Source organism: Thalassophryne amazonica, chromosome 14 (assembly GCF_902500255.1).
Source record: "Thalassophryne amazonica chromosome 14, fThaAma1.1, whole genome shotgun sequence".
In the NCBI taxonomy this organism is placed as follows: Eukaryota; Metazoa; Chordata; class Actinopteri; order Batrachoidiformes; family Batrachoididae; genus Thalassophryne; species Thalassophryne amazonica.
The window spans coordinates 40,525,288-40,657,723 of NC_047116.1; the positions used below are offsets into that span (position 1 = coordinate 40,525,288).

Sequence of the window (132,436 nt, forward strand, 5' to 3'; positions counted from 1 at the left end):
GGTGCCTGGAGCCCGCACTCCAGGCAGGGCGCCCTCTGGTGGTGGTGGGCCAGCAGTACCTCCTCTTCAGCGGCCCACACAACAGAAGTTGCTGGATATTGGCAGGAACTGGTACACGCTGTCGTATACGCCGGTCCAGAGCATCCCAAACATGCTCAATGGGTGACATGTCCAGTGAGTATGCCGGCCATGCAAGAACTGGGACATTTTCAGCTTCCAAGAATTGTGTACAGATCCTTGCAACATGGGGCCGTGCATTATCCTGCTGCAACATGAGGTGATGTTCTTGGATGTATGGCACAACAATGGGCCTCAGGATCTCGTCACGGTATCTCTGTGCATTCAAAATGCCATCAATAAAATGCACCTGTGTTCTTTGGCCATAACAGACGCCTGCCCATACCATAACCCCACCGCCACCATGGGCCACTCGATCCACAACATTGACATCAGAAAACCGCTCACCCACACGACGCCACACACGCTGTCTGCCATCTGCCCTGGACAGTGTGAACCGGGATTCATCCGTGAACAGAACACCTCTCCAACGTGCCAAACGCCAGCGAATGTGAGCATTTGCCCACTCAAGTCGGTGACGACGATGAACTGGAGTCAGGTCGAGACCCCGATGAGGAAGACGAGCATGCAGATGAACTTCCCTGAGACGGTTTCTGACAGTTTGTGCAGAAATTATTTGGTTATGCAAACCGATTGTTTCAGCAGCTGTCCGAGTGGCTGGTCTCAGACGATCTTGGAGGTGAACATGCTGGATGTGGAGGTCCTGGGCTGGTGTGGTTACACGTGGTCTGCGGTTGTGAGGCTGGTTGGATGTACTGCCAAATTCTCTGAAACGCCTTTGGAGACGGCTTATGGTAGAGAAATGAACATTCAATACACGAGCAACAGCTCTGGTTGACATTCCTGCTGTCAGCATGCCAATTGCATGCTCCCTCAAATCTTGCGACATCTGTGGCATTGTGCTGTGTGATAAAACTGCACCTTTCAGAGTGGCCTTTTATTGTGGGCAGTCTAAGGCACACCTGTGCACTAATCATGGTGTCTAATCAGCATCCTGATATGGCACACCTGTGAGGTGGGATGGATTATCTCAGCAAAGGAGAAGTGCTCACTATCACAGATTTAGACTGGTTTGTGAACAATATTTGAGGGAAATGGTGATATTGTGTATGTGGAAAAAGTTTTAGATCTTTGAGTTCATCTCATAGAATGGGAGCAAAACCAAAAGTGTTGCGTTTATATTTTTGTTGAGTGTATTTTGGATTTAGCAAGGACACTGTAGGAGTTGAACCACATCCCACCAATGTGAAAGTACAGCCCAGTCTCACATTTTTGTTTTGTTTTGTTTTTTTGTCCTCCCGTCACAAAATGAGTCAAATTTTCGTGACAGGGTTTTTTTTTTAACTCACTATTACAAACCCTACTCCTACCCCCAACCCTAACCTTAACCACCCCGAACCCCCCCCCCCCCCCCCCCCCCCCCCCCCCGCTTCACTTTTAATTTCATGCAGCCATCACGGAATGAATTAGATTGAATTTGTGCTGCTATGACAAAAATGAGGCGCTTTTGTCACAATATCACGAACCAATAGATTAATGTATATTGCGTGCTGCTGAATCACAACTTGCCATGAGACCAGGTTGGAAAGTACCACTACCGGTGTGTTTAGCTTTTTTGGCCAATAGTGAAAAGCAAACACAGTCATGCATCAGCATTATTTTTGAAAGTGTTTTGAAGGCTCAATCTGGTCAGATTTCTTTTTTAAGTTAAAGTAAAGGGTATGTATGGTGGAATACTGTAATAAGTATTTGTTTAGGTGATCTGCAGACAGTCTGGCAACAGCATCTGTTTTGAAATGTAGAATGGACTTCTTACCAACATGGATGTGCATGTGTTGGTATGTTTTTGCAAAACTGGCAATGAGTGGTGTCATTTGTGACGGCCACCCTCTGTGCTGACTAAAACTTGCTTCTCACAGTTGTATTTCTTCTATACCTCACTTCCACTTGGCATGCCTGACAAATTGCTTTGCTTTTGTCAAGCTCATCTTGGTCATTGCCCTTCATGAACCCGATATGGTGGCAGATAGTAGCTTTAAGCATTTTGGGCATGTTCCTGCTAGTGTGGAAATAGAATGGCATTACTGTATCAGAAGTGGCTGCAGAGCATCAGAAGGCTTCTGGTCTTAAGATTGAAGATTCAAGAGCAGGGGTGCCCAAGTTCGGTCCTCGAGATCTACCTTCCTGACAATCTGACACTGCAAGACTCATTAGCAGGCTTTTAATGAGCCTTTCATTGGATTCAGGTGTGTTGGAGCAGGGAGACAACTAAGAGTGTCAGGAAGGTAGATCTCGAGGACCGAACCTGGGCACCCCTGTTCAAGAAGGTAAATGAAAGTTTGTGATGAACTTTGCCAGTATTCAGAAGTGTTTCTCTACTGCAGCTTACAGTCACGTAGGTGGCAGAAGAGTAGGACAGAGACACCACGGAGGATGCCATCTTGGAAGTAATAAAATAAAGGTTTCAAAATAAAGGTTTTGAAAATTAATCCCCATAATTTTCATAATAAAGGATGCACATCATCGAGCCATGCGCAAGCTGTATCTGGAAGCTGAGGCAGATCTGACAAATAGAGAGATATGCGAGCCGCACACACACAGATGCATCTTGCTTTATAGATAGATGCTTTTTTTTCTCTCTTTTTTGGTTTTTTTTTTTTTTGCTTGGTTGGTGGTTGCATGAATTAATATGGGTGGCTGCTGTGTGGTTTTTCTTGTTTCTCTCGTAATGACAGTGATGTAGGACTATATACGATGTCTATTTGGGATGCTCCATAACACAAAACTGCTTTTAATTACAAGAGGATAGCTCTAAATGTCTTGTGTAAAATGCACAGCCCATCACTGCATCTATGTAATATGGAAAATAGGAGAAATGTTATTTAAGTATCGAGAGCTGGTTGGAGAAGATTTGTAGCTTAAAGCCAGAATGACATGAACTTGTGTTGTTGAAGAGTCAAAGGAGCAAAGAGCTTGCAGGAGCTCAACTCAAGGATTCAGTTTGAAGGCCTTAATCTAAAAGCGAGAACAGAATACCCGCAGCATGTGAGAGGTGCACGGTTTTGTTGAATGTGCTTTTCTCTGCTTAACACATGAGTGAAAATCCACTGCTTTATTAAGCATTCACTTTTCCATGGAGTGGGGAAAATTTATGGCTCACTCACACAAAGATCTTGTTTCGGTAAAGGCCCTCTCCACTCCCACTACATCCGTTCTTTTTTCCATTCTCACTATCTCACTTTCCGTAGCTCTCTCTGGTATTCAGCTTAATAAACCAGCGTGAATAGCTGTGACCAAACATAATGGCTAATACCGTCTAGCCGTCTATAAATGTATTCCTAATGGCTAAGCCATTACAACATTTGGTACAGGCTCTGCCATAGTGAAGGCTGCAGGAAAACAGAGGTGGTAGTGAGCAGGAAGAAGGGAGATGAAGGACTCTTTTTCCATTAGCTGATTGAATTGGAGCCAGTCCTGTGGGTTGGGTTTTATTCTCCTCACATCACATTCTAACAGCACCACCGAGAAATACAGTCAGTCAATCAGTTAATAAGTAATTGGACAGTGAGCTTTTGTAATTTGATGTTTTTATACACAGTCCATCTATCTTCAGAGGCTATAGGTAACTGGACAAACTAAATGCAAAAATTATTTTCTTAATATATGTCATTGCATTTTCTTGAGACAAGTTCATTCATTCATTCATCCATTCCCCATATCCGCTTAGGCCAATCAAGAATCGCAGGGGAGCTGGAGTCTATCCCAGCACTCACAGGGCGAGAGGACTGGACAGGACGTCAGTCTATCGCAGGGTCTTGACACAACTTAGTGGATGAATATGTCTTGGATTCTATTTTCATCAATCATCAAGAAATCCAAACAGTACTGTACTGTATGGTAAATGAGTAAGTCAGAAGGAGTTATAGTGTTTTGTGGCCATGATTGGACTGGAACTGTATAGAGCAGTGGTGGTGGCCAAGTGGCTATTGTGCTTGGTTTCAGTGCATAAGCTTCCCGGCTCAAACCCCACCCCTGCCACTTTTCTCCATATAATGTGGAGTTATGTGAGGAAAGGCATCTGGTGTAAAATGTGTGCCAAATCACCATGCACATCCACCTTGTATCTGCTGTGGAGACCCCGAGTAAAAACAGGAGAGCAGCTGAAGAGACTGACTTTTGGAGAAACTGTGCATACTTTGTCTGGTGCACTATTGTAGTGCTTTGATGCATTGGTCAGGCAACTTAAGCCCCATTTAGTTTTGTTACCAGGTCATGGCCAAGAAAACATCAATCAAACAAATACAAAAAGTATGGTACTAAATCATAAATCTGTCAGGAGTAGGCAGAGGTGTCAAATCCAGCTTCAGGAAGTAAAAGACCAGCCACATATTTGTTCCATCTTCCCAATAAACCAGCTGATTGTAATTAGTTCAGCTCTTCAGGCAGGTTGATGAGCTAATTATTGAGATCACCTGTTTTAGGTGCACAGGTAGAAGCAACACATGGGAGGGTTTTTACTTTCTGAAGCCAGATTTGACACCTCTGGGAGTAGGCAGTTCTCAAAACTGTTGTAAGACAGAAACTAGTGAGGGAGCCACCAAGACAGGTCTGAAGGAGTTATAGACTTTTGTGGCCATGGTTGGAGAAATGGTGCATCTGTTGCAACTGTTGTCTGGTGCACTACTGCAGTGCAGTGATGCATTGAACAGGCAATTTAAGGCCCTTTTCTTTATATAGCCAGGTCTTGGTCAAGAAAATGTAATTTATATCAATCATTAAGAAATACATACATACATACATAGTTGCATATAATGGATTCAGGTGGACCAGCAATTTTTTTTTTCTTTCTAATCGAAATCTGTTATATGTATAAAACCCCTCCCCTCTTGCTTGCCTCTACTGGTGGTTGGCTCTCACTGCGGTATTGTATCACTTCCTGTTCCGGAGCACAGCAGTGTTTTTCTGTATCTGTTAGCTGTTTAATCTGCGCAGTTAGATTGATCTAGTTATCTAGATTACGATTTGTTTCCCAGTGTAATCTTTACGTGCCTTAACTAAAGCACTCCTTCTGCTGAATCACCTCTAAATTATTTACACATTATTCACTTTGCGTGTTTTTAGGAATCCGCTAGCTTAGCGTAGCTACTAGCTCTTAGCCGATTTAGCATGGCGGCTTCTCCTGTCTCTCCCGCACTTTTCTGCTCTGGGTGTGAAATGTTTAGTTATTCCTCGGCCTCCTTTAGCAGTAACGGTACTTGTAATAAGTGTAGCTTATTCGTAGCTTTGGAGGCCAGGCTGGGCGAATTGGAGACTCGGCTCCGCACCGTGGAAAATTCTACAGCTAGCCAGGCCCCTGTAGTCGGTGCAGACCAAGGTAGCTTAGCCGCCGTTAGTTACCCCCTGGCAGATCCCGAGCAGCCGGGAAAGCAGGCTGACTGGGTGACTGTGAGGAGGAAGCGTAGCCCTAAACAGAAGCCCCGTGTACACCGCCAACCCGTTCACATCTCTAACCGTTTTTCCCCACTCGATGACACACACGCCGAGGATCAAACTCTGGTTATTGGCGACTCTGTTTTGCGAAATGTGAAGTTAGCGACACCAGCAACCATAGTCAATTGTCTTCCGGGGGCCAGAGCAGGCGACACTGAAGGAAATTTGAAACTGCTGGCTAAGGCTAAGCGTAAATTTGGTAAGATTGTAATTCACGTCGGCAGTAATGACACCCGATTACGCCAATCGGAGGTCACTAAAATTAACATTAAATCGGTGTGTAACTTTGCAAAAACAATGTCGGACTCTGTAGTTTTCTCTGGGCCCCTCCCCAATCAGACCGGGAGTGACATGTTTAGCCGCATGTTCTCCTTGAATTGCTGGCTGTCTGAGTGGTGTCCAAAAAATGAGGTGGGCTTCATAGATAATTGGCAAAGCTTCTGGGGAAAACCTGGTCTTGTTAGGAGAGACGGCATCCATCCCACTTTGGATGGAGCAGCTCTCATTTCTAGAAATCTGGCCAATTTTCTTAAATCCTCCAAACCGTGACTATCCAGGGTTGGGACCAGGAAGCAGAGTTGTAGTCTTACACACCTCTCTGCAGCTTCTCTCCCCCTGCCATCCCCTCATTACCCCATCCCCGTAGAGACGGTGCCTGCTCCCAGACTACCAATAACCAGCAAAAATCTATTTAAGCATAAAAATTCAAAAAGAAAAAATAATATAGCACCTTCAACTGCACCACAGACTAAAACAGTTAAGTGTGGTCTATTAAACATTAGGTCTCTCTCTTCTAAGTCCCTGTTGGTAAATGATATAATAAGTGATCAACATATTGATTTATTCTGCCTAACAGAAACCTGGTTACAGCAGAAAGTAAATGAGTCCACCCACCACTTTAATCATATCTTAGATCTTGTTCTAACTTATGGTATGGAAATAGAACTTAACAGTATTCCCTGAAAACTCCCTTCTGTCTGATCATTTCTTAATAACATTTACATTTACTCTGATGGACTACCCAGCAGTGGGGAATAAGTTTCATTACACTAGAAGTCTTTCAGAAAGCGCTGTAACTAGGTTTAAGGCTATGATTCCTTCTTTATGTTCTCTAATGCCATATACCAGCACAGTGCAGAGTTGCTACCTAAACTCTGTAAGTGAGATAGAGTATCTCGTCAATAGTTTTACATCCTCATTGAAGACAACTTTGGATGCTGTAGCTCCTCTAAAAAAGAGAGCTTTAAATCAGAAGTGCCTGACTCCGTGGTATAACTCACAAACTCGTAGCTTAAAGCAGATAACCCGTAAGTTGGAGAGGAAATGGCGTCTCACTAATTTAGAAGATCTTCACTTAGCCTGGAAAAAGAGTCTGTTGCTCTATAAAAAAGCCCTCCGTAAAGCTAGGACATCTTTCTACTCATCACTAATTGAAGAAAATAAGAACAACCCCAGGTTTCTTTTCAGCACTGTAGCCAGGCTGACAAAGAGTCAGAGCTCTATTGAGCTGAGTATTCCATTAACTTTAACTAGTAATGACTTCATGACTTTCTTTGCTAACAAAATTTTAACTATTAGAGAAAAAATTACTCATAACCATCCCAAAGATGTATCGTTATCTTTGGCTGCTTTCAGTGATGCCGGTATTTGGTTAGACTCTTTCTCTCTGATTGTTCTGTCTGAGTTATTTTCATTAGTTACTTCATCCAAACCATCAACATGTTTATTAGACCCCATTCCTACCAGGCTGCTCAAGGAAGCCCTACCATTATTTAATGCTTCGATCTTAAATATGATCAATCTATCTTTGTTAGTTGGCTATGTACCACAGGCTTTTAAGGTGGCAGTAATTAAACCATTACTTAAAAAGCCATCACTTGACCCAGCTATCTTAGCTAATTATAGGCCAATCTCCAACCTTCCTTTTCTCTCAAAAATTCTTGAAAGGGTAGTTGTAAATCAGCTAACTGATCATCTGCAGAGGAATGGTCTATTTGAAGAGTTTCAGTCAGGTTTTAGAATTCATCATAGTACAGAAACAGCATTAGTGAAGGTTACAAATGATCTTCTTATGGCCTCGGACAGTGGACTCATCTCTGTGCTTGTTCTGTTTAGACCTCAGTGCTGCTTTTGATACTGTTGACCATAAAATTTTATTACAGAGATTAGAGCATGCCATAGGTATTAAAGGCACTGCGCTGCGGTGGTTTGAATCATATTTGTCTAATAGATTACAATTTGTTCATGTAAATGGGGAATCTTCTTCACAGACTAAAGTTAATTATGGAGTTCCACAAGGTTCTGTGCTAGGACCAATTTTATTCACTTTATACATGCTTCCCTTAGGCAGTATTATTAGACGGTATTGCTTAAATTTTCATTGTTACGCAGATGATACCCAGCTTTATCTATCCATGAAGCCAGAGGACACACACCAATTAGCTAAACTGCAGGATTGTCTTACAGACATAAAGACATGGATGACCTCTAATTTCCTGCTTTTAAACTCAGATAAAACTGAAGTTATTGTACTTGGCCCCACAAATCTTAGAAACATGGTCATTTTTGATCAGGATATGTCATTCAAAGCGCATATTAAACAAATATGTAGGACTGCTTTTTTGCATTTACGCAATATCTCTAAAATCAGAAAGGTCTTGTCTCAGAGTGATGCTGAAAAACTAATTCATGCATTTATTTCCTCTAGGCTGGACTATTGTAATTCATTATTATCAGGTTGTCCTAAAAGTTCCCTAAAAAGCCTTCAGTTAATTCAAAATGCTGCAGCTAGAGTACTGACAGGGACTAGAAGGAGAGAGCATATCTCACCCATATTGGCCTCTCTTCTTTGGCTTCCTGTTAATTCTAGAATAGAATTTAAAATTCTTCTTCTTACTTATAAGGTTTTGAATAATCAGGTCCCATCTTATCTTAGGGACCTCGTAGTACCATATCACCCCAATACAGCGCTTCGCTCTCAGACTGCAGGCTTACTTGTAGTTCCTAGGGTTTGTAAGACTAGAATGGGAGGCAGAGCCTTCAGCTTTCAGGCTCCTCTCCTGTGGAACCAGCTCCCAATTCAGATCAGGGAGACAGACACCCTCTGTACTTTTAAGATTAGGCTTAAAACTTTCCTTTTTGCTAAAGCTTATAGTTAGGGCTGGATCAGGTGACCCTGAACCATCCCTTAGTTATGCTGCTATAGACGTAGACTGCTGGGGGGTTCCCATGATGCACTGTTTCTTTCTCTTTTTGCTCTGTATGCACCACTCTGCATTTAATCATTAGTGATCGATCTCTGCTCCCCTCCACAGCATGTCTTTTTCCTGGTTCTCTCCCTCAGCCCCAACCAGTCCCAGCAGAAGACTGCCTCTCCCTGAGCCTGGTTCTGCTGGAGGTTTCTTCCTGTTAAAAGGGAGTTTTTCCTTCCCACTGTAGCCAAGTGCTTGCTCACAGGGGGTCGTTTTGACCGTTGGGGTTTTACATAATTATTGTATGGCCTTGCCTTACAATATAAAGCGCCTTGGGGCAACTGTTTGTTGTGATTTGGCGCTATATAAAAAAAATTGATTGATTGATTGATTGATTAAAAATGAATCATGCTACTACAGTTCCCAAACACCGAAAGCTAGCTTACTGAAACCAGACTAGCCTAGCTTAGCCTATCCTGCGATGTCCCAGCTTCCCTGCAAGGACAACGGGCTGACTGCTGATGATAGTGGCGCCTCCGATGAGCCGCGTGCCTGGGTTGAGCCTCCAGCAGGCCGAGGGGCCGTTGGCATCCACCGGCGAGCCACGGTCCTGGCTGGGGCCTCCCACGAGCTGCAGGTGAGGCTAAGATGGCTGAGCTTAGCCTGTGTCATCCCAGCTTCCCTGCAGGAATGACAAGCTGACTGCCGATGCTAGTGGCGGCCTCCGAAGCGCCTTGGGGCAACTGTTTGTTGTGATTTGGCGCTATATAAAAAAATTGATTGATTGATTGATTGAAAATGGACAAAATCTGTTATATGTATAAAACAGCCAATTCCACTATTTTTCTAAGTCCACTGTGGAGTGGTACCTTAAAAATCACAAAGCCTGATTTATGCTGCTGCAGCTTTGTAACTTTGTGACCATGCAATAACATTGATGTGCGTGTGACCCTTTTAAAGTTCTCCACTGCATCTTTATGCAATTTACCACACGAACAGTGGCTTTTCTGGATTAATTTGTCCCTGAACAAGTTTCACTTCTTTATACAGTCATCAACCTCCAAACTAACAATATGGATACAGTTTTCCTCCATGAATTGCGGGTCATTTGACTGTCTTTGAAGTTTTTTGGACTCCATGTTGTAAATTGTCCATTTTTGCAGACTTTCTGCCAAACGTATTTGATCCATGATCAAAATGTAATCAGCATGCACACTACAAAAACTTTTAAAATGTGATGAGAGAGAAAGGAATGAAAACGTAACAGTGATAAATCACAGCCATTGCAGTCTCATTTGTGTAGCAGGTGCACGTCAGGTTCTGGGGAGGGTTTGCAGCCAGGCAGAGGGCTCTGATCTAAAGCAGTTTGGTTTGTCATACCCAGGGATATGTGTGAAACTTAATACCATATTACAGTGAAAGTGAAGGCAGCAAACAGCATTTTGGTTAATAATTTCTGGCTTTGAATTATAGCCTGCCTCGTTTAGTGTGCCGGGTCTGAGCTAGAGGTGGGCGATACCGGGAATTTTGGTCTTGATCCGATACCAAGTAAATACAGGCCCAGCATCGCTGATATCGATACCAATACCGATACTTTTTTCATATTTAAACTTCATAGATCCAAAGGATCCAAAAGACCTAGGATAGAATTTCGCCAAACATTGTACATGACAACAAAATACTTTATTATCACAATCAACATTTTTTTGTTTAAAAATATCACAACACAACTTAAAACAAAATCTCCTGAGGTAGAGGGCTGACAAACCACAATACAATAAAATTAACACACCACAACAAATACTGTAGACAGTTTCAAACTTATTCTGTTTTTCAAGTCAAACAATACAATTAAATAATAACAAAATAAGGAATTTCTTCCCTTCAGTGCACTTCTCTACATTGTTTCTTAACTAAAGAGTGTAAAAAATAGAACTTAAAGCAAATTAAAACAATTTTCTGAGGTTAGAGAGCTGACAAACCACAATAGAGAAAAACTAACACACCACAACAAATACTGTAAACAGTTTCAAATTTCAAGTTGAACAATACAAGAAAATAATACAAAGAATAAGGAATTTCCTCCCATCAGTGCACTTCTGGCTTTAAACAAAATAAAAACAATAAGTGAAAATGAAATCAAGTATAAAGAAACAAAGAATACGTTAAGGGCCCACTGCTACACTGTGGGCCCTGTCCCCCTGTTGAGAACAAAGGATTAGAGGTTTTTATTTAACAGTATCATTTTCACAGTGTCACATGTTGACTCGAGGAGAGCGCTGAGTGGGCGGGCCAGGCTGAGCCTACCTGCATGGCTGTTGGCTGGCGCCGCTGAGCCACGTGACGACGCAACAACAAAAGACCAGAGGGGGGAGGGTCCAGACTGCTCTGTCTGGTACATGTGAGGTGTTTTTAATGGAAATGCATTGCGATCAGACAGAACATTTTATCTGATGTGGGCGAAAATCCGTTACACAAAATCCATTATATAGAGTCTTTATTAGATGGAAAACCATACAAAAGCATTGAGACTTTTACTTTTGTCTGGTGAGTGCGAATATCTGGTTTATAGACTTCTGTGGATGTGATTGGAGAAACTGGTGGTGCCTTTTTGTACAGTTCCGCTGCAATTTCACATCTTCTTTGCAGGAAAATCCTTCTCTCCATTGCTCCTGCAAGAAGCAGTACAACTTCTGATGCAGCAGGCAAAAGAGGCAAAGCCTGCTGCACAGTCACAGCCTCAGAAGCTTCACAAATGTCATGAGTGTGCTGGTAGCTTTCCTTGTTAGTCTTCTTCCACAGTCACTGAGTTTTTGAGAACTGTCTACTCCAGAACGATTTACTGTAAGTAAATGCAGGTTAGGTGACTAAGTGAATCCAAATTGAGTGTTAGAGTGCATCCATCTTGATGTGACAGCCCTGTGATAGACTGGCAGCCAGTCCAGGTTGAACCCCCCCCCGCCCTTCACCTAATGAACGTTGGGATAGGCACCAGCCCCCTGTGACCCTTAACTAGAATAAGTGGGTTCAAAAAAAGATGTACCGATGATAAAAATGAAAGTCGAAGGTGGTGACCAGGAAATGAAACATACCACAAATTCTCCTGGACAACTTACAATTCATACAATTTGCCTACCCTACGAGCACATTTTCATTCTTTCATTTCAACTTCATTACGGTTGTGTGTGAGGCAAAATCCCCGCCCTCCCCCCCAAAAAAGTGTTGCTGTCCGAATATTTATGGACCTGACTGTAAACACTTTAATAGATTCCAGTAAATGGCAAAAAAAAAAGTCCCACTCGTAAGGCTGCTTCACCGACCAACCAGGAAGACACAGGTGGTCTCTTAATAGAAGTGTTTTTTCTTGTACATGTCTCTGTACTGGTTTGTATCACCTCGCCCGTGTTTTCCGTGAGCCAGAGTGAAGGCTTAATGGACCATGACGTGCCACAGTAGCCAGCCGCTGTCTGAGACAACACATCTCACATTAGGCTCCAACATGTACCCAAGTGTAATGTCAGATCTAATAAATGATATATACATATTTGAGCTCCATTTGCAGGAAGTGCTGTGCGAAGTGGAACGCAGATGAGAGCCTTTTCAAACCATAAGCCTTTCTCGTCTTTGCAACTGAGTCAGCGAGCGACCAGCAGGAGGGAGAGCATATGTAAGTACTCAGACATGGGAGAAAGTCAACATGTTTTTCTGCCAGTCATATTGGCTGGATGAACAATCTGCACTAAGAAAAAAAAAAAACATTCGTACTTCTTGCAGACCGACATGATGACATGGGCCAATCCTGGATCTGTGGCTGATCTGAAGAGCACCCTTGTAAAATACATTGTTCTCAATCTGGGTGTGTGTCGCGCGTTTCATTTTTCAGTGGGTTTTTACGGTGGCCCTGAAGGTCAACGCACTACAGCATGTCAGAAAACACAATAATATTGATAAAAACACAACATTTATGAAAAGATATTTCAGAAAACACAATATTAATGAAAACATTTAAAAAAACAACATTTCAGAAAATACATTTGCGAAATCACATTCATGAAAACTCTAATGAAAACAACATTTCAGAAAGCACAACTTTTATGAAAATACATGACATTTCAAAATATATGACAACATTTTGGAAAACACAACATTTATGAAAACATTTCCAAAAGCAATAACATTTATGAAAACATGGCATTTATGAGAACAGAACATTTAAAAAAACACAGCATTTATGAAACATGGCATTTCTACAAACAGAACATTTTAGAAAACACAATATTTATGAAAACATCATTTCAGAAAACAATAACATTTGCAAAGACATGACATTTACGAAAACAGAACATTTCAGAAAACACAACATTTTATGAAAACAACATTTCAGGAAGCACAACTTTTATGAAAACAGAACATTTCAAAATGTATGACATTTTGGAATACACATTTAAGAAAACACAACATTTCAGAAAACAATAACCTTTATGAAGACATGACATTTATGAAAACATTTCAGAATATATATCAGCAATGACATTAACATGCAACATCAATTGTTCCAAAGAAATAAGGCTTTGAAAATGTGAACGCAGAGCTGGAAAGATAATAATTTTGCACAAATGCATTATGGTTTCATAACCTAAACTCCTCAGATTTACTTGGACCAATTTCCACCAAAACTGCTGTTGGCATATAAGATGACCACAGAATTGCCATTAACAGGTTTGTATTGGCAAAGATCAAGGTCTTTGGTGTTAAAGGTCACAGTTTTTGTTTGTCTGTTATCCCTACTCCTCCCAGGTCCTTTGGATAATTTCCACCAAATTGAAATGTGGATGGCAGTCAGTTCCAGAGTTGCCCTTAAAGATTTTGTTTTGGCAAAGGTAGACGGCATGAGGTCAAAGATTAAAATTCACTCCAGTGTTTACCAAAGGTGGCACACATATGAAGGTGGTTTCTGATATTGTCCAGGTGAGGTCAAATTTGTCAACAGTCAATCCTTGGGGTCCAGGTCATGTCTGACTGCTTGTTTGGTGGCCTCCTCCTCCCAGCTTCTTTGTCTGATTTCTACCAAACTTGGTATGGCAATGAATATTGGCCCCACAATTGTTGGTGAAAAGGTCATTTTGGCCAAGGGTAATGCCAAGGAAATTGATTTTTTAATTCGGTTTGAAACAAATATGCCATGCACACACACACACACACACACACACTCACTCACTCTCACACACACCACACACACACACACACACACACGCACGCACGCACGCACACACACACACACACACACACACACACACACACACACACACACACACACACACACACACACACACACACACACACACATTTAGGAAGATTCCAGAATTGCCCTGGTAATGTTACACAGATGTTAAAAATTTGGGTGAAATTCAAAGCCATTGGGGTCAAATGTCAGATTGCTGTAGTCCTTACAATCTTCATGTCCACGGGTACTTTTGCCTACCAATAATAGCAAGGCCATTAATCAACAGATGTAGGTAACAGATGTGATTTAAGTATTGATTTGAAAACCTGAACAGTATTTGACTTACTGACTTCTTTCTCATTATTGGGACACAAAACAAGATGGTATTTTGAAAACACAGAAGGTAGGGAAGGTACATAAGGCTCCATAGGTCCTGGTAGTGCAACATGCAACATTTAACAGATTATTTCATTTCATGCATTGTTCCACATTTGTGTTTATATTCAGAATATTTGTAATTGCATTCTTGTAATGCAATGCCAGTGGTTACAATATTGTCTTTAATATGTGAATCAAAATTAATGTATTTACAATCTCTAGGATAAACATGTGAACAGACTCAGGCAAAATGACAGTGACATAATGTCAGTGTGGATTTGAAAAAGCACATACACTATGCGTTACCATGTTCAGGCAAGACCTGTCTCTTTTCTGAAAGGGCTGTTATAAGGAGTTGTGTTTCCCGTACAAAGAACCTCAGTCTGTCAAACAAAATCTCAGTCTGTCAAACAAAATCTCAAGGATGTTTAGTAAGAATGAAGTACATGATTTTTTTTTTTTCCATCAGCGTGGGTCAACAGGAAAAACAAGCACAAAATGACACCAAATGTGAAATTACTAATTTAATAATAATAATAATAATAATAATAATACAGGGCAACATGGTGGAATAGTGGTTGCCTCACAGCGAGAAGGTCATGGGTTCGATTCCCACCTGTGGCCTTTCTGTGTGGAGTTTGCGTGTTCTCCCCGTGTTTGCGTGGGTTCTTTCCGAGTGCTCCGGCTTCCTCCTACATCCAAAGACACACAGGTTAGGTGCATTGGAAACTTTAAATTATCCTTAGGTGTGCATGCGGGTGGGGATGTGCTTGTTTGTTTATATGTGGCCCTATGACAGACTGGCGTCCTGTCCAGGGTGTACCCCGCCTCGCGCTCTATGACTGCTGGGATAGGCTCCAGCCCCCCACGACCCTTAATTAGACTAAGCGGTTGAAGATGAGTGTGGGTGAATAATAATACATTTTATTTGTATAGCACTTTTAACAATGCTAAAAGACACTACGGGTTTAAAAACAAAGAAAAAAAAAATCACAGATTAAAAGCAGTTCTAAAAAGTGGGTTTTGACTTGAGCCTTTAAGGTGGACAGATTGGTACAGTCACAAAATTATAAAGTATTAAACCACATTTTTAAAACAGCAATTAAAAATTCTGGTGCTTATATGATAACATAAACAGGTACTTATAATCAGTTGATAATAAAAAGATGAGGTAAAAAAAAAGGATGAAAAAGAAACATTTACTTACAGTATAAATGATACAATCATAGAATTTTTGATGACAGAAAACATTTATTTCTATATGTGAAAGGCAGGCAGTTATTACCCGAGGCCGTATGGCCGTTGGGTATTGCAAAGGCTTTTCATCTGTCCATCCGTCTGCCTGTCCATCTGTCTGTCTGTCTGTACTCAGTATAAGCCCAATCCTATCACTGCCAGACTCTTGCAGTTCATAGGGAACATTATGGGACACAGAGATGGCTAACCTTGATGTATTTTAAGATGTTAAAAAGTCATATTCTGTTTCAATGTGATCCATTTTGTTTTTGAGTGAGTAGAGCTGCACCGTGACGTCAGTCGCTGGTCTCTTCAAAACTGATTTGTTTTGTGTGTTTATATATGTTTCTCACTTATCATGTAAAAGCTGTCTTAAAGTTTAGCATTCAGAAACAATCAAATGTATACAGTATGTGCTGTGTTTTATTCTGATGTGTGCCATTATTACGTTCAACTAGTAATAATTGTGGATTAATTGCTGTGTTTCTTGTCTGAGGTAATTGGGTGTGATATGAATTGCACTTTTAGGGATCAATAAAGTTGTTTGCTAGCTTGAAGCTAGCAGGAAAGAAACCCTTCTAAAACTGAAACCGCTGTTTTCGGAACCTAATAACCCCTCTGAAATTATGTACAAGACATTATGCCTAGGTTAGCATAGTGATGTCACTTCCTGGTGTAGCTACCTGCTAACAGCTTCATTTCTGATATGTTATGTAACAGCTAGCAAGAAATAGTTTTAAAACTGTAAATGCTGTTTTTGTAACCTGATAACACCTCTGCAGTCATTTACAAGACATTTTGCAGATGTTAGCTTGCACGCTAATTCAAAGTTAACTTCCTATGGAGTTGAATTTGTCTCATTAATAATTGCAAATGTACAGAGGGTGATCTACAAATATTCCTTGATTTTGCACATTATGAACAAATGATGATTTGATTTGAACGTGCAAATTGTACATAAGACAATAGGACCTTAATAATTAATTAAACAACTGCAAATTATAAAGAACACAATGTTCATACGGCTGAGGGTATTTTAGCATTGTGTTATATTTTATGAATTTACAATGATCAGGCTTGTTTTTGTCTTCTTTTTTCAAAGCCACTCAGATATCTTTTTAATTTGCCAAACAATTAGTTGACAAAAAACCAACCACCACACAAACTTCACCAAAGATAACAATCCAGGTTTCCCCATCTCAACTCATTTTTACCTGACACCAATATATGGCCATCGGGTTGCGCCCGCCGTCTGTCTGTCTGTCTGTTCTCAGCATAAGTTCATTCCTGTTACTGACAGGGTCTTTAAATTCATAGGGAAGATTCTTGGGACACAGCCCTTGGACAAGTTCAAATATGGCTAACCTTGACCTATTTTAATAGGTCAAAAGGTCACATTCTGTTTCCTATTGTTATGCTCATATGGCCGAGGGTTATATTTCCTCTTTCCAACTGACCTTCTGGGCTTCCAGCTGTTTTTGAAATCTCTCTTCCTGGTCTTTATGCTCTTTTGCTTGTTGGTCCTTCTGGGCTTCCATCTTCCTGCGGTAAGCTGCCTGTGTGGCTTGCAGGCATTTGTTGTACTCTATCACGTACAGCTTCCCTCTCTTTTTTGAAGTGATTTTTCACCTCTTACAGCTCCTTCCTGAGACAGGCTCGCTCCTGTCTCAGCCGGAACAGCTCGTCTAGATGAGCATCAAAGACATTCTTCCTTCTTGTCAGATCTAAGAGCACAAATTGGTTGTCCCCACCAAAAAAGACTTTTTTTTTTTTTTTAATATTTATTTCATTCATTTAAAAGAAAAACAGAAAAGCAAAAAACAAAAGCACCACAATACCAGAATGAAAAGGAGCAGAAAGAAGAACAAGTCTTATGATTTCTGCCCCTTTTAACAATACAATCTTTCAATATACAGCATCATAGTCAACATTATTTAACAGATTGCATTTCTTTAACTTGTCACATACCACTGACCCATTTCATAATTATGACCATTAATTAATAGATTACATCACTGACAGGTTACATTTAAACTTAAGACACTCCAAACATTATTAACAGTTTACTTCTTTTTTTTTTACTTTCTTGCAGCCCACTGACTTACTTCATAGTTTCATACTTACTTAATACATCTAATTTAATATGTTTTTTAAATAATTTAAGCGACCTTAATTCTTTAATTTCTTTATTAAGATTGTTCCATAATTTGACACCATTTACTGCAATACTCCTTTCCTTTACTTTGGTTCTAAATCTTGGTTTTTTAAAGACTTCTATTCCTTTCAATTTATAAGTACTTACTCTTTTTTCAAACATATTTTGAATGTTTGTTGGTAAAGTATTTTTATTAACTTGGTACATCGTTTGTAATATTTTCAAATCGACTAAATCATGAAATTTAAGTACCCTATACTTAATAAACAATGGATTAGATGGATCTCTAAAACCACTGTTACTAATCACTTTTAAAGCTCTTTTCTGCAAAATAAATAAAGGTTGTATATAGGTTGTATATGTTGATCCCCAGATTTCTACACAGTAAGTTAAATATGGGACAATCAATGAATTGTACAATGTTAATAAACCATAACTATTTAATGAATATTTTACTTTATGCAAAACAGCAATGGCTTCCGCTATTTTTCCTTTTATGTAATTTATGTGTGACTTCCATGTAAGATCTTCATCAATCATGACTCCTAAAAATTTCATTTCTTTTACCCTTTGTATATCCATTCCATCTATTTGTAATGACACATTATTTTTTTTCGCTCTATCATTAAACAATATGAAATTTGTCTTATTAATATTTAGTGACAATCTGTTTATATCAAACCAATGTTTAACTTTTTCCAACTCTGTATTTATCACTTGTGCTACTTCCTGTATATCTGATCCAGAGTAAAACAGCGTTGTATCATCAGCAAATAAAATGCTGCCAAGCACATTGGATACATTCACAAAATCATTGATATACAAAATAAACAGTTTGGGTCCAAGTACCGATCCTTGTGGTACTCCATAAATAATGTTACATAATTCTGATTTGGTATTATTTATCTGAACAAACTGTTTTCTATTTTCTAAGTAGCTTTTTACCCACTGATGTGCAACACCTCTTATTCCATATTGTTGTAACTTGTGGAGCAATCTTGAGTGGTCTATAACATCAAAAGCCTTTTTCAGGTCAATAAAAATACTTACAAAATAATCCTTATTATCTATTGTTGTTGATATTTTCTCTATTAGTTCCATAATTGCCATAGCTGTCGAATGTTTTGTTCTGAATCCATACTGAGCATTATTTAAAATATGATGTTTCTCAATAAATTTATGCAATCTTGTTACAAAAACTTTTTCCATAATTTTAGAAAACTGTGGAAGCAATGATACTGGCCTGTAATTAGAAAAATTATGTTTGTCTCCATTTTTATTTAATGGGACTACCTTAGCAATTTTCATTTCATCCGGAAAAACCCCAGTTGACAGAGACAGATTACAAATATAAGTAAATGGTTCAATAACAATTTCTATTATACTTTTTACAGTCATCATGTCTAAATCTTCATGGTCAGTTGATCTTTTGCTTACACAGTTTTTTTACAATATTTCTTATTTCATCTTTTTCCACATTGTCCAGGAAAATACTATTGACCGTATTTACCAATGTACATAATTTATCTTCTATTATTGGTTTATTTCCCACCAGACTTGACCCTACATTTGAAAAATAATCATTAAACCCATTTGCAACTTCTTTTTTATCATATATCTCTATTTTCCTTAAAGTAATTTGGAATAGTTTCTTTCGTTCCATCACTATCAATCACACTTTTTATAATTCCCCATGTTACCCTCATATTATCTTTACTCTTATTTAGTTTTTCACTGTAATAATCTTTTTTTTTTGTTTCCTAATTATTGTTAATAGTTTATTTTTATATTTTTTGTATTTATGTTCTGATTCCTTTGTTTGCAATTTTAAAAAGCACCTGTATAAATAGTTTTTCTTTGCACAAGCATTTTTTATTCCCTTTGTCAGCCATGGTTTATTTACTCTTTTCTTACTAATTTCAATTAATTTACCATTTTTATTGTATGATTTCATCAATATTTTCATAAATGAGTTATATGCTACATTAACATCACTGACATAAACTTCTTCCCAGTTTTGATTTTTAAGGTCATATTTTAATGCCTCTAAGGCTTTTATTGACTTATCTCTTTTAAAGTTTATATTAGTTTTTTTGTTATATTTAAATATTGAAAAAATTGGTAAATGGTCGCTAATATCTGTCATGAAGATCCCATTCTTGATAATTTCATCTGTTCTGTTTGTAAATATATTATCAATTACCGTTGCACTTTGCGATGTAATTCTGGTTGGTTTTGTTATCAAGGGGAATAACCCCAAACTATACATTGAATTCACAAAATCACTTAATCTTTGGCAGCTGGAGCTTTCTATGTTAATATTAAAGTCCCCACACATAAAAGCGTTTTGTTTTTAATTTGATGGAATAATTCAATTATTTTATCTGTAAATTTCACAACACAAGAATCTGGTGCTCTGTATACACAACTGATTAAAATATTCTTAGATGTTTCATGTACAAGTTCCACTGTTACAATTTCTATGACATCATTCATAATTGTCATTTCTTCAACAATTGTACACATCAGATCTGTTTTTGTATACAGAGCAATACCACCGCCTTTTTTATATCTTCTGTTTACAAAATACAGCTCATATCCCTCCATTTGAACTTCATCCATGAGATCATCTTTAAGCCAAGATTCAGTGATTGCAACAATACTAAATCTATTTTTTAACTGATTTAAATAATCTTTTATTTGTGACATTTTACAATACAAGCTTCGACTGTTTATATGTATGAGTGACAGGGTATCTTCTGCAATTTTTTCACTATTCAGCTGTTCTACTGTATAATACTCACAACCAATCGTTTTTAAGTCAAATATACTTTCATCAATATTAGTGTCTATGTCATATATTTTATCCTCTGTTTCCATGTTTGATCTGATTTTTTGTTGGTCCAATTACCAACAGATGTTATATTTGATTGTCTATTCAGGTCTGTATTTTGTAAGGTCCTCCATGTTTTTGATTTGTATACCGTTTGTTCCTTCTTTCACTCTAATCCACACCCTACAATTCCAGACCCATGTAGCAACAATATGTTTCTGTTTTCTTAGTAGTCTTGCTTCCCTAGCAATATCTGCATTTTTTTTTGTTAGATGCTCATTTATATAGACACTCGTTCCTTTCAAATTCTTTGCCTGTCTTAATAACTCATTTTTATATTTTCTGCTTGTAAATCGTATAACAATGTTAGATAGTTTATTTTTTCTATCTTTAGTTGGAATAGTATAACAGTCTGATATTGTGTCTTGATGGATGACAACACCTTTTTGATATAAAAAGTTTGTAACTTGTTGTTCCAATGATTGTCTTTCTTCAGGTGGTGCATCCTCCCCACTGGCTACACCAGAATCCACCACCCTTGCATATGTCCGATGCCTTGTTTCTAGTCCAGATATTATAACGTCATCTTTTCTAGTAAATTGTTCAAGTTCATCTACACGTTGCTCAAGTTTCTTAATGATCTTGTTCTTCTCTTTAACCAGATTTTGGAGTTCTTTAATTTCCACCATCAGTTTGTCTAGATTAGACATGTCTTTTGATATATGGTTTAATGAGGTCTTTATCTCCTCTATATCTTCCTCGAGTTTATCTGTTTTCCTGGGTGGTGCCATGCCGACTGTCGTGGCTCAGTATGGCCACTATTGATTACAAAAACAATTCTCACCAGTAGCCTCCACCACCACAGGTCCGGTAGCCGCACCCCAACCCTCCCCGTTGCTAACCTCGTTCACAGCCGCCCCAACCACGGTCGTAGCCGGCGCCAGCCCCGGATGTAGCCGCTGCTAGCCGCGGATGTAGCCGCTGTTAGCCTCGGATGTAGCCGACGCCTCGGGCCTGGATGTATCGCCGCCACCGATGCCTCGGGCCTGAATGAACCGCCTCCACCGATGCCTCCGCTGCTAGCCTCGGACGTAGCCGCTGTTAGCCTCGGATGTAGCCGACGCCTCGGGCCTGGATGTATCGCCGCCACCGATGCCTCGGCCTGGATGAACCGCCTATTTAGCCTGTTTGCACTCAGAAAGGATCAAGTCTGATTGTTTTGAGAGTAATCAATCTGATTAAAAAAAAAAAAAAAGAAGCAAAAAGAAAAAAAAGACCACAACCAACAACAAAACCTTATGCAAATAAGATGGGATGAGCTTACTGGCCTGGATGTCAATGGTGACATCTGCAGCTTTTGGTCCCTTTTTTCCCTCCACAATATCAAATTGCACTGTTCCTCCTTCTCCCACACTACTGAGGTATTTTCAGGGATTATTGCTACGGCTGTATAATGGACAAAATGTCTCCTTCTGTGTTGCTCCTTTTAAGAAAGCCATATCCATCATTGCAATGAAACCACTTGGGTGTGCCGACGACCTTTGTTTGTATAATCTGATAACCCCATGAAGCCATTGAGTTGGATGGACTCTTCATTTCTGAATCAGCCTGCTGAATGTTGTCCTTGGTGCTCCAGATTGCTTACAGCTGGTCAGAGTCTCTGTCTTCAGCCTGTTTGCGCTCACTGTGGATGGAAAACCAACTGCAACCTGTATACACTTACTTCACTTTGAGACCACTGACATGCATTGTGATGTCATAAGAGGACTACAAATTACACTGGAATTCACTTCCACCATCATGCTTTATGATGTGATTAGAATTCTACAGATGAACTCTGTATGTTTATGCATAAAAGACAAAAAATATCATATATTTTTGCCCGTTTGTTTGTTTCCCTATCCTTTAACATTGAACAAATTTTCAAAAATTCATAACTGTCAAAAAAGATTTATTTCATATTTATGTTTATGTAGGATGGTATCCTTTACCGACTGACAAAGTTTGATCTGGATCTGATCCAGATTACAGATTTTGTGGCAATTTAACTTTAACATTGAAAACCTCATTTAATGTATATTTTACATTATATCTTAATCAAACATGCCCCAATCACACTCATATTTGAAAGTGAGGTGCAGACAGGCACTTGCTATCACCCGACAAAGGTTGCTCTGGATCTGATTCAGATTGTGGATTTTGTGGACATTTGAATTTAATATTGAAAAGCCCATTTGGTGTACAGTTTGCATTATATGCCAATCAAAAATGCCTCAGTCACTTTCATTTTTCTGTTATGGATTTACCTACATCACCAAAATTGGATGGAGGTTCCAATTTTATGCCTGTTTGTCTATTTTTCAGTTATCAGTCGGAAATCAAGTGCCAAAACCAATGACAAATAGTGGATAGCAGAGATAACAATGTTCTGTGAAAATTTCCTGAAAAGTTGAAAAAAAAAAAAAACTACACCACAAAAAAACTTTGATTCAAGTGCATGAACTAAATACTCCTGACATTTGATCACATCTAATTTAACTTATGAAAAGTCACTTCCAACAGGACTGTGGAAAAGGCCCCCTCTAGTGGACATTTGGGTCTTTCACTCACTGTCATTGGGCACTCTCTCTCCTCTACTCTAACTCGACCATTTGCCATAGTCTGGAACTCAACACGGAGCGAGGCTGCAAATCACAGCAATCCTCGCCAACATCTGCCTAACCAGCCATTTGGAAACAGTGCGTACAGTGCAAAACCACACATCATAAGTTGCCAGACAGCTGCAATAAAGGATCTGGACAAAGACATTGGAGTGATTCTTACCGATCACCTGCTGAGGGTTCTAACAACCAGATCCAGCATAAATAAATAATCAGGGACTATTCAGCGTCCCTACAAATGGTCCTTCGAGCTGGATAAAGAGAACATTCAGCATATGAAGATGTCTTGTTCACATGATAAAGAGTCTGGAGGTACACGTGTCAGGAGGCAAGTCAACACTTCCTGTATACCTCCAGGACTACAGCCTTCCAGACTATCTGAGCAAACGTTCACCTTCTTCAGTGCCAGCACAGGAGGATATAGAAAGCAGGAGTAATTCACGCTGTGCTTCACCCATCAGTCAGGAATGGAGCACCCCCCAATGGGCAGTAACTGACCAGTGGGATCAACCCAGCCATGACTGGGAGATGGAGTGTCAGCAGCTCAAGTATGAAAGGGATCATCTCCTTGCTTCAATGCACCTCAGGTTACACAACCAGGAGCTAGAAGCTAAGGTTAGACATAGTGAATCTAGGCAGGAGTCCCACTGTCATCACCAGGATGCGCTGAGTCTGAGCCACCTCAGGAGGCACTACACACAGGCAGAGCTGCAGCTGCCCACCAGAGGCAGTCTGCTCACGACTCAGAGCATGCAGTTCATCCCAAGAATCATCTTCACTCTTCATCCGATGATGTTATTCAGGCCTGTTCATCACCTGGTGGGAGACGTCATAATGTGTCACCATCCCGGGAGTCCTATGGCTGGGATCGACCATTGTATACTCCTCCCAGTTCACCACCTTTACCTCGTAGTTCCAGAGTCATACACCACTATAGCCCAGAGCCCAGCAGTTACCACCCCAGACACCGTTCTTTGCCAGAGCATTATGCCGACTATGATGATCACTCCAATTCCCATGACAGGTACAGGTACACCAGTGAGTGACGTCACTGCACCTCACCTTCTCGTGATCACAGTCCCCACAGTGGTTATTCATATGAGCAACACCACAATTATCATGAGCACTATCCTCCCAGACGTCTAGCCCGGGACCCCCCTGGTGGTCAGGAGCAGACATATCGTGGACCTACTCCTACCATACCAGACTTTATCCATCCTAACCCCAGAGAGTTTTCCTGACTGCAAATTGCTCTAGATAACATCCTGCCAAGGGATGCCACAGAACATTTCAAATTCCAGATCCTTATGGATCATCTCAAATTGGAAGAAGCTCTGCTTATAGCAGACTCCTATGCAAACTCTCATTACCCTTTCTCAGATACCATGGCTGCCTTGAATCAGCAATATGGACAACCACACCAGCTGGCTCTTCAGCATATCGCTGAACTCATGGATGGTCCCAACATAAACAGCGGTGACATCAAGTCATTCCGGATGTTTGCCCTGCGTGTATGGTCACTTGTCAGCATGTTAGATCAGCTTGGACATAAGGGAAGGGTGGAACTGGACTGTGATTCACATGTGTCTCGGCTGCTGGGAAAACTACCACATGATCTCAGATCAAGCTTTCGCCACTACATACACCCATTGAGGATACCAATACCAACTCTCTTGGATCTAGCAGACTGGTTGGAATATGAACTTCAGGTCCAGGAAGATATGTCACACTATGGTTCTAGCACCAAGAGGAACATATCTAAAGGCAGCAACCTTAGGAGGGGAACCAAGCCACCTGCCAAGGCATCAGTCCTTCTCCTCGGTACTGAAGCCAAGCACACAAGGGAACCAGTCAAAGCTACAGTTCCTACTCCACCTCTGAAGAAATCCTGCCCATTCTGTGACAACAACAAACACTCCCTCAATAATTGCTCCAACTTTAAGATCCTTAACACTGCCCAAAAGCGAGCCTGGATTCAAGACAACAAGTGATGTTGGCGGTGTGGCAGGAATCATAAGTCTATCGACTGTGATTTAAAAATGTGCTGTAAGACATGCAACAGTCGGCACCTAATCGCCCTTCATGGGATTGGAGAAAAGGCCTCCGTCAAAACTGACATTGCTGGCAACCTTGAGTCTGCAATGTATGGCAAGCCACTGTCACCTCCTGAGGGAGAAGAAGTTCTCTACATTGGTAAGCCACCTCAAGGGCATCGTGTTCTCCTGAAGGTCAGCAAAGTGATTCTCAGAAATGGAGATCAAAGTTTGGAGACCTTTGCTATTCTGGATGATGGTTCAGAGCGTACTTTGCTCCTCCAGGCTGCAACTCAATGCCTAGGTCTTCATGGTCAGCCTGAGGATTTGCCCCTTCGGACAGTGAGACAGGAACTCAAGATGCTCCATGGGGCGGCTGTCTCCTTCACAGTCTCACCAGCAAGTTCGCCCGAACAGCAGTTCAACATTATTGATGCTTTCACTGCAACACATCTTGGTTTGGGGGAACATACCTACCCCATAAAAGCTCTGCGTCAGAAGTTCAGGTACCTAAGGGAACTGGCTATTCAACCTTTCAAAGGCGTTTGTCCTATCCTGCTCATTGGATATGACCACCCTCATCTCATAACACCAGTAGAGCCAGTGCATGTGGGGCCACCAGGAACACCAGTGACAGTTCGAACCAGTCTTGGATGGACCCTCCAAGGACCAACACCCCACCTCAAACACTATCTCCTGGAGCAACAATGTCTCTTCACAGCCCACAGAACTCCACCACCAGACCTTCAACAACACATTGAGAGATTATGGCAGATGGATGTTCTTCCTTGGCACAATGACAAGGCTAGCATGAGATTACGTCAGGATCACGAGGCTCTCAGTTGTCTAGAGGCAAAGACACATAGGGTGGAAGTCGATGGTGTTCAGCGCTATGCCACTCCACTCCTGAGGGTAAAGAACTTCCCTTCCCTTTGTGCCCCCAAGACAGCAGTTCTCTCACACCTCAGAAGCATTGAGAGATGGCTCGCCAAATCACCTGAGATGACCACAGCCTACATCTCAGAAATAAACAGACTGGAGCAAGCTGGTTACGTGGTCAGATTGGAACCTGAAGCAGAAGACACACCTACCAGGTGGTACATCCCACACCATCTGGTAGAACACAATGGAAAGCCTTGTGTCGTCTTCAACTGCTCTTTTCAGTACCAGCCCTGGGACCTTCCTTGATTTCTGTCCTCCTGCGCTTCAGGGAAAATACAGTGGCTATCAGTAGTGACATACGCGGTATGTTCCACCAAGTACGGCTTCTGACTGAGGATCAGCCACTTCTCCACTTTCTCTGGAGAGATCTTCGACGAGAGGAACGGCCTGCAGTGTATGAGTGGAGAGTGCTACCGTTCGGTACAACTAGCAGTCCCTACTGTGCCATATATGCACTCCAGAAACATATCCTTGATCACACTCAAACAGGAGATGCTGCCAGGGAAGCTGTGTTGAAATGTTTCTACGTTGACAACTGTCTCCGTAGTGTGGCTACAGTGGAGGATGCCACAGCATTAGTGAAGCAACTACAGACACTTCTGGCCCAAGGTGGTTTCGAGCTGAGGCAGTGGGCAAGTAACTACCCTGAAACTATTAGTCACCTACCGAGTGAAGCAAAGGCAGATAGCGTAGAGAAGTGGGTCTCTCATGGTCAGGTGGACCAGCAGGAATCAGCCCTTGGCCTCCAGTGGCATTGTCAGGCGGACACTCTGTCCTACAAGACTCGCATTCCCCAACCGAATAAGACCACCATGCACTCTATTTATAAAGTGTTAGCCAGTCAGTATGACCCCCTTGGATTTCTTGTCCCATACACTATGAAAGCCAAAGTCCTGGTGCAATCTCTGTGGGACAAGAAACGTGAGTGGGATGATCCTGCTCTACCAGAGTCTTTGCTTCAAGCTTGGAGAGAATGGGAAGATGAGCTGCCTGACCTACAAAGCATCACCCTGCCAAGATGTTACACCAGCCCCGGACTGGATTGCTCTACCAGCCATCGTGAAATCCATGTGTTCTGCGATGCCTCTGAGCAAGCATATGGCTCTGTGGCATACCTCAGGACTGTCAGTTGTAATGGTGAGGTGGAAGTTGCCTTCCTCACTGCAAGGTCACAAGTAGCTCCAAAGAAGCAACAGTCCATCCCGCATCTGCAAGTGTGTGCTGCTTTGACAGGGGCTCAGATGGCCAAACTCCTTAACACAGAGCTAACCCTTACCATCCAACAGACCATGTTGTGGATTGATTCTACCACTGTCATCGCCTGGTTGAATTCAATCAAGCCGCTTCAAAGTGTTTGTGGGCACAAGAGTCGCAGAGATCCAGGATCTTACAGTCGATGCCACCTGGCGCTATGTAGAGTCTGCTGTTAATCGAGCAGACGACATCACGTGGGGAAAGCCACTTTCCTCACTAACAGAACACAGCCGCTGGAGTGGCCAACTGAGTGGCCACAAACACTTCCACTTCCAGCAGCAGAACCAATTGAAGAACTGAGGAAGCCTACCTTTTTTGGCCTCACAGGTGTACCTCACATACACCCTGTCCCAGATGCCACTCAGTTCACTACCTTTGAGGATCTCAAAAGATGCTACTGTACAATCCTTACATGGGGCGGCCCGGGATGAGTTGACAGCAGAAGGCTATCATCAAGCCCAAACCTTACTCTTGCGACAGATCCAACTGGATTGTTTCCCCACTGAGTTCAATGCCCTGAAAGCTGGTAAACCAGTTCCTAAAACCAGCAGCATTCTCCCTCTGGACCCAGAATTTGATGAAAAGGATAATCTCATCCGGGTTGGAGGTCACCTTTGGCACAGTAATCAACTCAATCCAGATACCATCCATCCATTTTCTTCCGCTTTATCCGGAGTTGGGTCGCGGGGGCAGCAGCTGCCAAGACCTCCCGATCCACACACACCTCCCCCAGCTCCTCCGGGGGAACCCCAAGGCGTTCCCAAGCCAGCTGAGAGATGTAGTCCCTCCAGCATGTCCTGGGTTTTCCCCGGGGCCTCCTCCCAGTGGGACGTGCCTGGAACACCTCTCCAGCGAGGCATCCAGGGGGCATCCGGAAAAGATGCCCGAGCCACCTCAACTGACTCCTTTCGACATGGAGGAGCAGCGGCTCGACTCTGAGCTCCTCCCGAGTGACCAAGCTCCTCACCCTATCTCTAAGGGAGCGCCCAGCCACCCTGCGGAGGAAACTCATCTCGGCCACTTGTACTCGCGATCTCATTCTTTTGGTCATGAGCCAAATCTCATGACCATAGGTGAGGATGGGAACGTAGATCGATCGGTAAATCGAGAGCTTTGCCCCCCTACTCAGCTCTCTCTTCACCACGACGGTCCGATACAGCGGCCGCATCACTGCAGATGCTGCACCGATCCATCTATCGATCTCACGCTCCATCCGTCCCTCACTCGTGAACAAGACCCCGAGATACTTAAACTCCTCCACTTGAGGCAAGGACCCTCCACCGACCTGAAGAGGGCAAAGCACCTTTTTCCGGTCGAGAACCATGGCCTCGGATTTGGAGGTGCTGATTTTCATTCCGGATGCTTCACACTCGGCTGCAAACTGCCCCAGTGCATGCTGAAGGTCCTGATTTGACGAAGCCAACAGAACCACATCGTCCGCAAACAGCAGAGACGAGATTCTGTGGTTCCCAAACCAGACCCCCTCTACACCCTGGCTGTGCCTAGAAATTCTGTCCATAAAAATAATGAACAGAATCGGTGACAAAGGGCAGCCCTGGCAGAGGCCAATGTGCACTGGAAACAGGTTTGACTTACTACCGGCAATGTGAACCAAGGTCCTGCTGTGGTCGTACAGGGACCGGCTAGCCCTTAGCAAAGGACCCCGGACCCCGTACTCCCGGAGCACTCCCCACAGGGTGCCCCGAGGGACACAGTCGAACGCCTTCTCCAGATCCACAAAACACATGTGGACTGGTTGGGCGAAATCCCATGAACCCTCGAGCACCCGATGGAGCGTATAGAGCCGGACCAGTGTGCCGCGACCAGGACGAAAACCACACTGCTCCTCCTGAATCCGAGGTTCGACCATCGGTCGAATTCTCCTCTCCAGTACTCTGGAATAGACCTTACCGGGGAGGCTGAGGAGTGTGATCCCCCTATAGTTGGAACACACCCTCCGGTCCCCCTTCTTAAACAGAGGGACCACCACCCCGGTCTGCCAATCCAGAGGCACTGTCCCCAATCGCCACGCGATGTTGCAGAGGCATGTCAGCCAAGACAGCCCCACAACATCCAGAGACTTAAGGTACTCAGGACGGATTTCATCCACCCCAGGAGCCTGGCCACCGAGGAGCTTTCTAACCACCTCGGTGACTTCGGCCTGGGTAATGGATGAGTCTGCCTCTGAGTCCCCAGTCTCTGCTTCCTCTTCAGAATACGTGATGATGGGATTGAGGAGCTCCTCGAAGTACTGCTTCCACCGCCCGACAACATCCCCAGTCAGGGTCAACAGCTCCCCACCCGCACCATAAACAGTGCTGGTGGAGACCTGCTTCCGCCTCCTGAGGCGTCGGACGGTTTGCCAGAATCTTTTCGAGGCCGACCGATAGTTCTCCTCCATAGCCTCCCTGAACTCCTCAAAGACCCGAGTTTTTGCCTCTGCGACCGCACGGGCTGTAGCACGCTTGGCCTGCCTGTACCTGTCAGCTGCCTCTGGGGTCCCACCTACCAACAAAGATAAGTAGGACTCCTTCTTCAGCTTGATGGCATCCCTTACTTCTGGTGTCCACCACAGGGTTCGGGGATTGCCGCTGCGACAGGCACCAGAGACCTTGGAGGTGGAGAACATGGTCCACTCGGACTCCATGTCTCCAACCTCCCCCAGGATCTGGGAGAAGCTCTCCCGGAGGTGGGAGTTGAAGACCTCGCTGACAGAGGGTTCCGCCAGTCGTTCCCAGCAGAACCTCACGATACGTTTGGGCCGGCCAGGTCTGACCGGCTTCCTACCCTCCCAGCGGATCCAACTCACCACCAGGTGGTGATCAGTCGACAGCTCTGCCCCTCTCTTCACTCGAGTGTCCGAGACACGTGGCCGAAGGTCAGATGATATGACTACAAAGTCGATCATTGACCTCCGGCTCAGGGTGTCCTGGTGCCATGTGCTTGAACATGGTGTTCATGATGGACAAACTGTGACTAGCACAGAAGTCCAACAACTGAACACCACTCTGGTTCAGAACGGATCACCCCCCTCCAAGTCTCACTGTCGCCGCCCACATGGGTGTTGAAATCCCCCAGGAGAACAATGGAGTCCCCAGTCGGAGCGCTATCTAGTACCCCTCCCAGGGACTCCAGGAAGGTTGGGTACTCTGCACTGCTGCTCGGCCCGTAGGCCGAGACAACGGTGACCTGTCCCCGACCCGAAGGCGTAGGGACGTGACCCTCTCGTTCACCGGAGTGAACTCCAACACTTGGCGACTGAGCTGGGGAGCAATAAGCAATGCGACCCCAGCTCTCCGCCTCTCCCCGTGTCCAGCCTCTCTCCAGGAGTTGGGTACCAGAGCCCAAGCTGTGCGTGGAGGTGAGCCCGACTATCTCCAGTCGGTATCTCTCAACCTCCCGCACAAGCTCAGGCTCCTTCCCCCCTTGTGAGGTGACATTCCACGTCCCAACAGCCAGGGGCTGTGAGCATGGACCGGGCCGCCGGGCCACCCGCCCTGACCGCCACCCAATCCTCTCTACACCCGACCCCCATGGCCCCCTCTGCAGGTGGTGAACCCACAGGAGGGCGGGCCCACGTCACTCTTTCAGGCTGAGCCCGGCCGGGCCCCATGGGCTAAGGCCCGACCATCAGGCACTCGCGTGCGAGCCCCAACCCCAGGCCTGGCTCCAGGGTGGGACCCTGGCTCCGCCATACCGGTCGATGTCTCGGTCCTTGATCTTTTACTGGTCATGGAGTTTCTGAACTGCCCTTAGTCTGACCCGTCACCTAGGACCTGTTTGCCTTGGGAGACCCTACAGGGAGCACAAAGCCCCCGACAACATAGCTCCTAGGATCATCCGGGTATGCAAACTCCCCCACCATGATAAGGTGGCAGCTAGAGGGGGAGCAGTCCAGATACCATTCACCCTATTGTCCTTGGCGCCCAACATCCCATCACTAAGTTGATCATGCAGGACTTTGATGCAAAGTTATTTAATTCTGGGCCTGAACGAGTCTTTGCTGAGCTTTGACGCCATTATTGGATCCCCCATGGGCGAGAGGCCATATGTCGATACCAGCGTAACTGCCCTGAATGCCGAAAGTGGCGCAGCAAACCACAGGTACCCAAAATGGCCGACTTACCTCCTTCGAGGTTACGCCTGTACAAGTCAGCCTTTTATTCTACTGGCATAGATTGCTTTGGCCCATACACCATCAAAATTGGTCAGAGGAGTGAGAAACGCTGGGGAGTGCTCTTCAGATGCATGACTACCCATGCTGTGCACATAGACCTTCTCTCCAGCCTTGACACTGATGCCTTCCTAATGGCTCTAAGGCGTTTCACAGCCAGGAGAGGCAAACCGTTCGAACTGCTCTCCGATCAGGGAACCTATTTCAAGGGAAGGGAACGAGAACTACGAGAAGCCTTTGCTGCTCTCCAGCCAGACCTGCAAAGACTTCTTGCATCCAAACAGATCAACTGGAAGTACAACCCACCAAACGCTCCCCATTTTGGTGGTTGTTGGGAACGAGAAATCCGTTCCATCAAGCAAGCCTTGTGGGCTGCTCTTGGTGCTCAGCTGGTGACAGAGGAGGTACTGAGAACACTCCTAATCGAGGTTGAAGGTATTCTCAATTCTAAACCTTTGGGTTACACATCAACCAACATTGCGGACCCTGATCCCATAACACCCAATTCCTTGCTTATGGGACACCCAGATGCTGCCCTTCCACCAGTGGTATATCCGGAGTTAGGAATTCTAGGTCACAGACAATGGCGACATTGTCAGCTCCTTGCTGACCACTTCTGGAAGCACTTCATTAAGTTCTACCTCCCCAGCCTTCAGGCCCGCCAGAAGTGGCATACCGACCAGCCAAGCCTCCATGTTGGAAAGACTGTCATGATCATCAGCCAGTGGGCAAGATCATCAGCGTCTCAACAGGATTAGATGGGAAAGTGCGATCAGCTGACATACAGGTTGACAACGGGACCTACTCCCGTCCAGTTAGTAGGCTCATCCAACTCCCATCTGTACCGGACTAACAGATTCTGCAACCTTACTATTATCAACATGGGTCTTTTCGGTTATAGTTCAGATTTCTTATGGGAAATCTGGGGTCGGCTGTGGAAAAGGCCCCCTCTAGTGGACATTTGGGTCTTTCACTCAGTGTCATTGGGCACTCTCACTCCTCTACTCTAACTCGACCATTTGCCGTAGTCTGGAGCTCAACACGGAGCGAGGCTGCAAATCACAGCAATCCTCGCCAACATCTGCCTAACCAGCCATTTGGCAACAGTGCGTACAGTGCAAAACCACACATCATAAGTTGCCAGACAGCTGCAATAAAGGATCTGGACAAAGACATTGGAATGATTCCTACTAATCACCTGCTGAGGGTTCTAACAACCAGATCCAGCATAAATAAATAATCAGGGACTATTTGGCGTCCCTACAAGGACTTTGACCTTGAGAATTGTTTCAAAGTAAAAATTTGTTGAATTGGAAACTAGTGTTGGTGATGGTTTGCGTTCTGTGAGCACGGTGCTCTAGTTATAAATATAATAAATATTGTCTAAAATGTCATAATGTGAAGAATCAAAGCAATCTTTTTTTCCTGGGCAGCTTTTTCAGCATAATGTATGATCATTTTAATGACTTGTAATAATTTTAAGAAATAATATGTTGCTGTATTTTCTCTCACCTACCGTGTGTCCTCACAGCACGGCTCTGCTGAGTTTTACTTTGAACTTGCACAGCGCTTTAATCTGAAACCTGACACATTGATGTTGTGAAGTTTTACAAATTAATTTCAGCAGTTAATGATGGTTTCTTACTTGTTTTATTATGTGTTATGAAAGAGCTCTGCAACACAGCATGTCTGTGGGCATTGTGCTACAATTGTGCACGGCACACATGGACCCTAATGTTAGTTGATGCTTCCTCAACACGTATGCAGTAGACCTCATTGTGAATGAAGGTCCTGGACACAGTGTTAAACTGCACTCTGGTCTTCGCTTGTATTGGGTTTTTAGGTTTTGGGCTGGACTAATTAAATGCAACATTAGAAAGGGTGCAACACCAGCACCTCACACTTTTAACACCAATTCATTCAAATTAATTCTTGGTGATACCATAATATGTGTTTCTTTGTGACTTAAGGTTTGATTGGTTCTGTTCAAAATTGAACTACAATTGATCTGAAGAGGAAACAAAGTCAAAATGGGAAAATATCACATTTTTTGATGTATTACTAGCATTGCAGCATTGATTCGGATTGCAGATTTTGTGGACATTTGAACTTAATATTGAAAAGCCCATTTGGTGTGCATTTTGCATTATATCTCAATTAAAAGTGCCTCAATCACTTTCATTTATAACAGCAAGGTACAAACTGGCACTCTTAATGAATATAGACTGTTTGAGCTGCATTTGATCCGTATTGCGGATTTTAACATTGAAAAACCCTTTTAATCTATGTTTTGTATTATATTTTAGCTCATAAAAAGACACTTCTAACAGGAATTTGACAGAAAATTTTTGTCAAGGTAAAAATTTGTGCAATTGGAAACTAGTGTTGGCAGAGGATTATCTAGCCGCTAATTTGGATTTTTTTTTTTTTTTTTTTTTTACTATTTTGCCTATTTTTGACTATTTTGACTATTTTGAAAGTCTCACAACCATTCTTCATGATCCCTGCTTGGGCAGGGGTGGAGGGTGCTTGGACCCTTAATATTTGCTTGCAAAGTTATTATGTTAATATTATATAGAGCTTTCCCAGCAACCAAAGCATGAAAAAAAAATAACCTCCAACAACAAAAGATAAATGCCAAAAATAAGAATAATATGGCAACAATGCATCCATCCATTCAGTTTCTTCCTCTTTATCCGAAGTCGGGTCGCGGGGGCAGCAGCTCAAGCAAAGCTGCCCAGACCTCCCGATCCACACACACCTCCCCCAGCTCCTCCGGGGGAACTCCAAGGCGTTCCCAAGCCAGCCAAGAGATGTAGTCCCTCCAGCGTGTCCTGGGTCTTCCCCAGGGCCTCCTCCCAGTGGGACGTGCCTGGAACACCTCTCCAGCGAGGCATCCAGGGGGCATCCGGAAAAGATGCCGGAGCCACCTCAACTGACTCCTTTCGACGTGGAGGAGCAGCGGCTTGACTCCGAGCTCCTCCCGAGTGACCGAGCTCCTCACCCTATCTCTAAGGGAGCGCCCAGCCACCCTGCGGAGGAAACTCATCTCGGCCGCTTGTACTCGCAATCTCGTTCTTTTGGTCATGAGCCAAATCTCATGACCATAGGTGAGGATGGGAACGTGATCGATCGGTAAATCGAGAGCTTTGCCCCCCTACTCAGCTCTCTCTTCACCACGATGGTCCGATACAGCGACCGCATCACTGCAGATGCTGCACCGATCCGTCTATCGATCTCACGCTCCATCCGTCCCTCACTCGTGAACAAGCCCCCGAGATACTTAAACTCCTCCACTTGAGGCAAGGACACTCCACCGACCTGAAGAGGGCAAAGCACCTTTTTCCGGTCGAGAACCATGGCCTTGGATTTGGAGGTGCTGATTTTCATCCCGGACGCTTCACACTCGGCTGTAAACTGCCCCAATGCACGCTGAAGGTCCTGATTTGACGAAGCCAACAGAAGCACATAGTCCACAAACAGCAGAGATGAGATTCTGTGGTTCCCAAACCAGACTCCCTCTACACCCTGGCTGCGCCTAGAAATTCTGTCCATAAAAATAATGAACAGAACCGGTGACAAAGGGCAGCCCTGGCAGAGGCCAATGTGCACTGGAAACAGGTTTGACTTACTACCGGCAATTCGAACCAAGCTCCTGCTGCGGTCATACAGGGACTGGATAGCCCTTAGCATCCGGAAAAGATGCCTGAGCCACCTCAACTGACTCCTTTCGACGTGGAGGAGCAGCGGCTCGACTCCAAGCTCCTCCCGAGTGGCAACAATGCATAAAAATTGAAAATTTAAAAGCTGATGATACAGAAAAAGTACAGTACAATACAATGTGAGTTATACTCCAGAAAATATGATAGATGTAGGAGGGGCTGCAAACTAAGCATGCAGCTTGATGAAGCTTGATGTATAAGTGAATGGAAGCAGAATAGAAGGGATTAAGAAAAATGCAAAAAAAAAAAAGACATGAAAATGTTATGAAAAATGAACAGTGTAAGTAACCTCAGTTTGCCCTAATGTGTTCACCTGCTAAACGTTTCAGCTGACACAGTAATTATGCACTTGGCACACGTTACCAGCTGTCTGACAAACCCTCCCGCTTGACACAGGTTTTGTTTTGATTGCGGCTCTGCCAGCATCTGCATTTCAAACACCTGCCACCCTTTAAAGATAACCAACCCCAGCGTGATCCCGCGTCAATGTAGTCTGCTGCACTATTGAGCCCGATAGACTCTGCAGTGCACCCAGATTGTATATAATAAAGTATGAACATTGATATCTCACACTTATTATGAATCTGGTCTCTAAGCCTTTAGATTTTCTGGGAAATATGCGGGAGAGACTGTCATGTGCCTCAGATAAAGCGTTTGTCATGGATGTTGAATATCATTAAGACTGAGCGTGATGCTGAGCTGCACTTGACAAATATTGTGATAGAGCTGCCTCACTGTTTGTGCTTTGAAATCATACCCAGAGGAGGTTAGGCCCAAGATATACCCAGAAATTAATGCGTACATATTCATATGTAGGATATTTTCCTATAAGTGACCTACAGTCAATTACGCACAATCAATATCCACGCAATCTCAAACCTGAAAAAAATGTATTTAATAAAATGGGATATGGGTTGGTATTTACTAGATTCACCTCATCAGAGAAGGACATATCTGTCAGATTTTATTCCTTCAGCATATACAGTGTGCATGTGAGGCATGTTTACTCTTGAGTTAGTTTATGTCTGAGAACTTATCTGCATTACAAGAATGTTCTAAATCAGGATCTGTGTATTTCTTCCTTCGGTGTTGTTTGGGGAGACAGGCTTTTATTTTTTTATTTTTTTATTTACTTTTTGAGCAACCAGTTTTCAGTCAGGCAGAAAATAGGTCAATAAATTCCCAGAATGCTCCATGACAAACAATGCAAAAGCATTTTGTTAATTAGAGTGCTTCAAACTGATTCCAGGAACAGCGGTACACAGGGCGTATACGGTGCATCCCGAAAGTATTCACAGCACTTCACTTTACTTTACTGTACCACACATTTTGTGGTACAGTACATGGTACAGTCTTGTTCCAAAATGGAGTCATTTAATTGTTTCCCTCAAAATTATAAACACAACAACCCATAATGACAACATGAGAAAAAATTTTTGCTAATTTATTAAAAATAAAAAATCACATGTTCATCTGTATTATAATGGCCAAGTGGCCTCTGTGTACATGTATGTGTGCATGTGTGTGTACCTTCGATCACTGAGAAACTGGGAAGAGTTGACATTTGCCATTTGGTATGCCTATGTTTTTGGGGTCAAGGAAGAATGCTTCCACAACAGAACATTGATAGGACTAATATTTTTGGAGACATTATGGATATCTAACAACAGTGAATAATGGACATAGATAATTACATTCTGTACTCATATGCATAACAAATCATTGTAGAAACTTTGCATAATTCAATACCATTGTTTTCAGATGCCTATTTTATAAACACTACCCAATCTAGAGTCCATGGATTCCCATGGGCAATGTGGGTCACCCTCCGAGTCTGGTCTACTTGAGATTTTTTCCTCAACATTTTTTCCTTACCAGTTTTTCCTTACCACTGTCACCTATGTGCTTGCTCTAAAAGTTGGTAAGGTTAGACCTTACCTTAATGCCTTAATGTTATACCAGCAATTTTACTCTGCAAAAATTACTGTGCAGCCAGAGCTGTGAGCCTTTGTTTGGCAGTTTGTTTGACAGTATATATATATATATATATATATATATATATATATATATACACACACACACGAGGGTAGGCTGAAAAGTTCTAAGGCTGACTATAATGCAGTTAATGCTTTACTCCTTCATGGGGAGCCTTAGAACTTTTCAGCCTACCCTCGTATATATATATATATATATATATATATATATATATACACACACCACAAAGGACAGTGCATTCATATTTTCGTATAAATCAGACACAATACATATCAGATGAGAAAAACAATAGCTGCTGTTGTTTGCAAAACATACTAACAGGCACCCTTCTGACAGAACCCAAGTGGAAATGTGGAAATACATCTGACAAGTGCTACAGTCAGGATAGAAGACACTCTTCTTTTGGTGGCATAAGCTCTGCTTTCTCAGTTTCACCAAGTGCTGATTCCTGGATCAGGAGTTTGACAAGGAAACAATCCCTTCCCCACCCCACCCCTATACTGCCCTTTTTTTTAAATTAGCACAGCATACTGAGGAAAGACCTTTTCTCACATTCACAAATATTCATCCAAGGAGCTCATAATTGGAAAATTCGACCTTCCTTTGGAAAGCCTTAGAGTGTCTGGAAAGTTGCCCATGATGAATGTTGATATTCTGTCATTGTGTCATTGTCTTATTTAAATTGTAGGCTGGATTTCCAAAGTGTTTTGGTAATCTCTTGCATTTCCATGGAGCCTGTAACATTCTGGAAACCAGATTTTTTTAAGTGTTCTTATGGATTAAAATCCTTTTAGCATACATGTCTCTGATAATGTGAACAGTGAGCCCAGAGAGCAAGCAGCAGAGCAGACGGTTGGCATTTGTGCAGACTACAGACCACAGCCACGTTCGGAGTCCGCCGGCCAGGTCCACGGCTGCATCAGTGTTTCCATCCAGGCTCACTGCTCGCCGGAGATCATTAACAGCATGCGACTCGTCGGGGCCACAAGCCGAGACCACGACTTGCCAGAGGCCGTAAGCCGGACCTGCTGCAGCATCGGAGGCCGCCACTAGCATCGGCAGTCAGCTTGTCATTCCTGCAGGGAAGCTGGGATGACACAGGCTAAGCTCAGCCATCTTAGCCTCACCTGCAGCTCGTGGGAGGCCCCAGCCAGGACCGCGGCTCGCCGGTGGATGCCAACGGCCCCTCGGCCTGCTGGAGGCTCAACCCAGGCACGCGGCTCATCGGAGGCGCCACTATCATCAGCAGTCAGCCCGTTGTCCTTGCAGGGAAGCTGGGACATCGCAGGATAGGCTAAGCTAGGCTAGTCTGGTTTCAGTAAGCTAGCTTTCGGTGTTTGGGAACTGTAGTAGCATGATTCATTTTTAATCAATCAATCAATCAATCAATTTTTTTTATATAGCGCCAAATCACAACAAACAGTTGCCCCAAGGCGCTTTATATTGTAAGGCAAGGCCATACAATAATTATGTAAAACCCCAACGGTCAAAACGACCCCCTGTGAGCAAGCACTTGGCTACAGTGGGAAGGAAAAACTCCCTTTTAACAGGAAGAAACCTCCAGCAGAACCAGGCTCAGGGAGGGGCAGTCTTCTGCTGGGACTGGTTGGGGCTGAGGGAGAGAACCAGGAAAAAGACATGCTGTGGAGGGGAGCAGAGATCGATCACTAATGATTAAATGCAGAGTGGTGCATACAGAGCAAAAAGAGAAAGAAACAGTGCATCATGGGAACCCCCCAGCAGTCTACGTCTATAGCAGCATAACTAAGGGATGGTTCAGGGTCACCTGATCCAGCCCTAACTATAAGCTTTAGCAAAAAGGAAAGTTTTAAGCCTAATCTTAAAAGTAGAGAGGGTGTCTGTCTCCCTGATCTGAATTGGGAGCTGGTTCCACAGGAGAGGAGCCTGAAAGCTGAAGGCTCTGCCTCCCATTCTACTCTTACAAACCCTAGGAACTACAAGTAAGCCTGCAGTCTGAGAGCGAAGCGCTCTATTGGGGTGATATGGTACTACGAGGTCCCTAAGATAAGATGGGACCTGATTATTCAAAACCTTATAAGTAAGAAAAAGAATTTTAAATTCTATTCTAGAATTAACAGGAAGCCAATGAAGAGAGGCCAATATGGGTGAGATATGCTCTCTCCTTCTAGTCCCCGTCAGTACTCTAGCTGCAGCATTTTGAATTAACTGAAGGCTTTTTAGGGAACTTTTAGGACAACCTGATAATAATGAATTACAATAGTCCAGCCTAGAGGAAATAAATGCATGAATTAGTTTTTCAGCATCACTCTGAGACAAGACCTTTCTGATTTTAGAGATATTGCGTAAATGCAAAAAAGCAGTCCTACATATTTGTTTAATATGCGCTTTGAATGACATATCCTGATCAAAAATGACTCCAAGATTTCTCACAGTATTACTAGAGGTCAGGGTAATGCCATCCAGAGTAAGGATCTGGTTAGACACCATGTTTCTAAGATTTGTGGGGCCAAGTACAATAACTTCAGTTTTATCTGAGTTTAAAAGCAGGAAATTAGAGGTCATCCATGTCTTTATGTCTGTAAGACAATCCTGCAGTTTAGCTAATTGGTGTGTGTCCTCTGGCTTCATGGATAGATAAAGCTGGGTATCATCTGCGTAACAATGAAAATTTAAGCAATACCGTCTAATAATACTGCCTAAGGGAAGCATATATAAAGTGAATAAAATTGGTCCTAGCACAGAACCTTGTGGAACTCCATAATTAACTTTAGTCTGTGAAGAAGATTCCCCATTTACATGAACAAATTGTAATCTATTAGACAAATATGATTCAAACCACCGCAGCGCAGTGCCTTTAATACCTATGGCACGCTCTAATCTCTGTAATAAAATTTTATGGTCAACAGTATCAAAAGCAGCACTGAGGTCTAACAGAACAAGCACAGAGATGAGTCCACTGTCCGAGGCCATAAGAAGATCATTTGTAACCTTCACTAATGCTGTTTCTGTACTATGATGAATTCTAAAACCTGACTGAAACTCTTCAAATAGACCATTCCTCTGCAGATGATCAGTTAGCTGTTTTACAACTACCCTTTCAAGAATTTTTGAGAGAAAAGGAAGGTTGGAGATTGGCCTATAATTAGCTAAGATAGCTGGGTCAAGTGATGGCTTTTTAAGTAATGGTTTAATTACTGCCACCTTAAAAGCCTGTGGTACATAGCCAACTAACAAAGATAGATTGATCATATTTAAGATCGAAGCATTAAATAATGGTAGGCTTCCTTGAGCAGCCTGGTAGGAATGGGGTCTAATAAACATGTTGATGGTTTGGATGAAGTAACTAATGAAAATAACTCAGACAGAACAATCGGAGAGAAAGAGTCTAACCAAATACCGGCATCACTGAAAGCAGCCAAAGATAACGATACGTCTTTGGGATGGTTATGAGTAATTTTTTCTCTAATAGTTAAAATTTTGTTAGCAAAGAAAGTCATGAAGTCATTACTAGTTAAAGTTAATGGAATACTCAGCTCAATAGAGCTCTGACTCTTTGTCAGCCTGGCTACAGTGCTGAAAAGAAACCTGGGGTTGTTCTTATTTTCTTCAATTAGTGATGAGTAGAAAGATGTCCTAGCTTTACGGAGGGCTTTTTTATAGAGCAACAGACTCTTTTTCCAGGCTAAGTGAAGATCTTCTAAATTAGTGAGACGCCATTTCCTCTCCAACTTACGGGTTATCTGCTTTAAGCTACGAGTTTGTGAGTTATACCACGGAGTCAGACACTTCTGATTTAAAGCTCTCTTTTTCAGAGGAGCTACAGCATCCAAAGTTGTCTTCAATGAGGATGTAAAACTATTGACGAGATACTCTATCTCCCTTACAGAGTTTAGGTAGCTACTCTGCACTGTGTTGTTATATGGCATTAGAGAACATAAAGAAGGAATCATATCCTTAAACCTAGTTACAGCGCTTTCTGAAAGACTTCTAGTGTAATGAAACTTATTCCCTACTGCTGGGTAGTCCATCAGAGTAAATGTAAATGTTATTAAGAAATGATCAGACAGAAGGGAGTTTTCAGGGAATACTGTTAAGTGTTCTATTTCCATACCATAAGTCAGAACAAGATCTAAGATATGATTAAAGTGGTGGGTGGACTCATTTACTTTTTGAGCAAAGCCAATAGAGTCTAATAATAGATTAAATGCAGTGTTGAGGCTGTCATTCTCAGCATCTGTGTGGATGTTAAAATCGCCCACTATAATTATCTTATCTGAGCTAAGCACTAAGTCAGACAAAAGGTCTGAAAATTCACAGAGAAACTCACAGTAACGACCAGGTGGACGATAGATAATAACAAATAAAACTGGTTTTTGGGACTTCCAATTTGGATGGACAAGACTAAGAGACAAGCTTTCAAATGAATTAAAGCTCTGTCTGGGTTTTTGATTAATTAATAAGCTGGAATGGAAGATTGCTGCTAATCCTCCGCCCCGGCCCGTGCTACGAGCATTCTGACAGTTAGTGTGACTCGGGGGTGTTGACTCATTTAAACTAACATATTCATCCTGCTGTAACCAGGTTTCTGTTAGGCAGAATAAATCAATATGTTGATCAATTATTATATCATTTACCAACAGGGACTTAGAAGAGAGAGACCTAATGTTTAATAGACCACATTTAACTGTTTTAGTCTGTGGTTCAGTTGAAGGTGCTATATTATTTTTATTTTTGAATTTTTATGCTTAAATAGATTTTACTGGTTGTTGGTGGTCTGGGAGCAGGCACCGTCTCTACGGGGATGGGGTAATGAGGGGATGGCAGGGGAGAGAAGCTGCAGAGAGGTGTGTAAGACTACAACTCTGCTTCCTGGTCCCAACCCTGGATAGTCACGGTTTGGAGGATTTAAGAAAATTGGCCAGATTTCTAGAAATGAGAGCTGCTCCATCCAAAGTGGGATGGATGCCGTCTCTCCTAACAAGACCAGGTTTTCCCCAGAAGCTTTGCCAATTATCTATGAAGCCCACCTCATTTTTTTGGACACCACTCAGACAGCCAGCAATTCAAGGAGAACATGCGGCTAAACATGTCACTCCCGGTCCGATTGGGGAGGGGCCCAGAGAAAACCTATCAAGACCTACTATGTCCCGAAAGCAGCATGGCCTATAAAACTCTTCAAAAAGACATGGAGGACTTAAAAGAGTCTATGAACATGTTACCCATGGAAATGACTTCTCTGATAAAACAAAACCACTTCATTACAGAACTTCTGGGAGAAATTAAACACTTAAAATGTCAGAATTCTGAACAGGAACAGAAAATATTATATCTGGAAAATCGGGTGTCTGATTTGGAACAGTACTCGCGAATGAACGACGTCATCATCTCCGGACTAAAAATCAGACCACAGAACTTTTCCCAAGCTGTTACGGAAGTTAGTTCTGATGATGGTGGACATGAGGAAACAACAGAGGAACAGGTGACTGCATTCCTTTATAGCAAGCACATTGTCATTAATAAAGAAATTATTGAAGCATGTCACACTCTGCCGACTCGGGATAAGACTTCTACTCCTGTGATCATCGTTCGTTTTGTAAATAAAAGGCACAACGTTGAATTGCTGAAATGGGGAAAGAAGCTGAAAGGCACAAATGTTTATACAAATGAGGACCTTACGAAGACTAATGCAGACATCGCCAGGAAAGCCAGGCTCTTTAGAAAACGGTAAAATTCATTCGGTCTGGGTCACAAATTGTAAGGTTTTCATCAAACTAAAGGAGGCACCTGAAAATGCCAGAGGTCTTTGCATCAGAAATTTGAGTCAGTCAGAATGCTTTGAATGAGGACGTTTCACCCATTGTAAAGGGACAAATCTTGGAAAATTCTGTACTATATTTAGCTTCACATTGTGAAGTCAGACTTTACTTAACTGCATTTTTAAACTGTGGATTACATTTCTTGTATGATGGCAACTAAGTTTTTAAAATTCACTCCAGCACAGGAGCTCAATTTAAAAAATTTTGATGACGCCGAACGCAAATTCTATAACATTGAAAATAATATTGATCCAGATTGTTTCTTTCTTGAAAACAGAAATCATCATTGTAATTATTTTACTGAGGAACAATGCAGGCAACATTCCTTCACAAATGGGGCATTCTCTATTATGCATTTTAATAGCAGAAGCCTTCCTATGAACTTTTCCAAAATTCAGGACTGTTTGAAAATTGCTAACAAATATTTTTCAGTTATTCGACGCTTATTGACAACATATTGACAAATCTTATTGTTGGGAATTTAATGGGTGGATTACTTATCAGTGACATCAGTGACCACTTGCCAGTTGATCATATTGACACTTCAAATTTCAAAAGAAAAATAACTGAGGAATCTATGGCCAATCTTAGAACAGAGTTATTTCACCAAGGCTGACGTGGTGTCTATATTGAAGACATTGACCAATCATATGAATCATTTATTTCCATTATCTCCAAGTTGTATTATCTCCAAACATTGGAAAACACATATTCATTTTGTTAAATCTGAAATATCAAAAGCCATTGCAATTTTGCATAAAGCGCAAGATTTCATTTCCCAACACTCATTAACTATTTTATATCATTCATTGCTCTTTCCATATATGACCTACTGCATTGAAATTTGGGGAAATACATATAAAACTAATACTAATTCATTTTTTATTGCAAAAGAAAGCTATAAGAATTATTTGGAACAAATCATATTGCGAGCCAACGAATCCATTGTTTGCTTCTTTACATATTCTAACATTCTGGGACTTGGTTGATTACAATACAAATTATGTATAAAGTTAAAAATAAACTGCTGTCACAACATGTCCAGGATCTGTTTAAACTGAGGGACTACAGTTATAATTTGAGAGGAATTTTATGTTTTGAGAAATTGAAGATCCGAACTACTGCAAAGAGTCACTGTGTCTCTGTTAAAGGGGTTAACACCTGGAACAACTGCCCTGACAACATTAAAGTACTTGGTATTTTGGTGGGCTTTAGGAGGCATTACAAGAATTATAAAATTTCTTGTTATAATTGAAGACTTGGTGTTATTGTTTTTGTTATTGCTTCTGGGATTGTGGGTTGTGTGACAGTGTTTGTCTGCTAGTATTCTGAAAATTGTGTTTATGGTTGCATGCTTGTATAAACGTGTGTATATAATTTAATTTTTAGTATAAGGGGTAGGCATTTATGAGCTTTGCTTCTGCCCTCACCCTTTCAGCCACACGGTATCTTTGTAAAGTTGTTTTGTTATGAGTTTTTTGTCATGGGTTTTTTTGTTGTTGAACTGTGTGCTGAATAAATTCATTCATTCATTCATAATGACCTAAAAATGCCACACCATCGGCAAAATCATAGCTCTCAGTCTGGTCTGATAAGATATGATGATGATGGATTGATATGTGTCAATTTGTAATGTGCATTGTGTTTATTTACTTTTAAGTTGGTGTTTAACCTGCTTTAGTTTTCTTTGAACCATTTATTATTCATAAAGCTGGAGGCATTGTGGTGGCCAAGTCAGTGTTCTTGCTTTCAAAAGAGAATACTCCTAGTTCAAGATCACCCAAGCCCATTTTCCATGTAATGTGGTGTTGTGTCAGGAAGGGCATCTAGGGTAAAACGTGTGCCAAATCTACATGCAGATCCATACCAGGGTCACCACAGTGGAAAAAGAGAAGCTGAAAGAAGTTATTATTATTCAGAACCATGGAGCACTTTGTTACCCTTTACCTGTAAAAGTGCTGCACAAATTAAAATTTACTTACTTAGGTATAGATCAAGTCTTTGACCATACCATGGTACCGCTGTGGGTTCTGGATGGCAGCCACCAAGATAGACAACTGGTCAATCCCTACGTCTCAAAAGTAACCATGGATATGCCTCAGCCATGTAAAACATGGGTATCTCCTTGGTCTTCTCCACCCACTGGGTTCTTCAAACTTGAGGCATGCATACTCAATCGTGACCACGGAAATGCTCCATATGGCCAAAATGTCATAGTTGACGTTACCCTCACAATACAAGTGATACTCCTCATCTGAGTCTTCCTATGTAATGACCTGTTTGAAATAAAGGCATTCCGGCGGTGCCCAAGGTATTCAAAGTGGCACCAAAGACATCCCATTGCCTTTGGTCAACAGTTGGCATTCAAGTCTCACAACCATACAGTAACACAAAAGGTACCAGGACCCAAAGGACTTGGGCTTTCATTCTCCTGTGAAGATATTGGCATCACCAAACACCTATGTCCAGAGACCTCACGACTCTCTATAAACTCTTCCAATGCCTCTCTCAGTCTCAAAGGCAGAGGATATGAATGTCACTGCCAAGATAAGTCAATGTCTCTCCAAGTTCAACACTTTCACCACATACAGATCCACTTCTGATGGAAGTCACTGAAAGCATGGATCTTGATTTTGATCCAGAACAATCATAAACTCAGACATTCTGATTCCTCGCTCAGCTTTTCAAGTGCTAAAATCAGGGTTTCTGTTGATTCTGTAAAGCTCACAGCATCATCTACAAAGTCAAGGTCAGTAAAGCTTTCCTCGCCAACAAAAGCACCTCAGCCTCCGGTTTCCCCAACACCCGCTCCATGCCAGCATTGAATAGTGGAAGATTCATATATGTGCAAGATGAAGCAAATCCTGTATGTATAATCTTATCAGTTTTCCATATAAAGGGGGTGGGGGCTATCGTGCTCCCATTTTTAAACAAAAAACTCTAGTATCGCCCCTGCTAGTGTTTCAGTGAGTGGCCCCTATGGGTTACTTTCTTCAAGACAAAGCAGCTCTGCAACCCAGTGCTGTATTTCTTTGTTTTTCTTGGCACCAAGCAGGCAGAGTTTTTCTTTTCTCCTTTGCTTTGCACCTTAATAGATTTTTTTTTTCTTCATTTCCTCTTAACTGCAGCTCTAATGAATGACTCAGTAAAACATGCTCAGGTGGTGTGGGCAGATACTTCAGCGCAAATACGCGGGTACGCACGCATGCACCGCGTTCGGCAGCTCTTCCTTTTCGGGACCTTTTTTTCTGTGAGCACTCGCAGTGCGCAGCATCTTTTGACTTGATTTTGATATCTCTCTCTCTCTCTCTCGCTCGCTCGCTCGCTCTCTCTCTCTCTCTCTGTCTCTTTTTTTCTCCCAGCTGTGGGAACCCACACGGGTCGTTCGTATCGTCGTCCATCGGCTGAGATTGATTTTGCGGTGTGCACACAGCGTGTGCAGCAGCCACCGTGCAGTGCGGGACGCAGAAGCCAGCCGCTCTCCGAGGTGCTGAAAGTCAGCGCGCTCCCTCCCTCTCCTCCTCCTCTTCCTCTTCCTCCTCCTCTTCCCCCCTCCTGCTCCTGCTCCTCACCAAACGATGATGAACCGGCTTCAATCCCTTTCAGTTGAATTTTTCATCCTCGCCACCTTCGTGGATTTCTGCCGTCCACACCGCCGCTGGATCTAACAGATGCGCCGCTTTTCCAAATCCACACTTGCATTACTGGGAAATACTGAAATGACTCCGGATTCTCCAAAGGATTTCCTACACCTTTTCCCCACATTTGGAGGCGCACTGGAATTTTTTTGAAAAAATAAAAAATGAAGCAGACACACTACTTTTACGCGGATGCCACTTCGTTTGCGCAGGAAAAGAGACTCGATCTCTCCAAGCGGCGGCTTCTAAAGATCACCCTCACGAACCACTAGGGAGGATTGTGGTACGTTTTCTGCAGCCTCGTAAATTTTACCCCCCTGCACGCTGGATAAAGTGAAGTTTCCGACGACTCTTTTTCCTTATCTGCCGCACGCGTGGGGCTTTGTGGCCACCGAGCAGCGGCAGGTTCACCGCGGTGAGTTGTCAGCGATCTGCTGCTTGTTGCCAGCTTCGTTTGTCGGCGTTCACCAAACAGAATGATTCCAAAACGAGGAGAAAGATCAGATTCTCATCTGGGTTCGCGTCAGAGGGCGACGCGTTTTAATCCCTGCGCATTTAGGGTAAAATGTGTGCGCGGTACTGGATGATTGTGCAAAAAAACGGGGTTATTAGAAGTGGAAATGTTGAAGGAGAACATTTGGCGTCAGGTGCATTGGAAACAAACCTATAGCTGGGCTACCTGTTGTCTCAGGCTGCAGTTTTTAATTGCATAAAGAAAAAACAAGCTGAATTTTATTGATTCGCTTTAAATAATGTATATGGAATGGCAAACTGTGCTGCAAAACGTGGGTTAAATTTGGTAAATAAATTGAACAAATAATAAATAAATAAATAAAAAGAGTCTGGTTGAACTCATTTTAATTTTCTGCAGGATTTCCCTCCAAAAATACATGTAACTCCAATGGGTTTTGAGTTGGGGCTAGATATATTTAATGGAAGTAAGTTTTTTCATCATAAAATGCATCATAAAATATACAATTAATAAAAACAAAAACAAAAAATGGCATGACTAGTGTATTGAGAATGAGTTGCAGTTTTGACACAGCAAAGGACAGAGATAGGCAAAATTATTTGGGGACGAAAGTGAGGTTGTTCTGCCTTTGTAAGTGTGCAAAATCTCTTATTTTTTAACATTTTCAGAATTTCCTCAAATGGTGATGACGATGATGCTCAGGACGGATCCAGAGAGGACATCCAGGGCCTAGGGAGATGACGTCCACGCAACAGTCTCGTTGAATGTGGATAAGGATGGGCCCTCTCTTTCCGGCCACCCTCGTCCTTCTCTTGTCCCTGGGTTCCATGTCTCCGGCCTCAGTGGCTAATCCCGAGGACTACCCCGGGGATGAGGCAGAGCGGACTGCGGGGGAAAACATCTTCGATGACTATCGAGGGAAAGGATGTGTCGACGACAGTGGCTTTGTCTACAAACTAGGGGAGCGCTTCTACCCGGGACACTCGAACTGTCCGTGCGTGTGCACTGAGGACGGGCCTGTATGCGACCAGCCCGAGTGCCCCAAGTTGCACCCCAAGTGCACTAAAGTGGAACACAATGGATGCTGCCCGGAATGCAAGGAGGTTAAAAACTTTTGCGAGTATCGAGGAAAAACATATAAAATCCTGGAGGAATTCAAGGTAAGATCCTGGTGTCCAACAGTGATTATTTCATACCATCGGCAAACATGTTTTTAACACTCTTGAAGGCATTGTTAACTGATCGTCCTTCACTGTAATGGTTCAACAAATTATGCAAATTATATGTGGACCTTCTTGTCGGCAAAGATGGTGGAGCATGCGATGCTGGCAATGATTAGTCAGGGCAAATTACAATTAAAATGTTAAAATTCTAATCACAGCCTGCATCCAACCAAAGTATGTGCCTTGCATAATGTCAGCCTGTTAATATGTTCATTTAATAGAAGCCTGTTGACAACCTGCAGCCCTGCTCTTGGAAATTACATAATGTCATCACATGAATAGATCTCTAAAGGTTCCAGAAGGTTAAATTGAATCACAATCAGCATGTAGATTGTATACAGTATGATATAGAATCATTTAACCTTTATTATGGATTTTGAGCCTGTGGAAATTATGTAAGCATTCATATGCCATTTATGCAGTGCAGCCATGATGTGTATCAGTGCCTCCCAAAATGGGCGGGGTGCAGAGCCATTACGAAGTTGGAAGAGGAAAAAAAAAAGGATGCAAGTTACTGTGCATGGCAGTAATAATCAAGTTTGCTCTGGTGGTGGTGTTGCTTTCAAGACAGATTATCCACATTTTAGGTTAAAAAAGAATTGAAGTCCAAGATGAACAGGGTTTTGATGGGGAGGAATAATAGACGATGCCATCAAGGATGACTCCAATCTTTCCTTTTGATTTTCTGACACTGATCCTTTGTAAATCTGGGCAAACTTGTGTGTGTATTTCATGTTGAACAGTAACATTCAGGTGAAATTAAATGTGCAGCATTCAATATGTGCTTCATAAGGACATCAATAAGATCCAGTGTCTTGGGCTCTCATGTCCGCAATCATATACATTAGCACCGCCAGATTATCAACAGCAAAATTTAAAAATATGTTCAATAATATATGACTACAAACAGTCTGTGTCATTATAATATTTAATAACATGACCAAAGTTATTGAACAGCAACAACAAAAATAGCTTTTATAGAACACAGTTACACAGTTATTGAGATACTTTGATGAATTTACTGCAGATCATCACTTTTACAGGTAGTTTTCTTAACAACTCTGGAGATTATGGTGCATGAACATTTTCATATCAATAATAATAATAATAATAATAATAATAATAATAATAATAATAATAATAATAATACAAGATCAATCAGAGATTTCTGATGTCCACCAATCTGGATCACCTCCAAAAATCAAGGGAGTCTTCCATGCCCTAATATCTGTCTGTGGTGCAAATTTGGTGAGAAACCATGAAGTACTTTTGAAGTAATCCTTCAAAGTGTATATGAAGGGAAATCTTATCCAGAGTCCAGATCCGGATCCAGAACACCTCCAAAATTTAATGGAGTCTTCCATGGCCTAATATGTATATGTGGTGCAAATTTGGTGAGAAACCATGAAGTACTTTTGAAGTAATCCTTCAAAGTGTATATGAAGGGAAATCTTCATCCAGAATCCAGATCCAGATCACTTCCAAAATTTAATGGAGTCTTCCATGGCCTACTATGTATCTGTGGTGAAAATTTGGTGAGAATCCATGAATTCATTTTGACTAAATCCTTCAAAGCCTATATAAAGTGAAACTTGAACCAGAATCCGGATCTGGATCTGGATCACCTGCAAATTTTTATGTAGTCTTCCGTGGCCTAATATGTATCTGTGTTGAAAATTTTGTCAAATTTGTGCAGTAGTTTTAATTTAATTTAATTTAATTTAATTTAATTAGCTTATAATGCACCAAATCACAGCAAAAGCCGTCTCAAAGCGCCTTACATAAAACAAGTCAACAAGTTTTGATGTAATCCTGCTAACAGCAATCCTTTAAAGCAAAGTGAAACATGATCCACAATCTGGATCCGGTGTCGCAGACTGGCAGTCTGATCACTTGCCTTTAATGATGAAATAATGCTGAATTTATGTGGAAATAATTGTACAAAAGCTTTAGATATCTGTCGCTGAGATAAATGATGACTGGTGTGCAGTTTGAAGCAGAAACAAGGTGATAATCCATCAGGGGGACCGATTTTTAGGGGGAGTGTTCGATCAGCGACACTGGATCACCTCCAAAACTTTATGGCCTCTTCCATGGCCTAATATCTATCTGTGTTGAAAATTTCATCAAAATCCATGCAGTAGTTTTGACGTAATCCTGCTAACAGACAGACAGAGAAAAAAATAAACGCCAATGATTTTATAACATCCTTGGCGGATGTAATAATAATAATCATAGGGCAGCATGGTGGTTCAGTGGTTAGCACTGTTGCACCAAAGCAAGAAGGTCATAGGATCGATTCCTGCCTGGTCCTTTCTATGTGGAGTTTGCATGTTCTCCCCGTGTTTGCATGTGTTCCCTCCAGACATGCAGGTTAGGCGAACTAGACACTTTGAATTGATCGTAGGTTTGTGAATGAGCTTGTCTTTTGATATGCGGCTCTGTGATAGACTGGTGTACTGTCCAGGGTGTATCCTGCCTCTTTTTATTTAATTTATATATTGAGCCAAAACAGAGTTGCCTCAAGGTGCTTCACACAGGTAAGGTCTAACCTTACTAACCCCCAAAGCAACAGTGGTAAGGAAAAACTCCCTCTGAGGAAGAAACCTCAAGCAGACCAGACTCAAAGGGGTGACCCTCTGCTTGGGCCATGCCACAGACATAAATTACAGAACAATTCACAGAACAATTCACGGATGAATATACAAGAAATGCTGTTGGTGCACAGGACAGGAGAGTCGAAAACACAAATACAACTCCCATCTCTGGATGGAGCTGCACCTTAAACAGAGAGAAAAAACAGAATCAGGCATCAGAAAGACAAAAAATACAGTATAATTTGCCAGCATTAATCAACAAGAAAAACAGAAGAAATGCTAAGGTGATCGCCGGCCACTAGCCCTAAGCTTCACTAAAAGGCCCAGAGTTTAGGTAAAGTTGAGGCCGCGGCCCGCTCCAATTACTAATAAAATGAATTAAAAGAGTAAAAAGCATAAAGCAAAACTCTACCAGTATGCTAGCCATATGAAAGGGAAAATAAGTGCGTCTTTAGTCTGGACTTGAAAGTCTCCACAGAATCTGACTTTTATTGATGCAGGAAGATCATTCCACAGATCAGGGGCATGATAAGAGAAAGCTCTGTGACCCACAGACTTCTTATTCACCCTAGGGACACAAAGTAGTCCTGCACCCTGAGAATGTAAAGCCCGGGCCGGTACGTAAGGTTTAATTAGGTCAGCTAGATAGGGAGGTGCCAGTCCATGAATAATTTTATAGGTTAGTAGCAGAACCTTAAAATCTGATCTCACTGGGAGAGGAAGCCAGTGAAGGGATGCCAAAATGGGTGTAATGTGGTTGTACTTTCTGCTTCGTGTCAAAAGTCTGGCCGCAGCATTTTGAACCAGTTGGAGAGCTCTAATGCTAGACTGCAGTAAACCAGAAAATAGAACATTCCTCTTACCCTACGACTGCTGGGATAGACTCCAGCTCCCCTGTGATAAGTAAGGGGATATACAAAATGAATGAATAAATATAAATCATCATCCTAAATATAAAGCCGTTAATGTGTGTTTGTCCGCAGTCCATATAACACCATCAAATTCAGCTAACAGGCTAACCTTGATTTGGGTGTTTATTACATCATATTTTTGTGGGCTGAGCGGTGGTTCTCATTACAAATATTTGTAATGAGAACAAATTATGACACGCTTAGTTCCTCAGCAGTCACTGACTAACGACCAAACATCATGACGCTCCTGATAGCTACTAAAAATGTGAACACTGTTTGCATCCAAAATGACATCACACAATGATTTCACTTAATGCAAATACTGGCGCATGGGTGTCTTCAATGATCTGTTCAGGGAATTATCCACACAGCAAGCCATGTTATTACAGATATTTGAAATAAAATGCTCAAAAAAATGATGGGTCTTCACAGTAGCTGCAGCCCGAGTGGCTCTGATGGACTGAAGCCTCAACACAAGAGCAAATAAATAAATAAATAAACATCAACACATGAACTGCCACGCAAAGCAGCCACAGCCATCATGTGTGAGGACAAATGGGCTTTGTCACATAGTGAATGTGATAGCGAGCAAGATGATGTCTGAAAGACAATAAATACATATTTAAATTGTATCACTGGCTTTGATCTTACATGTATTTAAATCTATGATGTTTTCATATCTTTCCCACAAAAAAGTGACAGCACCCATGGCCAGTGTTTAGTCTTTTTCAAACAATTCAATAACTGACTAATACAATTTAGCCACTGCAATTATCTATTTTTATGTTTTGCATTATGCATTCCATCCAATGGGTATTTCTGTTACTACTAGTACCAGTAATAACAATAATAATTTTTTTTTCTCAACTTTGGAAAAGTCTGGGTATTAACACCGGTAAAACTAGAGTACTGCGCTCATACAGCACAAATATCCGCCAGCACGAGTTTCCAATTCTACAAATTTTTAACTTGGAAAAATTTGAATGTGAAAGTCCTGTTAGAAGTGGCTTTTCATAAGCTAAAATATAAAAAAAATATAGATCATAAGTGCTTTAAAATGTTAAAATTAAATATCAGTAAAACTTGCAATACAGATCAGATGGGGATCAAACTTACTCTATTCATTGAGAGTACCAGTTTGCACCACATTGTCACAAATGAGAGTGATTCAGACACTTCGATTGAGATATAATGCAAAATGTAAACCAAATGGGCTTTTCAATATTAAATTCAAATGTCCACAAAATCTACAATCCGGATCAGATCCGGATCAAATTTTGTCAGGTGAGATAGTGAGTGCCAGTCTGCACCTCACTTTCAAATATGAGAGTGATTGTGACACGTTTGATTAAGATATAATGTAAAATACGTATACATTAAATGGGGTTTTCAACGTTAAATTTAAATGTCCACAAAATCGTCAATCTGGATTAGATCTGGATCCAACTATGTCAGTTGATACAGGATGTCATCCTACATAACACTCTCATATATTAAAGAAATTTCATCTTTTCTGATAAAGTTATGAATTTTTCATTTTTCATTCAATGTTAAAAATGGGGATTTTTCCAATTTTCCAAGATTTTCCTGGCTTTAACCTTGGACCTATGACCTTGAAAAAATTATCAGTTATTGCCTATCAGGATATGAATCTTCAGTAAAAATTTCATAACGATATATGAAAAATTGGGGGGTCCAGGCTGTTCACAATCAAACAAGGGTGAAAACTTTACCTTCGCCAACAAAAAATGTGTGATTATTACTGATAGTTGTCGAAGGCTGGGCTCCCCATTGCCAATTTTCAGCCATGATGTCCACAATCCAAATATGAGATAATTGGGCCCAAATGTTCACAAAAGCAGTGTGTGTCTTAGTGTCATACATGATTATGGAACCTGGCCCTCAAGGACTGCTGTCAGTCAGCTGTACAGTATATTTCACATATCTCCCTACTCTGCCAAAAAATGATTAGCTCATTCAGGTGTGCAACCGATCAAATACTAACACACACTTGAATGAGCTAATCAGGCAGAGCAGGGAGAGATGAAAAGTGTGTAGGCTAGGTGGTCCTTGAGGACCAGTGCAGGTAGAACGGCATTGAGACAGTGAAAGAGGCGAGATTGAGATGGTTTCAACGTTCAAAGGTAAGATGTGCAGTATATCAGGAAAAAGATGCTGAGGATGGAGACACCAGGCAGGAGGATAAGGGGGAGGTCAAAGAAGAGTTTTAAAGATGTGTTAAAGGAGGTGTTTAGTGGGACAGAAGATTCAGAGGACAAGGTGTAATGGAGATGGATGTTCTGCTGTGATAACCTCTAGCGGAAACAGCAAGAAGACAAAGGAGAAGAAAGTGACGATTTAATGTAAATTCATCAAAGTGCACTAAGAACTGTCATTCATAAGGGCCCCTTCACACATAACACGACTGAAGCCGAATAGCACAAGAAGGAGTAATTGCGTGCCATTTGTGAAAAATCAGAGCCACCTCAAACTCCTCGTACATTTGTTGCTACAATCATTGGTGCACACAAACAACCAAAAGACAGCGAATGCCCTGTGCATGCCCTCTGGGCACATGTCGGACAAATTCCAGCTGTCACACACGAACATCCAACACCGCTCGCTGCACACTTAGAAAAGGCGGGACTATTCGCGGTCCTGGTACAATAGTAGACAACAGGTGACCACATTTGACCTGTCTGTGAAAACTGTCAAAGTGCACACGAGTGTGGCATCACCTAGCAACACACATGGGTGTAACTGTGCCGACCCCCCCACAACACACACACACACAAATGGTGTGTGGAGTGTGTTGTCATCGTCCACCCCGAACACAAATGGCTTGGGGAGTGCGTCGTACCCCCCCCACATGTCACAACACACACTATGAATCCAACATTGTCAGCTGTCGCTGTCCAGCGCAGTGCGCTGCTGGACCAGCTGGCCACTGCGTCCTGCAACTCCACTGGACAACACGCAGTGCACGTGTGTGTGGGCATGCACACCCTTATGAATACCAGCCAGCGTCTGAGCGCAGCACGGTGTGAAGCCGACTGATGTGACTTCCACCACGTAAATCGTAGTTTACATGACAGACAGAAAGAGTGGAAATTAAATAAAATACATAAGGGTGAAGGCATGAACTCATTCTTGTGTGATCGCTTTGCTCATAGGCTTTGCTGTAGATATACGGCACCTGTCAGCTGACCGCACACTGTCAGCTGCATGTGACTGTGCATGCAAGGTGTCAAATTAAAAACACAGACATCAGACAGATGCAGGACAAACACATAATAATACATACATTAAATTAAAATCACAGAACAAGGCAACAGAGTTTTTTTTTCTGTGAGCTGCCGAGGTCCACTGACAGAGGTGGGCATGTCCCCCTGTGACGTGCAGCTCTTCAGATATCTGTGCTCACAAGTCACTGCTCAGGAAGACCTGTACTGACTTGTAGGATATTTGTCGCATAACTACAGCGGACGTCGGCATGCTGTCCTCACGTGGAAATAAATTAAAACACACATTGCTTCAGCTGATAGCTGCATCAGTGCACTGGTGAATATTGTGCCATGCAGGAAATCACCCCACGGGCACCCCCATGAGGTGCGTGTGACTGTGGGATTTCCCCACATTGTAATAATTAAAACACAGATCACATTTGCAGTGGATCACTGTGCACTGGGCACACCATGCCGGCTGCATGTGTTCACGACGCGAGAGCGTGGTTCTTCATGAGACGGGAGTCAGCCGGCTCGAGCACTTCACATAATTCATGTAAAACATGAAAGAGAGAACAGTAATCCGTCATTTCATTACTTTCTGGTGTACGTCTAGGCGGAGGCTGAATCCGCTCTTTATAACAGGAATTAAGTATTATTAATTGTGGTGTTTTATTAATTTTCCCTCCGCTGCTGTGTGCGTTTCCACATGCTCGCACTGTGTTCATGCACACGAACACGAGCATGCACAAAACTGTTGCCACGGTATCATGCACACCTATTCGACCGTGTACTCCTCCGAACAGCAGGTGGAATGTTTCGTTTTTCCCCATTTCATTTTTGGTTTGTGGATTTTCTTCCAGTTTCTGCGTCTTTCGTGTCGAGCAGCCCCCACATGGCTCACTGTGCCAGCTGCCTGACTTCCATTTGCGCACCACATATGATTTGAACATTGATGGAATGAAAATGTTTCCTATTAACAGAAACAAATTCATCATGTGATGGCACCTTCATAGCAAAATGTGTGCAGTTAACAGCTCCGATTACATTCGAGAAACTGGCTCTTGCTGCAAAATGCGCTGTAATGTTGGAATGTACCTGGATGACATTCGGATGATTGCGTTCCACACAGCTGGCATGGCTCAGTGCAAGGTTGACTGGCACATGCCTGACCAATCAGCCAGCTCATGCTGGAATGCCCCTGATGCCAGGAAGTCCATTGTGGTCAACATCTGTGTGCACACAGACAACCCCTCGGTCCTCGCCGTATTGTGCTTTGGGCTGGCCACAGTTCTATGCGCTACCTATGGCCTTGGTAATCGAAATCAGTTTATGAGCCAGTTATCCTCATTTGGAAGAAAATCCTCGTGTTCATTGAATACTCACTCACGTCAAATTGCACCATTTACAAGGTCCTCTCACAACGCGAACGCAGCCACTGTTAGTGCCATTTTACGCATCACTTTGTGCGTGCTTTTATATCCAGGGGTGCACATAACTGGTACTCATGGTGGTTGTGTGTGCTAAACATCATTGATGCACAGCAGAGGGAAACACTTTTCCTACAATCTATCATTGCTTTGCTCTTATGAAGTGCTTCCCTTGTGTTTTCTGCTGTGCATCATTTATTTTTAGCATGCACAAGCACCATGAATACCAGTTATATGCACGCCTGTTTATATTAAGCCATATAATTGCAAACATGTGGGTGTGTTAAATGTTCATCAGTGTGTCTCTGATGTGCACATCACTCTGATGACTTCTTGTATTCACACTATTAACGGTTCCCCACATCACCTGTACATGTTGGAGATGGCACAATAGGTGTAGAAACGCGCGAACCTCAGCCGGGATTTTTACGTGACGCACTGCACATTTCCACGCTCAAGTCACTTTTGATATATCTGCACGTGGACGTGGAGACGGGCATACACCAGGTTTTTGTGCATACGCACGCTTTGTACATGAGGCCCCAGGTCTTTTGGCGTCTCATGGAAGAGGACAACTGTGTCGTTGTCCATCAGACCAACGTCTCAACAGCTGTGACAGAGCATGACAGCATTGGCTGATTAGACGTGACATTGTGAGCACGACATGTACAGGCTGTGTTTTAAACTGTTGCTGCCCACGAGGGGAAGCGACTCATTCAAATTCATCACAAGTGGATCGGGACTGAGAGTGACTGAAATACGCTATGACACCATACGGCGTCATCGGCTGTGTAGCTCTGTGGCTGTGCATGTTTGTTCATGTCAGCGAAAAGATGTCAGGATTAATCAATCCAGTATCGCTCTATCAGCTGAATACAGTAAAACTTTCATCTGAAAATGATATTCCGGTTTGAATTCAGCCTGATTCCTAAGTCAATGTTTTGGCGACGGAGCGTGACATCCATCAAATATTATGCAGCTTACTTGAAATGAGGCTTGTGGCAACATGAAGCAAAAGTAGTAAACCAAAAAAAAAAAAAAAATTAAATAACACAAGAACAGCTTTATGATTTAAATTTTGTTTTGTTAGTGGCAAACAAACCCTGATAAATCGCTGTTCTGTATAACAGAGGTCACACAGCAGCAGAAATCCAGTGAATCAAATCTGCTTTCACCGTTTGCAGCACTTTCTAATTTTTTTTTTTCCACGCTTTGGAAAAGCCTAGGCATGTACTCTGTGAAATACAGTGTGAATAGACCTGTAGATGAGTGACCCCAAATGTTCTCATGTTGTAACTGCGGGTGGCACGGTGACTTAGTGGTTAGCACTCTAGCCTCACAGCAAGAAGGTTGTGGGATCGTTTCCCACCTGGTCTTTTCTGTGTGGAGTTTGTATGATTTCCCTGTGATTCCCTCCTGGTGCTCCAGCTTCCTCCGACGTGCAGATTAGGTGTATTTGTGACTCCAAATTGGCTGTAGATGTGTGTGTTTCTTTGTCTGTATGTGACTCTGTAATATGGCGTCCTGTTCAGGACGTGCACCATCATGAGCCCTGTGACTAACTGGGATAGGCTCCGGTACCCACCTGAGCCTTAACTGGAGTAAGTGGGTATAAACAATGAATTAATGAATGTTGAAACTGTAATCTAAAAAACAGCAAATAATAATTATAAACTCATTCAAATTTGATGAACTTTGATGCACCAAATCAATCCACAAAGTAACCCTGTTTTGCCTATGTAATATCCCACAGATGTGTCTGCCCCCTGTTGCATGGTTAGTGGATGCTGGCTCGATGATAATTTAAGAGCAGGTATGGTTGTCAATGAGTAATGCTGAGAAACTCAAATAATGCGGGAATACCTCCACACAAACCCTGCGGAAAGAATTTTTTTAAATGAATTTAGCCACAAAAGAAAAAGACAGAACGAGGGATGGTTAAATGAGGTATGTAGTGACCGGTGTCCGTGAGAGAGAGGGGGAGCATTTCCACACTATATTTGTTAAATCAGAGAAATAAACCATTATTTTCTGATTGTTTAACAAAGGTTACATTCTATAACTTAAACAATAAAGTCACAACTCCGTGCAATACTATGGAAAGGATTTTCTGTGAATATGGTCACAAAAGGACAAAAGAACACACATGGAGACAGTCAAATGACATACACGGTGAATGGAATCTGAGTGAGCGTTTTCATATTGTATATGGAAAATCAGAGAAAAAGAAACTTTTTTTGTTTTTAACATTAAACAGCGGTTATACTCTATAACCAGTGGTGGGCACAGCTAACCAAAAAGTTAGCTTTGATAACTGGTAATCAGCTAACTGAAAAGTTATCTTTTTTAACACTAAACTGATAACCTGTCTAAAAACGTATCGGAAAATACAGAAAACCGATAACTTTCCATTTTGCCTCCCACTGCTCTCAGCTACTAAGAAGCTGATTTTGATTTTAAACACCGCCAAAGTTTCTAATAGAACCAACTGTGATCACAAACCCAAACAGCCAATAAGCCAGCGCTTCCATCTTTGTTCACTCTGCCCCCTGCTGTAGGAAAACATCATTTACCTTGATAAAATACAGTGGTCCAGCGATGAGGCAGAGGTCTTGAAATGGAAAGCAGGTTTGAATTATGGTTTTGCTTTATAAATAAAATTTTCCCGATAGAATGCAAACTCTTAAAATGTACAAAGTGATATATAACACACATCTGTTAATTTTAAAATAATGCAATAATTCTGAAGATTTGAACATTAACACACCAAAGGATCACGGGTAAACTAAGCCTCCGCTCATACTGATTGGTTGATTCATTCATTCTATGTAAAAACCAACACATGGGAATCAATGTAACATGTTTTGGTGTTTACAAATAAATGTGAATTTGTAAAATGAGTCATTTTTCTTGTTTGTATAAAAAAGAAAGATATTTTCAAGATCCCGCTAGACAGCGCCTAAGCGCATGTGTGATGACTTCACAACTCTATCTGGTTAGGGAGACAAGGTTTCTTTCAATAACAAGAACTGTCAAAAAACTTTCATGTATGTGGTTGCTGGAGTTGTGTGGTGATAGGAATCACCATTTGAATGCTTGAATAACGATGTTAGTCGCACAAAGAAATCAAATAATACTGAAAACATGTTCAGTGAGGTGTTATCAGATCAATCAGTCGCTCCATGAGGCATCATAACATCAAGCCTGGTTCACATGGCAAGATAATTAGGCAGATATCGGACCCGATCTTCCCATTCTGACAGTCTTAAGGATGCCCCGACAATCGTGATGACGCTAAATATAATCTTATCAGATATTCCTGTCATGTGTGGTGTGTTAAGAAGGACGTGAGGAGCTAAATGTGACATGCAGCCAATCAGAAAGCAAGGTGTTTAACCTGGGAATGTTAGTGTGTGAAACCTGTCAGATCTGTGATTTGTTTTTTTTATTTCCATGTGTGGTCTCTCAGGTTTTGGAAACCTACAGATAATTTTAAAATCCTGTGGTCGACAACACTGTGATATAACTGGTCTCCAGTAGATGGCAGTGTTTTATGCATTTTGATGCCGGTTATATCACACGGCCTGAATCACACTTTAACAGACTTTTCGGCTTTTGGAGGAGCAACCTGGGCTTCGTTTGGCATTTTTACATAAAACAAGCACAATAACAATGTCTATAAACCTAGAGAATATATTCACAAGAGTTTTAGGCACAATATACAAAGAGTTTAATGCTATTGTCCATGTGGAGCCTGATCAGAGGATCTCAAATGCATTGCTCCTGTCGTGAACCTTTACCCAGAATGCACTACGCACACATTATGTCCACACTAAAACCTTGAAAATTAGTCCTATACTTTAAAACTAAAACATATATCTGATATTTTCACTTTCTAAAACTTCAGACATGACGTTAATTTAAATAACTTGTCTGAAATTAGTTTGGTTAAAATTTTAACCATAACTTAAAACGGTATGCCTCTGGATGACTTGGGTGATATTGCCAGCGTGTTAGTATGGGGTCAAAAGAAATTAGCTTTTTTTTTTTCTTTTTCTATGATCAGTTCTCCTTTGCCTGCAGAGGATAGAGTGGAGGAGAAAGGTGGGTGATACCAGGAATTTTGGTATTGATCCGATACTAACTAAATACAGGCCCAGTATCACTGATATCAACACCGATACGTTTTCATGTTTAAACTTCATTGATTCAAAGGTTCCAAAAGACCTGGGATAGAATTTCACCAAACATTGTACGTGACAACAAAATACTTTATTATCACAATCAACATTTTTGTTTAAAAAAATATCACTCAGAACTTAAAACAAAATCTCCTGAGGTAGAGGGCTGACAAACCACAATATAACAAAATTAACACACCACAACAAATACTGTAAACAGTTTCAAACTTAGTCTGTTTTTCAAATCGAACAATACAATAAAATAATAAAAAAAAAGGAATTTCTTCCCTTCAGTGCACTTCTCTACATTGTTTCTTAAATAAAGAGTGTAAAAAATAGAACTTAAAGCAAATTTAAACAATCTTCTGAGAGCTTTCTTTCAATCTTTAGAGAGCTGACAAACCATGATAGAGAAAAACTAACACACCACAACAAATATTGTAAACAGTTTCAAACTTGTTCTTTTTTTTTCTAGTCGAAAAATACAAGAAAATAATACAAAGAATAAGGAATTTCCTCCCATCAGTGCAGTTCTGGCTTTAAACAAAATAAAAACAATTTGTGAAAATTAAATAAAGAAAGTATAAATAGAAAGAATGCCTTAAGGGTCTACCGCTACACTGTGGGCCCTGTCCCCCTGTTGAGAACAAAGGATTAGACATTTTTATTTAACAGTATCATGTTCACAGTGTCATGTGTTGACGCTGAAAGGGCGGGCCAGGCTGAGCCTACCTGCATGGCTGTTGGCTGGCACCGCTGAGCCACGTGTCGGCGCAACAACAAAAGACCAGAGGGAGGAGGGTGTGCTGCTCCATGTTGTGTGACACAGCACAGTGCTGCTCTTACAGACAGAGAGTAGACTTTGATGAATCTGCATGCGCAGCAGTCAGTGCGTGCGGGAGAGAAAAAAGCTTTAGTATCGATCTTTTTACACGAAGCTCGTTCAGTATCAATATCAGTGTTGGTATCGATATTATCGATATTAGGATCGATCCGCCCACCTCTAGTTTCTTCTAGAACCAGCTCTTCTCTGTTCGTAGAGGATAGAACTGCATATCTACTACAAAAAACTATGTCTGCAAAAATGTTAGCGGTCTAAAAATTATCGGACCAAAACTTATCGGAAGATAATTGATCCGATGATGGTTTTCAAAGTTATCTGAAACGCTAATCCGATAATGAAAACATTATTTTTGACAATTAGTGGATTAGCGGAACTGTGCCCACCACTGTCTATAACACGTAGAACAAGTAACACAGTTACATGCCCACACAACCATGTGGAAAGGTTCTTGTATGAATAGAGCCAAAGTAAACATTTTAAAGATACATGTTGCTTAGTTTTTGTTTGTTTGTTTTCTTTTATCTCCATAGCTGGGGCCGGGTCAAGCTGGATCTGGGTCAAGACTAATGTTGCTTGTTTTCTTTTGTTCTGTACCCCAAAAGTATACCAAGTCAAACTGAAGCAATCATGATTTCCAGGTCATGTTCAGCTGAAGTATACTAATGCTGCGTTTACACATAACGACGACAAGTCACGAATGCCATGAAGTACACATTCTTGGCCGCTGATCACGAATGTGATGATTTGGGGAAGAGGTGTCTGGTGTCCTCAGGAACTGCTGCAACCTGTTACCACACGTTACGATTAATGGCACGTGTTGCTGGAGAATTATCAGGAACCATTACACACGGTAAAGAATAATGTTCTGCATTGTTGTGCGCTTTGGTGCGCTATTGCGCGTAACAGCGCATCGTTAAGTTCTGTCACACTGTGAACGAGGTGAATTGTTTCCACACACACACACCCATATTCATCCATCCAAATTCACATCACTCCAGTTTTTCAGAAGAACTTTGTGACTGCATGCGTAGTTGGGCTCTGTGCCATGGAGTGGCACAGAGAAGAGGAGGAGGAGATGGACAGAGCCAGATGTATGGCTTCATGTGACTCTCATCTCATGTGTTTTCCCAAACATCAGGCACATGCAGCAGGTGGAACACCTGCAGGAGTGTGCTGAAGAGCACTGAAATGAGACTTTTAGCCAACGTGGTGTCAGCAATCAAACTGAATGCAGTGCAGCAGGGTTTAATTATGTGCATGCTTCTTCCTCCGCTGGACTGGAGGAGGTGCAGAGATGTCACGTGAGTCTCCTCTCACTCCTCTAGTTCCTCTGGCTCAGACTCCTTCTCCCGCTCATCGGTCACAACAGCAGGTGGAACATCTGCAGGAGCGTCCTGAGTAGCTTCAGCAGGAACTGTAGAACGACACTTGGCTGACTTCGCGTCACTGTTCCTCTTTGGCATACTGCATCAAACTGAACACTGTGGAGCCGAGTTTAATTGTGTGCACATGACAGAAAACTGATTTGTCGTGGTGCACAGTAAAATGTGACGCCGCGTTACAAGTTGTGTCAAAACTTGACAGTTTCCGTGTCACTTCGTAATAATGCGTGACAGTTTGGGCTCCAAGAACCATCACAGGAACCACTACGAACATTGTCATGTTCTATTAAGGATCACTACTCATCAAGACGGATCAACACGCTCAGTTGCGACCTCCACAACATGAGACGAAATGAGGGTGGTGTGTGACATTCGTGGAAGATTTTTTGACAGGCAAAAACATGCTCCAAGAATATCACGCACCAACACGCACTATTAAGAAACCTATTCAGATGCGTTAAGTCACATTAAGAATGTCAGGAATGTGTCTCGAATGACAGAAAAAATGACATTCGTAACGCGACTTGCTTATGTGTAAATGCACCTTAAGATTTGCATACAAGTACTGTAACTATCTTACTATATAAAGATCCAAAATGTTTTAGGATTTACTGTTAGTCACATTTACTGTGCATGTTTTTCCCTAAAAGGTTACAGACACTTTTTAAATTGTACTTTATACATATGTTTACATTCATATATATATATATATATATATATATATATATATATATATATACGAGGTCTGTCAATAAAGTATAGGTCCTTTTTATTTTTTTCAAAAACTATATGGATTTCATTCATATGTTTTTAAAATTTTTTAATGAAAGATTTTTTTAATGAAAGACGTGCGGGCGGATTGCAGCGTCGGCTCGCAGCCGCTGCGACGCTCCGCCACAGGAAAAACACCTCTGTTGGAAGCCTTAAGGACAAGTTGGAACACGTCCAGCTGTTAAACAATTTCTCATATACTCACTCCACTGAAAGCCATCAAAAGCTGCCTGGATTTTACAAATGGTTATCAACACGGAGGTGTTTTTCCTGTGGCGCCGCACCTCGCCAGCTGCGTCCGCATGTCTTTCATTAAAAAAAATCTCCTTTAACAGTGGACTATCCAGATAAAATGCTGAAACCGACTTCTTCCGAAACTTCTCTGTTCTCTCACGACGTCCTGGATCAATAAAGCCTGAAATATGGAGGTTTTCAGCTTGAAACAGGCTGACGACGGCGCCTGGGACCGCTGCGCGACGTCCCGCTCTGTGGGAAGTCCTTAAAGCGACAGTATCACCTCAAAATCTCTCATCAGCCGTTAAAATTTTCACCGAAAACCAGCTTAATTTTTCGAACCGTGTCCACTTCGATGTGCCTCACAGGTTTAGAAAAAATTTTGATCAAACAAAGCGCCAGTCTCTCAGCAACTTCTCAGACAAAGGAATTCCGACGAGGGGCTGGACGACTCCTCCCACAAGGAGTGCTCACAGGCGAATGACGTCACCGACAGGCATGGAAAAACTCACGCATGCGCACGAGGGTGCAAGCATGTCTGACGTAAAAACATATGAATGAAATCCATATAGTTTTTGAAAAAAATAAAAAGGACCTATACTTTATTGACAGCCCTCGTATATATATACGAGGGCTGTCCGTAAAGTATAGTATAGTATAGTATAGTATAGTAACAATATCATATCAACAATATCAAGTATAGTATATATATAGTGCACTCTCTTGACGTTACAAGAAAAATGATTTTGTAGTCATTTCAGCACTGCCATGAATTAGACAGCTCCTCCACTGCTGTCTGATGCGATGAAGAGGTATGTTGACCTGCAGGCTGCAAACTGTTGTTCACATAGGATTCACAGCTCGGGTGTTAAATCTAGATTCTTGAAAAATTTCTAAGACAATAACCAAAGTCATTTATTTGATTGTAAAATCCAACATACTGTTGGTAAAAACTTTTTAAAAACGATATAGACCTATAGTCAATATAGACGATATAGACCTCACGCACATGCACGCGTGTGGGTGTGGGCGCGTGCATGTGCACATTGTGTGCATACATCATGTGCGTGCATTGTGCGCGTATGCCTAATAACTAGTAACATGCACGTAGGGCCCGTCAATATATCTTGCACTGGGGCCCATGCTGAGGTTGCTATGCCACTGATATATATGTCCAGTTTTTGCACTTCTCCATACAGTATGTATATATCAGTATTCAGTACATATTTCATATTCAGAATTTTGTGGTGCATAAGATGTCTTGTTTTTCTTTTTTTGTGGTGTACAGTTGCTCTGCGGAAGCACCCCCAATTTCGTTATAACCTCCTGTACAGTGACAATAAAGACTGTTCTATTCTATAACACCTTAGAAACGCAATGTAAATCTAAAAACCTCTCCTGGATAGTCCACACCAGTATACGAGTATTGTGCTGAAAACAGTAGACAATAAATTACTGTAATAACACAAAATTACTCTGCAACTCAACTAAAAATCATCTTTTGGCATTTCTGAAGCCTCAAATATGATACTTAATGATTATTGTTTTCTTTTTTATAATTGCATTTTAAACTATTCAACTAAACATGACATTTGAAGGCATCACCTTGGGCTCCTGAGAATTTGAAAATTGCTTTTTAAATCAAGTTATGACATTTTATGAACCACACTGGATACCTAAAGGTACCCTAAAAGCTTGGAGAAAAATGTCTTCAGCATTTGTGCAAATAGATAAATTGTTAAAAAAAATATAATAATAATAATAATAATAATAATAATAATGGCATGAATTACTGATGTCCACATTGTAAGGGAAATGTGAGCCTATTTTTCCATCAGCCTTGTGCAAACTTCTGAAGTGCATCACAGCTGTGTTTATACAAACTGTGAAAAGGGTTTAAATAAATCAACATCATGAACACCAATCATGTCACCCTTAAACTAAATTCATACATTCTTCTACTTTGGGTAACCAACAGAACATTCACAATGAATTATTGGTATATGCAAAATGTCACTGATTGCATGTTTCCTATTGGCTCTTCCCACAATTTTCATATACTTGAGATACTTGGGCTAAACATTTCTGAACTTAATTTTCCCCAACTCCATTTAATTTACCAAGCAACAGAAAATCAATTAACATGTCTGCTATAGTTTCCATATGAAGACATTTAAAATTACCATTTAATTAATCCTGTCATTAAAGTACAAGGCAGCGAGTCTCCAGCTGAGCCAAGTGGTGAAGTCTGCTCATTTTTATCTGTAATTCTGACCAACATCGTTTTCTTTGCCCCGCACAAAAGTGCAGTTTTTTCATCCAATTTGGCACAAAAGTGTCAATTAAAAGGAATTCACTGATACTGAATATGTGCAGAACAACATAATATCTGTGTCCTGTTTTGACTTCATTATGAGTGCAATTTCATTTTCATTTAAGAACTACTCCAACATATCCACTTTATTTAAAAAAAAGTTTTTGACTTATCTGAGAAGACATTACGTATGGTTGTGTACTTGTTTACTTACCATCCATGCAAAGCTCCAGCAAAATGTGGATGTGGGAATATATATATATATATATATATATATATATATATATATATATATATATATATATATATATATATATATATATATATATATATATTATTCCCACATGCAGTGCATCCAGAAAGTATTCACAGCGCTTCACTTTTTCCACATTTTATGTTACAGCCTTATTCCAAATTGGAGTAAATTGATTGTCTTTTAAAATTCTACGAATAGAACCCCATAATGACATGAAAAAGTTTTTTTTTTAATTTGTGCAATTTTATTAAATTAAAAACTAAGAAATCACATGTATTCACACCCTTTGCTCAATACTTTGTTGATGCACCTTTAGCAGCAATTACACCCTCAAGTCTTCTTGAATATGAACAAGTTTGGCACATTTATCTTGGAGTAGTTTTGCCCATTCGTCTTTGTAGCACCTCTCAAGCTTCATCAGGTTGGATGGGGAGAATCAATGCACAGCCATTTTCAGATCTCTCTAGAGATGTTCGGTCAGATTCAGGTCTGGGCTCTGGCTAGGCCACTCAAGGACATTGACAGAGTTGTCCTGAAGTCACTCCTTTGATATGTTGACTGTGTTCATTGTCCTGCTGAAAGATGAACCGTCACTCCAGTCTGAGATCAAGAGCGCTCTGGAACAGGTTTTCATCCAGGATGTGTCTGTACATTTCTGCATTCATCTTTCCCTCAATCCTGACTAGTCTCCTAGTTACTGCTGATTAAAAAGATCCTCACAGCATGATGTTGCCACCACCATGCTTCACTGTAGGAATGGTGCCTGGTTTCCTCCAAACATGGCGCCAAAGAGTTCAGTCTTTGTCTCAACAGACCAAAGAATTTTGTTTCTCATGGTCTGAGAGTCCTTCAGGTGCTTTGTGGCAAACTCCAGGCGGGCTGCCATATGCCTTTTACTAAGAAGTGTCTTCTGTCTGGTCACTCTACCTTACAGACCTGAGTGGTGGATTGCTGCACAGATGGTTGTCCATCTAGAAACTTATTCTTTCTCCACCGAGGAATGCTGGTGTTCTGACAGAGTGACCATCGGGTTATTGGTCACCTCTCTGTTGGATGGTGTTCTGGGGGATCTCCTCCCAGATCTGGACCAGGGCATCAGTTAGCTCCTGGACAGTCTGAGGTGCAACCTGGAAATGTCAAATGGACCAAAACATAATGTCCCAGAGGTGTTCTATTGAATTTAGGTCAGGCAAGCGTGGGGGCCAGTCAATGGCATCAATTCCTTCATCCTCCAGGAACTGCCTGCATACTCATGCCATATGAGGCCGGATATTGTCATACACCAGGAGAAACCCAGGAACCACTGCAACAGCGTAGGGTCCGACAATGCATCCAGAGATTTCATCTCACTACCTAATAGCACTCAGGGTGCTGTTTTCTAGAGTGTAGAGGTCTGTGCATCCTGTCAGGAATATGCCTCACAGATCCATCACCAAACCGGTCATGCTGAATGATGCTGCAGGCAGCATAACGTTCTCCACAGCATCTCCAGACCCTTTCACGTCTGCCATGTGCTCAGGTTGAACCTGATCTCATCTGTGAAAAGTACAGGGTACCAGTGCAAACCTGCCAATTGTAGTGTTATATGGCAAATGCCAGTCAAGCTCCACGGTACTGGCAAGTGAGCACAGGGCCCAATCCACGACATCGGCCTCTCAGGTCACCCTCGTGAAGTCTGTTTCTGATTGTTTAGTCAGAGACATTCACACCAGTGGCTTGTAAGGCTCTGGCAGTGGTCATCCCGTTCCTCCTGCACAAAGGAGCAGATACTGGTCCTTCTGATGGGTTTAGGACCTTCTCCGGCCTTGCCCAGCTCTCCTAGAGTAACTACTTGTCTCCTCGAATTCTCCTCCATGCTCTTGAGATTGTGCTGGGAGACACAGCAAACCTTCTGGCAATGGCTCATATTGATGTGCCATCCTGGAGGAGTTGGACTACCTGTACAACCTCTGTACGGTCCAGGTACTGCACCATGCTACTAACAGTGACATGGACCCTTACCAAATGCAAAACTAGTGAAAAAAATCAGTCAGAAAAGATGAGGAGGGAAAAAATGTCAGTGGCTTCCACCTGAAAAAATCATTCCTGTTTTGGGTGTCTTCTCATTGTTGCCTGTCTAGCACACCTGTTGTTAATTCCATTAACACCAAAGCAGCTGAAACTGATTAACAACCCCCTCTGCTACTTAACTGACCACATCAATATCCCATATGTTAAATGGACTTATTCTGATTAAAAAGTGTTCCTTTAATGATGCTTTTTGAGGTATATATCGCATTATGATATTGTTTTTTATTTACTATATGTTAAACAAACCTTAAAGTGGCACCTTTCATTTAGAAACTATCCTGCTTTAAGAAATATTTTACATAAAATGTCTTGATTTTAGAGTTCTGTAACTGTGTCACGTACATTGATATCTGAAGTCCTCCTCTGTGAGACACCCACTGAGCTGGTCTCTACTCTGTGTGGGTGCCCCCACACAATCTGTGCGACAGACAGCCTCTCTGGTGTGGCGTGGGAAGTAGCAGCTCCTCTACTTACATGCCTGTCTTTTTTTTTTTTTTTTGCTTTTTTTGGTTTGTTTGTTTGTTTTAGCTTCTATCACCTAAGGTGTATGGTAAAATCTAATATCAGTTTGTAAGACACCTTTGAACCACTGTCAGCTTCAGTGTGATTATTTAGTGATGGTGAGACAGAATTTCTTATGCATGTAGAAATATGAATATTTTGCATTCGATTTTGACATGTCTCTGACACAATTGATAAAACTAGCATTAGCAATTATTTAAAAATAATCACTTTTTGGTCAGTACACAAATGAAAATTTAGAAAAGTGCACAGCTACGTAGTGAACAACAAATGACACAATGGAGATGGTGACTGCTCTCCTTTAGGTGGCGCTATTCTCCTTCACTGTTTGTGACAGTCATTGTCCAGTTTCTCAATTTCACCCATTTTTGGTTGGTGGATGGAATTTACAGTGAAACAACCTGTTTTTAAGCATGTTGGCACACTAATCAAACTGAATTATTAGAAGATCTTGTTTTGTGTAGAGATGGCGCCATACCACTTTTTGGTATGGCATCATCCCATACTGGGACCCTGGAACCTTCAGCAACTGCTGATACTGACACAATCCACTACTTTTTCCTTGTCTTAAAACAACTAATCTATTAATAAACACATTTGTGTGCAAGTACTTTGCTAACAAATCTAGCCATCAAACAAAATGTCAATTCACACTGTGGAACCAATATTCTACTTCCTTAATGGAAAATATACACAGCCTACAATGTGACTTAGATGTGCAACAGAATTTAGTTTTTTAAATTTCCAATATCCGATCCATTTTCATCAATATCAGGCTGATACCAATCCATAATACTAGCTCAGCCCATCCCTAGACCCCACACTCCTACAGTTGATCCATCTGCAGTAGGTCACCAATGTTTTTTGGGTGCTATGGAAACTGTGATCGCTATGACACATAATTCATCAGATGATGTGAGAAACTGAGGCTGAAAACATAAATTTTTGGTTTCTGGTGGGGACGGCAGGGTATCTATAGCCCCGTGAAACCCTGAAATTAAAGCTGCCGGTGCTTTTCATGCACGTTAGCTTACTGAAATAATACACACTATGATCACCTTCAAGGCAAACGTAAAGACACCTCTGAGTGGTGATGATGCCTTCTCTATCGAATAATATTTGCACGTCACGCCACTGAAAGGAACCAAAGTAGACATGCAGCTACACATGGGAATTAAAACAAGAGCATCACAAAAGCTGTAGATTAGTGTCACTGCTAAAGTGTGGCATTGGCGAGTAGGTATTTTAGAAAATTCTGTTTTGACATTTTCAACAAAACCTAAAGGACCAAGGGGTTTATTAAAATGTCTTTGGGAGTTCTCCATCTGTAATTAATACAGTACATAGCTTTTTATAGACGCTGTCTGATGTTGATGGAATATCTGCCTCTCATACATCAAGTGGATGATCAAAAAGTCACAGCGCTCTGGTTTTTCTTTTGTTTACATTGCTTTTGCGACTATTAATCATCACACTGTATTATGCATTTGCTTAATGTGGTGCTGTGGTTATCAGAGAGGGTACGGGTTTGAAACCCACATAGATAATCTTGACTGATTGTTGCATTTGGGTGTCAGACAGCCTCGGACTGATTAGGATGCAAGTGCACAGCTTGTGTATGGATTGCAATGAGCACATGAGCTTCACATGACATGAGTTCATCCCGTAGTTTCTCGCACATCTCAACCCGACGTGTGAGAAAGGAAGGTCGTGTCTTAGTCCACCGAGAGACAGAGGACGCTGAATTGCTCTTACTGATTATCTCAGCGACAATGACACGATAGGAGTGAGGAAGAGGGAAAATGTGTAGTGCAGGATCATCACCCTACTCCCGTCTAAGACTGCGTAAGATATTCAGTCCACATCCAGCGTGAGGGTGGTTTCTGTCAAGAAACGAAAGTCTTGCTAACCCGCAGTGTTTGAGGAAATCAAAGGCCATCAGTATCTGCTGTACAAGCTCCTGTTTAGAGATGCCGACAGGTTAACCTTTGGTGTGGGCCTCTTTGGCATTTCCCCTTTTTTCAGTCATCCTGCTGCATTGTTCAGGCGTCTGCATTTATATTCAGCAGCAGGTGACAGAAGGAAACAGACAGAGTGGTGCAGGAAGATCGAAGAGGGTTGGTTGAAGGCGCCAATGTCTGCATTTTAAAGTTGCTGAGCGCCGCATGAGTCGTTATCAGCTGACGTCATACCGTAAATCCCATCATGCAATCAGCCATTCATTAAGATGCGTCTAAGAGGTGTGTGTGCGTGTGTGTGTGTGTGTGTGTGTGTGTGTGCAGCAGCTAATGCTCAGTCGCGCTCTCTTTCTCTTTCTCATGTCTAATGCACAAATTAATTTTGGAATGTCTAATTTATTTCAATATAAAATAATAGTCAAAGTATGACATCTGAAATAAAGTTGTTAGATTTTCAATGGGTCATCAGTTCCCGCCAAGATGGATACCTCTTTAATCAGCATGGAAAAGTCTATAAATTGATAGAATTACCTGCAATTTCTTCTGAGTCACTGATTGGCACCATAAGGGGATTGGCAACTTTTGGACTGCATTTAAGGATCTACTTGTAGAACCAATGCCTTCTTGTGTTGAAGTAACTCCGAGATCTGTCTTTAGACCCGTTGGTACGATGCTTATCTCCGGATAAGCATGAAGCAGATTTGACTATGACTCCTCCTTGGATGGAAAATCAACCCATTGCAGGTTACTTCTCCAGCTAAGGGTGGTATCCAATTACAGCTGGGTGGACTGGGATGAAGCAGATTAAGTGTTTTGTCCAAGATACCCTGAATATATTTTGAATTTGAATTTATTAGGCAGGGCAGCACGGTGGCTTGGCTTAGTGGTTAGCACTGTTGCCTCACAGCGAGAAGGTTGTGGGTTCAATTCCCGTGGCCTTTCTGTGTGGAGTTTGCATGTACTCCCCGTGTGTGCATGGGTTTCCTCTAGGTGCTCCGGTTTCCTCCCACATCCAAAGACATGCGGGTTAGGTGGACTGGAGTCTTTAAATTGTCCATAGGTGTGTGTGTGGGTGTGTCTGTGTTTGTTTGTCTGTTTGTGGCCCTGCGACAGACTGGCGTCCTGTCCTGGGTGTACCCCGCCTCGCGCTCTATTACTGCTGGGATAGGCTCCAACCCTTAATTTGATTATGCGGTATAAGGTGAATAATAATTTATTAGGCACCACTGCTTACAAAAAAATAAAATAAAATAAAAATCACTCATTTACAAACCACAAAATCAAAAAGTTACAGCAAAGAAAAGAAAAGAAAAGAAAAGAAGAAGAAAACAATGTACATGGTGCCCAAAGCGTGTAGGCAGAAGCAACACTTATCAACGCCTGCACCCACTCGTACAGTCATATCAACCCAAGCTATGTGCCAGTTCATGCACATTCATTGCCAACAAAGTCTGAACAGTAGCAGCTCATAACTACAGCTGAAGGACATCAATATTTCACAAACAGCTCCTATTTCGTACTATACTCAACAAAAATATAAACGCAACACTTTTGGTTTTGCTCCCATTTTGTATGCGATGAACTCAAAGATCTAAAACGTTTTCCACATATGCAATATCACCATTTCTCTCAAATATTGTTCACAAACCAGTCTAAATCTGTGATAGTGAGCACTTCTCCTTTGCTGAGATAATCCATCCCACCTCACAGGTGTGCCATATCAAGATGCTGATTAGACACCATGATTAGTGCACAGGTGTGCCTTAGACTGCCCACAATAAAAGGCCACTCTGAAAGGTGCAGTTTTATCACACAGCACAATGCCACAGATGTTGCAAGATTTGATGGAGCATGCAATTGGCATGCTGACAGCAGGAATGTCAACCAGAGCTGTTGCTTGTGTATTGAATGTTCATTTCTCTACCATAAGCCGTCTCCAAAGGTGTTTCAGAGAATTTGTCAGTAAATCCAACCAGCCTCACAACCGCAGACCACGTGTAACCACACCAGCCCAGGACCTCCACATCCAGCATGTTCACCTCCAAGATCGTCTGAGACCAGCCACTCGGACAGCTGCTGGAACAATCGGTTTGCATAACCAAAGAATTTCTGCACAAATTGTCAGAAACCGTCTCAGGGAAGCTCATCTGCATGCTCGTCGTCCTCATCGGGGTCTCGACCTGACTCCAGTTCATCGTCGTAACCGACTTGAGTGGGCAAATGCTCACATTCGCTGCCGTTTGGCACGTTGGAGAGGTGTTCTCTTCATGGATGATGCGAAGGAGATGTGTTGCACTGCATGAGGCAAATGGTGGTCACACCAGATACTGACTGGTATCCCCCCCAATAAAACAAAACTGCACCTTTCAGAGTGGCCTTTTATTGTGGGCAGTCTAAGGCACACCTGTGCACTAATCATGGTGTCTAATCAGCATCTTGATATGGCACACCTGTGAGGTGGGATGGATTATCTCAGCAAAGGAGAAGTGCTCACTATCACAGATTTCGACTGGTTTGTGAACAATATTTGAGGGAAATGGTGATATTGTGTATGTGGAAAAAGTTTTAGATCTTTGAGTTCATCTCATACAAAATGGGAGCAAAACCAAAAGTGTTGCGTTTATATTTTTGTTGAGTGTAGTTACCACGGTACATATTCAATAATAAGAATTCAGATGAAGCAGATTCATCATATGACACAAACTCAGAGTTTTTCATCAGATACATATCAGGAGAACACCATTTCTTTGTATAAATATTTAAACCGGTTGATATTTGGACATCGTTTTAGTTTCTCAGGTAGGTTATTCCATATACACCTGGAAACAAATCCCAGTTAATATATTGGTTGTCCAACTCCGTTCCCATAGAGCCACCTGTTCCGCCGTCCTTAGGGGCCCATCTCATAGCAACTGTACAGCCTAATGTACAAAATTAGAAGAAGCTTGGTGCCAAACAGACTTTACAATGAGGAACAAAACTTATGAATTAAGCCCTTGTTCTAAAGGTACACCAGAACATCAGGATCACAACTAAGGAATTGTTGAAGGAGTTGTAGCAACAGATAGAAATCTGACATCACCTTTAACCCCTTAATGCCTATTGTCGCATATATGCTACAATATGTGACTCAAATATGCAACACGTCAGCGTGAGTTGTGGCTATAAACAGAAACTCTTCCTTTTGTTTGTGTTAAATAAAAGTCCTGGATTGCAGCAGCTACTTCTTTGTGGATTTACACAGCCGGATCGGCACTGACTGGCAGGTATGTCGCTTTCTGCCACATATAATACTTTGGGTTTACGTGACGTGTTTGTTATGCATTCACAGATTGTGAAACAGTCCAACCGTCAACCCTGAATAAGTCCTTAGACTGGGTCTCACGAACATAAGATCACTATCCTCAAAATCATTGTTGATTAATGATCTAATTATGGATCATCAGTTAGATATGATTGGGTTATGTGAAACCTGGCTTAAACCTACAGCTGTCCTCCACTTAAATGAGGCCTGCCCACCGGCGTACACATTTAGTCACGTCCCTTGTGATGCAAAGCAAGTCGGGGGTGTTGCTCTTATTTATAAATCTAGGTTTAGCTTATTAGCTGTTGGGGGTCACAAATATAACTCATTTGAACATTTGATTCTCCGCTCTGCCCACGATGCTATGTATTGCCACAGTCAGAAGAATAAAAATTAGCCATATTACTTTGTCACCGTATATAGGCCCCCTGGCCCATACTGTGAATTCTTAGATGAATTTGGTGCGTTCATCTCTAACTTGTTAATGAGTGCAGATAACATTCTGATTATTGGTGACTTTAACAATCATATAAATAAACCTTCTGATCCCCTCTGCAAATAATTTATGGAAATTGTGGAGGCATTAGGATTTCATTCAGGACTCAACGCATATTAGTGGAAATACCCTGGATTTGGTTCTCACACGTGGTATTGCTGTCACGAATATTGACATCATGCCTTTTGCTTCGGTGGTCTCTGATCACTCACTTATTAGGTTTACAGTTTTGCTGCCGTGTTTAGTGGAACAACAACCTTATTTATCACTATGGCAATGCATCAACTCCTCAACTATGACTGAACTCGAAGCTAGACTGCCTGATATCTTAGCTTCACATTTGGAAAATGCCCAATCAGTAGACAGTCTTGTGGATAGTTTAAACTCAGTGCTCATAATGACACTCGGCATGATTGTGCCACCTTTGTTAAAACCACGCCCCTCAAAAACACAGTCATCTTGGTTCAATGACTACTTGTTTGACCTCAAGCACAAGACTAGAGGTCTAGAATGGATATGGTGTAGTTCAAAATTAGAAGTATTCCACCTTGCGTGGGGTGATGCTATCTTAGACTATAAGCATGCACTACTGGCTACAAAGCGGATCTATTACTCTGATTTGATCAACAAAAACAAGCGTAAGTCAAAGTTCTTGTTCGACATGATGGCAACACTTATACATGGACAACCACCTGTAGTTCACTCTCCTTTTACAGCACAAGATTTCCTGGATTACTTCGAGAAGAAAATAGAAGACATTTGGTTGAGCATATCCCAGCATGCCTTAACCCAGCCACTACACCCTGCTATTGAGGTGGGTGCCATTACTGAGGCATTACCTAGATTTACAGAATTTGATAGTATCTCACTAAGTGTGCTGACAAAATTCGTAACATCTACAAAAAGCACAACCTGCTTATTTGATCCTATACCAACAAAACTGTTTAAGGACCTGTGGCCCACTCTTGGGCCGACTGTGCTGGAAATTATTAATCTCTCATTAACGTCTGGACCTGTTCCTAATTGTTACAATTCTGGAGTGATTAAGCCATTACTTAAGAAATCTAATCTTGACTCCAATGTATTGAAAAACTATAAGCCGATATCAAATATATCATTTTGCTCTAAAATTCTGTAAAAAGTGGTTTCACAGCAGGTTGTGGACCACCTTACTGAGAATAATCTTTTTGAGCCACTGCAGTCTGCTTTTAGAAAATATCATTCCACAGAGACAGCTCTCACTAAAGTGGTGAATGATCTTCTCCTTGCAATGGATTCAGACACCACTACAGTTCTAGTGCTGTTAGATCTTAGTGCTGCGTTTGATACTGTGGATCATCACATTCTACTCTATAGGCTGCAGAATCATTTTGGGATTACTGGGAGTGCCCTTACATGGTTGACGTCATACCTGACCAGTTGTTCTCACTGTGTTTTGTACAGTAACACTACCTCTAACCTTAGTGACATGAAATTTGGGGTTCCACAGGGGTCTGTCTTAGGCACCCTGCTTTTCTCCCTTTATATAGCACCGCTTGGGCACATACTGTGGCGTTTTGGAGTTACCTTTCATTGCTATGCTGATGATACTCAGTGATATATACCAATAACTGCTGGTAATCTCATCCACATAAAATCCTTAGAAGATTGCCTTGCATCAGTGAGAAGCTGGATGTCTAACAACTTCCTACTTTTAAACTGATAAGACTGAAATGATGGTTCTTGGTCCAGTGAGACATCAGCACGAATTTGACCAGTTAAAGCTTAGCGTAGGCTCGTGTGCCATACATCGCACTGCAGCCCAGTCTCGCATTTTTTTTCCGTGCTCCCATAATGAAATGAGTCAAATTTTTGTGACAGGGTTTTTTTTAACCCACTATTCCTAACCTTACTCCAACCCCCAACCCTAACCATAACCTAATCTTACTCTTTCCCCCACCCTAATGTTAGCCACCCTGATCCCCCCCCACCCCGCTTCACTTTGAATTTCATGCAGCCATCACAGAATGAATTAGAATGAATTTGTGCTGCTGTGACGAAAATGAGGCACTTTTCGTCACAATATCACAAACCAATAGATTAATGCATATTTCATGCTGCTGAATCACAACTTGCTGTGAGACCAGGTTGCATACTGACAAAGTGAGGAACCTTGGGGTAATTTTTGATCCTACGTTGTCCTTTGACCTTCACATTAGCAATATTACATTCTTTCACCTGTGAAATATAGCAAAGATTCGTCCCTTCCTGTCTATGGCTGATGCTGAGACCCTGATTCATGCGTTTGTCTCTTCTAGATTGGACTATTGCAATATTCTCTTTTCTGGTTTACCACAGTCCAGCATTAGGGGTCTCCAGTTGGTTCAAAATGCTGCTGCCAGAGTTTTGACACGAAGCAGAAAGTTTGACCACATTACACCCATTTTGGCGTCTCTTCACTGGCTTCCTGTCCCAGTGAGATCAGATTTTAAGGTTCTGCTACTAGTGTATAAAATTGTTCATGGACAGGCACCTCCCTACCTAGCTGACCTAATTAAACCCTACGTACCGCCCCGGACTTTGCGTTCTCAAGATGCAGGACTACTTAGTGTCCCTAGGGTGAATAAAAAGTCTGCAGGTCACAGAGCTTTCTCCTATCGTGCTCCTGTTCTGTGGAATGATCTCCCTGCATCAATAAAACAGTCAGATTCTGTAAAGACTTTCAAGTCCAGACTTACGACGCACTTATTTTCCTTTTCGTATGGCTAGCATACTGGCATAATATGTTTCTATGCTTTTTACTCTTTTAATTCATTTTATTAGGAAACACAGCGGGCTGCTGCCTCAACTTTATCTAAATTCTGGGTCTTTGAGTGAAGCTTAGGGCTAGTGGCCGACAATCACCTTAGTATTTCTTCTGTTTTCTTGTTGCTTAATGCTGACAAATTACACTGTATTTGTCATTCTGATGCTTGATTCTGCTTGTTTTCTTTTATCTCTGTTTGAGATGCAGCTCCATCCAGAGATGCGTGTGGTATCTGTTCCAGAAACCGTCCTGTGCACCAGCAACATTTCCTGTATGTTCGTTTTGTGAATTGTTTTGTAATTTGTGTCTGTAGCATGGCCCAAGCAGAGGGTCACCCCTTTGAGTCTGGTCTGCTTTAGGTTTCTTCCTCAGAGGGAGTTTTTCCTTGCCACTGTTGCTCTGGGGGTTGGTAAGGTTAGACCTTACTTGTGTGAAGCGCCTTGAGGCAACCTTGTTGTGATTTGGCACTATATAAATGAAATAAATTAAATAAAATTTCAAAGACATGCAGATTAGGTGAACTGGTGACTCTAAACTGACTGCAGGTGTGCGTGCGGATGTGAATAAGTTTGTCTGTGTGTGAGACCCTGTGATAGACTGGTGTCATGTCCAGGGTGTACCCTGCCTCATGTCCTATGACTGCTAGGATAGGCTCTAGACTCCCACACCCCAACCCTTGAATGTAGTTCGTGAGTAAAGAAAATGAATGCATGAACAACCAATCGAGTAATGAAGAAAATAATTATCAGATTAATCAAATATGAAATAATCGTTATTTGCAGCCATACTGTTGTAGATTTAGATTAAAGCAGCAACATTTCTGCATGGCTTGTCACAAAATTGTCTGACTTTGGATATGTTTAATATGAAACTGCAACCACATTTATCTTTCAGAGGTGGTCTAAAACATATTTTGTGTAGTACAGAGCCCAAGAAGTCAGTGTGTGTATGTGTATGAAAATCTGCACTTTCCTACTTAAGTTTATTTTATTCCCCATGACAGGGATACTAATTTGTTTTGGGAAATGTAGTCCTGCGACTGTCCAGCACTTCAATATGCCGGCACTTTCATTTGCAGCAGGAAAATAAGTAACTTAATACCTTTTACCACTTTAAACTCATAACAGATACAAAATTTCATGTCATTTGTATGTTTCTGGTAACTGCACTCTATACAACAATTATCTGCACAATACAATGGCCTGCTACGAGGATTAGGGTTATTCGTGAAAACGACTGCAGTGACAGATAAAGCATACAAATAAAGATGAACATAGCTGTAAATTATAATTGTGTGCACACCTACAGAGAGCTGGTGCACGGCACATACAACAGTAATTAGTGAGTCTGCTTCTTAGCGTAGACACCTATGAGAGAAAACAGCCAGTAGGAAAAGCAGTAAAAATGATTGCTCAAATTGATTTTCCTATTGAATGTGCCAGCGGTAACAAGGGTTGTGATTAGAAGAAATAATCATGTGTAAACAATTCGTCACTATGGAATTTTCAAGCGATTCTTTCTCCCCCCCTCCACCACCAACACAATTGTTCTTAAAGTCCTCATGAACCAAGAAAGTTAAAACTGTTTTGAGTTCCTACACAACACCTTTTTGCCATCCATAAAAATTCCCAATATTGTTTTGATTTGGGACAACAAAAGACAGTTTAGAAGTCAACAAATTCTAGTCATTCTTATGAAGTGTCAGAGTCTCTGGTGTCTTCCCAGTGAATTCTGGCATTCATCAAGGATGTGTTCTGGCTCCTACTCTGCTCAATGCTTCTGTGGATTGGGTGTTGGTTGGGTTCTAGAGAACAGCAGCTTAAGTGCCTTTGTAGAAGGGGAAATGCTTACTGACCTTCACTTTGTGGACAATTCTGTGATCATTGTGGAATGAATGGATACTGTGATGTGGGTCCGAGGGCATTTTTTGGACAGTTCACTCGCCTGGCATAAATATATTATTATTGTTGTTAACAGCTCTCCCTGCATCCCACAATCAAGTTTTATGTCTCTTTTTTCAGGACAACCTGTGCTTTCAGAATATACGAGGTCTGTGATGAAAAAAGCGGTCCTTTTTATTTTTTTCAAAAAATAAATGGATTTGATTCATATGTTTTTACGTCAGACATGCTTGAACCCTCGTGCGCATGCGTGAGTTTTTTCACGCGTGTCGGTGACGTCATTCACCTGTGGGCAGGCCTTGAGTGAGGAGTGCTCCACCCCGCCCGTCGGAATCTCTTTGAATAGCCGCTGCGGACGGCGTGCATTGCTTTATCAACATTTTTTCTGGACCTGTGAGGGATATCTGAGTGGACACTATTCGAGAAATTAAGCTGGTTTTCGGTGAAAAGTTTAACGGCTGATGAGCGATTATGGGGTGTTTATGTCGCTGTAAGGACTTCCCACAGAGCAGGACGTCGTGCAGCACTTCCAGGCGCCGTCGTCGGCCTGTTTCGACCTGAAAACATCCTAATTAATTCACCGAGGACGTCATGAGAGAACAGAGAAAATTCAGAAGAGGCCGGCATGAGGACTTTATGCGGACATTCCACTGTTTAAGGACATTTTTTAATGAAAGACATGCGCGCAAATTCGCCGAGTCGTTTCCGTGACGACTCGGCGAATCTGTGTGCGCCGTGACAGGAAAAACACCTCCGTGTTGAAAACCATTTGTAAAATTCAGGCGGCTTTTGATGGCTTTCAACAAGTGAGTAACTGAGAAATTGTTTAACAGCTTGGGCATGTTCCAACAATGGTGTCCACTCAGTTGTGCCTTACAGTTTTTGAAAAAATTTTTATCAAACAAAGCAGCAGTCTCTGAGCCATTCATAAACAATGAAAAAACGATGAGAGGGTGGGCGACTCCTCACTCAAAGACTGCCCACAGGCGAATGACGTAACCGACAGGTGTGAAAAAACTCTCGCATGCCCACGAGGGTTCAAGCATGTCTGATGTAATCACACGTGATTCAAATCCATATGGTGTTTGAAAAAAATAATAAGGTCCGTTACTTTTATCACAGACCTCATATATGTTTTTGTTGTATTTTATAAGTGTAATAAAGGGTTACAATCAAAAATAGGCAAGGAAAAAATAAAGCGAAAAATTATTTTACACACACATTTATTCAAAACACACAGCAAACTATAATAAACAACTGTTTTGACACTTTATAAAGGTAATTTGAGGTCTTGTGTGAAAGGCTGTACAACAAAAAGGTTCAAACAATAAACATAAATGCACATTTTTAACAATATATACAAAATGGTCTATGCATTTTGTTGTCCATTGATATGGTAAACAGTGCTTTACGCAGAGAAAGCAACAGAGTTATCCAGTAACATTCATATGCAAACTAGTGGAGCAATCCTGATAGTTACACACTCTTTGTTTGAGCACGTGAGATTGTCATCAGAGGCTCTCCGTGTGCTCCTGCTTTCTCTGATCGCCGTGCGTAATGGCGCAGGGCACACTGAGTATGTACTAATAATATGTACTCATTGGAGCACCCAGGGGGCTATTCAAATGGGCCAACTAGTAACACGTCACTCCTGAAAACGATCTTTGGCTTTTCACGTGAGGTAAATCTGCCCTACGATTGGATTTTTGGAAAACCAGAATTGGTGAACCAATTCTGATTGGACACTCACATTGCACACGTCATCACACAGCTTCTATGAGGAGTACAAAGATGGGCAATGGCTGGCTCAAACGTCCGCGGAGTTAACTTTTCAGCAAAAAAAAAAAGTAAGTTTCTATCTCATATCATTCAAAAGTTATTTATAATTTAGTAAAGTCTGGTCTTAGCCATCGTATACGACGGCTTCCCCCCCAGAGGGTTAAGAAGCAGAGTGAGGTTTGTGATTGTCCTGGATCAAGACAAAGATTCAGGCTCTCAATGAATTCCTGGACTCAACCATCAGACATGTATTTGTGTTGAAAATGCTAAACGTATAGAGAGATTCATTTATTTCAACAGATGCACTTATAATTGAGGTCAAGAGATGCCTTGCAAGCTCACAGACATAAGATTCACTGGACAAAGGTGTTTGGTGATGTCAATACCTTTGTAGGAGAACAAAGGTCCAAGTCTTTGAGGTGCTGGTGTTTCATGTCTTAGGGCACCTTTACACATAGTGCGAATTTGGTCGAATTACTGCGAAACAATTCAAATTACCGCATAACGAAACATTGCGCTGACGGGCAGGTGTGCATGATCCCGGTGTGATGGTTCATGCATGTGACAGTGTCTTTCAAGCAGGAACACAGTGCAAGCTGCTGCAGCTGCTGGCACTATGGGATGAGGTGCACCACATCGTGTTGCTGAAGTGGAGGAAAATAAAATAAAAACCAGCTGTATAATTAGTGAATATCACTGGGATGATATAAATGATACATAAAAGGGGACGCAATACAGAACCCTGCGGTTAAATAACCCTGGTTAAATAAAAAAAGAAAATGTCACTAATGGCATTTGAATCCACATGCTCTGATTACCAGAAGGAAACTTTACCACTGCACCATAGTCACTGTCTCATAACAGGAGCATGAAATGGTTAAAATCAACAAGCAGATAAATGTATTTTCTAAAAAAAATTTTAAAAAGCACTGTGATAACTGACCAAACGGCATTTGATATGGCATATTTCTGCTGATATGTGACTGAAAGTGGCATATTTGTGGTACTGTTGGCCTGTCATATGGTGCTGCGGTGCGCCGCTCACTGTCCTGTCAGGCAGACGTGATGTTCAGATCGCCTGCTGCATGTCCACATGAACTGGTGGTCTGGTCCAGCTGGAACAGCCTGTCAGTGTGCGCTCTCTGCAGCCCGTCGCAGAATGTGACGGACAATGTGAGGACAGCAAGTATACACACGCGCGTCTCTGTCAAAACACAGTGCGTGTTCTGCAGCTCTGATGTCCAGGACACAGTTGTCAACAGCTGCCCCGCCCCTGTCTGTTCAGCACACAGACCAAGGTGTCACTCTGTGATCAGATGAGAGGCGCCTCGTCTGCGGGGCGAACCACATGCATGCACATGTTCAGGGTGGAGCGGGGGAGCGTGACTTGCACACATGTTATGGGGGAAGCCGCCGACACTCTGGCATCTCACATGTGCACTCGGCAACTCCACATTCTTGGGGGCACTTAGACAAATTTCACATCCAGCTTGACAGTGATTGCCTGCTGACTGTTTTCATGATGATAGTGCAAATGGCCACACATTTTCTAAGTGGCATGCGAGCAGTGTAAGATGTTTGTGTGTGTCAGCCGGAATTTGGCGGACACCTGCCACGAGAGGGTTCAATGGGTTCGCGCAGTGCACACTCTGTCTTTCAGCCACTGGTGTGCACAAATAATTTTAGCAACAGGTGTACGAGGCGTTCCAGGCAGCTACAAATTTACGTTTTGCATGTGATTCCTGCTTCATGCGAACTTTGACCAAATTCACACTGTGTGTGTGAAGGGGCCCTTAGTGTGGTTGTGAGACTTGTCAGCTAACCATAGACATCAGGTGATTATGAGATGTCTTTGGAGACCCCTTGGGTGAGACTGGAATGCCTTTGTGTCAAACAAATGGTAACTTAAGGAGACTTAGTTGTCATATATTCCTTGTGTATTGAGGGAACATCAGCTACAACATTTTGTCCATGTGGTGTACTTTTCTGAGCAGGATCCAGCATGCAGATGCCTCAGTGTTGAGGATCCCATAAAGATCAAAGAGAGACATACATTTCACCTTGGTGCAGTAGCTCGATGGCTTCAGGAGTGTGAGGGAGCTTGGTGGACTGGTGGTTTGCCTCAGCAGTTGCTATCCAGGCCTGGAGTAGTTGCTGCGGACGCAGCAACGCACCCCATTAGCACATGCTGCCAAACCTGATCTGACCTTATTCATCACCTTATTAATTGCATGACTGATTTTCCTGCTTTCGAGTTGTCCAGTCTCAAAGCACTTCACATTAGAATGTTGCCCTGGAGGTTATTTTCCTGTTCAGAGCATTCACGTCCTGTCCCTATTCTGCTTAGCACAGAAATGAAAAGTGTGACAGCTGGTACATCATTTCAACACTAAATAAATAAATAATTCAAAATAAAAGATTAAAAAAGATGGAAAAAAAAAAAAAAACAGGAGACTTCTTGCTTCACCAAAACAGGTGGCGGCACCTTTCAGTTTAGTGCTGGTGCTCCATTTTCTTTTGAGAGTCTGACTGAGGCATGACTGATCCTCTTCACGCTAGACCTCACACAAAAAGATGCACTGAAAGCACCAACCGCCGCTGAATACACTGACGGAATCTCTACAGTGTGTCAGAGATGCAGGCAGTAGTTTTCCTGCTGAAACATTTGTATGTGTGCATGCTGTGCACTATATGTGTCATGCTCTTACACATAAACCTGCAGTGAGTAATGCACAGGATCATTTGCCAGACAGACCTTCAGCTTCAACATGGATAATAAATATGTGTCAGATTTATAATATGGATGAATATGGTTAAATTCTCAATATTTTACGCTGTTTATTAAAAATGTCATTATGTCAATGTGAATTTCCGTGTACGATAAAAATATCTATATTCGATGCTGAAAAACTCAAACCTGATCTGACCTTATTAATCACCTTATTAATTTACCTTTTGGTAAATTAATAAGGTTACCTTTCAACAAAATGTACCTTTTGCTGCAGTCCATTGACTGCAATGATTGATCATCCATGGATGATCGATGATCCATGGATCCATGGATTCTACAAACAACACAGCATCTTGCACACGGTCAAGGGCAGTAAACCTTTCCTCACCAACTGAGGTACTGAAGTTGCTGGACTCCACAGCCTACCCCAACACAACACCACACACATGAAGGCATTGAACAGAGTAGGAGCCAAAACACAATCCTGATGGTTGACAACTTGGGTATGAAGGCAGACTGATCCAGTAGATGAACAGCAATTAAGTGGGAGTGAATCTTATTAAGAGAAAAAGTAATTTGTACACTACCAAGATTTCATTGCCTGAGGCCATCAAACATGGCCACTGGATATTGCAAAGGCTTTACGTCTGTCTGTCCGTCTCTCTGTGCTCAGCATAAGTCCAGTCCTATTACTGTCACATTCTTCAAATTCACAGAGAACATTCTTGGGACACAGACCTTGGACAAGTTTAAAGATGGCTAACACTGGCCTACAGTGAGGCAAATAAGTATTTGATCCACTGTCGATTTTGCAAGTTTCCCCACCTGCAAAGAATGGAGAGGTCTGTAAGTTTTATCGTAGGTACACTGCTTCACACCAGCTTCACACCAGCTGCACGATGTGGTTACACGATGTGTAACCACATCGTGCTGCGACAGTTCAGTGCATAGAGATAGATAGTTTTTCCCCAGCAGCTGAAAAAAGGATCGTCAGATGCAACAGTTCAGTGCATACAGATAGACAGCTTTTCCCCAGCAGCTGAAAAAAATACAAGTCACGAATGGGATTCAAAGCCGCGCTTTCCAAAAGCTCTAATTGCAGCCATAAACTTTCCAAGTGAGCTACCATTGCTGTCCTATAAAAAGTGCTGAACACTGCCTTATATCAGGACATATTAAAAAAAAAAAAGACGCACCATATAAGAACATCGCATTGTATTAAATCCCTCTGATCAAACAGACAATACAAATATGATCCATCTGTTCCTCTGTAGATGACCCATGGCCACTGACATACAGTCATGAAATCACATGAATGAGAAGCAGTTCGCTTATCTCATTCATGTCCACATCTGCTGGCGCGTGTCCTGCCGGCCCATGCGCATCTTGCCAACACACGTCTTGTGGACGGTGCACCACAGGACACCGCGTCATGTGGAACAGAGCTTACATGGGTGACGTGACAGTCAGATTGCCTGCTGCGTGTTATGATCTGACGGTCCGTTTCAAGCTGGGGGCAGTCTGTCCATGTGCGCGTGTGTGCTCGCTTGTTGCAGCCCGTCGCCACAGTAATATATGTTTTTATATTTGTCCACTTGATGACAGCAAACAGACACACACGTGTCACAGTGGTCAGTTGTTAGTCCATGTCTGTCCACATGACATGACAACACAGTACTGTCCAGCTGGGATGTCCAGAATGACAGATCTCCACGGCTGCTTCTGTCATAGCAACACCTGCTGTCAGTTCAGCGCACACACCAAAGCCACACCTGTGGGGCACTTAGACAAATTTTACTGCGAGTACAAGAGTGATTGCTGCAGACTGTTTTTGTGCCAAGAATGCAAATGTCCACACATTTTCTCAGTGCCATGCAAGCGGTGTTAGATGTTTGTACGTGTCAGCTGGAATTTGGCCAATACCTGCCGCGAGAGGGTTCGATGGGCTCTCACAGTGCACACTCTGTGTTTCAGCCTTTGTAGCAACAGGTGTACGAGGCGTTGGAAGCACCTATGAAATTACATGGTTGGCGTACGATTCCTGCTTCATGCGCACTTGATACGCAATTCCACCAAATTCGCACTATGTGTGAAAGGGCCCGAACCAGTGACATAAAGCATTAACTAGATGTCTTTGACATTAGGTCTCAATGGAAGATCCTTGTGTACTCCTCCAATGACTTTGTGTCAAATCAATGGTTACTTTAGCAGATTTGGGTGCATTGTCCTACTTGCAGCTTGATAGAATTTCAGCTGAATCACACACACACACACATGTGTGTGTGATTCAGCGCACAGGTACCTCAGTGCTGATCACCCCAGCAACTAGAAATGTTGGATGTTCATGCATTACCTGGCTGCTGTAGATAGATGGCTACTTGCAGAGGGTGGGTTGGATCAGGTATCTGGCTGGGTGGTTGCCAAGCAGGACCCAGAGCAGTTAGTAGATTCATCTCATAGCAGAAAGTATGTTGATTTGGTCCCCCCCCAAAAAAAAAGCTCAGTTCCTTTCTATGTGGAGTCCACATGTCCTTTGTGAGTCACTGTGCATTTCCTCCAGGCACTATAGCTTCCTTTCACCATCTAAATATGCGCATCAGCCATTTTTTGCCCAACAGGTTAGGGTTAGGGTTAGGGTTAGGGTTAGGATGGCAGTGTTAGCACTCCAGTTATTATAAAAACATTTATCCAGTTCCAAAACACGAAGGTAGAGACTAGTGTGGTTCTAAGGTTCTACAGTATTCGGAAAAGCCTTCTCATAAGGAAGGCTGTCATGGTGACGCTGTATTCAGCCACCTGACACATACAGTAACTGTCCATTTCTAAGCCTATAAAAAGGTTTGACACAGCAGTTTATCATTTGTTTTTAAGTGACATCTACCTGTCTCGTGTATCAGGAGATGCTTTTCTCAAGTCGCTTTACAACAAACTGTGCTAATTGCTTCTGTAATTGACCCCCTACAGGAACAACTTGTTGTCAGTGCACCTGCTCCTTGTGGAAAGTGGAGTAGATGGATTTGGTACGAGTTCATCATTAAGTGCTCTGACCTTGAGTGCAGTTCCATCACACGTTTTTCAAAGCAGCTGGTCAGACAAATTTCAGGTTTGAGTGCTTTCTCAAACATTTAGTATTGCAAACTGAGGGGTAATTAATCATAACAAAAATGAGGGCTCTGTTTCATTTATGTGCTCCAGTAAGCCGCGGCACCAGAGCCCTGAAACCACACGAACAACTTACAGCATTCAGTCATGATTTTAATTACACTTGTGCTTTTTTTTTTTTCTTTTCTTTTGCTTTCACTGTCAAAATGTCAGCTGGTTGGAAAAAGATTGATCCAGTTCTGTAATTTGTCAGAAAATGCTTTACAGTATTTCAAAAACATCTGCCAGCACCACCCTAAACTAAAATAAAAAATTATCGTCATTCTGGTCTCACAGCAAGAAAAAAGACATTTCATTTACATTTCAAGAAGTAATGCATTTGAGGAAGCTTTCTTGAAACTTGTAAAAAGGATCTCCCAAGAAGCTACCTTAGCTTATAAAAGGAGTCCTAAACACAAAATATATTACAATACAATTACAACAGTAAAAAAAAATATCACCCATCACCCCACCCTCTATGGATGCATTAAGCACTCCCACACACACACACACGTTCATACAGTCCCACATTATCTAGAAATAATCTAGAAATAATATTGCACTTATCCCATCAACTAATCTCATACTGATTTTTGCAGTCATATTCACAAAAGTACATCAAACACATTAGATTATTTGCAGCAACAATTTTTCTTACATTTACAGTTGTGTCAGAGGCATTAAAAAAAAAACAAAAAAACAAGGTACAAAGACATTTAATTATAATACATTTAAATTTCATTGTTATGTACATTATATATACATTGTTTTGTATTATTTATTATTAGGATCTAGCCTGAGTATAATGTAGCAACAAGTCATTTTTCAAAAGTTTCTTAAATATATTTAACGATACAGTTTTGTATTGTATCGTCAATTGCATTCCAGATCTGTGGACCTTTGCATGTAATGCCGAAATTAGTACATTTCAATTTACGCTTTTTGCCCTTCACCTGATTTTTCCTTCTTGTGTTATATTCATGAGATGGATAAGTAATTGGGATTATTTGACAAAGTCTTTCATTTCGCTTATATACTACATTATACATCATGCATGCGTTCTGAAATATGTTGCTCTCAGTTAGCTTCAGAAGCCTAAGCCTATAAAAGAGAGGATCAGAGGGAGCATTATGTTCAGACCAGGTTATAACACGAATCACTTTCTTTTGCAGAGCAATCAATTTATTGAGATAACTAGGATACGTATTACACCATATAATATTACAGTAATTCAAATGTGGTTCAAATAAAGTTTGATAAAGTGTTATAAGAGCTTTAAGAGGGAGATAATGTCGAATTTTATAGAATAATCCAACATATTTCGATAACTTACTTGTCAATTAATCTATTTGTTTTTTAAAGTATAAAAATTAATCAATATATATACCTAAAAATTTTATATACTGTACTCTTTCAATGCCAATTCCATTAATCTCTATCTGCACATTTTCAGTATTTATCCAAGATCTGTTAAAACGAAACATAATATAATGAGTTTTATTAATGTTTAAAGATAATTTATTGCATTTGAACCAAATGTGCACTTTAGTTAATTCTTCATTAACTGTGTTTTGAAGAAACCGAAGATTTTTATGTGATAAAAAAAAGAGACAACGTATTAGCTTCCAAAAGAAAGCTTTCAAAGCATTTTGAAGTAGCAGCAATAACAGACAGTGAGTCCTTATTTAGGGCCCCTTCACATATAGTGCGAATTTTGGACGAAGTGCACACTTAGTGTGCATGACGCAGAAATCGTGTGCAAACCGTGTAATGTCGTTCCTGCCTCCAACACCTCGTACACCTGTTGCCACAACTATTTGTGAACACAAGCACCTGAAACACAAAGTATGCACTGTGTGAACCTCTTGTAGCAGGTGTCGGCCAAATTCTAGGGGACACGCACGAACACCTAACACTGCTCGCATGGTACTTAGAAAATGTGTGGCCAGTCACACTCTTGTCACAACAAGAGACTGCAGATGACTACTGTTGCACTGCTGTGAAATTTGTCTAAGTTCCCCACGAGTGCGACTTTGCAATCACACACGCTGAGATGTGGGTGCGTGCGCTCCACTCACGGGAGGCATGGCTTCCAACAGAAGCAGCTGTGGTGATCTGTCATTCTAGACATTCCATCTTGACAACACCTACTGTGTTAGGACAGTCATGGACTAACAGCTGTCCACTGTGAGGCGCGTGTGTCTGATTGCTGTATTTATGTGGACATAAATAAAAACATATATCGCCGTGGTGGCGACAAGCTGCAGCAAGCAAGTGCGCACACGGAGCGGACAATGACAGCCCCCCAGGTTGAAACGGACCGTCAAATCAGAACACGCAGCGTGCAATCTGACCGTCACATCACCCACGTGAGCTCTGTTCCACATGATGCGGTGTCTGTGCTGTGGCGCGCCGTCCACAAGACACGCATGTCAGGCAGAAAACACGTTCGCCGACTGGACGCACCTGATCAGTAGATGTGGACATGATCAGAGCACACTGCTTCTCATTCATGTCATTTCATGACTGTATGTCTGTGACCCTGGGGAACACATGGATCATATTTGTCTTGCTTGCTTGATAAATGTGGTGTTTTTATATGGTGTGGGATTTTTTTTTCCATGTCCTTCTGGATATGAGGCAGCTTCCTGCAGCTTTCAAAGAACAGCTCTGTAGCTCAGTGGTAAAGTCTTTGACTGGGAATCAGAGGTTTTGAAAGGCGTGAGTTTGTGTCCCAGGTGATGTGTTTTTTTCTCCTTTTTTTTTATTATTCCACATAAGTGGCGAGATGTGGTTCCACACGTACCAGCTGTTTTTTATTTCTTCCACATAAGCGGCGCCATGTGGCGCACCTGGCACTCTTCCTGGTCAACGGTCTCACACCCGGTTCGTGCACACCTGCCCGTTGCCACGATGCTTCATGTGCGATGTTTCGTGCACTAATTTCGAGCAGTTTCACGCTGTTTTGGCATTTTCATCCAAACGGCATCTAAACTTTGCACTATGTGTGAAGGGGCCATTAAGAAGGTTAAACTTAATCTTTTTTAAGTCCTAATAATTTTGAAATGACTGACTCTGTCGTGTAATGAAAATGGATGTAATTTTTATTTTTTTCTGATTATGTTACGAAGTTGTCAATAAAATTTATCTAGCTGTTTTTGTGTGTGGGGGGGGGGTGTTCTGCCCGAGCGCTATTTTCAGCATATAAACGGGGGCCGTAGCACCCGAACCATAATAGCTGGTGCAAATGTGACGGCAGAATCTGGAATTTGTGGATGTTTTTGCCCTAGAAAACATCTTCACATAATTTTCAATGACTTACCTTGATGAAATACAGACACAAAAAGCAGCGCTGAGTGACAATGCATTGAATGTCATACATGGAAGCTGGAAGGATTCATACTCGCTAGGCAAAAACAGCATCTGTTGGAAATTGGCGGTATATACAGATTGGTGGTTCTAATTAACTGCAAAATGTGGGCAATTACGGGGATTTGTGAAGGAGACATGATGTGCCTCCCTAACTACAACCCCAATTCCAATGAAGTTGGGACGTTGTGTAAAATGTAAATAAAAACAGAATACAATGATTTGCAAATCCTCTTCAACCTATATTCAATTGAATACACCACAAAGACAAGATATTTAATGTTCAAACTGATAAACTTTATTGTTTTTGCGTAAATATTTGCTCTTTTTCAAATGGATGCCTGCAACATGTTTCAAAGTTCAAGTTATTATTATTATTATTATTATTATTATTATTATTATTATTATTATTATAAGTAGTATTAGTCATATTAGTAGTAGCAATAGTACAAAAAAATGTCTTCAAAAGACCACCTTTAATCCTGGGGTGGTGTGAGGAGCCCCCCATGCCTCCTTCCCACGTGGATTCGCCCCTGGCTTGCTGTCTGATCAGAAGAATGGATAACATTTAATGTTTTATCAGCATTTTTTTATGTCATGTCACCCTCAGAAAGAGACTTTAGGTGAATTGGGGTAGGAAAAAAAGTGTATTTGTTGATAACGCATCACGCATGAGCTGTTTTTAGCGAGGACAGACAGAGCAGCACAGACTTTTAAATAAAGGAAAAAAGCGAAAATATGTCATTGTAAAGCCATAGCTCTGAGCCCTTCGAGAGGCAACTGTTTTTCAACTCTGAACTGCTGCACAGCAGAGGAAAAGCTCGCAGCTCGCTGAAAGTGAGCAAAGTGGACAGTTCAATCGAACGCCGACCTCCCCCTGCTCGCTGGCTGGTTTCACTGCGATGATCGACCCACAGTACAAAATAATAGTAATGCACAGTGACTTGGAAAAGTAACTTTATTCTGATTACTGATTTGGAAAGATTAACGCGTTAGATTACTCATTACTGAAAAAGCGGTCAGATTCGAGTAATGTGTTACTAAGTAATGCATTCCCAGCATCACTGGTCACATATGCCTTACCCCACTTAGTCTGGTCTGCTTGAGGTGTCGTCCTGAGGAATTTTTTCCTTACCACTGGTGCAAATATGCTTGCTCAGGGGGTGGGTACCATTTGAACGTTACTCGTGTGTAGCACCTTGGGGTGATGTATGTTGTGAATTGGTGCTGTATAAATAAATTGAATGTGATTGATGGATATTTCTCCTGCTGCATGTTTAGCAGCTGATGAAATATTAACCAGAAGCATTGTTAACTGGCTTGTCACCCTCCACTTAACTAATTGTCCAACTCGACACTCCCACAGTTGATTTCTGCTTCCACCCATAATTAGCTGCTTCAGACTGACATGAAATCAACATTTACTGCTACGTAAGGAGAGAAATGTTGACCTGCATGTTGCTTTTATCGGCTTATTTATAAAGAAACAGTGATTGCGTTCAATTTGCAGAATGTGTTGATTGTCACAGCTATTCATCTGAATTACTGTACATCGAGAGATCAGATTAGTGTGAAAGACACGGCGGGTCCTAATTTAATAGTAGAAGCACTACGAGCACTCATAAGTGTGTGGGCTGTTTGGGAATGTCCTGGCATGTGGAGTTCCATTTATAATTTATGTGTACACACAAAAACTGTACACATTTTGACACTCGTGAACTAGAATCAATAAAGAAAGTGTGTGCACACACCTTATGCATTCTTCAGACAAGGCGTGCACATGTTTTTCTGAGGAAATCAAACTGGATATGGTGAGGAGTGACGGAAAAATGAGGTAAGGCGTAATTTCACATAGAACAAAGCAGCCAATGTCACAGAGCATATACACACACTGGCCACTTTATTAGGTACACCTATGCAATAGCTTTTTAACACAAATAGCTTATCAGTCAATCACATGGCAGCAACTAGATGCAATTATTCATCTAGATGTGGTGAAGACGACTTTCTGAAGTTCAAACCGAGCATCAGAATGTAGAAGAAAGGGGATTTAAGAGACTTTGAATGTGGCATGGTTGCTAGTGCCAGACAGGCTGTTCTGAGTATTTCAGAAACTGCTGATCTACTGGGATTTTCATACCATCTCTAGGGTTTACAGAGAATGGCATGAAAAAGAGAAGCTATCCAGTGAGCGGCAGCTGTGTAGAGGAAAATGCGTTGTTGATGTCAGAGGTTAGAGGAGGCAGACAGGCAGACTGGTTGAATGGGTGACTACATGATGCTATTATGTCAATATGGACAAGCATCTCTGAGGAATGTTTCCAACACCATGTAGAATCTCTACCATGAACAATTAAGGCAGTTCTGGAGGCAAAAGGGGGTCCTACCTGGTACAAGCCAGGTGCACCTAATAAAGCGGCTGCTGAGTGCATTTCTTATTATTACCTCCGCCAAGGAGGTTATGTTTTCGGTCGCGTTTGTTTGTTTGTCTGTCTGTTTGACAGCAGGATAACTCAAAAAGTTTTGAACAGATTTTGATTAAATTTTGTGGAGTGGTTGGAAATGACAAGAGGAACAAGTGATTAAATTTTAGTGGTGATCCGGATCACGATCCAGATCCAGGAATTTTTTTAAAGGATTCTTCACCATTGCAGGATAGGGGGAATTTTGACATTCTAGTTTGTAACTCCACAAAAACAAGGCAGAAAGGCTTGAAAAAAATTAGGGTGTAACATAGTCAAATGTTCTATCAAACAACAAAGTTTGGTGATGATCGGATCCGGATTCCAGATCTGGTGATCCAGAATATGCAAAAATATAGGGAAAATGGAAAATGTGTCAGTGTGAGGTGACAAATGAAGCTAGAGATGCACAACTAACACCAAATTGTAGCTGATCTGTACTGATTCAGTAAGGTGTCATCAGATTTGATGTAGCTTCAAATGTTATGGAGCTAGATCCAGAAGAAAACCGCCATTACCGAAAAATCGTTTTTATACAATAACTTTTAAACTAATAAAGACATAAAAGTGATTCCAAGTTCTAGTGGTATGTTTTCATGGACAAGGATGTCAAATATAAAGGAAAGAAAAGTGTATGTATCATAGTTTTGGTTGTAACACTGAATTGTTGAATAGATCACTGTGCCAAGGAGGGAATCTCTTTAGGGTCAGTGACCCTATGGCCTTGTGTAGCACATGCAACACTTAAAAAATAGTTCTATTTCAGAATTTACTGTTATTTATTTAGAGAAGTGCTTATAAATGTTAAAAAATTCATATATTATATTAGTTTAGTTGAATAATAAATTGAATTTTGTCTCTTATTTGTTTTTGTCTATAAGCACATGCAATATCAATATCACTGCTCAGATGACAGTAGCTTCTGGGAAAGGTGCAAGTTGCAATAAACTGTGATGCCAAGCGCTAAGGATACATGCTATCCAGTCACAGCAGATGAAACTTTTTTTTACTAGCAAACATCATTGTTAGACTTTTTTAGGTTCAGTGATTCCACGGCATGTAGATGTTATGGCGTCAGTGACCCCATGGCCTTGGCGGAGGTTTGCACTCTCCGAGTGCTTCTAGTTCTACAGTGTTACTGTACTCTTATTCTATAGTGTGTCTACTGCAACATACAGCAGTTTATTACTGTAAAAAGATTACAGAATTATCCCACAGTTAAATTACAGTGAGCAGCAGTGGCTGCCAGATTAATTCTCTTAAAAACAGTGAAACAATTCAGTGAGAGTGCATTGGACCTTCTTCCAATTTGCACAGTGTCACCACAAGAGGGTTTTTCTTTCCCATCTATATGTTGATTTGGCTTTTCTAACACAGCTCCAGCTGTACAAGGAGAATAGGACATGATCATCCCTGGATGCCGGATATTTTGCTTTGAAGGCAAGCGTCCTAACTGTGTGCCAAAGCAAAGCGCCTCCAAAACAGCTTGGTGGATGTAAAGTTCATTTCACACAGTGGTGGGACGCCACATGAAGACAAGCATGAAGGAAAATAATTCTGGTTCAACATCTTCAATGAGAAATATCTGGACTTCTGTTGTGCTTTTATAATGCATCATATTTGTCATTTACATTTTTCAGAGGTTGACCTGCTTGTTTCATCAACAAAGATTTCCTTCCACCAAAATATACAAGGGGTGGCTGAGGCGTTTTGAGCTGACCCCGTGGAGAAGTAGGGTGTAGCTCTCCGATTTGCATTCTGAGAAAGCAACATTCCTCAAGAATGTGTGAAGTTTTGACCCACTGGGTGTGATGTTGACAAATGTTGGTGTCTCAGAATGCAAAGGATGAAGATCCACCCCTTACTTTTCCTGGGTCAGGCTCAAAAATTCTCAGGCCCCATGAAAAAAAAAGTTATCATCCTTGACATCAGAAAAAAGTGATGAGGTAGGGCAGATTTTTTTTCTTACAAACAGAGAACAAACAATACAGTAAAATATTGAGTCTGGGAAATGAAACTTTCCCTTAAGGGAAAATTTAATTTAGAATTGTGACAAAACCAGCCTCACAGCTCTGCAATAGTATTTGATTAAAATCCACAAAAATATGTTCACAATGCCAGAAGTATCCTCCAAAAAAAAAAAAAAAAAAAACCCTCACGGGCTGGACCAAGCAGCCGAACTAACAAGCGCAAGTGCTTTTGTTCCTCCACAGAGGAAGAAGCAAACGATGAAAAACTTGCAGCAGTTGTACTTAGTGTCCAAGCTCCCTCCGTTATCCACATGCGTAATGGCTATAAATATCGCTCATGGTCTCCTCAGGGGGAATGCTCACCCCGTACTATCACTTCAGCTTCTTGACTTTGTCAACAATCTGTATCGTGACAAACTGCATCCTTCTCGTGTCTGTGGTTGTCAATGATGACAAGCGGTAAGTTCTGGGTCTGGCTCTGTAAACTTTGGTTGTCTTTGGCCAAAGCACACTCACCACCTGGGCGGACGTTAGGTCTTGCACTAGCTGTACCACCATCAATAAAATTCGCCAAAATAAAAAAAATATTGGTGAGGGCCGATTTCGCCATGCAGGCAGGGATGATAATGTGTTTTGTTTTTTGTTTTTTAAGGGGCTTTAATCACCCCTCATAAAACATGCAAACAAATAATGTAACAGAGTTGGGCAGGGCAGATTTTGTGGTTACTATAAATAATCGTGGCTGTGCATTGTTTTTGAGTTGAGTGCCAACAGTAGCTTTTCTTCTGATTGTGATTCCAGAACATATTTCCTTCTCTCCACCTCTCTGATGACTGTGATCTATGATTTAAGTAGTCGTGCTAATTCCGTAATTTTTTTTTTCTTTTTTCATTTCTGTGTTCTCCGCTGTGTGACAGAGTGGCCCTTCTTTTTTGACTGACAGATACAAACAGGTTGTACATGCAAATAGTCATCTGAAGGTGTGTCTATGCCTGTTCACTTCCACTAAAAGTTTGGGCACCCCTGATGATTTCCATGATTTTCCTTTATAAATCATTGGTTGTTTGGATCAGCAATTTCAGTTAAATATATAATATAGCAGAAAAACACAGTGATATTTGAGAAGTGAAATGAAGTTTATAGGCTTTACAGAAAGTGTGCAATAATTCTTTAAACATAATTAGGCAAGTGCATAAATTTGGGCACCCCAACAGAAAAAAATACATCAATATCTAGTAGATCCTCCTTTTGCAGAAATAACAGCTTCTAAACACTTCCTATAGCTTCCAATGAGAGTCTGGATTCTGGTTGAAGGTATTTTGGACAATTCATTTTTACAAATCATCTCAGGTTTGTTGGTTTCCGAGCATAGACAGCCCACTTAAAATCACACCACAGATTTTCAATAATATTCAGGTCTGGGGAATGAGATGGCCATTCCAGAATGTTGTACTTGTTCCTCTACATGAATACCTTAGTAGGGTTTGAGCAGTGTTTAGGGTTTTAGTCTTGTTGAAAGATCCCGTTCCGGTGTAACTTCAGCTTTGTCACTGATTCATGAACATTGTTCTCAAGAATCTGCTGATATTGACTGGAATCCATGTGACCCTCAACTTTAACAAGATTCCCAGTACCTGCACTGCCCACACAGCCCCACAGCATGATGGAACCACCTCCAAATTTTACTGTAGGTAGCAAGCATTTTTCTTTTTGATTTTTTCTTTTTGTGTTCTTTGTCAGCCATGCATACTGCCCCTTGTCCAAATAACTCAGTTTTAGTTTCATCAGTCCACAACACCTTATTCCAAAATGGAGCTGGCTTGTCCAAATGTGCTTTAGCATACCTCAAGCGACTCTGTTTGTAGTGTGTATGCAGAAAAGACTATGACTTTTCTCACCATCCTTAGCTTCTGCTTATCTGAGATTTTTCTTGGCCTGCCACTTCGGGCCTTAACTAGTACCTTACCTGCGGTCTTCCATTTCCTCACTATGTTCCTCACAGTGGAAACTGACAGCTGAAATCTCTGAGATAGCTTTTTGTATCCTTCCCCAAAACCATGATGTTGAGCTAAAAGGTTTTAGTCATGCTCATGCTCCCAAGAACCATTCTACTGAAAAAAGTCTAAAGGACCTAAAGGACATGGTTAGATGGCAAGGAGCTTTTCCAGGCATGTGAGGGGCAAATAAAGAAAAGGCAGGGGGTCTGCTGAAAGGTTTTTGCTATGCTAATGCTCTGCTGAAGCATTTACTCAAAATAAAGTCTGAAGGACCTAAATGACATGGTGAAATGCAGACGAGCTTCACTCATTCATGTCCGCGACATATGCATATTATAATGTTAGTGGTATGGTGTCAAAATGACCGGTGACAGATTACTTTTCTGTTTTTGCCACACCGGAGCACATTACCTGGAAACTTCTGCGATGCTTCCTCATACAGGTGGTGCTTAAGATGTAATCTGTTAACACAACCACTGAAATGAAAATCGACATGCAACAAAGCCCCCAGACCACACTTCACCTATCTGCTGTGTTTCAGGCATCTTGCTGGCTGGAAAATGGCACCATGAGTGGGTTTGAAAGACCATTTTGAAATATTGTAATAAACAGTGTGTACGGCTCATTATTCTAATTCCTTAATTTATAACTCAATATTAGCTTCACTGACTGCGGGTTTGGGCTGCCGACTGTTTAATTGAGAAGTGAGGAGTAATCGCTCTTCTTTTGCCCGAGGCTATTTTCATCCAAGAAACCCAGAAAATACACAGCACGGCCTACTAAGCTTTAGACATTGTAATTACAAGATAGTCTTTTATGCCAAATATCAGGCTGTCCTGTTGAAGAACGAACCAGGACCACTGCTGTTTGAAATAAAACCTGAAACACAGTGGTTCTATCAGAAATGAGGTTATAGTTCTTCCCCCTCCAGCCCCCATAATGTTTAATTGGTCCACGACTGTTTGAGCATTCGGATGGCAAAGGTGCTGATGACTGCAGGTGTTTAAACCTTGCAAAATAATATTCCTTGGCTATGTCAATTTGAGAAGACTTGTGTTTTCCTGAGTCATCTTCATGTTCCATTCTGTGAGTGACTGCACCAGTAGGAAGATGTGTGATATATTTTATCACCGAAATGACTATGTGTGGAGAATTGTGTCATAGATGATATTTTTTTGCCCCCCAAGCCCTTACCTTTGTCATTTATGTGCAATCATGACAGAAAAGAAAAGGCCTTGATTTCTTTTCTTTTTTTAAGTCAGAGACCTAAATCTCAAATGTGTGCAGCAGATGGAAAGAATGAGCAGAAGGCACCTTAGCTGAATAAAATGAGAAGTGGAATAATGGGAAATAAACATGTGAAAATGTCTCAGTCACATTTGTGAATTTTCTCAAGAGATCGGCTGCACCTTCAAAATGTGAATTTGTAAAGCTGATTTCCGCAGAGATTGTTTTGAAGTTCAGGATACATGCTCGCAATTTGAGAACGGGTTTTGTATTCGCTTTACTTTTATTGCTCCTCTCCATCTCGGTGGCACTTATATCCAATTTGTGGTGACAGTGAATCAAGACTATCATGAATTACAAAACGAAATCCAATGCAACCTCTTCCCATGTTTGCCACATACGTAATGTTTCATGGGAAAAATTTAATCAACTGATAAATGTCATTTTAATGCATTTGCCGTTGCCCTTTTACTTACTATCCTGCACACAATTGGTTTATGTACAGAACAGTCATTGTGAAGCATGATGTGCAACAGTTAAAGCTGCGTGATGGGGTTTTTCAGTCACGTCTCATGATGTTTCAGACTGCAACCAACCCAATACCCTAGGGTCATCCCTCTCTTTCCAATGTAAGTTTTGCACAACCACATAGTCTTGTATCATATTCTAATGAGCTTTTTCTAGAAAACAGTGAAAATCAAAGTTTTTTGTTTGTTTGTTTGTTTTTTGTTTTTGATGAAAAAAGTTCACCCATGACTAACTTTTTATACTCAGTTGGATTTGGGTGGATTTCCAAAAAGTAGGACCCTGGTTGTATTATTAAAAAAAAACAAAAAAAAAAAACAGGGGAAAATATCCTAAATGTTTTGGATCTTTTCCCTTTTTTATTATTATTTTTGTTTGTTTGTTTTTGGAAAGCCACCCATTTCATCAATTACAAAAACAAAAACAAACAAACAACAACAACATTGATGTTCTTTGTTTTCTAGCAAAAGCCCATCAGAATACAAGAAAGGCCTATGGGGTTGCCAAAAAGTTGTATCTCTAGTGTTCACACTCATGAATGAATCTTTTGACATTGCTGAAACAAAGACCAAAGATAATGAAGGCAACAGGACTGACTAGCTGAGCTGTACAACATATGACACAACAATCACAATTGAGAAAGAAAAGCGCATCTATGGGAGCAGACTGTACAGACCCTAAATGTTGTTGGGGACTGTTGTGCATTTAGCAATGTACACATTGTAAGATTCATGATAGATGTGTATTGCTGTAGTGTAGTGTGTAGTGAGTGAGCCAACACAGAATGTAATGTTTATACAACACGCAATTCAGCACTTGGCAAGGTATACCTCTGTGTAAGTAAAAAATCCTACTATATATTGTTTCTACCTAAGAGTTGAACTAATTAGAATCAGCTGGTTTAGTGGGAGGATGGAACAAATATGTGGTAGGATTTTTACTAACTGAAGCAGGGGTGTTCCAGGCATTGTCTTTATCATTGTACAGGCCCAGCGGGTCGCCAGAACACAACTGGGTGTCAGTTTATGGAATTTTGGGAAAGTAATAGAAAAATAATGGGAGTCAAGTAGTGGTTGTGGACATTTGCCATCTGTGTTACCATCAACAGTAAATGAAACGTAGTCAAGATGGTGTCAAGATACATGTGGTTATTAATACTTTTGGCTATCAGAGTATTTTGATAATAAAATAATAGTTTTGAGTAATTTGAAAGAAAAAATATTGAAATTCTTTGGCTTCGACTTCTGAAATGTGAATATTTTCTGCTTTATTTTAACAGCGGTTTTACTCCTCTTTGGCAGTAAACTGAATAACTTTGGGCTGTGGAGAAAACAAGATATTTCAAGGTGTCATCTTAGCTCTGAATAACATTGATCGCCATTTTTGAAATTTTATGTACGTAACTAATTGAGAAGATCAATTAATAAATTGATTGTGAAAATAGTCCTTAGTTGCATTACTATTGCTATACTACTGCACTTTTATTCACAGTTATTTGAAACCCCCCAATTTGTTCACCAAATCTGAAACCTTTAAAGATAGAATGAACAGAGCAGACTGCTAGGATGAACAGGGACAAAAAATCTTGTGTGCTGAACAGTTGACCTTTTGTGATTTCGAAACAGTTTGTATTTTTCCACTCCATGTAATTGCATTACAGTTCATTTTCCGGTCAAGAGATTTTGCAAAGATAGAGTCAAGTAAGAGGCACCACACGAGAGAGCTGCTTAGTGTTGATTTACATGTTGCAGAGGTAGTAAGATGAGACTCGGGAGTGATCCCTGAGGCAGGTCAGCGTGCAATCCAGCAAAAAAAAATATGATACATGTTTGTGGTTTCTGTCAGTATTTTCATGGTTTTATTCAAAATGAGCTCAAGGGGTTTTGTGGTTAGATGCAAGTAACATAATAAGACCAGCTTTTGTAATTTACTGGACTTGTCTTATTTTATCAAGATGTACAGGCAAAATCAAAAGTACAGCCTCCTGTAGAAAAACTGTCAGATTAAATGTGTGATGATGAAGTGCCTTTTATGTTTTAAACATTCATTCATTTCCGCATCAGTGAGTTTTGGTCTTTCACAAGCAGCTTGATTTACTTAAATCCGTGGTTCTTAAACTGTTGCATCAGTGCCCGCCTTTGAAAGCTGAAACCTTGAAGTCACATTCATATGGATCAAAAGTCAAATGTTAAACTTAAAAGTGTTTCAAGAACATCACATTTTAGTTGATTTTTATCAAATCCTTATGTATATATTGAAAGCCAAGTGGCCTCTGCGTACGTGTGTGCCTGAATGTAACTACGATCACAAACAAATTGGGGAAAGCTGACAGTTGCCGTTTGGTATGCTTATGTATTTTGGGTCAAGGATGAACACCGTGAAAATGCAAAGTAGACAGAGCTAATATTTTTGGAGAAATTAGCAAAATTCAGTAAGAACAGTGAACAATGGACATTGATATCACCATTAATCAGTCCCTGGTAACCAGACAAGCTCTGAACAAAGGAAATATCTCAACCCTGCCAGTTGTAAAACATGACATCATGTGCCAAATAATAAATACAATTATTCTCAAAACCTTCTCATTTTAATTTCCTGCACAGAAACTTTGCATAATTTATTGCCACCCTTGAAAAATGTCAACTACTTGCCAGTGCAGTTGAGCATAGGAGGCCCAATGCTGTGATTAGGATCCCCTACTCTGTGATTTGGGCTCCTATGGTGTGATTCAACTAGCATGGGGGCTTCTCCCCCCCTCAAAGGACATGTCGCACATTATATATTGTCACAGTTATCAACACAAATTGGCCCTCAAAATACAGGAAATAGCATTTCAAAGGGTTGTAAATTTCAGAGTTTTCTGCGGGTGGGGGGGCGATGCCCCCTGACCCTCCTACAATACTCGTGTCTGCAATGCTCGTCGTATGGCTAGGCCCTGCTAACTTCCCCAGTGGTGGGCACAGCTAACCAAAAAGTTAGCTTCAATAACTGGTAATCAGCTAACTGACAAGTTATCTTTTATAATGCTAAACCGATAAACTACCTAAAAACTTATCGAAAGCTACAGCTAACCAATAACTTTCAATTTTGTCTCCCATAGACTCTCAGCTACTAACAAGCCGATTTTGAGTTTAAACACCACCAAAGCTTCTAATAAAATCAAAGGAAATCACAAACCCAAGCACAGCCAATGCTTCTATCTTTATGCACTCTGCCCACTGCTGTAGGGAAGCATCATTTACCTTGACCGGATACAGTGGTCTGGTCATGAGGCGGCAGTCTTGAAATGGATAGCAGGTTTGACTTATGGTTTTGATTTATGAATCAAATTAATCCGGATAGAATAACTACATTAATGCAATTCTTAAAATGTACAAAGTGATATATATCACATACCTGTTAATTTTAAGATGTTGCACTAATTCTGAAGATTTGAACGTTAATACACAGATGTCCAAAGGGATTATAGGTAAGCTTAGCCTCTGCTCATACTGATTTGTTGATTCATTCATTCTGTGAAAAACAAACACAAGTGAATCAGTGTAACGTGTTGGTGTTTACAAATAAATGTGGTTTTGTAAAATATGTCATTTTTTTCATTTGCCGGTTAGGGAGACAAGGTTTCTTTCAATAACAACTGTCAAAAAACTTTCTCGTGTGTGGTTGGAGTTGTGTGGCGATAGGAATAGCCTTTTGAATGCTTGCATAATGATGTCAGTCTCACAAAGAAATCAAATAATAGTGAAAACATGTTCATTGTGCCCAGAATGTTGGTATTTTGGTCGTTGAACTTTGTGGTGCGGTGTCATAATGAATGAATCAATCAGTCACTCCATGAGGTGTCGTAACATCCGATCGGTTAGTCGCTCCATGGTGTCATAACAACGAATCAATCAGTCGCTCTGTGTGGCATCATAAAAAAGAATTAATCAGTCGCTCCGTGTGGCATCATAAAAAAGAATTAATCAGTCGCTCCGTGCATTGTCATAACAACGAATCAATCAGTCGCTCGGTGAGGCATCATAGCATCTGATCGGTTAGCAACCCGGCGCGGTGTCACAACAGACCAATCAGTCGCTCCGTGAGGCAAATGAACGGTTAGTGGCTCCGTTTGGTGTCATAACATCCAGTCAGTTAGTGGCTCCATGCGGTGTCATAACGGATCAATCAGTCACTCCATGAGGCGTCATAACATCCAATCAGTTAACGGCTCTGTGCAGTGTCACAATGGATCAATCAGTTGCTCTGTGAGGCATCATAGCAACAGATCTGTTAAGCCTGGTTCACATGGCAAGATCATTAGGCCGATATCGGACCCAATCTTCCCCTTCCAACAATCTTAAGGACGCCCTGACAATTGTGATGATGCTAAATATAATCTTATCAGATATTCCTGCCATGTTTGGTGTGTTAAGAGCACTCTGATCTGCTCGGAAGGATGTGAGGAGCTAAATGTGACATGCAGCCAGTCAGAAAGCGAAGTGTCTGACCCGGGAATGTTCATGTGTGAAATCTGTTAATGTGTGTTGTTTTTTACCGTGTGGTTGACACCACACACTGTACAACCAAATCTGTCAGATTTTTTTTTATCTTCACATGTGTGGTCTCTCAGATTTTGGAAACCTACACAGATCATTTTAAAATCCTGCGGTCAACAACACTGTGATCTAACCAGTCGCCAGAAGATGGCAGTGTTTAATGCATTTTCACGCCGGTTATATCACATGGCCTGAATCACAATTTAAGAGACTTTTTGGCTTTGCAAATGCTTTTTTTTTTTTTACACAAATGAAAAAAATTACATATTTCAAAAAAGCACATTTATTTGTAAACACCAACATACCTTACATTGATTCACTTGTGTTGGTTTTTACATAGAATGAATTAGTCAACCAATCAGTGGACTGGAGGTTAAGTTTACCCATAATCCCTTTGGGCACCTGTGTGTTCATGTTCAAATCTTCAGAATGAGTGCATTATTTTAAAATGAACAGATATGCATTATATATCCACTTTGTACATTTTAAGAGTTTACATTAATGCAGTTATTCTATCCAGATAATTTGATTTATAAATCAAAACCATAAGTCAAACCTGCTTCCCATTTCAAGACCTCTGCCTCATCGCTGGACCATTATATGGGGTTAAGAAACAATTATTTTTTTCTCTTTTTTTTGTGGCAGTTTGATAGCCAGGGACTTTCTGCTGGGGCCAGAATTGAGTTCATCTCCTCTTAGCTATCTCACTGTTGCAAACTACATAACAGAGAGGAGCAAAAGGGATTATAAATGTTTTTCAAGTAATTAGCTATGTAAAAAAAAACTAAATTTATCAGAAGATAATTGATCCGATGATGGTTTTAAAATTTATCTGAAAAGCTAATCCACTAAGAAAAACATTATCTTCAATAATTATCGGATTAGCTGAATAGTGCCCACCACTGCCCCTATGATGTGAAAAACTCCGGGTGAGAACCCTGCTACTCAATCTAGAGCCTGTGCATCCCGAGGAGCGGCAACACGCTAGTAGTACTTTATTTACACTTCTAGGTGCCATCTTCCACCTGCAGTGCTTAGCACAAATTTCTTTGCATGTTTCCAACTGACCATGTTGTCATGTTAACACCCAGTGTCCACGTTCTTTAAATTGTGAGTCCACTTAAAATGCAAGTTGAGGGTGATGTATTTTTACATTAGTCTAACCCAGTTGTGTCCAAACTATTCCAGAAAGGGATGAGAGGGTGCAGGTTTTCTTTGCACCCACTGACTCCAGCTGGTGATTTCACTGATAAACTCATCCCACCTGCTCAAAGTGATGTTAATTGTCATTTATTCATAATCATTTATTCATTTTCAATATCCGTTTATTTCAATCAAGAGTCACTATACCAGCAGTGATAGGGTGAGAGATGGGTACACCCTGGACAGGATGCTAGTCTATCACAGAGGTCAACATCCTTGTGGTCAAAAATGTAACTTTTTGAATTTCACTCTGATGTTCAACAAACGTACACGGTATCAGGGCATTTCTCCCTTGGTCATTTCCCCCTTAGGTCATTTCCCCCAACCCTTTTCCATCCTGGTCTTTTCCCCCTAGGTCATTTTCGTAGCTCTTTTACCCTCCAGTAACCTCACCCCTGGGGAAGCAGAGCCGCAATGCCTTTACCACCTGGCCCAGTGTGTGTACCGTCGGGTGCAGGTGGAAGGACTTCGAGAGAGAAGCTGTTGATGCCGAGCTCTCCCTTGCAACTAGGATATTGCCTGCTTTTGCCTTTGTGCCACCAGAAGATGTGGTTACTTCATTTGAGCTGGTTCAGGAGGGACTGCCTGAGAAGCTCCAGCCTGTGGTTGACTACTTTCAGGACACCTTCATCGGTCGTCTAGGTAGTAGAAACGACAGGGGTCCAGTTTTCAACCTCACTATCTGGAATGTATCAGCCAGAATACAGGAAGGTCTGCTACACACAAACAGTGTAGAAGGCTGGCACCGCCGCATAGCTGCTAGTGTCGGCTGTCACCACTCGAACATCTGGGTGTTCTTGGATATACTAAAGAAAGAACAAGCAATGAACACCATTGTTGTCCAGCAGCTGGGAGCCGGTGAGCCTGCCCCACCACAATGCCAAGTGTATGGGAAACCACAGCGGAATTCAAACCATTGTGGCCGACTACCAAGAGAGAGATCGGTTGGACTTCCTCCGCAGTATTGCCCAAAATTTGCAGCTATAAACAATGTCTGAAAAAATTAATATTTTGTATATTTGAAAAAACGCATTGATACAACAACACTTTACAGGTCAAATCACCAAATAGTCATATTTTTTGTGCTTGTTTTGTAAATATTTAGTTATTACAAATAAAGTCCCAATAACACAGGAATATGTTTTGTTTATATTTACTGTCATATGTACAGTTTGAAAAATAAATACAATGTAGTACAAAAAAAAAACATCCACATAATCAGGAAAGGACTGGGGGGGAGGGTGTAAGACCGGGGGCGAAAAGGGCTGGGGGGGGGGGGGGGGGGGGGGAGTAGACAGAGGGGAAATGACCTAGGGAGGAAGTGTCCAGGGAGGACATGACTGGGGGGAAAATGACCTAGAATCGTGGTACACATATGTCGTTAGGTTCTAGAATTGCCCAGGTGAGATGAAATTTGCCAAAAATCAATGATTGGGGTCAAGGTCATTGGGACCAAAAGGCAAATTTTTAAGTTTTTCAGTCCCATTTGCCCCAAATTTGGCGCACACATGGAGATAGGTTCCAGAATTTCCCAACAAGGTCAGTTTTGCCAAACGTCAATCATTGGGGTCAAGGTCATGTTTGTCTGTTTGTTGGTCTACTCCACCAAGGTCCTTTTGCTGTTTTTTACCAAGCTTCGTATGTTAATTCAAATTCATAAGGTAAAAAAAAAAAAAAAATTTCAACATGATTTAGACCAAATGTGACAGACTTGGATGGATTGCATAATAGCGTGGCAAGGTCAGCTAAAATGCAGTCATTATGGTGAAGGTCAAGGTCATTGGCGTCAAATATCCGATTGCTATAGCCCTTAGTGTCTTCATGCCTATGGGTACCATTACCCATACAATTTAAGGGTGATTCTTAGACTACGGGCACTTATTATGTCCTTTGATCATATTGTATGAAAAACAGAAAAAAGGGGAAATTTCACACTTTTATAGTTATCTTTACAATGAAAGTGTGTTAAGAAATTTGTTCTAGTAGTCTATGATGACTTTTTCACCTTTTTTCAGCATCATTATATGCAAATATTGCCATTTTGTGCTTGTCCCACACCCTGACTTTTGATCTTCAATGATAAAAATGAATGGTAAGGAAACGTTTTTCTAATGTTTTAAAATATCTCTGAATAAAATATCAGTAAAATAATCAAAACATAATTGGGGTATTCAATGTCATACAACTGTTGTGATTTTTTTAAACAAAATGTAGTTGTCCCACACTATTGCCGTAATTTCCACCACAACACTGTAATGTCCCTTTAAACAGTTTGTATGAAAGATTGTTTGGGTAGTTACTATGGAGATAAACAGTGACATCAGAGCACATGTATATAGCGCCAAATCACAACAAACAGTTGCCCCAAGGCGCTTTATATTGTAAGGCAATGGTGTGGTGGAAATTACATTTACAAGGCCAATATTGCCCGTAGTTAAAGAATCACCCTTAAATAGAATGTCTGAGTTCTGATCTTTTTGTTGGGGGAGGGGGAGGGGGAGTGGTAGAATTTAAAGACAATTTTGGCTCCAAAAAATTGTGACAACTGACATTTTGTGTACAAACTTAAATTGCATATAAATCCATAATAATCATTTCAAGTTCTGGCTTGAAATTATTATTTCATGCATGGTACAAATGCATGAAAGGGCATTAGTGCCTACAAGAAAGACTAAGATGTTAAGTGTTTGTTTTGTTGGTTTTCTAAATAAATTTTATTTATTTCAATTTTATTTATTTTTAATCATTTCAGCCATCTTCTGTAATGCACAGATGGAACATTGGTCATTGATATATATCAGCAGTATTTCCAGTAATGTGATTTCCAATAATAAACTCAACAGGCCCCACACTCAGTGAGGTGAACTGACTCATCTAACCCAGATTGTGTGTTTTTTCTCTTCTTCCCCTGTACACAGCCGTCACCCTGTGAATGGTGCCGCTGCGAACCAAATAATGAGGTGCACTGTGTAGTGTCCGACTGCGCTGTCCCAGAGTGTGTCAACCCTGTGTATGAGCCGGAGCAGTGCTGCCCCATCTGTAAAAATGGTAAACGCTTCTCTGGAATTCAACACACACACGCCTCAGATGTCATTAAATTTTCATTAAACCAATGATGGCAAGTTTATTTGCACCATCACCATTTGATGGTTACGCCTGTGGAGGATGGGGATGAGATTGATGTTTTATGCATTAAAATTATTACCTTGGGCCTGTTGGCCACTAATGACCGGTACTAGTTTTAATTATATATGACACACTAAGCAGAGTAAACATTAGCCCATTGATTAAAGCCATAGTAGGAGGGATTAATGGGGCCCCGGAGAGCGCTTTAGCTCTCACTACCTCAACGCCCTTGTCACACACAGCCAATCCTCAAATTAGAATTATAGGATTCCAATGGTTCATTGGCTATTTACAAGGCAAGGTGGGATACTTCCTTTTGCAATCAGCAGACCTGAGGGACAGATGGAGCTTTATGACTAAAGTATAGTAACTACTCACATGGAACCATCAACACCAAACACTTCCTGTGAGTGACATTAATGGCACAGTCAAACAAGATTTTTATTTTTTAAATTTTTCACAAATCACATGTGACCAACAGTTTAATGACAAATTAATCATAAAACCCGGCAACAGAAATTCTCCAGACAGCAAAAGTACCATCTTCTAATTTAATGGTAGCAGTCTAAAAAATATTCAGTATAACAATTGATTATTCCAGACAGGGCTGTGAAATGAAAATTGTGAAATCCGAGGAAAATTGGCAGGGGTATCTGGAGGTTTAGGGCTCACGGGGCCCCAGAAACCAAGTTAATTTTCTATCTAATGATACATTTTCAGCATCTCGTGGAAGAAAAAAAATCTGAAAAGAAGTTGAACTGTCAATGATAATGTTGAAATAACAGAATATAAGGATCCAGAATACAAATAAAGTACTTCAATACATTACATTAAAAATTTTTCTTCCATTTCTTTAGAAATGGAAGAAAATTTGCCTTGAAAAATACTCTGCTCTGCTTTAGCACCATTTTTACAATAGTTGCACTGCATAAACAGAAACAAAAATTCAAATGCAGATTATGTGGTACAGAACAAGATCATCAAATTTATGGCCCACCACGTAGCAATATTGGGGTGGATGAAAATAATCACATATGTTACATTTCAATGTCGTGTTGCCCAGTTGAAATTAAGTTGTGTTCCTAATAATCGTCCATAGTGAAGTTCCTGTCCTTACATAATCAACTATTCTTACTAGAGTTTTTTTTTTTCATTATCCAAGAATGAATTTATGGAATTATCTCCCTATTAACATTAGCTTGTTCCATAAAGGTAGATTTGAGGAGAAAAGTGAAGCATTTTTGTCTAAAATGATTGCTGGGAGCAATATTAATTTTTACAATCAGACATTACTTTTTGTATTTATTGTTTTTACATTAAATTAATCATTTTCTATACAATTTAGTAATGTTTCTATTTTATTTGTTTTTCATTTTTATATTAATATATTTACAAGATAAATATTCATTTGTGTTATATTTACAGTAGCTTCATCTCATCACTGATTTTTTTTCTTGTGTTTTCTGGTATCTGAAGACAATAGACATCCTCTGCAATTCTGCATGCTATTTTTATTTTTATTTTTTACCAGTTAAATCTAATTTTATCCAGTGTGCCCTGAACTCAAACATGAAGTTGGATTGTAAAAAAAAAAAGTCAATGCACTATGATGCATGAACTCCCTCAACACAGTGCACAATTTCTCTGCAGAACAGAGACACTGTTTATGATAATCTCTTCAGAGATGACAAAAATAAATATCCTGGGAAATTTCTTTCTCCTCATAGCAATGGTTGACCTATAAATGTGCAGAGAGGAATATAGTTGTAGGCGCATGGTAAATGGCCATATCGCCAGAACTATCCTCATTTTATTTCACACTTCCTCCCATATTCTGTTCATTCTTTCGTTTAAAACACACATGCACATGCATACGCACACATACAAACATCCACGCTAACTAGCCTGCAGAAGCAGCAGGGACAAAGCTAATCTATACTGACAGTACACTCCTGGCATTTCAGGGGTGGCAGAATGACTCTATAGGCTCCCCAAGGGTGCCCGGTCCAGCTCCGGCAGCCAAATGATTCTCTGTGGGAGTGCACGGCTGAAGGATGGAGAGAATAGGACAACAGAGGAAAGCTGTTTGGCTGGGGGACAGAGAATTGTAAAAGGAAGCCATTCAATTATGTACTACGTTTACAGGTGCAATATGTAGGAAACTTGCATACCCTTCCATTTCAGTACCCATGACAAAGATTAAGAAATGAGGACAGAACTTTAAAAGACCCATGCTTTGTACTCAAAATGTTTTATCACACAGGATAAATACTTTAAAAAGTCGACAGTCAACGACTCCTGCTCCCACAGCCAGAACTCGACAAAGTTTGACCTGCTTAAATGAATGTTTTCCATCAAACACTGGATTTTTGGGTGTCTTTAGTGCATTTGGACTACTGATCAGCCATGTTAAAGAATGAGAAGCACAGTTAGGGTTAGGATACATAGTCACGTGTTAATTGGCAGCACAAGCATGATTATGCCTCCAAAACAGAAGGTTCCCAGTTCAACACCACCCACACCCCATTCTTCATGTTCAACTGAAATTGCTGATCCAAACAACCAATGATTTATAAATGAAAATCATGGAAATCATCAGAGGTGCCCAAATGTTTACATACCACTGTAGCTGACAAAGTGATCAGCAAGTCAAATGTAAAATTAAAGTTCTTGACAGACAGAAAAGGGGGGTGTTCACAATAATAGTAGCATCTGCTGTTGACGCTACAAACTCAAAACTATTATGTTCAAACTGCTTTTTTAGCAATCCTGTGAATCACTAAACTAGTATTTAGTTGTATAACCACAGTTTTTCATGATTTCTTCACATCTGCGAGGCATTAATTTTGTTGGTTTGGAACCAAGATTTTGCTCGTTTACTAGTGTGCTTGGGGTCATTGTCTTGTTGAAACACCCATTTCAAGGGCATATCCTCTTCAGCATAAGGTAACATGACCTCTTCAAGTATTTTGACATATCCAAACTGATCCATGATACCTGGTATGCGATATATAGGCCCAACACCATAGTAGGAGAAACATGCCCATATCATGATGCTTGCACCACCATGCTTCACTGTCTTCACTATGAACTGTGGCTTGAATTCAGAGTTTGGGGGTCGTCTCACAAACTGTCTGTGGCCCTTGGAACCAAAAAGAACAATTTTACTCTCATCAGGCCACAAAATATTCCTCCATTTCTCTTTAGGCCAGTTGATGTGTTCTTTGGCAAATTGTAACCTCTTCTGCACATGTCTTTTATTTAACAGAGGGACTTTGCAGGGGATTCTTGCAAATAAATTAGCCTCACACAGGCGTCTTCTAACTGTCACAGGTAATTCCAGACTGTCTTTGATCATCCTGGAGCTGATCAATGGGTGAGCCTTTGCCATTCTGGTTATTCTTCTATCCATTTTGATGGTTGTTTTCCATTTTCTTCCACGCGTGTTTTTTTTTTTTTTTTTAAGCACTGGAGATCATTGTAGATGAACAGCCCCTCTCCAATCAACGTTTTAATCAAACTACGCTGTTCTTCTGAACAATGTCTTGAACGTCCCATTTTCCTCAGGCTTTCAAAGAGAAAAGCATGTTCAACAGGTGCTGGCTTCATCCTTAAATAGGGGACACCTGATTCACACCTATTTGTTCCACAAAATTGGCAAACTCACTGACTGAATGCCACACTACTATTATTGTGAACACCCCTTTTTCTACTTTTTTTTTTACTAATAGCCCAATTTCATAGCCTTAAGAGTGTGCATATCATGAATGCTTGGTCTTGTTGGATTTGTGAGAATCTACTGAATCTACTGGTACCTTGTTTCCCATGTAACAATAAGAAATATACTCAAAACCTGGATTAATCTTTTTAGTCACATAGCACTACTATTATTCTGAACACTACTGTATTTAATGTTCAAACTGATAACTTTATTGTTTTTGTGCAAATATTTGCTCATTTTAAAATGGATGCCTGCAACACATTTCAAAAAAGCTGGGACAGTGGCATGTTTACTACCGTGTTACATCACCTTTTCTTCTAACAACACTCAATAAGCATTGGGGAACTGAGGACACTAATTGTTGAAGCTTTGTAGGTGGAATTCTTTCCCATTCTTGCTGGATGTACGACTTCAGTTGTTCAACACTCTGGGGTCTCCGTTTTCGTATTTTGCACTTCTTAATGCGCCATACATTTTCAATGGGTGACAGGTGTAGTACCCGCAATCTTTTACTACAAGGCCACGCTGTTATAACACATGTAGAATGTGGGTGGGCATTGTCTTGCTGAAATAATCAGGGACGTCCCTGAAAGACATTGCTTGGATGGCAGCATGTGTTGCTCCAAAACCTGGATGTACCTTTCAGCATTGATGGTGCCATCACAGATATGTAAGTTGCCCATGCCATGGTCACAAACACACCCCCATACCATCACAGATGCTGACTTTTAAACTTTGCACTGGTAAGAATCTGGATGGTTGGTTTTCTGAAGTGTTCCTGAGCCCACGTGGTAAGATCCTTTAGACAATGATGTTGGTTTTTAATGCAGTGCCGCCTGAGGGATTGAAGGTCATGGGCATTCAGTGTTGGTTTTCAGCTTTGCCGCCTACGTGTAGAAAGTTCTCCAGATTCTCTGAATCTTCTGATTATATTATGGACTGTCGATGATGGAATCCCTAAATTCCTTGCAATTGAATGTTGAGAAACATTGTTCTTAAACTGTTGGACTATTTTTTTCCACACAGTTGTTCACAAAGTGGTGATCCTCGCCCCATCTTTGCTTGTGAACAGCTGAGCCTTTTGGGGATGCTCCTTTTCGCAATCAATCACGACACTCACCTGTTTCCAAACAGGTGTTCTTTGAGCATTCATCAACTTTTCCAGTCTTTTGTTGCCCCGTTCCAACTTTTTTTGAAACGTGTTGCAGGCATCCATTTCAAAATGAGTAAATATTTGTACAAAAATAAAGTTTATCAGTTTGAACATTAAATATCTTGTCTTTGTGGTGTATTCAATTGAATATAGGTTAAGAGGATTTGCAAATCACTGTATTGTTTTTATTTACATTTTACAACTCTTTTATTTGAGCTAAGTAGATGATAGAGTCATCTTTAAGTTGTACCTGTAGAAATTAGGCAAATTATGTGTTGTGACACCTTTGACACACAAACATTTTAAAACCTCAAAATTTTATGGGTCATAAAATGATCTGGGCTAGGACGGGTGCCGGCACGTCCTTCAAGCTGTGACGGATAGCTAAAAGTTTGTCCTTGTGACTCAGAATCTATCAAGCTATAAACAATTACAGTTGACAGTGGCGATAGTTGGCCCCTTCTGCCATGAACCTCTCCTGTGTTTGTCCTATCACCTACACCAGCTGTCCAGAGGCAGATCGATGAAAATTAAAACCTAGAAAGCATACTCAGCATCTCCTGTCAACTCAGGTCATAGGGCATTCATTTGGTCAATAGACCACAGGGCTTTATTTATGGCAAGGCAGAGAATTGGGAGCAGGAGGTAGCCACTGGTTCATCATAAGATTCAGCTTTCAAGCTCCTCTCCTGTGGAACCAGCTTCCAATTCAGATCAGGGAGACAGACACCCTCTCTACTTTTAAGATTAGGCTTAAAACTTTCCTTTTTGCTAAAGCTTATAGTTAGGGCTGGATCAGGTGACCCTGAACCATCTCTTAGTTATGCTGCTATAGACTTAGACTGCTGGGGGGTTCCCATGATGCACAGTGTTTCTTTCTCTTTTTGCTCTGTATGCACCACTCTGCATTTAATCATTAGTGATTGATCTCTGCTCTCTTCCACAGCATGTCTTTTTCCCGATTCTCTCCCCTCAGCCCCAACCAGTCCCAGCAGAAGACTGCCCCTCCCTGAGCCTGGTTCTGCTGGAGGTTTCTTCCTGTTAAAAGGGAGTTTTTCCTTCCCACTGTCGCCAAGTGCTTGCTCACAGGGGGTCGTTTTGACCGTTGGGGTTTTTACGTAATTATTGTATGGCCTTGCCTTACAATATAAAGCGCCTTGGGGCAACTGTTTGTTGTGATTTGGCGCTATATAAATAAAATTGATTGAATTGATTGATCATAAGAAGAAATAGTATTACTTGTTGCAAACAGAGTACAGACCTTACTTTCCATCCAACCTAATGGGGTGAGGTTCAAAACTTGGACAGTCTTGCTATGAAAAGGCAATGGCAATCACTATATAACTTACCCTTATTGCAGTGTTGTGACGCAGGTGGACATTCAGAACAGTCATCTCTGAACATCAATCAATACACTACCAACGGCAGCATCACAGAAATAAAAAACAGCTTTAACCATAAGAAAAAAATACTGCCCAGGTGAGCAAAGTTAACTAAACTTAAATCCTACAAAAACTGACCAAATATCCACGAAATATAGTTTTGTGGGTTAACCAAGGTGACTATACCCTCTCCAGCAGTAGTGATAGTTACACAATATGTCATGTTCATTTCCTTTCACTTGACACCAGGGGCCTCATTTATAAAAGTGCTGTTAAGCACAAATAGATAAATAAATAAAATTGTGTACACCTTTTCCGATACATGAACTGGAAATTCTATCGGAAAAATGTGTGGTGAGAATGTATGCAAAACACACATTCTTCAGACCAAGTGTATGTTCCATGCATTTACGTTAAAGTGGACAAATCAAGACAATCTTGCACTCCAGAAGGTAACCGCCATTCTTGGAAGGGGACTGCAGACTTCTAGACTTTTCAGTCAGTGGTGCTGCACAAGTGATAAGATTTTTACAAAAGTAGCAGATGATGAGGAAATATTACGATCTTTTCCTTAATAACAATGACTTGCATTGATGAATAAGTTGAGAAAACAGACCTTTTTTTTAAACCATATGTACTTGGATGAACTGAAAACTATGTGTGGGTCTCTCAGAAGAAAGACTGCGCTTTACAAAAGAATACCAAATTTAATACAGTGGTGCCTCGTTTATCGCGGGAGTTACGTTCTAAAAATAACCCGCAATAGGCGAAATCCGCAAAGTAGTCAGCATTAGTTTTTACAATTATCATATACCTAGAAATGATATGCCAATATGAATGGATAAAACACTAAAGAATAAATAGCAATACATCCTTTTCGCGGACGGGTAATATTTTTCATATCACCCAAGTAATCAGCCAATCAGGTGTCACGTACAATTCTTTCCACCTCGCTTAGAAAACAGCGCTTGGAACTTGAGGTGGATGGATGATGAAAGAAGCAAAATACCTTCATAATTTATGTCGATATTTTGATGAATTTCTTAATTTACAGCAGCTTCATTAAACAAATGTACTCGAATGATTATCAGCACGGCAGCGAGGTTACAGGCTAACCTCTGCTAACACTGGAAGACAGTTGCCAGTTATGGCTTCGAAACAAGGGAGGACAAAAAAAAAAAGAAACAGCACCGTTCAGCTGAAGCATTAGTGGACGTAAAATATTCTGTCTGTTAAGAGCTTCACCTCTTGTTCCACGTGGGTATTTCCCACCGGTGTCACGTACGTCCGCTAATGCTTCAGCTGAATGGTGCTGTTTCTTTTTTTTTCCTCCCTTGTTTCAGAAGCCATAACTGGCAACTGTCTTCTAGTGTTAGCGGAGGTTAGCCTGTAAGCTCGCCGTCGTGCTGATAATCATTTGAGTACATTTGTTCAATAAAGCTGCTGTAAATGAAGAAATCATCAAAAATTCATCAAAATATCGACGTAAATTGCAAAGATGTTTTGCTTCTTTCATCATCCATCCACCTCAAGTTCCAAGAACTGTTTCGTAAGCGAGGCGGAAAGAATTGTACGGCGGAAAGAATTGTACGTGACACCGGTCGGCATCACCGCGATTGCTCTCACTGTCTCCGATGCGCTTACTGAGGTCTGCGGGCTCGGTAAGCGCTGCAGCGGGCCACTCACACCGCCCCCGTCTGCTGTGCCGAGCTGCATGCAGCAACAGGTCCAGAGACTACGCTCGCTGTTTTGATGCGCAGCGCCTGCTGCATGGTCTCGGTAACCGCAGCCTCAGAGCTCCGTGGCCATGACTTGGATTCTTTGCGGGTCCCGCATTCTGTACCCCCGGAGGCAGTGAGCGAAGGGAGAGCACGTGCACTGTGTTCTGCGTGCATTTATCATTTATAGGTATATGATAAAATCGTTATCAAGTTGTTTTACCAATGAATATGGCTTTATTCACCCTGAAGAAAACCATACACCCTGAGGCCGAAGCCATATTCATTGGTGAACAACCTGATAACTGATATTATTACAGATGTTTTAAGGCTGTAAAACCCCTCACTACACACTTTATACACTTTTCTCAAACAGGCATTAACATTTTCTCACTTTTCTCTCCTGTGTAAACACTCTCTTTTTTCTTCTGGGTGAGAAGATTATAAACAGACACACGCAGAACACAATGCACGTACTCTCCCTTTGCTCACTGCCTCCGGGGGTACGGATGCAGGACCCGCAAAGAATCCAAGTCATGGCCACCGGGCTCTGCGGCTGCGGTTACCAAAACCCTGCGGCACTATGGATTTTTCTGCAAGAAATCTATCCTTGCGGGCTGCCGGAGCGCTCTGCATCAAAACAGTGAGCGTAGTCTCTGGACCTGTTGCCAGAGTTGGTGCAGGTCCGCACAGCAGAGAGGGGGGCGGTGTGAGTGGCCCGCTGCAGCGTTTACCGAGCCCGCAGACTCAGTAAGCGTATCGGAGGCAGTGAGAGAGGTCGCGGTGATGCCGACCAGTTCCGCGACCGGCGCGCCTGATAAGGATGCAGAACACAATGCACTGTTTAAAAAAAGAAAAAAAAAAAAGAAGCATGCAAAATTGCACTAAGAAATAATCTGCGAAACTGCGAGGCCGCGAAAGGTGAACTGCATTATAGCGAGGGACCACTGTACATGGAAAATTATATATATATATATATATGTATGTGTTAGGAACAGCCGTCTGGTGTCATACACCTGTTGCTGACTCAGCACTCCTACTCAACCTCTGCCGTACTACGGCAAAGCAGACCTTTTTTAATATAGGGTGCTTGTCCCCTAGTACAACCCCTGGCAAAAATTATGGAATCACCGGCCTCAGAGGATGTTCATTCAGTTGTTAATTTTGTAGAAAAAAGCAGATCACAGACATGACACAAAACTAAAGTCATTTCAAATGGTAACTTTCTGGCTTTAAGAAACACTATAAGAAATCAGGAAAAAAAAAATTGTGGCAGTCAGTAACGGTTACTTTTTTAGACCAAGCAGAGGGGAAAAAAATATGGAATCACTCAATTCTGAGGAAAAAATTATGGAATCATGAAAAACAAAAGAACGCTCCAACACATCACTAGTATTTTGTTGCACCACCTCTGGCTTTTATAACAGCTTGCAGTCTCTGAGGCATGGACTTAATGAGTGACAAACAGTACTCTTCATCAATCTGGCTCCAACTTTCTCTGATTGCTGTTGCCAGATCAGCTTTGCAGGTTGGAGTCTTGTCATGGACCATTTTCTTCAACTTCCACCAAAGAATTTCAATTGGATTAAGATCCGGACTATTTGCAGGCCATGACATTGACCCTATGTGTCTTTTTTCAAGGAGTGTTTTCACAGTTTTTGCTCTATGGCAAGATGCATTATCATCTTGAAAAATGATTTCATCATCCCCAAACATCCTTTCAATTGATGGGATAAGAAAAGTGTCCAAAATATCAATGTAAACTTGTGCATTTATTGATGATGTAATGACAGCCATCTCCCCAGTGCCTTTACCTGACATGCAGCCCCATATCATCAATGACTGTGGAAATTTACATGTTCTGTTCAGGCAGTCATCTTTATAAATCTCATTGGAATGGCACCAAACAAAAGTTCCAGCATCATCACCTTGCCCAATGCAGATTCAAGATTCATTACTGAATATGACTTTCATCCAGTCATCCACAGTCCATGATTGCTTTTCCTTAGCCCATTGTAACCTTGTTTTTTTCTGTTTAGGTGTTAATGATGCCTTTCGTTTAGCTTTTCTGTATGTAAATCCCATTTCCTTTAGGCGGTTTCTTACAGTTCGGACACAGACGTTGACTCCAGTTTCCTCCCATTCATTCCTCATCAGGCAGAATGTTGCCATTTGAAATGACTTTAGTTTTGTGTCAAAAGATTCAAAAGAATTTTATTGTCATATGCACAAAGGAACATGTTCCCTTCCCAATGAAATGTGTTTACTGCATTTAACCCATCCTAATTGCCAGTTAGGAGCAGAAGTCGCCTTTAGGCGCCCAGGGAATGTGTGTGATCTGCTTTTTTTCTACAAAATTAAACAACTGAATGAACATCCTCCGTGGACGGTGATTCCATAATTTTTGCCAGGGGTTGTAGTCTCCTTTGGACACCACAACAACGGCACTGGTCAAGCAGTAATAATATTAGTCATAACTCTGAAATTGAAAGTCCGAAATCCGTGCTCTGGCACAGTTAGCAATCACAGAGATGTGTACCGTGACCACTTCTGCAAGTCCAGCCAGACATGGCATGGAGCACTCTCACGGAGTGAACCTTACTGCATAGTACAGCTTGCATAGTGCAGTGTCCATTTGTCCCTGAACTAATAGTGGATCAGCGCAATCGTGTGTTCAGCTAATCAACAGCTGACTGAGCAATGGAACATCCACTTGGCTGAGCTGATCTACTCTAATTAGTTCAGGGACAAGTGGAAAATGTATAGTACTTTGGGTCCTGAGGACCAGAATTGGGACTCATTGGCCTCGTGTGACTGACAGTTTCCCTCGAAGTCTCGAAAAAGCTCCTATTTTCAGAAAATGAAAAAACAAGAACTGCTATCAAGTATTGTCAAGCCATGAAGGTAAACGCTCAAACCCTGATGGACATAAGGGTGATTCTTAGACTACGGGCACTTATGTCCTTTGATCATATTGTATGAAAAACAGAAAAAAGGGGAAACTTCACACTTTTAGTTATCTTTACAATGAAAGTGTGTTAAGAAATTTGTTCTAGTAGTCTGTGATGACTTTTTCACCTTTTTTCAGCATCATTATATGCAAATGTTGTTTTGTGCTTGTCCCACACCTAGACTTTTGATCTTCAAGGATAAAAATGAATGGTAAAGAAATGTTTTTTCTAATGTTTTAAAATATCTCTGAATAAAATATCAGTAAAATAATCAAAACATAATTGGGGTATTCAATGTCATACAACTGTTGTGATTTTTTTTTAAACAAAATGTAGTTGTCCCACACTATTGCCGTAATTTCCACCACAACACTGTAATGTCCCTTTAAACAGTTTGTATGAAAGATTGTTTGGGTAGTTTCTATGGAGATAAACAGTGACATCAGAGCACATGTATATAGCACCAAATCACAACAAACAGTTGCCCCAAGGTGCTTTATATTGTAAGGCAATGGTGTGGTGGAAATTACATTTACAAGGCCAATAGTGCCCGTAGTTAAAGAATCACCCACAAATGGAGTTGGTCTACATCCACAAATGTATCCTGATCAAGTCAGTCTTTTTGTTTGAAAAAGCACCATGCTTCACATTTACCAAGTCAGACTAATACAAGTCAATCACGATGCGATTAAGATGCATCTGAATGCCAGACAGTAAAAGTTACTGTCTCTGCAAAAGGTGAATTTTTCTAAGTGCTTATAGAGAAGCATCATCGCACATATTCCAGAACTCATTTCTGACAGAAACCCAAAGCCGCCGTTACACCAACAGAACTGCTGGTTGCTTCATTTAAATGATTTAAACAAACTGCACTTTCCTGTTCTTTTGTCTGAACCGTTGAGAAATAAAATGCATTGCATTGAATCCCATTAGGTATAATAACTTCACGCAGTATTTCCTCATAACAAATATGCCACATTTTCACGAAAGAAACAACAAACCAGCTTCATCAGGCACAGCGCTGAGAAAGTACCTAAACTAATCTCTTCCTGTCTGCTGAGATTATCAATTACATGAGTATGGAATGTTCCAGATGTACATAATCAAGTACATTTTAGAATCAACAGTGCCAAAATTGTCAACATGCCTAAAAGGGATCTCAACAAGTAAATCCTACATTTTCAGGACGTCAAAAATTAATCTGACCTCTATCATTTCAGAAGTCTGCAGGGTGCACATCTGTAGAGAACCTGCTTAAAGGTGTACGGTGGCCCTTTTTTTTTCATCCAGACCGAACTGATTAACACCATCCTCCCTCATGTCTCCCAAAGCCCCCCACCACCCGTGTCCCTGCACCCCATCCTCTCTGTAGTGCCAAGCCAGAGCTTGGCAGCCGTCTCTGCTCACGGCGCATTAGCATGCAAAGCGCTCCACGTCGAGGGAGAAGGGGAGACTAACAAAAGCGCTTTAGTGTTGCAAAAACAAGCCCATCGGTGCATGCCCGTGAAAAGATCTGTACGTCTGCTCTCACTCCTCCAACTCCCTGCAGCTCACTGCATCACTCCACCACCATCCTTCCGTAGAGGCGCACTCTTGCTCTCTCAAGTGAGCGCGTGAGAGAGTGAGCTGCATCCTTTTTTCTTTTTGGTTGTTCTCATGCCTTCTTTCTTGTCTCCCTTCTTTTCCGACTCCCCCACGCGGCAGGTCCGAACTGCTTTGCTGGAACAACGATCATCCCAGCTGGAATTGAAGTGAAGGTGGACGACTGCACCATCTGCCGCTGCCACAACGGAGACTGGTGGAAGCCGGCACAGTGTTTGCGACGGGAGTGCCTCAACGGACAGTCGCTGTCATAAAGAGACTCCACTGGGGACAGTGGCGAAGCTCAGGCTAGGCCCTGCCTACTGCACCATTTTATATGATTGACGGGGCACAATTCTGAACGCAACTGGAGAGGGTGCGAGCATCACAGAAAAGAAAAAGAAAAGAAAAAAAATTACAAATTTATCCTCGGAGAAGATGGAACTCGAGTCTGTTTTCCACTCACCAGTTTTAATCATACCCTATACTTTCAGAATTTGACTTGCTGCCGTCTCACACACAAAAACTTTCTAAACTCCTTGAACTCTTTCGTAACCATTGGCACTGTTGAACTGCTCTGTTGATTTCTGTGTATATGTAAATCATCAACTGCTTGTCCTCATCTGTCACATTTATGCTGGTGTTCTAAAAAATTCCAACAGCGGGAAAACAAACGGTAAGCACACTTATGATTCAGTTCATTTTTTTTCCTGTATGGATTGAGTAGAGGGTAAGCTCTGGAAAAACTGTGCTTGAATTCCACATGATCCTAAAAGCTTGTTTACAAGGTGCACATAGCTCATACTCACTTATCTTTGTAAGTCTTTTTAAAGTCAGCAAGAACTTGCCTGTAACACACCTTACAACAGCTTTGGGTCATAACTTTGTGTAAGAGCAGCAAGGATTGGCCAAATTAGTGATGCAGTATTGAATTAGACAAACAAGAAAGGAACCAGCAATTAAGAGCTTTTTTTTTTTTTTATTCAACCCCAAGATGAGAATAATGCAACAACACTTCATAATAGGGCAGCGCAGTCTCGTTTGATCCCCTACGTGATATTGTGGGATTTGGCCACATCTGGGGACACCTGGCACAAACACGGCAGAGAATCCCAAGTGGAGTGTGGGAGTTTCAGCACAAACCATTCAGCCCGGCTTGGTAAACTTAGAAGCATACTCGCTGCCACCTAGCGGACCTGCTGGTTTAAGACACGTCGGCTTAAAATGGTTTCCACTGAAACCCCCATTCTCCAAATGGTTTGTGCTGACACTCCCACACTCCGCCCGGGAATTAGTCTCTTCCTACAAACAACGTCAATTCTAATGGGAAAATGGTGTACTGTTTTGTTTTCAGCTGCAATCACAGAAGCAGTCGTGAAAAGTGCAGGTTTTTTTTTTTTCAGCTCCCAGTGGAGAAGGGAAGACGAGGCAAATAGAGGAGGTCATGTCAGTAAGTTTTAGCCTTCACAGCTAACCATAGTACCTGCGTTCTCTCGCCTGCACAATCGCCTCGACACGTTTGAGCTCCGGGTCATAAATAAACTGCAACACGTCCACTTTCCACTGCATTGTCACTTTTTCTTTGCATTTTCACTTTGTGTGCAATTTGCCCAAAAACTCAAAGTGTCGCGTTTTTGTCCCCAAAAGTAGAAAAATTGTGTCACATTTTACCCTTTTAACGCCCACCCTCAAACAGGTCGCGCTGCCCAATAACTGTGAAGTCTTTTCCGTTTTAATTGTTAAAGTTTTCTCTCAGGTCCATATCCACCAAAATATTGTGACTAACTGCTTGAACTTGTTATCAAAGCAATTAGCAAGCCAAGAACAGCTGGCTTTCATTTCCCTTAATCAAGGAGTATACTGTGATAAATCATCCAGCTGGGTGCTCAGCATTGCTGCAGCTTACATGCTGGGCACACTCAACAAAAACCGGAGAATGTGCATATGTCTTAGTACTTTAAAGTATGATTCATATGCATATCGTCTCTGTGTGGAGACACAAACGCGGCCTTTCATCCCCACTCTCGTCGACGCAGCATGCCAGGCAGCGCCATACCCACAGAAGCACTTAAACCAATAAGGTTCGTTAAGAAGCAACCCCACTGCTGCAGATTATGTAACAGATGTTGTAGATTTGTCTCCTCCGTCAAATGTCTCAAGAGTATATCTGCTACAGTGTGGCTACAACCACGGACAAGTTAATGCATTGCCATGAGTCCAGAGCCTGCCAGCTTTAGCACCCAACCTGAGCCCCGTAATACCGCAAGGTTTTTGAGATGATAAATACGAGTCATTAATTCAAAGGTGAATTTCAGTACGCTCCTGCCATTCATCATTGGGATTTTTCCCATTTCCAGAAAATCCGTTCCAGTTAACCTTTTAGACACTGTTCCCGAGTTGTGATGGATGTGCTACTTAATAGCTGCTCCCAGCAATGTGTAATGAGACAGAAATGAACATAGCATAAAGACCAATGTCTAAAGATATAGATTATAGTAAAAGGCACTAAACCCAGTTTTTGACAGAACCTTAGTCTGCAGCGCAGCAGGTGATGAAGAAAACACAAGACTGAAGAAATGGGAGTCGAGTTACAGCCTGGGAGCAAAAATTGTGCTCGGGTCACTTTCGTCATTAAGCCGCAGTGATTTAGTGTCTTTAACTAGGAAAAGACAGACCTCATCTGTCAGTTTTCAGACTAGCCATCATCTTATAGGAACATTGGTCAATACCCACCCAATCTGTGTATTATAGAGAATCAGATCTGGACAATGTCCACAGAGTCACACTGTAAAAACATGAACTTTTTACCAATTGTATTTATGTAATTTGGAGTCAAAATATAAAATTACACTTAAGTAAGTAAATAGAACAAATTTCAATATGACATAAAAACTTTACAAAACATCTTAAAATTCTTAAGTGAAAGTCTTGGAAACTTTGAGAGTTATATCTGAGATGAAACAAGCCTTTAAAAAAACAAAAACAAAAAACTAACATTTTAAAGCTGCTGTTTGTAAATTATCTACCAATTCCTAATCCTAGTAAAATAAAGCTCAAAATGAGTTTTCTCAGCTAATTTTAATATGTTATTTCAAGAAATCCTGAGTAAATTTTCACTTGTTCCATTGGTATTTTTTAAGCTGGTGCTTCTGAGCCACATTTTGTTAAATCAAGTTGAAGTTGCCACAAGTCACGGTGAGCCACATTACGTTTATTGCCTGATCAGTTTCTGCAAAAATGATATCAACTGTTCAGTATACGATCTTAAGAGGATGTTGTTAAAAGAAAAAAAAAAACATTAAAAGTTAACCCACTAAAGCTGTACTAAATTGTCACAGCACAATAAAGCTGGGATGAAATAAAAGGGGGAGCAATTCAGGGGCAAAAATGAAGGTCAAAGCCCCCCCCCCCCCCCCCAAAAAAAAAAAACTGTGTATTCAGTGCAGTTCACCTGGGAAGTATTCACAGCATTTCACTTTTTCCAAATTTTACTATGTTATAGCCTTATTCAAAAATGGATGAAATTTATTTTTTCCCCTTAAAATTTGATACACAATACCCCATTAATATGAATGAAAGAAAACCTGATGGCCATATTCTGGCCTCGGATAAAAACTAAGAAATCACATGTATGTAAGTATTCATAGCCTTCGCCATGAAGCTCAAAGCTGAGTTCCAGTGCATCCTGTTTCCACTGATCATCACTGAGCTGTTTCTACAGCTTAACTGGAGTCCACCTGGGGTAAATTCAGTTGACTGGACATGATTTGGAAAGGCACACACCTCTGTACATATAAGGTCCTACAGTTGACAGTGCATGTCAGAGCACAAACCAAGCATGAAGTCAAACAAATTGAATTGTCTGTCGACCATCAAGACAGGATTGTCTTGAGGCACAAATCTGGGGAAGGGTACAGAAACATTTATGCTGTTTTGAAGATCCCAATGATCACAGTGGCCTCCATCATCCGTAAATGGAAGAAGTTCCAATCCACCAGGACCTTTTCTAGAGCTGGCCGCGGCACCCGTCTAAAGTAAGCAATGGTGGAGAAAGGCCTTAGTCAGGGAGGTGACCAAGAACCCAATGGTCACTCTGTCAGAGCTCCAGCATTCCTCTGGAGAGAGGAGAACCTTCCAGAAAGACAACCATCTCTGCAGCAATGCACCAATCAGGCCTATATGGTAGAGTGGTCAGACGGAAGCCACTCCTTAGTAAATGGTACATGGCAGCCCACCTGGAATTTGCCAAAAGCCACCCGAAGGAGTCTCAGACCACGAGAAACAAAATTCTTTGGTCTGATGAGATAAAGACTGAACTCTCTGGTGTTAATACTAGGTGTCATGTTTGGAGGAAACCAGGCACCATCCCTACAGTGAAGCATGGTTGTGGCAGCATCATGCTGTGGGGATGTTTTTCAGTGGCAAGAACTGGGAGACTAGTCAGGATTGCGGGAAAGATGAATGCAGGAAGGTACAGAGACATCCTGGATGAAAACCTGCTCCAGAGGGCTCTTGACCTCAGACTGGGGCGACGGTTCATCTTTCATTAGAACAATGACCCTAAGCACACAGCCAAGATATCAAAGGAGTGGCTTCAGGACAACTCTGTGAATGTATTTTGAGTGACCCAGCCACAGCCCAGACCTGAATCTGATAAAATATCTCTGGAGAAATCTGAAAATGGCTGTGCACCGACTCTCCCCATCCAACCTGATTACGTTTGAGAGGTGCTGCAAAGAAGAATAGGCAAAACTGTCCAAAGATAGGTGCACCAAACTTGTGCCATCATATTCCAGACTTGAGGCTGTAACTGCTGCCAAAGGTGCATCAACAATTTATTGCGCAAAGGGTGTGAATACTTATTTATTTATGTACGTGGTTTCTTACTTTTATTTTCATAAATTTGCCAAAAAAACAAAACAAAAACCTTTTTCATGTTGTCATTATGGGGTGTTGCAAGTAGAATTTTGAAGTGAAAAAAATTTACTCCATTTTGGATTAAGGCTGTAACACAGCACAATGTGGGAAAAGTGAAGTGCTGTGAATACTGTCCGGATTGACTGTAAATGAATGAGATTGAATTTGTTGTGCTGCAAAACAAGTTAATTATTAATTACTTGGCTCTCACAAAAATAATAGTTTTCATTAACTAAAGTGGTCAGAGAGAAGCTACTGCTGTTCAGTCCAGGAATATGCAAAAACAGCCTTTATTGTTTTCAGTTTGCGGGGCATGGATTAAGATATACGGTGAAGAAGCTGATTTATATCACTTAAAGGAATATGCTCCATTTAAAGCGCACCTGTGCTCCTCAAGATCAAAAAGAAAACAGAAACCCACTTCAAGAAGATCTTACACCTGCAAAGACACTGTTCTCTTCCTGTGGAAATGCAACCACAGAGCTGTATTCTGAGCAAACTGGAGGAAAATAGCTTTATCCTAGTGACATACACAATGCTGCAGTTTTAAGGCCGGTGTCGCAGACCGAATGGTCTCCCATAAAAATAGGTCCACTTTTTGCATCTGTGCATGCGTCATTAGCTGCAATTCATGGATTAAAACCTCATTTCAGATTCAGACAACTTTTTTGATCCCTAAAAGGGCAATTCATTTCACATCCAGTTACCTCAGACAAAAAACAGCAATTAACCCACAATTATTACTAGTTGAACGTAATACTGGCACACATCAGAATTAAAACAACCGCACATATACATTTGATTGTTTATGTACATTAAACTTTGAAACAGTCTGACAACCGAACTGAGGCAATGTGAGTGTGTGTGAGTGTGTGTGTGTGGGGGGGGGGGGGAGTGGTTAGAGCAGGGGCCGGGATGGGGGTGGGGGGCAGAAACACAAAGGAGGGGTAGGGGTGGAGGCGTGCATCATCTGTACTGCTAAGCTTATATCAGTCTCTGAACATGTGTGAGTGGCCTTGACGACAGCCGCAGAAGGCTGTAAGGGAGGGGCAGAGGAAGAGGGAGACGAATATCTTCACCAAGGCTGTTGAATCCTTCAGGGGAAAACAACGGGGCATTTTAACCTTCAGTCGGTTTCTACTTAAAACTGCACTCCAGTCATCATCTATCTCAGCGATGGATATCTGAAGCTTTTGTACAACAATCATTTCCACATAAAGTCAGTGGAAGCGATCAGAGAACCGCGGCTAAACGAGATGCTAGCTGATGTGTTCACTGCACGCCGGTCATTTCAAAGCATCACAGAATTTCGCAGAGTTTCTGCTTAAAACTGACTTTAGAATGATTTAAGAAGTTTTATCTTTATCATCTGATGGTTAATAATCCCATTAATCCATTTGATTACTATGGGTGAAGAGACTCTGTGTCAGACATGCTGCTGTGGTCCGAAAGGACGCATGCGTAGATGCAAAAGGTGGACTGATTTTTAGGGGTGGACCGTCCAGTCTGCGACACCACGTTTGCAGCACGGTGTACCACTGTTCATTTTCTAACAAGAAACTGAGTCTGTCCAAGCACCTGTGAATGTCTTTTCCAGTCTGTCCTCCACCCATTCAGTCTGCAGGCTGGTACATGTGCATTTTGTTCAGACATATTGTACCATTTGGTTATTTTCAAGAAACACCAACTTACTGTAGCTGCAAGCTTACTAAAGATTGTAGTGCCCCCCACCCCCCAGGCCACTCCAACCCAACAACAAAACCTGTAAAAAGTGTGCCTGAAAATTTAACATAGTACTATCTGAAAGGAGAGTCACTGTTATTAAACAATAAATTATAGTAATTTTTGAAGCACCAAGGGTTGGTTCCTAGAAAAACTCCAATTACAAATTTATAAACCTAAATTATAGTCAGGTCCGTAAGCAATTGGACGGTGAAAATTCTTGGAATTTTTCTAATGTATGCCACCACAATGGAGTAAAGGTATTTTCTGTAGTGTAGACTGTTAGCTTTAACTGAAAAGCACTTAACACCATATTGAATTATCCAATTAGGAACTACAGCCATTTTTTTTACACAGTCTATTTTCAGAGGCCACAAGCAATCGGAAAAATTAAATATAAGGATGACTTTTCATACAAATCAAGTGAGGGGACAGATGAATATTCCCAAGTCACATTCAAATCTAGTCATCTCAATGTGCTACACATGAGCAAGGCTGAGACTTTTATCACCATGTCAGCAAGGAGATTGGCAACAACTGTAATGAAAAAAAAAAATAATCCATTGGTTTTTCTTAAAAAAAACAACAACAAAAAAAACCAAAAAAACAAAACCTCAAGTAGACCAAACTGGGGTGACCATGTGCTTTCACCATATTAATGAAACATAACAAAAGCACAACACAGAATTGCAGTGATAGAAATGCTGCAGCTCAGCAACCATTTACAGTCGAGTATTCACTATGACAGATGCTTGAATAGACAATCATGAAGTGAATAAATTCAATAATAATAACATAGAATATGTCAAGGACTTCACTGACATCAACTGTTATTAAATACAGACAGTATGACACTATACTGTAAATCTGTCTGGAGTCTGCAGCTCTCAAAAACTCATTGACAGTGGAAGAAAGAAACTGCAGAGGGAAGGCACCAAGACACGCATGACAACTCTGACGGAGTTACAGGCTTCTGTGGCTGTGACTGGAGAAACTGGATTGTGCAGTTTGGGTCTGTTGCATCACCAGTCACAGCTTCCTGGTGGATTGACATAAATTAAGTCTTTGACAGAGTTGGAAATATTCAACCAGTCTCTGACCTGTTTAAAGGAAACAGTCTGTAAAAGTGATCATTTATATTAACCCGTTTTGCCCCACTGGCAATAATTGTTGCCTAAGTGTATCAAAAAAAAAAAAAAAAAAAAAAAAAAAAAAAAAAAAAAAAAATCTCCAAGGTACTAATGCAACTTTTTCCACCTATAAAAAAATAAATCTGGGCATAAACGGTTTAACATTATTTATGGCTTCCAAAAATGGGTTGACTGTATAAAACAGCTGTGCAATATTTTTGTTAAAACCCTTGAACTAATGTTTAACACCTACTCTGCAATCACATCTTGACTGTTTCATTCAAGCTCCACTGTGGTGGTGTACAGAGGCCAGTGGTGGGCACAGTTCTGCTAATCTGCTAACCGCTAATTATCAAACCTAATTTTTTCATTATCGGAAAAAATCATTTCATTAGCTTTTCAGATAACTTTGAAAACCATCATCAGACCAATTATCTTCTGATAATTTTTAGATCGCTAACATGTTTTTGCAGGTGAAGTAAATAAATCTGAAACAGTTAAAACCTTTTGTTAAGTCTGATATCAAAGATTTCAGTGCTTAACTGTTAAATATTTTGTAGCAGATAAAGAACTCTATTCTCTGTAAACAAAGGAGAGTTGGTTTCAGGAGAAACCACTCTATCCTCTGCAATCAGAGAAAAGTTGGTCACAAGACCACAACGCCGCACTAACGCACCAGCAATATCACCCAAGTCATCCAGAGGCATACAGATTTAACTTATGGTTAAAATTTTAGCCAATCTAATTTTGGATGTTATTTAAATTAACATCACTTCTGAAGTTTTATGAAGTGAAATCATCAGCTATATGTTTTAGTTTTAAAGTACTGCACTAATTTTGAAGGTTTTAGTGTGGCCATACTGTGTCCAGGTGCATTATGGGTAATCTCAGTACAGTCACGACAGGAGAAATTCATTTGAGATGCTCTGATCAGGCTCCACATGAACAACAGCATTAAACTCTTTGTATATTGTGCCTAAAATTCCAATGAATATATTCTATGGGTTTATAGACATTTTGTTTTATGTAAAAATGCCAGAAGCAGCTCAGGTTGCTTCTCCATTATTTTCCAATTGGAATCACTGTGAGTTGCAATCGATTCCTGTTTCCTATAACGTCCTGCTTATTGTCCTAGAACACTGTTTGTCGTCTTTGTTCCAGAGTAATATATATATTTAAGATGTCTGAAATTCAGCTTGCGTTTATTAAATTCCACGCAGATTAAACGTAGCACAGGAACATCTGGATTATTTGTTTTGGCAGGTTTTCACGATCTCTACTGCCATCGATTGGCCAGTAGTGTTCATGGCAGTATTCGCCCCAAGTATTGAGATATCCCATAATCCTTTGCACGCCTGAGAGTTGATGCAGCCTCTTGCAGCAGCTAAAGAAACAAAAATGTACATTTTGGTTGTATAATGTTCATTTACAATTGTCACTGTGGATTCTGTTGTTTAAACTGCGGCAACTCTCTGGTGCGCGGGAAAAAAAAAATTGGTACGCAAAGGATTATGGGTAAGGGTCTCAACATCTGGGCGCTAGTAGATGGCAGTGTTCTATGCATTTTGACCCTGGTTATATGAGACGGTAATCACAACTTGACGTTTGGCTTTTGCAAATGGCTTTTTTAAACATATGAATAAAATGGCATATTTTACAAAAGCACATTTATATGTAAATACCAACACACATGACAAGTCACAATGTGTTGGTTTTTACATAGAATGAATGAGTCAACCAATCAGTGTTAGCGGAGGCTCATTTACCCATAATCCCTTTGGCATCTGTCTGTGTTACAAAACTTCAGAATTAGTGCATTATTTAAAATTAAAATATATGTGTTATATTTTAACCTTGTAAAAATGACAGAATTGACATTAATGGAGTTATTCTATCCAGATTTTTTTTTAATGAAAACCATAAGTCAAAAGTGCTTTATTTTCCAAGACCTCTGCGTCATGGTGACACTGTTATATTCTGTTAAGAAATAATGACGTATTTTTGTGTGCGTGTAGAGCTGAGCTTCACTGCTCCTCTCAGCTGACTAGCTATGTAGTAAACAGGAGGTTCCAGCAGTGGGCAGGGTGCACAAAGACAGAAGTACTTACTCATTGTTTGGGTCTATGGTCACCTTTAATGCTACCAGAAGCGATCGTGGTGTTAAAACTCAAAATCAACTTGTTAGTAGTTGCAAGTGTACCAGAGACAACACAAAGTTATCAGTTAGCTGCAGCTTCCGATAAATTTTGGGGTGGTTTATCGGTTTAGCTTTATAAACGTTAACTTCTGAGTTAGCGGATTAGCTGTTATTGAAGCCAACTTTTTGGTTAGCTGTGCACACCGACAGAGACAAAATGACCAAAATTGTGTCACTGTCCAAATACTTATGATCCAGACTGCCAATTGCTCATTTTTTAATGTACATGCTCACAGTTTCACCATTTAAATGAAGGTTAAACTGATTTAAAACAAACACTGAAACAGCCCTTGCTGCTTTCCATGTTGTCCATATGTAAATATCTTCAAACGTATGTGTATTATGAACTCTGAGGTATTATTCATCAAGACAAAAAACTATTTTGTTAAACAGACATGGGGAAAAAAATGTGTTATTCGACAAATGAGTGTGGCTTGCTTCTGTTCTTTTTTTTAAGATTATTATTCTTGTTTGCTTTGGAGAGCATCAGGGTTCCTGGGCTCCAAGTTACTTAAGATGGCACAAAAACACACCGGTAACAAATACAGCAGACATGTGCAATTCCTTATTGTGACAAAGCACAGCAGTTTCTCAGCGCCTGGAGGTTTGGCAAAGCTATACCAGCTGAAATTCCATCCAAAAGGACACCTCCAGACAAATCTCTGTGAATTGAATCCCATCCTTACAAAACAAATAATACGGAGCATGAAACATTGGCACCGACCCTCCAAAGCGTTTAAAATCAGTGTGAACCCACAATAGCCTGTCAAATCAAGCCTTGGAGAGTGCCATGGCGCTTTGAGTTGTGGGATCCACCACACCACAGAACCACCCCGTGTCCTGGATGGCAACCACCCACGGAGATAAGCGATCCATCAGGGCCTTCCGAAACTCACCATCAAGCTGCTGCCACAACATGAAACGTGAGGGTTCCTTTAACCCTCTCCACTTGCTGGAGTCCTCAACAACAAGGAACTGACGTGCTGGATCATGCAAACAGTAATGTGTTGCATGGCTAAAATGCTGTAGTTGGCATTTGCTCCCAATGGAAATGTATGGAAGCGTATTGCATTCACTGGATATTAAAAACAAGAACAAAAAAACCCCACTGATCTCGTAATTACAAGAAGAGATCTCATAATTATGAGATCGGGCTCTCGCAGTTATAAGAAAAGATCTCATAATTACGAGATCAGGTGTCTAATTTGTTTATTTATATATAGCTTACGTACTTCCAGTCCCTCAGTAAAGAAGCAGGCTGATGATAACACACTGTCAAATACAAAGTATGGATTTTCCCCTAAGGTGGTACTGAATGAATGTCCAGGGAGGAGCACGGGGTGTCTCACCAAAAAGAGACATGTTTCACCCCTCTCCAGACTTCCAGCTTTCACTCACACAACCCCACTGACAACTGAGGGACAAAGGAGGGCTCACTCCCAGCTGGGCACATGCCAGTCTTGGTGCCCTGTGCCCCGCCTCCCTGGAGGACTTTTCATTCATCCAGGAACACCTTCTGGGAAAATTCACACTGTGTGCACATAGAAGTGGTGTGCGATCACAGTGCAGTGTCTGCGGTTACAAATTGGCTGATTTTTTATTACGATTCGGGAATTCTTATGCTTGTCCTTACTGAGGGGACTGGAAGCATGGAAGTCTGTTGTACAACCCCTGGCAAAAATTATGGATTCACCGGCCTCGGAGGATGTTCATTCAGTTGTTTAATTTTGTAGAAAAAAAGCAGATGGGATTTACATACAGAAAAGCTAAACGAAAGGCATCATTAACACCTAAACAGAAAAAAACAAGGTTACAATGGGCTAAGGAAAAGCAATTGTGGACTGTGGATGACTGGATGAAAGTCATATTCAGTGATGAATCTCGAATCTGCATTGGGCAAGGTGATGATGCTGGAACTTTTGTTTGGTGCCTTTCCAATGAGATTTATAAAGATGACTGCCTGAAGAGAACATGTAAATTTCCACAGTCATTGATGATATGGGGCTGCATGTCAGGTAAAGGCACTGGGGAGATGGCTGTCATTACATCATCAATAAATGCACAAGTTTATGTTGATATTTTGGACAATTGAAAGGATGTTTGGGGATGATGAAATCATTTTTCAAGATGATAATGCATCTTGCCATAGAGCAAAAACTGCAAAAACATTCCTTGCAAAAAGACACATAGGGTCAATGTCATGGCATAGGGTCAATGTCA

General features: G+C 41.3%; 1 protein-coding gene across 1 annotated transcript; it reads left to right on the forward strand.

The window, feature by feature from the left end:
• Positions 1–46,571: 46,571 nt before the first annotated feature.
• vwc2l (von Willebrand factor C domain containing 2 like) lies at positions 46,572–121,071 on the forward strand. Its single transcript, XM_034186120.1, has 4 exons — positions 46,572–47,218; positions 47,944–48,433; positions 107,537–107,666; positions 120,374–121,071. Exons 2-4 carry the CDS (start codon positions 48,038–48,040, stop codon positions 120,523–120,525), a joined length of 678 nt encoding a protein of 225 aa, XP_034042011.1. The 5' UTR covers positions 46,572–47,218; positions 47,944–48,037; the 3' UTR covers positions 120,526–121,071.
• The last annotated feature ends 11,365 nt before the right edge of the window (positions 121,072–132,436 follow it).

Bases quoted from the DNA above. Each gene is read 5' to 3' on its own strand.
- vwc2l (XM_034186120.1), top strand. From the start codon at position 48,038: ATGTGGATAAGGATGGGCCCTCTCTTTCCGGCCACCCTCGTCCTTCTC. The intron at 48,434-107,536 runs GTAAGATCCTGG...CCCTGTACACAG, and splicing joins AAATCCTGGAGGAATTCAAG to CCGTCACCCTGTGAATGGTG. The intron at 107,667-120,373 runs GTAAACGCTTCT...CCCACGCGGCAG, and splicing joins CTGCCCCATCTGTAAAAATG to GTCCGAACTGCTTTGCTGGA.